Source organism: Vipera berus (genome assembly GCF_964194415.1).
Source record: "Vipera berus genome assembly, chromosome: 1".
Classification (NCBI taxonomy): domain Eukaryota; kingdom Metazoa; phylum Chordata; class Lepidosauria; order Squamata; family Viperidae; genus Vipera; species Vipera berus.
The window spans coordinates 274,345,560-274,467,455 of record NC_138202.1 but is presented as its reverse complement, the minus strand read 5'-3'; the positions used below and the strand labels follow the sequence as shown (position 1 = coordinate 274,467,455).

Sequence of the window (121,896 nt, the reverse complement as noted above, 5' to 3'; positions counted from 1 at the left end):
GGTGCCTCCGATCAAAGAATGCCGATTGGTGGCCCCCAGGGGGAGGGCGTTCTCTGTGGGCGCGCCAGACCTGTGGAACCGCTTGCCGGTTGAGCTCCAGATGGCCCCCGACCTTCGCTCCTTCCGGCGCGATCTAAAAACGTATTTATTTGAGCAATCTGACCTGGTCTGATGGGTTAGGGTTGGGGTTTTAATATGTTTTTAATTATCGTTTTAAATTTTAAATTTGGGCATTATATTTAATCGTTTTTAACTTTTATATTCTGTTTTTTATATTTATTGCCCTGTACACCGCCCTGAGTCCTTCGGGAGAAGAGCGGTATAAAAATATAATAAATAAAATAAAATAAATAAGTGTGGAAAACAGTCTCAAGTCATTTTTCCCCCAATGCCATTGTAACTTTGATTACTGAACAAACTGTTGTAAGTCAAGAACTAGCTAATTTTGAGGTAGCATACATCTGGAATGCTGGAAAAATTTAAAACAGCAGTTGCTAGCCAGGAACAGGCAATGATTGCTGTTGACATCAGTAGTCAAACAAAAACTGCAAAATCTTTTTCCCACTATGTTAAAGAATTTGGTAGCTGTCCTTTTTGTGTTTTGGATTTTGTTGTATTTGTAGCTGCTAGTAAACTCTGGCAGCTGGCCAAAGACACTGATAGTAGGTTTGCTTTGTAGATTTTACTCCTGGCTTGTTATTTTAATTTTTGATAATTAGATTCCACTCCTGGTAGTCTAGACAGGGCTTTTTCCAAATTAGTTGCAGTGATTTGAATATGTCTTACGGGTGCATAAAAGGTTATTTTGAGTGGAAATATTAATATTCGTCTTGCCTAGCCCTTTCACCACTTTTGACTAGCTTACTGGGTATAGAAATCCCACATTCTTTCTATGGCCTGAATGCATTGATTCTGCATTTAAGCTTTAGTTTTGTCTTCTCCAGGCTGTTGGGATGCACAGAACTAGGTTGCTGAAGGTTGGCACAGTAAAGCTTTGTTTGTTTAAAATATAGAGCCTCAGCAACTATTTCTGCAATAGTAAATAAAGTAGTTCATTAAAAAGTCTATTTAAGTAACTGCTGCAAGCAAGTAGTATTTATTTTTTTTCTAAGCAGCATTTACTTACAAGTTTGACATGCTTTAAAGTAAGCTTTTAAGCATAACAAAAAAGCGGGACTCTTCTACATGTACATATATTTTTTACATAATCTTTACAAAATGAGTTATGTAAAAGTGCAACACAGAAGGTCTATTTCTTATCAATAGAATAAAATGGTAAAGCATGATATGTTGAAATGAGGAAAGCTGGTGTGAATTCATCCAGAATAAGCAACTTCATTTTGCATTTGTCCAGTAGTATAGTGCAGGTACTACCAGTGAATACAGAATATTTTTTTTAAAAAAAAACAATTAGACTTTTTTACAAACAATATTACCTGGATAAAATCTCTAAAATCTCTTCAAAGTTTTGAAGGAGAGCTGTAAATTATTAAAGAGATATGCCCACCTTTAGAATTGGACAATAATGTACAGTACATGTGATAATGAGCCCCTTACATACAATATTCTCTGGCCCCAATATTCTAATTTTAGCAACCATTTTTACGTTCCCCATATTTTGTTCTGCCCCGATAATGAAATAATGTGTGCAGAAGCAGTCAGTGGTTTCGTAGGCCTATCTAGTCACCCAAAGGTTAATTCACATTCTGGGTATGAAAAGGCACCTACTTGATTTTGTTTGGACACAAGAACTTAAAAAGAAAAAAATATGCTTGGAGCAGGCTAAAAATCTGAATACCCTTAGCCTTCTAGAATTGTAAATCTATTTAAAATATCTTCAGAAAAAATGTGTAATCTTCTGAATTATTCAACTAACCAAACGCAAACATAATATTCACATGAATGAATATGTTTCCTTTCTCTTTTGGCCACTGTACATATTTTATAAAGTAGGTTCCCCGCCCCCCCAAATTAAATATTTTCTTCTAGTTTTGGGGTAGGGCAATGGTGTTATCAACACAATAAACTACATGAACTACATAAAAAAGTTGGAGGTGGCGTTCCTCAAAATTTTTTTTGTTTCATTCAGATCAGAAAATCATTATCATTCCCTTTGCTTTTACAAAAACAATGTCTTGGGCTCATCCATATTGAATTTTAGCTATTTTTATTTTATTCCCTGCCAGCAAGGTTAAAAAGTACTCAAAATATACTGACGCTTGTCCCTTATATGTCGTTACATAGTTCACTATTTTAACAGATTAACAAAAATCCTCCAGTATAACAAAGGAAACATGACCTCGTTACTGCATCTGGATTCCTATTACTATATTTATATTATTTTACATATTTTATTAAATAAATCCCTAAATTCATATGAACTTATTTTTCATCTGTTTACTAAACACTTTGATTTGCAGTCAGCTTTTCTGTGGAAGTAGGGGCAGCTTCCTGATGTAAGAAAAATAAAAGTAAACTAGCATTCTACTAAGAAAAACACACACCAGAATGATGCATTTCAAAGTAATTCAGGAACCATACCTCTTTCAGTACTTATTTCAGTAGAAGGGATTATGTACTGGTTAACTGATGGCTTTGCCAAATCACCAAGTCATGTTCTAAAAATTCTGACTGCTATTATGCTTTTTGACGGAATGATGTAAGAAACCAAATCCTGTTCAGTAAAATGCACTTCAGTTGGTACTTATATCATTAGTGTCCTTTATGTGCAATTTGGTCGTATATAGATCATGGATTCACGTATTTTTTTCAAGTGTTTCAAGCTGAAGCTGTTTTACAAAAAGGATATGTTCAGCAACATTAGCATGAGAAAAAAAATCCCTATTCCGATCTGAAGAAGCTCTTTAGTTGGTCGGTCAAATTTTAAACTTGTCTCTAGATCCACTGCATGACTGATGTCAAGACTGATTGCCAGAGACTGGAACCTGTGCCAAGAATCCTTCAAACTGATGCCAAAGCCAGTATGAAGACTTTGCAAGTGGATCTTAGGCTGCTGTTGATTTGTGAGTATCAAATTTGTGAGTTGGGAAATATGATTTCTTGCAGGTGGGGTAGAAATAATGTGTTTAGTGCATCGAGAAAAAAACAGGTTTTCTAAACTAGAATTCTTGAAAAAATGTTCTTGCTTGATCCCAAAGATCCATTTGGTCTGTACCATTTGCAGTTTTACTTAATTAGAACTGTGTGGAAATGTAACTAGTGCATACATGTAACACATTAGTACATTTCAGTCCAGGTAAAGCAGTTCATTCTTCTGTGTTACAAACTATTTTTAAGCAAATAAATTACGAATACACAAAGTTTAACCACTGAAGATGTTCCACTGTTCCTTCTTTCCCTTTCTGTGAAATTATTGTGTATGTCACCAGTTCTGATACATACTAGAGTTGCTAAAATTACAGTGTATAGAACAGAATGATACAAATGCAAGGTATTGTTCCTATAATGGTAAGTAGAAATATATATACAACAACGTGACTTACAAGAACTGGTGATCATACTGTAACTACAGTATCACACTAAGGCAGAACAATGGATGTGGAGGAAAGGCAACATTAAGCAAAACTACTTGAACTGAGACACTGAAATTTTTCCCTTAGGGATTGGACAATATTTGGCTGATTACTAGATGGCACACTCCATAAGTAATCATTCAATTTGTCTGAATCACTGCATGTTGTCAAGAAAGAATCTGATAGTTTAGAAGGATCCAGCAACTTGCCACTGTGAGTTTCTGAAGGAGTAGAAGAGTATGGGTTCATTTTAGGATCCAAGTCCTTTGTTTGGTTACAGAAAATCTCTAAGTCAGATCCCTCATCTTCAGATTTAATTTCAACATAGTCGTCGTCATCTCCTTCTCCGTTGTCAGTATCTTTGAAGTTACTAAAATAATTGTGGGTTGCTATTTGTGCATTTGAGGGCAAGTTCCTTTTAACTCTCAGAATTTTCTGAGAATCTTGTAGAATAACTTCTGAGACATTTTCTGAGATCTGCTTTGTCGCATCGCATGTTGAATGGCCAGGGATAGCAACAGACCCTGATTCTTGACAGTGGTCAGTCAGAAATATTTTGTTAGAATTCAAATGCTTCTTCCTCATTTCAGGTGGATAATTTATTGATTCTTCAGACTTGTTGAGCACAATGGAGCAAGACGATTGTGACCTGCTATATGCCTGTGGCTTTGAACTGCTCTCTGTCCTCCCTAAAGAATTATAAAGGTGGCTGTGATACAGGTTCTCTTTATTGGGCTGATTTATAATAGCACTCCACCTTTGTGCAGGAATGTGTGGACAAAGAGGAGTCTGAAAGGAAGGCACTGAGCAGGTTACAGGCCTCACATTTGGCGTTGTCCCCATCTCTGTAAAGGAGCTTTTTGTCTTCAGGTGAGGCGTTTCTGGCCAAGGAGAAAAGTCAGAGAGTTCTCCATTACTGTATGTTGAGTGCAAGAGCCAATTTTCAGCTTTTAAGCATTCTGCAGCTAAGTGAGATGTAGACACAGGTGACGAGTATCTTATGTTTGTTTCTTGAGAAGTAATCTTCTGTGTTTTGGGTGAGGTTTCCCGGAATACAATTTGATCATATAGTTGAGAATATTCAGCAATTCTTGCACCTAAAAAATAAAGGGAAGATTAAACTAACCTTAACAAATAATGACAACACCACCAGTATAAGTCGACATTTCCTGATAAATAAGATATTTTTTAAATAAACTTTTAGTCAAGTGTCACAGATTTTAACATGCCATTACTGCAAAACATACAGATGAACATTTGATCTTAGTCACAGAGATCTTCCTCTCCCATTTCCTATGCTTTCTCCATTTTCTCAGGAAGGACGTCTCTGGAGCAAACTGGGGCACATGAAGTACATGCAACCAGAAGCCCAAATGAAATCCATCTGTATAACATATGTATCCCTTAATTTTATTTTGGGATGCCTTCAGGTCAATGTTTACTCCTGGCAACTGCTTGAACTAGTCCATGAAGTTTTCTTGGCAAGGTTTTTCTTTTTTTAAGTGATTTGCCACTGCTTACTTCCTAGGGCTTAGAGTGACTGATCAAGGCTACTCAGCTGGCTTCATGCCTAACATGGGACTAGAATTTATGGTTCCCAGTTTCTAGAATGATGCTTTTAACCACTATACCAGGGGTCAGCAACCTGAAACAGTGAAAGAGCCACTCGGAACTGGTTCCCTCACAAAAGGAAAAACTGGGAGCCACAAAAATATGTGCGCATGCGCATACATGCGCAGAACAGGGTTTGACTGAAGAGTGGAGCCAAGGCGAGATATGCACCTGCCCTGCATATTTGAATTGATTGGTTGAACTTTTTTAGTCCCACTTTTATTTTTGGACTGCACATGGCAGAGGACTGGGAGCCGCAGGAGACGGCTGAAAGAGCCGCATGCAGCTCCGGAGCCGTGGTTTTTTTTAAAAAAAATTCCATTTATATCCCGCCCTTCTCCGAAGACTCAGGGCGGCTTACAAGCTTAGCAGTAGCCTTCATTCTATGTATATGCCTGCTTATTAGGGCTTTCATACACCCCCCAAGCGGCATTATTACAAAGTCAGCTTAATTGCCCCCAACAATCTGGGTCCTCATTTTACCTACCTAAACTGGCTGTAACATCTAAGATGACATAATGTGCCAACTACTGTTGGGAAGCACCCAGCCTGGCAGGGAGGAGGGATCAAGCATGGAGGTAGCCTGGAGTCACTGCACAATTGCAAAAGGGCTAAAGCCAACCTGCCCTAAATTCCTTGAAGCCTGATGTAATTATTCTCAGGAATAGGCTGCCAGACAACATAATTAAAGTAGATAGCTTGAACTGTGCCCGTGTGGCTCTGGTTGTTCATGCCTGACAACTACTGCCACACAATTTCGTCTATCATTTCTTCTACATACTTATTCCTGTAACTAGAGCCTAAGCAATTCTCTGTCTCCCAATGCTAAAATAAAGTCATATGATAGTATCTAGGAAGCGCACCTTTTTGCAGCAATCCCTGCCCTGTGGAACACCCTCTCTCTTGAGATCTGGCAGGCCCCCACCCTCCTTGGCCTCTGGAGGGCCTTGGTGAATGGGTTTTTCCCACAAGCATTAGGTTAGGGAGTGGCTGGAGCCCTGCAACTCTAAATGTCAATGAAGGGAAGAGAATCTGCTTTTGGGTACCATGAGGTTTTGTGGGATTTTTTGATGGGCTTTTTATGTTTTTACTCCTGTTCTGTTCTTCTTCATTTTTTTTGAGCCAACCAGGATTATTATACATAAGATGGGAGGCCATATAAGTCCAATCAATCAGTGAATAGTTTTCAAGTCATTTCTGTGTATCTTCTCAAAACATGGTTGCTCTCTTCATGTGCACAATGAAAACCCACTAATCTTTTATGACACCATAGCTAGCCCTCTTAACATCTCCCCCCTTCCCAATATAAAACCTCCCTCTCCATTTTCCACAATAAAATTTCTGGAGAAGACAATAAAACTAAATATTATTGGTAAATTTCTTACTTCAAGCAAATATGAGCAAAATACAACCTATATTTTTGTCCTCTAATATTTTTTTAATTAAATGAAGTTATGTATCAATTTAGAATTTATGGTAGGCAAGTTCTTACATGCACTGAGCAACTCATGGCTTTTCTGATTTAAATAAGACACATGGCTCAATTTAAAAGCCAATTAGTTAAGCTAGTACTATAAAATTCAAATCAGAATAACAGAGTTGGAAGGGACCTTGGAAGTCTTCTAGCCCAACCCCCTGCTCAGGCAGGAAGCCCTATATGCCATTTCAGACAAATGGTTCTCCAATCTCTTCTTAAAAATCTCCAGTGTTGGAGAATTCACAACTTCTGGAGGCAAGTTGTTCCACTGATTAATTGTTCTAACTGTCAGGAAGTTTCTCCTTAGTTCTAGGTTGCTTCTCTCCTTGATTAGTTTCCATCCATTGCTTCTTGTTCTGCCTTTGGGCACTGTGGAGAATAGCTTGTCCCTCCTCTTTGTGGCAGCCCCTGAGATATTGGAAGACTGCTATCATGTCCCCCTTGTCCTTCTCTTCATTAAACTAGACATACCGAATTCCAGCAGCCGTTCCTTATATGTTTTAGCCTCCAGTCCCCTAATCATCGTTGTTGCTCTTCTCTGTACTCTTTCTAGAGTCTCAACATCTGTTTTACATTGTGGTGACCAAAACTGGATGCAGTATTCCAAGTATGGACTTATCAAACCATTATAAAGTGGTATTAACACTTCACATGATCTTGATTCTGTCTCTCTGTTAATGCAGCCTAGGACTGTTAAGGACTGTTAAGCCAACAGTGTGTTGCAGTTGCCAAAAAAGCCAACACAGTCCTAGGCATTAACAGAGGAATAGATTTTACTAATAATGAAGCGCTAGCATAAGTATACTTATTGGAATTTTCAGTTCAATTCAAAGAAATATTGACCAATGGATGGATAATGTATAAGTCATTGGGTTGAAGTATTCAACAGATCAGTTTAAAAAATGAGGGAAAATATAAACATACCAATGGCAGGTCCACCTTGTTTCTTCTCTTCTAAAATGGCCGCTAAGTCCTTGTGCTTTGATTTCTGTTGCCGACTCAGAAGTTGCTCTTGCTCTGAACTTTTTACTTTCAAAAACTGATTTGCTTTTTTAATTTTTTGACTGTATTGTCTTGCCATCATAAAAACACGATTCTTTGTTTTATCCACAGAATCCAGTTCACCATTAGTATTTATTGCATTTACTGTGCAGAGAATATTACTGGGTGATTCATAAAGGCTATCAGCAAAACCTCTGTCATTTGGAAGTGAAGATCTGTTGAGATCTATTAGTGAATTTGCTTTACATGATGTTGCCTGTTCAAACTTAATGTTGGCTTCACTTAACCTGGCTACCTTGTTTGGCAAAGTTTTTGAGAAAGCACTTTTTTCTGGTAGTGGGAGCATAGTCAATGAAAATTTTATATCTTTATTTGGTCTGCTAGATGCTTGATTATCAACCTCATCATTGCAAACAGGAAAAGCTGCAAGAACGTGATCTCGTGCCTTTTCTTCATTTTTCTTGATATAATTCTCCAGGTCGTTCCAGATTTCATCTACTTCCTCTGACAATTTATCTGCAACAGACTTGTGAGAGAGTGAATCAGAATTTGAAGAATTCTCCGCCAAACCTAAGCAGCCACGATCTAATGGAACATAATGATAGGGATTTTCATCTTCACTGAACTGGAGGCTTTCTTCAGAAACAAATTGTCTGAGCTGGTTACAGCATGCAAAATCTGTTTTCATACCCAGAAAACTTCTCTTTTTGGAACATTTAAGGTGATCATTTTTTAAATTTGACACTTCTTCTGGAAGGCCTATGGTATCATAGATATTCTCCTCACTAATCCTCAGCTCATAAGACCTGACTGATGAAGCCTCCGTCCTGGGAACTGTTTCATTTCTGCTAGAAATACAAGTCCTGTTTTGAGATGGTTGAGGTTTTTTGAAAGAACAATCTTGGTCACATGTCTCATAGAGTGAATCCTTAGCTGATCCTTGTGGGGCACGGTTGGACTCTTCCCTCTGAGCCAGCCCCATTAACTTCAAATCTTCAAAACTTATATTGTCATAGACATGATCTATGTCATCTATAGTCAATTCTTCTGAAGATTCCTGACATTCTTGCAGATTGTCCATGTCATTTCTAGAGCTTTTAATTTCATTCCAAGAGGCACTTTGATCATGGTAATTCTTTCTATATCTTGCTCCAGTTTTACTTTCACCAGCGCTGCTGGCCCGCCTCATAATTCTATGAGACTTGTGGTTGGAAATATCATTTTGATGAACTATTCCCACATGCCAGCTGCAAGGACGGTTTGATGGGATCCTTTCTTCACATGCAATGGAAGTTAAATTGGATGTGGAGTCTGATGGCATGAACATTTGGTAATCATCATCATCGTCGTCATCACCTATATTTTCTTGCAGAGGACGTCTACTTGGGAACAGTGCTTGCCGAATCTGATGGTCTGTCCAGATATTTCTCACTGCAGATGTTCTCCCCAAAATATTTGCCACAAATGAGCTGTTTTGGGGAGTAAATTGTTCAGATAATTGACTATCCCCACTGCAGGAAAATGAAAGCTTTGTGTTCATCTGGGAATGAGCTTCATCTGCACACTTTTGGGAGTTCTGTGAAGTTTTCAAATATAGAATATTATTAGTCTGTATTCTAATCACATCAATGCTAATCATGAACTTAGTTCTAAAATTTCTGATTCTTGTGTAGTCAAAATGACACTCCTCAATGCACAGGAAGAAGGCACTGGTAGCTCTGCTGAATTCTAAGATTTAAGAGGTATACTCCTGTTAATTCTTTTACGAAAACCAGGACTAAATAACATGCAAGGAACCAGGATACTGGAGAATTCTTGCTTGCATGGAAACCTGTATGTATGTCTGTACACATAAAATGGTATTTTTCTATAACCACCTTGTGCCTTTTGAGTCCCAAAATTTGGAAAGTTGCTGTCATGTCCACAAAGTTGGAAGAGAATCACATAATGCTACTTCATCCTGGATCATATTTTGAGCTAAGCTTGTTTTAATAATCATTAAGTAGAATCTATTGATGATCAACATTTTTTTTCCTTCCCAGAGATAAGTCACAGGTAAGGGGATATTACATAATACAGACAATGGGATATGCAGACAGTATTAACTGATCCTTTATAACATTTTTGTTTTTATTGATTATTGTGTTGCAGCCTCTGATTTCCCCCCCCCTTTTTACTTCATTTGCATCTCTCAACACATGAAAAAAAATCAGTTTTCTTTGATATTTTTTATAGAAATTATTGGAATTCAAATGGTTTCATGTCCATGTAAATTTCTTAATATCATTACAGACATGGCTTAGCCCTCTCGGATATTATTTCAACTTGCTATTCTACGGTACCTCTCTAATGTTCCCTGGTAAACTCCCATCCAAGTATTAAACAGTTAATCCAATCATATTTACTCTGGTTGTTTTAACTCCTGACTGAGGAATTCTGGGAGTTGAAGTCCACAAGTCATTAAAAGGGCCAAGTTTGAAGACCCCTGCTCTTAGCTCAACCAATTTTGATTAGGTGCTGCCATGGTGATTTCACAACTTTTTCAGTTACCTGAGTTGTTTCACATGTGTTGAGATTAAAACTTCTTCGTTTCTCAAAATTTTCAGTAACTTGACTATTCAATCTTTTGCGGCCTCCCTTTGGTTTTTGCTGTAAATGTTGAGCGCTCTGTGGAAATGGGTGAATATTAAACTATATGTCTAATTTCAGCCAAAGTAAAGCCTAGCAATTTTCTGAGTTCAATGAGTAGATGCTATATTTCAAATGATACCATGGAAGACTCTTTTTTTGTATAATTCTTCTATCTACACTGAAAGATGTCTACAATGGTCTCATGGAGTAAATTCAAATAAGATTTCTCTGGAACTGTTGTTGTCACTATGTTTAAAATGTTGGTAACACACGAATACATGCAAATAGTGAAATTCATGAATGTTGATAAGATGAAGAGGTATCAACAAGGAGAAGAAATTACATCTTCAACTGTACTTTCTGCATCTCTTTTTTATATCTGATGCTTCTCAGTCTTTTTCCCTGATTCAGTCTTCCCATGTTTTTTTCTATTCTTTCAAGTGTTCACCCTCTCAGCACATTACCAAATTTCTTTCTGGCAGCTCAGTATAAATATTGAGGATTGGAAGGAAAATCTTTTGAAAGAATTCCACCCTCTCTTGCCAAGCTCCATGGACTAACCTTTGGCAGAGGACAGAATGCAACAGTGGTTGAAAACCTCAGAAATTTCTACTGCATTCTCCCCAATGGTTAGGATGCAGATCTGAAAATGTTAACCAACTCTATTACTTAATTTAGGTAGCTGAAAGCTAAAGCAAGGATACCCTATTATTTATTCAGCTTACTGTCGTTAATGGAGCCATTCTACATAGGATACTGAACATCAATAGATCAATGTGTTATCTCTCCATTTCATGAAATAAGAAGCTTACTTGTTCAGTCTCTTCTTCATCATCAGCATCGGTTTGATCTGTAACATCTGTGAGAATGTTATCCTCCTGACCACTGCTATAGGCTGCTTCATTTGAATCTAGCCGTTGGCAATTCAATGAGTGATTCTTCCTGGGACTGAGAAACAATTCAGCTTGAGATAGCAGGGCTCCTTCAGTACTCAACCGCTAGGGGTAGGGAGGGGAAAAAATACAGATTAAGTATTCCATATTCTGTACTAGGCAATACACCTTTTATACAGCCTAGCAGAGTTTCCAGAACAGTCAACACTGCTTTTCATCCCCGTGTTACTTTGCTATTAAAAATCATGCTCTTTTTAAAGCAATTTTCTTGTCTTTATTTTTCAAATTATTTCAAAAGAATGGCTAAATCAGGGGTCCCCAACCCCTGGTCTGTGGGCCAGTACCGGGCTGCAGCATGCCAGCAATTGGTCTGCACAAACAAGAAAAGCCCCATTCGCGGGATGCAGGCAGCACACAAAACCACACCCCCTCTGGTCTGCGGAAAAACCTCTCCATAGAACTGGTCCCTGGTACCCAAAAGGTTGGGGACCTCTGGACTAAATGATTCTGCCTGCTGTGGTCCTGGGTCTTCATATCTGGCCCTCAACATATTGCTCAAAGACTTAGGTGGCCCTTGAAATTGTCCTGTTCTGCTTTAAAAATATGTCCTGCATATTGTGGTATGCTCTGCAGGGCATGCATATGTACGCTATTTTTATCATTTCTCATATATTCTCATGCACAGCTTTTATTTAACAGCTGGAGTGATTCATTTAACAAGAAAGATCGTAAATGGGGCAAAATTCACTTAACAAATGTCTTGCTCGTAACAGAAATTTTAGACTCAATTGTGGTAGTAAGTTGAGGATCAACTATAAATAGGTGATAAATATGCTTTCAACGCCATTGGCAATATTCAAGATCTGTTGAATTTTTTTTTTAAAGCACTCCTGCGAGTCCCTTGGACTGCAAGGCGATCAAACCAGTCAGTCCTAGAGGAGATCAACCCTGACTGTTCTTTAGAAGGCCAGATCCTGAAGTTGAAACTCAAATACTTCGGCCACCTAATGAGAAGGAAGGACTCACTGGAGAAGAGCCTAATGCTGGGAAAGATTGAGGGCAAGAGAAGAAGGGGACGACAGAGAATGAGGTGGCTGGATGGAGTCACTGAAGCAGTAGGCGTGAGCTTAAATGGACTCCAGAAGATGGTGGGGGACAGGAAGGCCTGGAGGAACGTTGTCCATGGGGTCACAATGGGTCAGACACGACTTCGCAACTAACAACAAACAACAACAACAAACAGTTCCTTGACTAAACAATATATTTACCTTTTGCAAATTTGGGTCCATTTCTGAAATGAATGAAAAACAGATAAAAGTATTATATCATGACTTGCATATATACTAACTTTTAGTATATCATTTTATCTAGAGAGAATCAGAAGAAATTTAAGAATGTTTAAATGTATGTTTTGGTGTAGGTTGGGAAAGATATTTTAGAAAATATTTCCTCTCCATGGAAAAACTATTCAGTTCCTTAGTTAATTGGATAGAATTTATTCAGCATACAAAACTCCTTCGGAAACAGCTAATAAGTAGCACAGAAGTGACTTTAATACACAACCAAATTAAAAGGGTTAAGATAAAAGGTAAATAAAGCAAGCAGTGAGAAATCTTTGCTCTTTATAAGGCATGCACATGTCTATTTTTTTGTTTTCATTTGGAGGAGGAAATAATTTAATTCAGGGCTATGCAGTGTGAAAACACCAACCTGCAATACTTTAAAGCAACTCCATTTTTAAATATAGCAGTATGATCCAGTTAAAACAACAACAGCAACAGAACTTTAATTACATCGGAGTGCAGTCTCATATGGCAGCCTGAAGCACCATACATGATGTTTTCCGTCCACATGTCTAAATTTACCATAGATGTGTGTCTTTAGTTCAGTCACACTAGGAAGGATTGGTGAGTGGATGTATGGCATTAATAAGCACCATTTTTGCCATTTAATGCTTACTACCGGATGTGGATGCTATCACCATTAAACAATTGGAGTTAAATATAATTCAGGCATGTTGGAAACATACTCCCCAAGATCTTTATTTTATACACACACAGACACATGCTAAGGCCAGAAGTGTTTTTTGCTTATTTGAGAAGCTGCTATTCTTCACAATTTTGTATTATTTATGACACATCTTTACTAGGAAAGACTTGATGTTACTTCCTATATGAAATGCAGTTTGTACAATTAATTACATGAATAATTACAGTGAAATGTGCCATGCTTAAATGTGCCTTGTTACTAAAGTATATTTTGTATTTTAATATGTAACTTACCACTTGACTTTGTGATTTTATGAACTCTGGAAGAAGGTTCTGTGTGGAAAAACATGTATTTATTAATATTTTTATTTATTTAAATGTAAAAATTATGTAATTATGTATTGTTATCTTCTATCACTACCAAGCTGAGGTGCCTGGAAATGGAATTCTCTGTATCTTGATGTGGCTGCTGAAACCAAGCTACCTCAACAGATTATGAGAAATCTGTTGAGGTAGCTTGGAATATATAGAAAACACTATATATTTTAATATCATTCAACTGCACAACAGAAATGTAGAAACTTATAATACTTTCAAAATGAGAGGCTTATTAGCTCAAGATTGTCAAGCAGTGTTAATGATAACCTGGTTTTACCCCTTGGTCTTTAAAGGAAATGTCATGGGATGGAGAACACCTGGCCTGCAGATATTCTTTCTTCCTAGAACTAGGGTGTCAAACTGCTGGCCCACGGGCTGGACGCATCATGCAGAAGCTGCGCCCACCCCATTGCCGGCAATGGCAAAACCGTCCCGATACGTTGCACGATGTCACGTGACGTTGTGAGTTTGACATGTCTGTCCTAGAACATCAAAGCCCTTATAATATCTCAGATGAAGCCCCTGCAAGTTGTTCCATCTCAGCTGCCCTCAAAAGGGAAGTTACTAAGTGACTAATGTAGCCAAAATCAAGTCTGCAGACATCTTGGGTTAATATCTATAGTGGGAACACCCCTTCAGGCACCTTTCCTTTTTGGAGAGAGACTGGCCAAGCCAGGGGAAGGAGTCAAGCAGAGAATTAGTCTGGAATCTTTACATAGGCACAAGAATGCAAGGCCCAGCCCTCTTTGGGTGCCATTGAACATATCTAGTCTGATCCAAGTGCAAACTGGCAGTCTGAGAAGATTCCTATGAAATAGGCATGAGCAATAAAATAGCTAATTGAACTCTATGTATGAATCTAGTTGTTCAGGCCTGACATAGTTCTTCTAAAAGAGAGGAAGGCACAAGGCAGCTGAAGCTAGACAAAGCAATTACTGCATGGACCCTGACAAAGGTGGATATGAGGCAGCTGAAGTTGTATGTGAAAAAGGTGGCTTGTTTTATTTATTATAGTCAAGGGTATGAGCAAGGAGCCATTTATTTTGGCCTGTCTCATTTATACTTTTTTCCATTAGGAAAAGCAACAATTTTTGGAGACTTGTAAATCCAACCAGAAACTATGGATTTTAACATCTTTTATAAAGATGAGTATATTATAAAGGTATCTGTTATATATTTTATATGTATGGACATAAAAAAATCACAATGTAGATTTAACAAAATGAAGTGTGGATTTGTGAGAGAAACAAGCTGCTCAAAGAAGTTATTTGCAGTGAAATCTCATGTGTGTCTATTCAGTAACAAATCCCACTGAGTATAATAGCAAGCTACTGCTAAAATGTGAAATTAAAGTATTTTTTTCTATAATATCAGTATGTATATAAGAATTCTTTAAAGTTCATTCCTACTGTGGCTCACATTGCAACTTTCATATTTTTACTTCCAGTTTTAAATCTGTATTTCATTCATATCTAATTTGATAGTTTCATCTTAATTCTATTCTAATTGTAAATACAAGCACACCTAAAACCAATTTTATTACCTGATTTCCTTCTCATCCTTTGTGGAGTAATGCCCTCTTTTGAGCTACTTGAAGCTTTAATTTCTTCTGGGCTGTAATGGAACCCTGGGTGATCTATTTTAAAGAAAAGGTTTTCTGATTTTAAAGATAATGCTTTACGTATAAGGTTCAGCCACAATTACACTTCTGAACAATCTGCCACAATGAAGTACAATCAGGAAATAGGATTCATGCTGAGATTTATATAGATAAATGCAGTTAGAGATCACATCAGAATAGGATTGATTTGTCTCCTTCAAGAAAACCCTTCAATTTTCTTTCTTATAATAATAATTTTCCAGAGATGACCCAATCATTTAGACAAATTTCACAGATCTTGATTTGCAGGACCGTCTGCTGCCAGGAACGACTGCCCATCGCCCTGTGCGCTCACAGGGAGGGCCTCCTCAGGATGCTGTCGGCCAGAAAATGTCAACTGGTGACCCCCAGGGGGAGGGCCTTCTCTGTGGGGGCACCTGCCCTTTGGAATCAACTCCCCTTGGAGCTCTGGATGGCCCCGGATCTCCATTCCTTTCATCGTGACCTTAAAACATGGCTTTTTCAACAGGCCAACCTGGACTGATGGAAGGGAGGTTTTCTTAATTTTGTTTTATTGTGTTTTTAATTGGACTATTTATGGGACAATTTGATTTAATACCTTTTAATGTTTGTATTTTGTGTTTTTATCATTGTTAGCCGCCCTGAGTCCTTTGGGAGATAGGGCGGCATACAAATCCCATAAATAAATAAAATAAATAAATAAATTCACATGTAGCCTTACAGATAATTGGCAGGTTATAGTAAAAATGGAATGAACATAAAAACAACTGTATCAAAATATTTTTGATCATCTAACATGTTACTGGATACAAACAAAACACACCAAGGCACAACTCTTTCTCTACACACACACCACAATGTTATACAACAAAATGGAAAACAGATCATGGACACATCAATATAAGCATACAAAAATATTATTTAAAAGGGTCTTCAGTAAATTTAATCCCACTCAAATATACCAGGAAAAATAAACACATTTTGGGGGAAAGTGTAGCTGTAATCTGTCCTTATTTCTCAGTGAACACAATGTCTCTGAACTATACTCCCTGCAAAGAAATTCCTGCATGATAAAAACTCTCCATACATATAGACACACAGCACACAGACAAACACACCCGTCCACCAAGAACCTTTTATTGTATATAAGAGGAAGCTAAAAAGAAAATATCCTAATAGTCTTTGGAAATGTTTTTTCTAACACGTTCATATAAAATATCTCCATATAATAACATTTTTATGCTTATACTGGGGTGTCTTTGGTGCTCTCTGAGCTTGCTTGTTTATTGCAGATGTTTCATTACCTAAACTAGGTAACATCATCAGTACTAGTAAGGAGTGTTACTAGCACTGATGATGTTACCCCGTTTGGGTAATGAAACATCTGCAAGAAAACAAGCAAGCTCAGAGGTCACAAAGGACCCCTCATTTTGACCTTGAGCTACAATATTCACCTTTATTGGTATGCTTATACTACGGATTAAGACTAAGGATGCTTGTGGGAGTTTTATTATGCTGCATGGGCAACAAAACAACTTGATCTGCAGTCCTACATTACAAACAGGACACCTATGAAAGTCACACTGTCTGGAAACTGAGCCACTTATCCACTGTGAGTTTGCATAATAGCAACATTTTAAGGAAGACATACAAGAGTCTCACATAGTTACTCAACTGACCTTACCCAGTCCTGAGAAACCTGGGGTGGTAGCTAGTATCAACTCTATCGACATCTCTCAATATTTCCCATCTTTAGAAATAGCAATACAGTTTAATTATTTAAACAAGATATACTTACAAATTGCATCCATTTCAAGAATTGCTTGCTTGGCCTGAAAAAGAAATATTAGATATTAATTATTTGATTTATACCATACCTTTCTTCTCTGGCAACCTTTCAAGGCTGTCAACAAAATTTGAAATTGTGATGGAAATATTGAATTATTATCAGGATTGGAAAGGGATTATGACGATCCAATTTAAATCCACTTATAACACTTAAAGTAATGCAAGATCTTTTAGACCAGAGCTCCCCAATCTTTTGGGGTTGGTGGAGGGAAAGGAAGGAGCAGGGAAAGGAACATGCGTGCATGCACAAAATGGGCGCCTGCACATAGCAGTACTAGCACCCACGTTCATGCGCAAGTGGGCCACGTGTGCAAGTGGGCCATGTGCATTCACGGCGATGCTGGTGGTGATCCTGGTGCCCATGTTCACGCGCAAACAGGGCGCTAGTGCCCATATGCATGCGCAAACAGGCTGCTACTGCCCCGTGTGATGCTGGCAGCAGTGCTAGCACCCCGACACATGTGGAAAAGGGGCCACTAGCACCCGTGTGGCAGCACTAGCATTCCTGTGGCCTGGTAGCCAAGAGGCCACAGACCGGTACCAGGCCCACAGGTTGGGGATCCCTGTTTTAGACTAATTAGATACCATTGCATTTTGGTCTAGGAGGAAAAGCAGAATATAATCATCAGATAAATTTCTGACTCTCTGATAAAGCATAGATTAAACTTGACAAATATATATGCGCCAACAGTGTTCAACAAGCTAATATGTAGTTTAGAGCGATACTCATTAAGACACAAATGATGTGATGCAATACCTTCCTGCCCCTTCCCCCCACCCCAAACACTTCATTCATGACTATTTTCCTACCAATCAGTCTAATTTCTGATTTTATAGTAAAAATATAAAGAATGACCTAGAAAGACATTGCTGTCAAGGATCAGCAGATTAAAAAATATTTCTCTCTTACCCAATGGTTTTCCTGCAACTGCTTCTTTATGCTTGAATGTATATAAACATTCTTAACTAGGATCAGGACTGGAACTCTCATATTTGCCTTACCATGCTATCTGAACATTTTTTCTCCATTAATATTATTCTTAATCCTACAACAGGATTTACTATAGTTGATTGATAACTATACACAATAACTGGATTCATATAACACACTAAACCCAAACAAAGGAACCTGCATTTTGCTTTATCCTCCCTCTCTCTGTGAATTAAAAATATACACTTTGATGGGGAAAAATGCATCCTACATTGTTTTTACATGGCAAGATTGAGTACAAATAAACCTGCAAGATTAAAGCCGTACTTTAGCCATTGTCCACTAGGGGTAGCAAGTGTATAACCTCAGATGTAAAGACCAACCTATCACAAGAGCAGCTTCATAAAGGTCATCTCACTCAAAAATTATACACTAATATTTGGTTTATGAAAATGATGACATGTATCGCAACTAACAACAACAAAAGCAGGTATGGGGAACCTGTGGTCCTCCAGATACTGTAAAATTCAAAATCATCTCACAACCAACAAACTTGTGAATAGTCAGAAATGTTTAGAAGTAACTGAGCAATTTATTTATTTCTATTTATTAAATTTATATTTAATTTTAAATTTGACATACTAATAAGTAAAATACATTTTAAAAATATACAGTTTCTCACATCATAGTTGCTTTCTACATACACCATTGCTGCCATTTAGCCAAGTCTTACAGTGGTATAGCATACACACAATTATAGCTCATTATGAATTTCCCTTTTCTAATATATAAATGTTTTGACATCATTATTAATTTCATATTTATTGTTTTAGTGCTTCCCTCATTGTGCCTAGGAAATACCATTTGTCAGAGAACAAATGTGACAGGGTCTGTGTCAATATTTTAGATTTTAAATTTTAAATTTTACATTTTAGAACGTGTTTTATTGTTTAGGGCTACTTGGTTTAATTTATTTTAATTTTGTATATTATGTGTTGTATATAGTGTTTTAATTGCCCTGTACACTGCCCCGAGTCCTTCAGGAGAGGGGTGGTATATAAATCCAAATAATAAATAAATAAATAAATATATTTGAGGTGCACAACTAAACATTCTGCATTGATTCAGTTCTGACTTCCTGTAAAATTCAGATACACTGCCTGTACTAACCAGCACCTATCTAATGCCATCATTCCTTCTGAAAAGAAGAAGTTGAGGATTAGAATAACATTTGGAATGCGCAAGATAGATTGTGATGGGCTGCATCAAATCTGTGTGAAAAACATCAGCAAAAAGCAGATGCCCCTTTTTAAGCAAGTAGAAGGGCTTCTGATATGGAAAAGCTGTAATGATATCTAAGGTTGTTTAATCAATATGTGGATCAATTCAACAAATGAAAAAATGATTTGCAAAAAAAGGAATCAGATCCCAGCTCAATTTATCAACTTATCCTTTTCTTCCATCCTTAAAAAAGGATTAATTGAAAAATGTAATAATGAAGACAAGGTTACTCCAAAACGTGCTTATTTTACAGACAAACCTATATATATTAGTAACTGATAAGAAATAGAAACACATCCCTTTTTCTCCTAGATTTTGGACAACTCAAGTCATTTCTGATTTTGCTGTATGCAATGTAGAATTTTCATTTCCTGGAATAGATCCTTCCACTTGGCATAATAAAAACTTATTTTTCTTGTTCGTTACTAGGGAACATTTTTCTATTACAGAAAAGCAAGATAAAAATACTAAAAAATAAATTATTTAACATGGAACAGCTTCCAAGGATTGCTTGATGTACATATTGCCAAAATAAAGACTCTAGTGAGACTAAGTATTACAGGCCTAGACACAGAACTGTTGAATGAAAATACTGCTATATTTCTATGTCTCAGTATTACTTGGTTGAAATAGCAGCTGTCATGGTTCCGACAGATGAAACCCTTCAAAAGAACTTTGAGGCATTGTTTACCTTAAAGAATCTTTTATTCGGGAAACAAAGTATCGTATCGGAACCACATAATTGAACCCAAAAAATAATTTCCCCTCCTCTGGATACAAAGTAACAAAGTACAATTCCCACCTCCAATAAATAGTCATAAATCACATTCCCCAATTAGCTTGAAGCGTGGGCTTTCTCCCCAGCTCTCCAGCCCACCAAAATGCTATCAGCTCTGGGCCCAATGTCCTTGGGTTCCCACAGCCGAGTTATTATTGTTATGACTAGCTGGACTCTCATCCCTATCCCCCCTCCCAACATCAATTCTAAAAGCATAGAGAAAATGGCTGCATTTTCCTCTGTTGTCAAAGCAAGAACATCCGATGTTAGCAGCGTTGACAGCAGCAGTGAAATAAACAGAAGTCAAGGTCAAATGAAAGATAGGGGAATAGAATACAAATTGGTGTGTGTGTTGGGGGGGAAAGTAGATCTTCCTCTTCTGAAGACAGAAAGCTTCCCATGAAAGCTTTGGATACTTTTGGAGGAAAAAATATTTCTATTGGCTTGATACACAGTAACTGTAGAATACTGTTCAAACTGCATTCACTTTGAGGTACGTATAGCGAGTGAAAAACAATGTGTATTTCTTCCAGAATTGCAAGAATAGATTGGAAATGAAAAGGATGGTCCTTGGAAAACCACTACTGGCATGCAGAACAGTAGAGAAGTATAGGCACCTCTGAATATGACAGGGAAAGACTCTCAACTGAAACAGCAAACAGACCATATATGTTACTACAAAATATTGAGGTAGATGAATTAATACCTGCTTCATTTTTATTCTTTCCATCTCAACACAGCATTGGAAAGAAATTAATTATGTTAAGATGGGAGACTGGTCCCATCTATTTGTCAGCAGAGAATGGGATCAAATCTGGGGTGGCAGATGAAGCCAGAGAGTTTGAAAATGGCTCAGATTAGACTGTCAAGAAAAAAAATGCAGAAAAGTTTCCCCAATGCACTGGGAGGAAGGGGAGAGAGACTTGGGCAGCTGCTCAAAAAAGTAGCCAAGAGCTTTTTTCTAAGTCATCCCCCTTTCTCAGTCACATGACACAAAGCAAAATACAGGAAGCCCACCTTGTTCTTTCCAGTGTATTCAAATACGCACCAATGTAACACAGATCCACTATTCCTCCTTCACTATTTTAGATGTTTGCTATGATAACCAGCAGGCATCTATTTTAGATGCCTGCTATGATAACCAGACAGGGACGCGGTGGCTCAGTGGGTTAGGACGCTGAGCTTGTCGATCAGAAGGTTAGCAGTTTGGCGGGTCAAATCCCGAGTGCCACGTAGCAGAGTGAGCGCCTGTTACTCGTCCCAGCTTCTGCCAACCTAGCAGTTCGAAAGCACGTAAAAACGCAAGTAGAAAAATAGGGACCACTACGGTGGGAAGGTAACAGTGTTCCATGCGCCTTTGGCGTCTAGTCATGCTGGCCACATGACCACGGAGACATCCTCGGACAAGCGCTGGCTCTTTGGCTTTGAAACAGAGATGAGCACCGGCCCCTAGAGTCAGAAACGACTAGCACGCATGTGTGGGGGAACGTTTACCTTTTTATGATAACCAGAGGTAAAGAGGTTGGAAAGAATTCCAGAAACCATGCTCTCCCTGTTCTGTTCTCTGTAAATATTTTAATAACATTTTTTTGCTCATCATAAATTAGGCAGAAAAAAAATAACCACTAAAATAATGAAAAAATATTTTGAAAGGCAAACCGTTTCTGAAGTGACCTGATCCAAAGGAATGTTAAATTGATGCTACGAAATCCCATACTACATGTAATGACATGGCTGCACAGATGTTTCTTCAAGAGAAAAGTAAAATGTTTTTTCTCTTTAAAAAATGATAAAAAAAGGATTTACCTTGGCTGGAATTTTAGCAGGATGGTTTTCTAAAATTAATCTTTTCAAATGAAGAATCCAAAGGCGCTTGTCTTGCTGTGATTTTGCCTATTTCAAAAGGATAAGACAGTTAAAAAAAAATTACAGCTCTTGAAATACCAGAAAGAAAAAAATGAGTAAAAATTATCAGAATGTAGAGAAAATCTGACTTCAGGTAGAGAAGCTGGCTCTTTTCCAAAAAATGATAAGAATTCTCTTGTTTATCAAAACTGAAGCACAGTGTACAAACTGCAATGTTACACACAGATCTCTACCTATCACAGACAATTTTAGGCACAATGCTAGCATGAAATACGTCCATATTTTTCTACCTTTGATGAAAATGGATTCAACTAGGTGGCTGCCTGTAACCATTCAGTGCTGATGTCAGAAAGTTGTACAGGATTGGCTCTAATTAGTTAATTGGATGAGAGATTGCCAAACAGTCTCTGGATTGCAAAGTAGATGGGGAAATTTAAGATATGCACTGAAAGAAGGCAATGACAAATGACAATAATCTTTCCATATTATTGTAGACTATAGAAACTTTATTTTTACCTTGTTCTTTATCATAAAACCTGAGCTTAATATAGGTAACCCTCGATTTATGACCACAATTGAGCCCAAAATCTATGTTACTAAGCGAGAAATTTGTTGAATGTTGCCCCATTTTATGAATTTTATTGCCACATTTGTTAAGTGAATCACTTCAGTGTTAAGTTAGTTAACATAGTTGTTAAGTGAATCTGGCTTCTCCATTGACTTTGCTTGTCAGAAGGTTCCAAAAGGTGATCACATGACCCCGGGACACTGCATCCGTCATAAAAATGAATCAGTTTTCAAGCATCCAAAATATAAACCAGGCGACCATGGGGATGCTGCAATAATCGTGTGAAAAATGGTAATATGTCACTTTTTTCAGTGCCGTTGTAACTTCAAACGGTCACTAAATGAACTGCTGTAAGTTGAGGACTGCCTGCACATTAAAATAGCATCACTGTGCTATAGGTTCTCTCCAAAAGAAAGGGAAAATAAAAAAAGATCTAGATAATAAGGAATAGGAACTACCTGCAGGTATAAGGATAAAACTAAGTCTATGAATTTAATCATAGTGCTGTTTCATGGGACGTGTAATTCTGAGAGATTCAGATTTAATGTTATATTTAATTATTTATTAATATGTTCAGTCTACGGTGATCTTAAATACCTGAACGGTGTGCTGCAGCTTGGGATTTTTATAATGGAAGACGCTGAAGCTAAGAGGTTCTTTTGGTATGACTTCTACCAGCATAAGATTGCCGCACTATAACAAAAACAAAAATCATCAATTCCAATAGATACAGAAGGAAAATCTGACGGACTCTTTAAAAAAAATATGTTAATTATATTTTGGGATGTTTAGAAATGTACCAAGTTGGCTGAGTGGGAAAAAAAAAAGAAGTGAGGGAAAGGTAAGAAACAAACCATTAAAAGCAAAGAAAGCTGATAAGCAGACCAACTGTGGAAGGTTTTGATAACAGCTACTTATTTACAGTTATCCTGAGAAAGGTTTAGAAATAGAAGCAATAAAGGAAAACCAAAGAATTAAAAGCATGAAGTCAGAAACAGGAAAGGGAGAAAGGAAGCAGCAAATGACTTTTAGAAGCTGAAGGACTGACTAAACAATAGATCCCATTCTTTATCAAACTCTATCCTTATACATAGGCCAGAATTTAGATAGATAGATAGATAGATAGATAGATAGATAGATAGATAGATAGATAGATAGATAGATAGATAGATGATATAGATATACACACACATACATACATACATATATATATATATATATATATATATATATATATATATATATATATATATATATATATATATATATATATATATATATATATATATATATATATATATATATATATATATATATATATATATATATATATATATATATATGTCAATTATTTGTATTTATTGCCACGTTTAAATTGTTTCTATGTTTACACTACAGGGAATTTTTCCCCCCGTCTCTGCTGAAAACTTACAGAATATCAGGAAAAAAAGAACCCAGAAACATTAAGGGTTAGAGAAATGTCCCATTTCTGCTGCCTTGTGGGATACACACTCATTACTCCCTTAATCTTCCCCCAAAGTGCAACCTGGCATACCAAGATATGAGCTTTGTAAGTAAACGTCTCCTCTCTCTTCTTTGTGATAAGCAGCAGCTTATCGAAGAGGAACAAAGTGCGCTCATTTTTTGCTCTCTGGATGCGGAAGGTTCCTTCTAGCACCAGCTCTCCATAGCTTGCAAGGTCTGGGCCCTTCCAGTTCGTAAGCAAGCTTTGTATTTCCTGAAAAAGAGGGGAGGATGCAGCATGTTAAAAACAGACTAGGCCAGAATGTCTTACTTATGGAAAACAAGTGTTACAACGCCACCAGTGTTTCCTTCCACTAGTATGGAAAAAACACCCATTTTATTTACAAAAGACGGCTAACAATCCCATAATATATTACACTACTAGACGATTTTTGATTACATAAAAGACAATCGCATTTATTTCTAAAGGTCATAATATTGATAAAAGTTGCAGTTGCAGCCAACTGAACCCCAGATCTGAGGTGGAGCAAGGTGGAGCCAAATGCTAATTAAAAATAAAAATATTGCTCTTTTGATGCTTTCCTCAACATTTCAGAAAAATGGAAAGATGTCATAGCACTTTGATAATAGTAAGAAATAATTGCCACTATAATAATGAAACAAGTCAAAATTGCACAGCTGGATTTTCTCACCAAATGGGAAAAGAAGAAGGGCCAAGAAGGGCCAAAGAGACTAAGGATTGCTTATGCCCATAAGCTAATTCCATAAGCTAATTCGCTTCTTCCTATACAAGGAACCAGCCCCAGCTTTAAAAGACTGTCACAGTGGCTTGGCTTTGGTGATCCACATTAAAAATCCTCACTCATATTACAGTGATGCAGATTTGAGATTGAGTTTTTGCCGAAAACCAGGCATTTTCATATGAGATGAATAACACTTATGCATGAGATACAGAAAAAAGAGCAAAATGCATTTGAAGGAAGTTTCAAACAGTAAGACAATTATTTTCTAGTCTAAAGCATTACAGTTGGTTCTGATTTAATCCTTGTTCAGCAATAGTTCAATGGTAGTTAAGATCAGTTCTCAAAATTCTGGCTCGCAGAGTTCTCTCACAGTGATCATAATTCTGATCATCCCTGTGGGCTTCCCACAAGCAAAGTCAATGGGGAAGCTGGCAGGAAATCAGAAGTTGCACCTATGTGAAGTCCTCTTTTAACGACCTGCACAGTTCTTGCTGGACGTCCGGAACTGCCACCACTAAATGGCACAATCACATTTTTCCTTTAGGACTGCATTGCTTAGTGACAAAAAAATCTGGTCCTAATTACTGTCATAAACTGAGGATTATCTGCATTTATCAAGATCCTCAAAGTAGTGCACAAAATAGCAATAATTAAACTTTGGGCTCTGTTTGAGGAGATATTTTCTAGAGTCTATTGTTGAAGCAAACATTTCTATTCAACTCTCATTCAGGCTTTGAAGAAGCTTATATGAATAAATCAAATATCATGTTAAATATTGCTTTGGAATTGGTTCAGCAAGTAGGCATTCTGATGTTTAAAATACTGAAAACAACAATCTTTGCAATGTGTCAAACATTTGTCCAAACCATATGAGCAAAATCCAAACAAAAAACAGAACATAGTTGATGAAGGATGCATTTTGATTCACCTGTAATCTAATGGCATGTTCATGCTTCCTCTTCATATCATTGATATGCCATGCCACTCTCTGCATTGTATCTATGGCATCTAACACAATATCATAACCTTCAGTCTCCTTGTCAAGATGATTTTCTATCTCCTGTTAAGAAGCAATTGAAGAGAGTATTGTTTATAACAGTCAAACACATGAAAACAAGATCTGACTGATAAGTACATAATCTGCTTCTTAAATAATGCTGGCTGCAGCCCATCTCTGTGGACTTTCAAGTTCAGATAACTCAAAAAGTCATAGTATCCCAAAGCAGGCATGTCAAACTTGCGATGTCGTGCGATTATCTCACAACTTTTTCCCCATTGTCGGAATGGGATGGGCGCGGTTTCAGTGTGACGCATCCGGCATGCGGGCCAACAGTTTAACATGCCTGCCCTAAAGATTTCAACTCTAACAGTGCAGACTATACAAGAGAGATTTTTCAGCTCCACTTCCTCATTAGAAATCATTTGAGGTTTATAACTTTCTTCCCCTCCATGCTTCTCTTGATTTCATATTCTTTAAGTGGGATTGTATGGCTTTATATTGAGGGTATAAATAGAAAAGTAGAGCTGCTGAAATGAAGGCAGCTCCACTTTTCTATTTATATGCTGAAATGAAAGCATTCTTAACAGGTAAAGGACAAGGCAATAATATTATAGCATATGAAAGATAGGAATGGTTGTTTTATACCCCTTTGTAATCCTAAACAATTATGTTGAAATATTTTTGGCCAAGCTAGATTATATAGGAAATGTGAAAGTGAATTTCATATTGAGTGTGTCTGTGTTCAGTGTGTTCAGTATAAGAGCCACAATATATTGGGAGCTGATAATTAATCCTTTCTTCCAACTTTCTGGTCCTAATGCCTATTTTCCACCAAAGTCAAAGCAGAATCTTGAGTGCACAGGAATCAAGTAACAAACTGTTGCTATTTTGTCACATATAAATTTAATCTCTTATCATTGACCCTGTTAAGAATGAACACTGAGATCTGCTAAGGGAACTGACAGACATGGAACTACTACAAATACTTAATTACAGTTGCTAGATAAGAAAGTAGCTTAGTTGGCTGGGAAAATGTTATAATTATCTGTTGGCTAGGCTCAAAAAGTATTTAAATGCAATAATGCTTCCTTTGATATCAGTGATCTTAGCGAGACATAGCAAGCATGCCAGCTTATGTAAAGTATGTGCAACCTGTGACTCACCAAGCTGAACACAGATCAATAGACCATATTATGTGAGAACTATCCTTGTTATGCAATCCCTGGTGGGATGTATCAAGGAGGAGGTTTATTTTGCTTCCAGTTAACTGCCCTTCACAGATAATAGATTGTGTTTTAATTCCTAAATCCTTTAATAATGTAGAGTAGCTGTGCACATATTTTCAGGTCAAGGGCACCAATTAGCACTTGAATGGTTGAGCCAAGGTATGCTGCAGAAAAAGGGTGGAACGTAAACAAAATATCATTTGTTTTTAATTTAATTAATTAAAAGCAGTTTTATATCCTTAGTCCTTATTACTCTATTTATTTCAATCTCTCTGAGTTAAAAGTAAGAGTCTGGAGACAGCATGATGAGGAAATGCATATGGCCTTGGGGCCACAGTTATCACCTCATCACTCAGTTGCATTGCACTGACAGCTGCCTGGATGGTAATTATGGACATTTGGAATGAATCAGTCATTTAATATTTCGATGCAGTTTTCTTGCCTTTAAATCCTGGCTATGAAACTTTAGTTGGATAATTACTTTGAGAATTAGGCATGTCAGATATTGGAAACATATACATCCCCTCCAAATTTACATGTCCAGGCTTTAAATTATAATTAATTTCTTAATAGGAAGCATATGATAAAAGAATTAAAAGTAGGCCCAGATTTTTGAAATATGTTTAAATGGTAAACTAAAGGAGTAAATCAACATATATGCCAAAAACATTCCTTGAATGCATACTCACATGCTTTAAGGCAAAGAAAAACCTAATTTTAGCCTATATGTTACCATTTACGATATTTTTTCAACCAGAATACCCCAAGCTACTAAAAAGAAACAGGATGGAATACTATGTAAAATAATGGTAATGTACTCACAATATTTGTTTACTCTCTTATTTCAGGAGTTCTCAGATGTTGTGTGGAACTCTTTGTACAAAGCTTTAGGAGACTGCAAACATACCAGTCACTCAGCATGAGCTGAGGTTACAAACATTGTAAGCAAATGACGCAGAGCACACTGGGACTTTCAGAAAACTCAGGAAACAAGGGGTAAAAAAATGGGAATGAGTAGTACAAATTCAGCTTGTTATAGATCTTATAGTTTTTTTCCCCTATGAAACAAAACTGGCCAATTTAGAGATAGTTCTTTTAAAGTATAAATATGTAACTAAGCCTTTATAGATTCAGTAGAATATAGAAAAAGGTTCATTGACAAAGCGTTTCACTTACATGCAAAAGCAAATGATATTTCAGTATTCTTTGAACAGGCTTTAAAAGATAGGATCCCAAAGGAAGAGAATGTTGTAAAGCTTCTTGTCTTTCTCTGAAAAACTTGGCTAGGGACTTGTTCCTCATGCATTCAGTGAGTACAGCCACTGACCTGTAAAGAATACAAACACTGCTTTCAGAACATTGTTAACCTATTAATTATGCAGAAAACCAGTACTTCAATGGACATGTTTGCTTGTATTCAGTCTGACAGTTAAGCAATTTACAAGCTTAGATGGATTTGGGACTGTCTACATAATTGAACAGGGGTTTTCCTCCCCTAAAATTCTTTTCTGTTTAGAATGGATTTTGAAGAAAAAAGTTATTACAATTTTTTATTAGAAGATGTATTAGATTCCGCCATATCATTTCTGTATCACACCTCAGGGAAAACCTCCACCCCATTCCAATGTTTCTCCTGTTTGGGAAAAATAGGGGCAGAAACCTTTTTTTAAAAAAGCCTGCAGAAGCAAGTCAACCAATACAAGAATCTCACTTTTTTCCTCCTTTCTATTTCCTCACACAAACACTGTCAATCTTCTGTACAGAAGCTTAATTCATACTTGTTGAAGGACGAGGAAATTAGGAAGACATTTTAAAGGTGGAAACTCCCACACTATTATAAGATATTGACCTAAGAAGCCACCATAGTTGAACCAAATGATATCTAACATAAATGCTATTTTCAAAATTCCTCCTACCTGCCACAATATATTTGGTTTTAAACTTTTTTTCATTCCCCATTCACATCATTCAGCATTTATTTGTTTACTTACTTACCCACTCATTAAATTTATATAGCTAACCACATCATATACATGACTCTGGGTGGCTCATAAAGTTAACATAACAACAAAAAAACATAAACATAACACAACAAAACCCATTAAAGCAGCCAAAACCAATCATTAACAAGAGAGCATTAACTAGAATGCAGGAGAGCGCCAAACAACAGCTTATGAACAATTATGTCAAAACTTAGGAAATAACCCGACAATTATTTCATTATTACTACATATATAAATGTATATCAAGCTTGCTTACCTTTTTATACTTAAAATCATGGTTAGCATATTTATATGTTCAAGCATCATTGTGAAAAGGAGCATCCATCTTCTCTACAATCTCCCTCCCCCAATATTTTTCATAAATTTTACAAGATTAATGCTGATTAAGTGATCATTTCAAATTTTAGCAACGTAAAAAGATAATATCCATTTGGCATCTGCAGGACTTTGAATTCCAAGATAAAAAGGTACATTCATGGGTCCATAAATGTTTCATCTTTCTGCCCTTCCTTAAACCAAGGAAGTTTTTTCTAACGATTCTGCAGCAACTATAGTGGGAAAAGCATGAAAGCACAGATCAATGCTATATGCCCAGACCTCTGTACTTGTTTGCCTTCAGTTCCAAAGTGCTCTACAACCCAACAGATATTACTTTTTGAAAATATACAATGGGAAACACAGAGTGAGATAAGAGACAGATATACACATAGGCGCGCACACACACACACACACACACACACACACACACACAAAATTGCTCCTACCTTGGATAATTGGTACAATACTGTGTATATATGTGGAAATCTTCACTCTGTACATAAACAAATGGAAAAGCTTATTTATAACCTGGAAACATATATTTGCCAGAAGGTCCAGAGAAAAATAAAGTAACATGACTAACTAGATTTAACTTGAACTAGCCAGAAATCAATTAGAAACCAGCACAGCAGGCAGTACATTGATCTATTATAATGATATTGGCCACTCCCAGGGATTTAACTATGTTTTGAAAGCCAGTCTAATCCACTCTGTCCCAAAATGAGTGACTGAAGGTTTTCACCCAACCATTTATCCCAAGAGTTAAAAAGGCAGATGAGAGATGATTTTCAGCTAAAAATAAACATCCCACTAATCTATCAAATTATTTGTTTAAACAGTGAAGTATCTCTGGCCTCCATGTGGATCGTATACTTTATAATACAGTATGTTTCATAAAGCATGTTTTTTTACATCTTTGCTATTTGAAGAAAACCCTTGGGAAAGGAAAACCACATACAGTTTTATCTAACTTTTAGGTAACAATTACATTAACTAAAATTTAATTTTTTTTAATTTTAATTCCATTTATATCCCGCCCTTCTCCGAAGACTCAGGGCGGCTTACAAGCTTAGCAGTAGCCTTCATTCTATGTATATGCCTGCTTATTAGGGCTTTTGCCCCCCCCCCAAGCGGCATTATTACAAAGTCAGCTTAATTGCCCCCAACAATCTGGGTCCTCATTTTACCTACCTCGGAAGGATGGAAGGCTGAGTCAACCTTGAGCCTTTGATCTAACAATTTTATGTACCGTATATAGAAGATCAAAAGCATTATTCCTGTTCAGATTCTCTTATTAATTTTTCAAATATCTCAGGTTAGTTAATACTAACACATCTAAATATCTTCTTTTAGTACAACCAATTTATGTGCCCCATAGCCATTGGGCATTTTGTTCAAGGTGACAACTGAGACAGAAATAGCATTCATGGTTGCAACTGAAAAAGATGCTACCACCAATGCCAGAGGCTGATGCCTTTACCCATGTTCCTGTGTGGCTGCAGGTCTGTTTTAATGGCCTAAACTACTTTAAAGGAGGACCCAGATTGTTGGGGGCAATAAGATGACTTTGTAATAATGCCGCTTGGGGGGGGGGGCGAAAGCCCTAATAAGCAGGCATATACATAGAATGAAGGCTATTGCTAAGCACATTGGTTTGTGCTTAAATTGTAAGCCGCCCTGAGTCTTCGGAGAAGGGCGGGATATAAATGGGATTAAAAAAAATGTGTAAAATTGATTGGGAAACAGCGGCCAAACAGAAGGATAAACATTCATGGAACGTTTCTCAATGTGCAACAATATCTGAGTATGTATAGCACACCTTTTTTTTGCATAATGTTTTACAATTAATAAAACACTCCATTCAGCTTAAAAAGCTGTGTTAATCAGTGACCATCCCACCTAATTATTTTAAAATTTTCCACTTAGCGACTGCTGATATTTTATCTGGCATGAGACATAATGAGCTTACACCACAGCCTATTAAACATGTATTCTTTGAGCTAACAGCTACTGTAGAAATCTACTGCCTGCAATGAAGTAGTAATCACGTTAACCACAATTTGCAACAGAGACATTACACTCTATTATTAGCTGGTAAAATGATTCCAGTTATTGCATATATCGTTGGGGATTCTTCAGTGTCATCCAAATGAAGTCACACCCAATCTGTACATAAGTAAGCATTTATGAGGGAAAGGCAGAAAATATCTAATTCATTATTATATAACCATTGCAAACGGTCATAAACACTGGCCATGAATGGTCTTTAAAAAATTATTTAAAAATTATTACATCGTCTTTTGTTTTTCATCATATATTTTTTTAAAAAAAATTCATAGTTTACCAAACTGGAAAGGATTTTAAAAAAATTAAGAAATGATCTTAGCTAGTCTGATATACATCAATAAAATGCATCAATAATACCGGACATTCAATATTACACGGCCACATTTCTACTCCTATAACCCATCTCTTGCAAACCATATCTGCTAATTACGTCCTTGAATTTGCACCAGAAGGATCAGATTTGGGAATCATACAAAAGGAGAGAAGATGAATCTGTTCCCCTGATTTTTAAATGCTGTTTTTTAGGATTTTAAGCTATCAGTTCTTCTGTAAAATATTTAGCCTGCAAATTGCTTGTTTTCAATTGCTGCAATGATTCCATTACTAATACTTGGCATTTCTGTATGAGCCATTGTTAAAAATTAAAAAATGGAAAGTGACTCTGTCCAGAAGTATCCATAAACAAGAACTTTTGGCCTTGCTGCCCAACATTTGATGACCTCTGGCATTGGCTGTGTGAGGCCTTTGTTCACTCTGCTGTCAGTATTCCTCTTCCATATTATTATCAATGTTGAATATAACACAATACCCAATGGTGCCAGGATCTGCACCACTGTCAAGAATGGTTGTATTAGAATAAAGCATTTATTGCAAACAGTCAGTGCTAATAGGAGGTAGCAGCAAAGTGTTGGGAAACAAATCAGTAGACCATATGGCCAGGCTTCTGGCGTCTGTACCAGTGTTACGATTCAGTTATCAAGTCAATTGGAGTTCACAAGACTCACAAAATGAGAGAGAAAATCAACTTCTTGTTTGACTCAGACAAAGTAAAATATTTTTGTGCTGTCCTTTTTTTTTACCACGTCTTCACTGTGTAACTGTATTAATGCAAGCTAAAGAGCTTAGCAATAGTGTTCTGTTCCACAAAACGTAACCTAATGAGCTGTACTTTGACTAACACCATCATTGCAATGTAGTGCTACTACTATATTGACAGCCCTTGCCTTGCGAATTATAAAAGGAAGGAGGCTATAAGTCAGGGCAAAAGAATACCAAGTTCAGATCACTAAACAAAGTTGTCAAGATTGGAATTAAAAGATATTTATGGTTTCATTAAACCCTGCACTTCTAGTTTTACTTTCATATATTCCCAATACAGTACCTAAAAGGGCTTCTTTGATGTTCAGGGTGAACTGAGTAATATGGATAGTGGCCAACAGACAACCATAAATCTTCAGCCCTGAACTCATGCAAGCCTTAACAAAATGCAGTACTTCAAACAGCTACTTACTGCAAATCTACATATATTTTTTTGGGATATAAATATGTCTGGCCATATGAAACTACTGTGTGAAGCTCAACAGGGTGAATAAAATCTCCCTTTGTCAAGGGAAGAAAGAGGATGACTAGCCAAACTGCCTACACTTGCCTGCTTTCAACTTTTCCCGTCTGATGACTAGCTAAAAGGACAAAGCTGCCCTCTAATTTCTAAAGATAAACATATCAAAGACTGTGAACCAAGTAAGAGTCAAAGATTTCCCATCACACAATCTAGAGCAGTGATGGCGAACCTTTTAGAGACCAAGTGCCCAAACTTCAACCCAAAACCCACTTATGTATCGTTGGGCGCCAGGTGGGCATGGCCCATTGGGTGGGGGTGGCCCATTGGGTGCGTGTGGCCAATTGGGTAAGCGTGGCCCATTGAGTGGGCGTGGCTGCTGTGGTAACGGCAGACTGGGTGGGACTAAAAAGTTCAATCAATCAATTCCAACTTTGCGAGATCTTTTTTTCCCCACGAGAAGTTGAAATTGAGTGATTGAACTTTTTTTTTTTTGCACACGGCGGCGGAGGCCTAAAGCGAAAAGGTTTTATAAAACCCAGATGAAGGTCTAGGACTCGGGCGACGGCACACGTTCCCACAGAGAAGGCTCTGCGTGCCACCTGTGGCACGCGCGCCATAGGTTCGCCACCACAGCTGCTTCTACAATGCACAGGGCCATTGACTTAAATGCCTAAGTGAGCCTTACCAGACTAGGAGAGAAAGAACAAAGGAAAAACCAATTGTAGAATAAGAGAGAAACATACACAGAGAGAGACAGAGACAGGGAGAGGGAGAGGGAGACGGAGGGAAGTAGAGAGGTAAGCCAAAGTCAACATGAACTGTATTCAAACTACTAGAAAACCAGTACAGTTTTTCTGAAATGCAATACAGGTAGTGCTCAACTTATAACCATTTGTTTAGTGACCATTTGAGGTTACAACGGCATTGAAAGAAGTGATTTAGGGCTGTTTTTCACACAATTGTTGTAGCGTCACCATGGTCATGTGATCAACATTTGGGCACTTGGCAACTGGCATGTATTTATGATAGTTGAGCTGTCCCAGAATCATGTGATCATTATTTGTAAACTTCCCACCTGGCTTTTGACAAGCAAAGGCAACGGGGAAAGCCAGATTCAATTAACAACTGCAGCAATTTACTTAACAAAGGCAGCCAAGAAGGTTATAAAATACAGCACAGCTCATTTAACAACTGTCTTGCTTAGCAACTGAAATTTTGGGCTCAACTGTGGTCGTATGTCAAGGACTATTTGTACCACATTTCGTATTTGACACTTGTAGCAGAAATCCATACTGAACTAAAAATTCATCCCTGCAATTATTCAATATTTAGTAACATTCATTTTCATATTTGCAAAATACCAGGGAGAGATCTAGTAAGGTAAGGAAAAGAAAGGAAACAGCAAACTTGGGGTGAATAGGAATTACTCTTGACTTTAAGCTGTTTGATGTCCTCCCCATTTCATTTTTAATCTATAATGCTTATGTATGTAGTAATATTAATCCAGAATAACTTTTTAAGAATAAAAAATAGAGTTGCCAAACTAAAGTTAGTCAGCAAGCTTTGCAGAGTATTGCTGACTGAGTTGATGTTAAATAAATATAGCAATCTATCTTATAGTTCTACAAAGGAACAAAAATAACTAGTGAGAAAAATATTTAAAATGTTCATCTAAAAGAAAGAAAAAAGAAAATAAAGTTTTAGCAAAAAGAGATGAATCAGTTATTTCTATCCAATACGCACATATTTTTAAATAGTTTAAATCGAATAATTCAAAAAAAGAGATGTGTTCTATCTAAACTCTCATCCCTTCTGATAGATGTGTGATTCATGTAAGACTATGGCCAAAGCAAAATTAAATAATGACCTAAGCTTGCAATATTTTCGTACTGCTTCGTTAATTCAGGAATGTTTAGTGAAAGGGTAACATAAGCTAAGTCCATAGAGCAGGGGTGTCAAACTCAATTTCATTGAGGGCCGCATCAGCATTGCGGTTGCCCTCAGGGGGCCGGGTGGGTGTGGCCTGGGTGGGCGTGGCCTACTGGGTGGGCGTGGCTAAAGTGCATATGGCCTACTGGGTGGGCATGGCCAGCTCTACATCATTCGCATCAAGGGTGCCTATGGGGGCCTGGGCAGGAGTGGGACAGATCTGAGGGTCTCTGGCAGGAGGAGGGTCTCTGGGCCAGGGCCAAGGCAGTGGGGGCCGTTCTCTCATAGTTTTCAGGATGGCTTCGCGGGCCGCATGAAACCACTTCATGGGCCGGATCCGGCCCCCGGGCCTTGTGTTTGACATGTCTGCCATAGAGTAATTTGTAAAAGAGATTTGAATCCCACAACTTATTTGTTATAAGCATTTGAGCACTGATGGAATGATCTTCTATTTATATATTCTGAGAATGCAAAATACTGAAGAGCTTACTAATATCAAAAGATAATATTATCACTTACCTTAGAAACAAAACATTCTGCTATAGCTACAGGATCATTTTCACAGTTTTCCAAATCTTGCAGAAGTTCACTAGTTCACAAAAAAAGGGCAATACTGCATTTATTATCATCATATGCCAATATATATTGCCTACAATTAAAAGTGGCACTGCATTTAAGACTATTAAAATAAAGTAGCACCGTTCATTCTGCTTCCTACTATAATGCTAAGAAGTAATTAAGGGTTTCTTACAAGTTTTTCTTTTTATAATTCCATTAATGATGTGAATAAATGTCTATTTGGCTTGCTTGCATCACTGTTTCTCTACTTCAGCTGCCATGTTTATCAGGGTAAAAAAAGCAACTTCTGGCACTGTTTTATAACAGTTGTTAAGAACCTAGGGATATAGCACATGTAAGGGAAAGCAAAATGATACACCTTCATGCAGCACATACAAAACTGTTTTATAATAAATAGACTGCATGTGTGTCTCTTTGCCTACTAGCTCTGCACGGATTTCAAGTGGATTCAATTTATTAACTACATGACAATAGGTTGCATTTGAATAAACAAGCTAAGTCATAAAAAAGCAATGGAGTTTAAGTATCATGCTAAGGGAAACCAAACCAAAGACATTATGGATTCACTCAATATATGAAACCACTTTTCATTCATCCCCATAATGCTATTCTCTACTCAAGGATGTACAGAATCCCTTCAAACCAGGAAAAACATAATTATATCAATTTACCAACTGGGTTTCTTTTAAACAACATTTGCAATGTTGGGTTTTGCTACAATGAACGCATTTCATCTCACAAGCACCAGAATAGGTTTTGTTGTCTATGCTGCAATATGTTCGAATTGCTCTTTCCTTTAAAAATACAGTACTTCTGTTTTAACTTAGGAAAGTGGGGAATTAAACTGAAATTATAAACTTGCAGACAGTCTTGAGGCTCTGAAGATAGTTAGGATGCTACAGCCTCATGGACTTTATCAGTATCAGTATCATCACTTTATCTGTGAGTAAACTATCAATTACAATTTGATCTGATGTACATTGGAAGACTGGAGATAATGTGGCTCACTATTCCTTTAGCACAGGGGTCTTCAACTTGGCCCTTTTATGACTTGTGGACTTCAACTCCCAGAATTTCTTAGCCAGGCACGCTGGCTGGGGAATTCTGTGAGTTGAAGTCCATAAGTCATAAAAGGGCCAAGTTTGAAGACCCCTGCTTTAGCATGTACAGGCTTCCTTCTTCTGAGCTCAGCTACTCATGCTATGAATCAGTTAACCTTTGTCACCAGCATCTGGATTGCTGTTTTGCATTTGTACAAAATATGTATGTTTATATGAGGGTATCAAAGTAATCTCAGCTGGCAACTGGAAATAAAGGAACAATGGGAAAACACTTTTTAATTTACTGTCCTCCTCCCAGTTATTTTCCAACATATGAAGTTATCCGTAAGAAATGTGATTCTGAGAAGCTGATACTTGACTGTTATGCTACACTGACTATGAAATGTATATGAATGACAGGTAGGAAACAGACAATATATTTCTCTTGCATGTTGCTACACAACAGTTTTCATGATATAGCAGGATTGAGGTAAAGCTTGCTTGAGAGAATTCCACAATCACGCATTTTCAGATACAACTTGTTGCTTGTGTGGGCTTTGTTGTGACTTGGGGTTTGGGCCAAGATTTGCAAACTCTGGGAAAAAGGAATATGTTAAAACCTAGCAAAAATTGGGCAAAAATAATTGGGTCTTTACAAAATTCAGCATGAAAAAAAAATATGGTAACTCTCACTAGGTGTGTCTGGCAAAGTTTACTAGATATGGATTAGAACATTATTAATAACTAGTTATCTTTATCATAATGAAGATAAAGAACTTTGTTCTGGTTACATCTGCTGTTTGATTGCTGATTTGGCATAATTCTGAAGGGCTTCACTATATACCAGAGTGGGTTGGGCCTTGTTGAAAATGAGAATGAATTACACAGAAGATTGACCAAAAGTCAACTGCAAGTCAAAAAGAATTCTTACACTACTTATAACTACTCTTTTCCTATGCAAAGAAAGTTTTTATTATTGATATCTTGTTTGGAGTTGCATAATAGATTCACAAGGGTTCTCATTACTTCTACCTTTAATTATGATATGCTCAGTTTAATCCCCATGCTTGGTGACCATGGTCTCCAAGGTCTTTACATTCACCCAATTATGATACAGTTGCATAGTATGATGTAACTATGATGTAACTAACTCTGAAGTAGCATTGCTAATATTAGTTCTTATGACACATCAAGATTTATGACCCAAGTCAGCCACATTCACTGTGGCAGAATAAATTAATAATAATCTCCCATTTTCCAGGCAGAATATTAGCTGCACAAATACTATGGGAAATAGCTGACATTTCAGATTTGATTTCAAAAAAGCTACTCCTCCCAAAAGTGGAAATAGGAAATGAGGCAGTATCTAAAATGGGTCCCACAGATCCAAGAGGTTTGAGCTAAGATTTATTATTATTACGACAAGTGGTCCATGAAATAATTCAAGTGGTAAACAAATACTTAATTAAACATTTTGGAGCTAAGTTTAATAAGCCTTTACAAATGGGAGGGTGATGAAAAGCAAACACAATGCAACTATTACAGCTGCCTAATATGCTTTAAAAGGTGAAGTTTAATTCTTTATATAAAATATGTTGAGATTGTGTTGAAAATGGTTTCCCTGAGGTGACATACAGATTAAAATATGATAAAGTAATAGACAGTTTTAATATTCTGGCAATAGATAAAAAGGGCCTTTAGCAGCAAATTAAAGTATGTTCAGCAAAAACACATGGGACTCCCCATCTCCCACCATTTCTGCCCATTCTCCCTGCTCTCACAAAATGTCCAGGCAACATGTCCATTCCCTGAAGCTATATAATTTGATGAGACCTAGGAAGCATAATTTTTCTGTAGCAATGCCTGCCCTTAGGAATAATTTCTGCCTGCCTGCCCACTGCTGTCCTTCATAAGTTCAGATGACTCTGACTCTCTTAGCTATCTAAAAACTAAAATCTAGTTTTTAGACACACAAAAGTAAAAATAAGGGCACCACTTTGATAAGTTCATATAATGTGCATTATAGAACTGATGAAGTAGGATCAGACCATGTAGCTTGCCCAGGCACAAATTTTGTTCCCTCCCAGTTTTCAAGAATTTAAACACGTGCAATTTTAATATGACAGAACAAATCATTTAAATAGATGGAAAGCGTCCATATAAACTGGATTTAATTCATTTTAATTTGAGCTCAATTTAAATTAAATGTTTGCCTTGTTACAGCCACTTAGTAGGTCCTTCTCCCATCTTCATTCTGGAATAGTCTCTAAACATACAACCAAAGCCTTAATATAGTCTTCAATCACTCCAGGAAGTTTTGTATTTTTGCTTTAGTTCCTTCAAAACCAAATCAGCTTAAAAGTTATTATCAAAGGTATGCAAAGGAATATGTTCCACAATCCAGTCCAGATATGACAAGGACACATATCATTGATGCCAGGTCTATATTTTCTTCACAGGGAAGTAGCTGATTTACTAAAATAGATACAAACTCTGTCTCTGATTTGTGCTTCTTCTCTAGACAAGCAAATCCCCAAATTTGAGTTTAAAAGGATCTTTGCAGCTTCAATGAAAGCAAAATATTTTGTAAAAATGAAGAGAACCTCTCTGAAACAAGCCCAAATTGTAGCATAAATAAATATCAGGCATAGAATAAACTGTACTTGCAAAATATCCAAGTCTTTCCCAGTGTTATGCACAAATCTTCTAGAAGCATTGCCTTTGATGATTTTGTGGCAAGACCACATTCAGAAAAGGAGCAGATATATTCCTAAACATTCACTGGCATGTGGCTCTGTTTATTCCAATTTCTGGCCATGCACAGGCCAGTCTCAAAATTAAACTAACAGCATTTTCAATCACTAACAATATGAAGGAATGTCACAGGGAGACATGATACAGCTCTGAAAATATCTTTTATTACCCTTTTTTTTAACCTCCACTCTGAAGATTATAATACTGTTATCTGTTTCAAGTACAGCCCTCCCCAATTTTCTTTATTCATTTCGTTCAACCTTCATCCTTTATTCTTCCAGGAAGAAGAAGAAGGGAAAAAACAGGAACAGCGGTGTCATTTCTACATATGCTCACTTTAATATTTACTTACCTATTGAAATGATAGATATCTTTTATGTTTCCAAACAAAGCCGATCGCTCCTCTGTACCCAAAGACAGCTTGGATTGGTCAGTGATACAATCAAGGTAATCCTATGAAATAAATGAAAAGGGTGCCTTAATGTTGTCTGCTCTTTTCTTCCTCAGAAAATGAAACTACCTTTAAACTGTGTAAAATGAGTCTCTGCCAGATCAATTTCACTCTATATTACTGTAATCCCTTCAGTGAGTCCATCCCAAACAGGCCTTCTATTATGGAAGATAACAATACTTTATCTGTTCACCAATACGAAAGAAATACTCTCAAAGACTGAACATACTGTGCTGCTCAGACTATACCGTGTATGTTTTTTCAAGCTGCAAATATATTCAGATTTCACCCCTAGTGACAGCTTAATCACCCACATTAATCACCCAGTAATATCAATGACATCTTCCTATAGTAAGCCTCCCCCCACCGCCTTTAGTATTATTAACATACCTGGGCTTCATACAACTTGGGGGGGGGGAGAGAATGTAATTATTTCAGAGCTATTGAAATAAATGTTTTTAACATTTCAAAAATGCAACATAAATGTCATCATAGTCAGCTTGTAAAGAACAGAACATTTAGCTGTCTATATAACTTACCTAGTTACACATAATTTATAAGGTGGCATACTAGAATTTTTTTTTGCATGAACATATGCAAAATCTATGAACATAAAGAGTACATTTGGGGACAGATGAATAAAAACTATAAATGAATCTATTTCAGTATACTTCTTTGATTAAAAGTAAAATTTCATTAAAATTAACCTCGCCTCTTGGGGATTTCATGAACTCATTCATTTTTTTATTTTTGGCAGAAGCATGGAAGTGATTTGCCATTGCCTTTTTTATCAAGTCTAACCTTCAGCCTTGATATTACCATCCAGGTTCTAATCAGGCCCAACTTGATAACAGACCAGATAGTATCGACTACAAATCATAGAGAGCAACTAAATTCCTGCAGCAAAATTACCTTATTCTCTGAATGTCTTTAGAGTATTCAATAAGTCAGGACTTTTTTGGAATGGGCTTCTCAGATTCTGGGAAAGAAAATGGCAGTTTGCAAAATATTAGAAGCCCAGAACATCTGTACAGTTTTTCATTACCAAGAAGATGGATAATTACTTTCCCAGTATATTAAAAGGTGGCTAGGAAGATCAAGAAATCCTTTCCTAATCCAGTTAAAAATAATTGCGTTCTAAAGTAAACAGATCCAGTTGCCAAGATTTTGCATCCTTTCAATAAATTTGGTTAAAGAAGACTCAAGTGAAAATCTTGCTTTTCTGATTGCGAGTATCTGCTAAGGTAGCAATAGCACTTAAAGATAATTGCCTTTTGCATATACCGCTTCATAGTGCTTTACAGCACTCACTAAGCGATTTACAGAGTCAACATATTGGCCCCAACAATCTGGATCCTCATTTTACCAACCTTGGAAGGGCGGAAGGCTGAGTCAAATCAGTCAATTCAGGACTGAATTCCTGGCAGTGGGCAGAGTTTGCCTGCAATACTGCTTTCTAACCACTGTGCCACCATGGCATTAGCATTAATCTTAACAAGTGGATTTCCAAAACTATTATACTGTTTTTTCATGGTCTCTGCTTCCTGCCTATTCAGTCTGAGTACCCAACTTCAATATTTCTGTTTGTGTTCTACTCTACCAGCAGTTTCACACAGCAAGCTTCATGAACATGTCTATGCAGTCTTCCCGCCAACAGTACGAGAGTGGTTTGTTGCGCTCTTTCCAAACCTAGATATTAACAGCCATATGTTGCCACCTGTTGAAACATCAAAACATTTCATACATGGAAGCAAGCTACAATTGTGCAGCTTTTCGCTCAATAACCTGGACATAAGGATTCTTATCCAATTATTGCTAGATAACTGCCTTTTGCATATATCAATTCCCCCTGCAAAATAACTGTTTTGTCTATTTTCCTCATTAAATTATAATTTTACTGCCATTTAAGAAAAAAGGTGAACTTAGGTAAATGCAGTTATATATCTACATGCTGGAGGGTTGTAACAATTAAGAGCCATGACATCTAAATGCTAAAGAGTACACTTTCTACTCCTTTACTTTTCATTCCAATGCCTTTATCTTATGACCTCATTCTTAAGATCTCTTAAAATATGTTATTGTATTAAGTCACTGTAACAATAACCCCAGGGTTTCCTGAAACTTCCAAGTGACCTTTTGTTTTTATTCACAAGCTGCCTTGTAGCAAAGATTTAGGAAGCTTCAAGAGGGAGAAACTATTGCTACAAGTACAAAAATACCCAGAATCTGAGTCAGTGAGTGGAAAGAATAAACTAATACAATGGTAGATCTTTTCAAATTTGAAATTTTTTTCTTTAAAATTCCATTTATTTATTCCTTCTCCGAAGACTCAGGGCGGCTTACAAGCTTAGCAGTAGCCTTCATTCTATGTATATGCCTGCTTATTAGGGCTTTCACACACACCCCAAGTGGCATTATTACAAAGTCAGCTTAATTGCCCCCAACAATCTGGGTCCTCATTTTACCTACCTCGGAAGGATGGAAGGCTGAGTCAACCTTGAGCCTGGTGGGACTCGAACCTGCACTAATTGCAGGCAGCTGGTGTTACTTAAGGAGGCATTAGCCCACTGCTCCACCAAGGCTGGTTCTACTAGCATGAAATAAGCTTGCTCTAAAAAACCAAAATAGGGAGCTACAACATTTGCTAAGCATGATAAAAGACTTTTAAAATAGTACTTTATAAAGGAATTCATAATTCTCTTTTCCCACGTTAGTTCCAATTCAAAGGCAGTTTGCAATTATGCCTATATGAAAGTGAAACTAATCATTTTTACTAAATATCCAATTTTACCAACAAGCTATTTTAAAATTGAATGTTGTGGGTTCTGCTTTTGTTTTGAGGGCCTTTTATGTTTCTCATGTTATTCATCTAAGAGTTTAACAACTGCTTCCTGAGGAAAAGATGTAAAACTGTGTGACAGTCAAGACCTTTTACTATAAAAAATGAAGTATCAGAAAACATGGATTGCTCTATTCTTTATGTAAAACAAAGAAACAAAAACTATATTGTACTATATAGAAACTGGACTGCAGATAATGATCACTCAAGTATGACAATAAGAAATCCATCAAAATGTAAATTGGATTTTGGCATGGCTTTACCTAATTTTTGTAATAGGATCTGGAAACAAAGGCACTGAACTATTTTACTTGAATTCTGTCTGTTTGCAAATCATGGTACAGAACTTGCCAATAAAATAAGGTCAACATAACACTTCTAGACCTTTCCTCAGATTACTATCAAAATTTACAATGCAGAATTAAATATTGTTCAGTTTCTGGGAAAGAGGCCTATGTGGTGAGGATGCTGCTGCTTCTCCTTCTAAAACATTGTTAACATATTTATTTCACAGCCAGTCATTTATTTTTGAATAGAGCTATAACAATACCTCAATGCACTGAAATGCCAAATGTAAAGTTGAAAGTTTGGAAATGTTGCAGATGAGATATTATATATCTATGCATTAAATGCCAAAATAATCATATTAACTCAGAATGCCCTCTTTAGTTATTAAAGGCAAGAACAAGTGCTAATCCACAAGCAATTGTTATCAGCAAATGTAGCTATTTTCTCTTACCATTTGAAAGCGCTTATTAAAAAGAAGTTCAATAGAAACTCTACTGGCATGGGAGTTGAACTCTCTTGCCAAAAACAGCATGTTTAAATTTCATGAGACAAAGTAATGAGCATCACAGAGAATTAAAACTTTGTTCACACAACTCACCCTAAGACTTTCTAACTAACCTTAACTGGGATTGTAGCCACAGAGATGAAATCGGCTCCATAAAACCCACTTCTGAAGATCATTATGTTCAAAATAACTCGTGGGAAGCAACCAACCCAATAAATAAATAACTCAAGAGCTTTCAAATTAGAGATCTGTATTGTGCCTTGTCATTTAATAGCTCCGCAAACTCGACCTAGAGCAAGAAATGCCATTAAAAATGGAACATGATCTCTCATTCTGTCCTGCATGGAAAATGATCAAAGCTACACAACCACGAGTTTGTTTTATAGACTTAATCACTTTTTCCCCCTGTTTAAGAATTATTTGACCCCAACAGACCAATGGAAAATACTAACAATGTAAAAGCAAGCTATGATCATTTGAAATCCTGATTTTAAAAAAGTGTGGAAAATCCCTGATAACCTACCAGACCATTTATTGTTAAAGTGAAGTGAACTCAGTATCTGCTGGGAAACAAAAGGAAAAGACCAACCTACTAAACCAACCATGGAATTAAAACTAATTTAATAAAGTTTACAATTTGAGTATCATACCTGCTCAAACAGTTTAACAATTGAATGAATTTGAAATGCAACCAAAAACTCACTCATTATTCTCCCCTTTTGGATTTTCTACGTTTCTGCATATAAGTATCCTACTGATTCAAAACAAGAATGCCTGAGTTAATCAAGAATACCAAAGTTTCAAGTGATAAGGTCATGTAATGTGTCAGAAGGAAAAGAAATGAATCCCTTAAATTCAGTAATATACATTACACAATACTAAAATATCCACAATAACACTCTAATAAACCATTAACTAACAACATTAAACATCAATAATGTTAGCCACAGTGCTCCTGTGGCTACATACAAGAAGACAATCTCAAAAGTCCCCTGAAAGAAATTCAGTTTACTACCTCCCAGAAAACAACCACAGTTATGGGTAACCTAACATCTAAGGGTAGATTAGTCTATAACAGCAACTTCTGGTTTCGTCTCTACCACCATTTCCCCCCACCTTCAACCACGAAAATTTTACGAAGTTTTCCCCTGATGACCATGCTAGACAGGTCAACTTCAATTGGAGGTGGAGTGCCAAACTATACACAAGTTTACAGATTAAACCAGCCCTTTGGTGTGTGTGTGTGTTTGTGTGTGTGTGTGTGTTAAGTATAGATGTAATATGCTCATGGTGAACAACACTTGCCAACAAGTAGGCATATGCCTTTTGTAGCAAATTGTATCTTCCCAGTGGTGTTCAAAGTCATCTCCAGGTAGAGTACAAGGCAACAACCTTAAGTTGTAGCAATAAGGATATGCAACAAGGACTAAACTTTGGTGTTATTGTTCATTCAGATTCCTTTATATATCACCAGGATGCACATAAATATGATCTGACAAAGGTATGTAAAAGATCAGAAACTCTGATGGGGCAATTATTTTTTCATAAAATCATATATTATAGTATATATCTTTCCCCCAACTCCTGTTCTGAAATTTTGATAGGCTTTCTTCTTATCAGATTGGACATATTGCTCTGCACAGCCCTGTGAGAGTATTATAAAAATATGCTTCTACCTCAGCCTATATGTCCATGTGGGAATATCTCTTGGAAAGTCCTAGAGCCAAATGCTCCTTTACTACTCTTTTTACTACAAGGGAATCTTGCAGATATTCATCTATTCCAGACCTGCCAAACTCACAACGTCACGTGACATCATGCAACGTATTGGGAAAGTTTTGCCATTGCCGGCAATGGGGTGGGCGTGGCTTCCAAATGACGCATCTGGCCCGCAGGCCGGCAGTTTGACACCCTGACCTATTCCATTCTGAAGAAATATGCTGGGACAGAGTACAGGTAGTTCTTAATTACAACCTTTCTTTCAGTGACCTTTCGAAGTTACAACAGCACTGAAAAAAGTGACTTATGACTATTTTTCACACTTATGATCACTGCAGTACCCCCATGGTCACGTGACCAAAATTTGGACACTCGGCAACTGGCAGGTATTTATGACGGTTGCAATGTCATGTGATTACCTTTTGCGAATTTCTGACCACCAAAGTCCACGGGGAAGCCAGATTTACCTAACAACTGTGTTACTAGTTTAACAACTGCAGTGATTCACTTTACAACTGTGGCAAGAAAAGTTGTAAAATGGGACAAAACTCACTTAACAACTGCCTCAATTAGCCACAGAAACTTCGGGCTCACTTGTGGTCATACGTTGAGGTGTTTCCCTAGCCATGTTAACTGAATGGACCAAAAGAACTAGATTGTTAAGAGGATTTATGACTTACTATATAAATATGTTTGCCTCTATTTAACAATGCGCTATATCACAAATTTTAGCCATTTTTTCCTGATAATATTTATATTTTATCAGAACAATGTATCAACGTTGGTATCATAATACTTCGGCCACTCTGCTGTTGGAATAGAACAAAAGTTCAGCTCCTTTAAAAAAGATAACAGGGCAATTGGAGCAGCTTCCCTGTCTTAAATCAGATCACAATTAAGTAACAGACCCACTTATTTTCAGGCCAAAGTTGCAACATTTCTGTCCTGGGCAACCAGCTCTTTATAAGCATAGTCAAAACTTTTATCAAAACAGTATTTTTGAAGAGTAGCAGGAAGCGAATTGCTACTGAGAGGGAGAAAATTCTTCTCTTATCTTCTGCCATAACCACAAGATTTACTCTGAGACTGGGGGATGGGAATTGGGGAGTTAGTAAATGGAACATAATTCTCCATGAACATCATGAACTCCGGAGGAGACTCATATTTTCAAGCAAGTCTGAGGCACCCCCTAATTTACATTCTACAATAAAATTATATGATCAAAACCTGCAAATTATCTACCTGCCATTCACGTTCTTTACAACAGGCTCTTGCAAGTTTTTCCTCATAGTCCTTTAAAAACTATTTTAAATCACTGACAATCAACCAAGATTCACATAAAGGTCTTTTCACAAAGTAATTCTTATAACTAGGTATTAGTAGGTATAGATTCTTACCTTTTTCCCAACTTTGGGATTAAGCATCGACTTTAAACTAATGGTATTTGTCAGGAACAAAAACATAATACCAATCAGATTCAAAAGAGCTCTGGGCATTTTTTGTCAACAAAGGAATAATTTGAATAGTGTGAGAGAACCTGTGGGATAGAAATTCCTTCTCCTTTAACTGTAGTTGGCCTGAAGCAGCCTCAGTGCTTAGCCTCCTTCCAGATGGCTGCAGGCTAAAAAGGTGCAATAAGATAAACATGAAACAAGATTGATCTGCAGAACTGCTCTTGAGGTAATTTGGGGATGGATTCAACTAAACATGGTGAGGCTTTATTTCAACAAAACTGAGGTACTGTAAGTAGAAAAGGTGAATTGTTAGGCATAAGTATGATATGCGCAAACAGTTGTAGATGGGACAGCACTGCCCCTTGAATATTTTTAGTCTCAGGGTAAGAACACACAACTAAACTATAAAAAATAGGCTTGCTTTCAGTTGCATGTGCATAAATCACTAATGATCTTTATGTCAATCTACTTTTGAAGACAACTTGGAGACTTCTGCTGACTTTTTCAGATGAATGTGTAGCTGTCGCTCAAAAGCCCAACATGCCTTTCAGTGGTCAGTTACTTCTATCCTGAGATTTTATCAGCACTCATTTATTTCAGTTCGATATCATTTCTCTTTTTAATGCCTATTCGCCCAGCTGAGGGATATGTTCTTATAGTTACTGCTGTAAATAATTTGATGTCATTAGCTAACCAAATACCTCTTTTCTCAACATATTTGCAGACAATCTATATTCTATAAACACATGAAAATGCATGCCTATCTTGGAGTAAAATCACTATCTTCTTTCATTGGAAGAATTGTTTGTCTATTTTTATATACCTTTTCCTGTTATTTAAACAGGTATCAGTCCTAATTCATGGTTCAATATTTTTGAATAGCCAGGTAAACTATGTTAACTGGTTGTTGAAGTTTCTGCTGGTTCTTATTACTTCTTCAGAAAGATTCGGGCTACATAGTACTATATAATTGCATTCAAGAACAGATGTTAAACCAGCTTTCTCCAACTTAACTCTGAAACAAAATGTAGAGGCAAAAATCCCAACAGTGAACAAGCTTACTGGGAATTCTCAGTACTGAACATCTAATATTTCAGGAATTCAGATTGAAAAGAACTGATAAAACAATAGCCTGGGATTTTCCAGTATTCCCTTTTGATTCATTTTTTTAAGAACTGGCCTTATTTCCAGTTTTTTAATGTAGGAGCTAATGTGTTGGCCAAGTATTTTCAACTATGTTTATTTTCTGTTTCTTGTTTCAGGGCTTTAATTTCCTTAGCTTAGTATTTCTTGATTTCTGCAATCTAGCACAATTAGTTTGCATGCCTCTAAGCATGTCATATTACGTATTTTGTTAGATGATTTTAAATCATTTTAAGATGGATACTATCTGGATTTGCACTGTTGTCAGCAGCTTCAAAAACACAATCCTTTCTCATGCTTCAGCTACCCAGACTGCTTTCCTGAAAATACAGGGGTCTGAGTAGCTGAAGCAAATAATAACACGCATATACAAGAATGAATATACATGCACATATCCTATATGTTCAGCATTTCATTTTTAATCCTTTGATTATTTTATAGATGTTTTATTCTAGAACTTTATGGCAGTGGCGTAGCGTGGGGGGTACAGGGGGGGCCCGGCTGCACCGGGCGCAACATGTGGGGGGGTGCGCTCGCACTCGCAGCTCTCTGCCCCTGCCTGGCTCACTCACTCTCTCTCACTGCAGTGCTGGCTGTGCGAATCCGATCCGAGCCGCCGCCCACTGTGGAGGGGGGGGTGCCAGGCGTGCGGTGCGGTGCGGAAAGCGAGGGACTATCTGGGGGAGGGACAGTGCAGAGGCCGGGTGCTTGCCCCGGGTGCTGACAACCCACGCTACGCCACTGCTTTATGGAGATTTATGCAAAGCACTTTACATTTAGTCCTAAATTCAAATTATAAATCGTTCAAACGAATGACCAACAATTAAAGCAAAATTACTTTGCACTATCATCCATGTCTACCATTGTTATTATTAACAAGGATTTGTTCTAAACTGGTTCTGAAATAAAAATTTTGACCTGTTTAACATCTGGGGTAAGGCTTTATTGTGAAAGCTGCTAATACTGTACTTCATTGTTTTAGTTAGTAATCGGACAGAAGTTAAATAAAACATTAGTTCCCAGTTCTATCAATCTGTATTCATTTATTTTCCCTGCACATTTCTTACTATTTTATCAGTAAGTATCTTGGAATTTCAGGTGCCTTTGAAAGTAGAAATACTTTTTCATGTATTGTATTTTTCATTATAATAGCTTGCAGCTTTCTAAGTTATCATTATTTAAGCATGTTACCAGTCTTATGGAGGGAAATACAGGCAAAAGGAGATCTATGTGTTCAAAGATAACATGTGAGCAGGGGACAGCTCATCTTTCTCAAGTAATTTTAATCACACCATGGAAAATGCCACTGTGAATATAATTAGGCACTGGCTGATTATACCGGTATCATAATGTTTAGTGTCCCTATCATGGGGGTTAAAGTTTCTATAACAGTTTTTCAATTTCAGCAACTTTAAATGTATGGACTTCAATTGCCAGAAGGCTAAAATGGAGAGATACTTTTATAACTTATTTCCTGGATTAATTAAGTGCAGAGCAAAAATTCATCCCCAATGCTGGAAACCATATACAGAAACACAGGCCCCTATATATAAAACACTAATATTTTGAGGGAGATACGGTTTTTAAGACATAGGACATAATCCTGACACAAAACTTCTCTTTGTTCTACTGACTATGTATAGCATTGGCCACAGAAAGTCACGATTCATTTATTAAAGTCCATTAGTAGATGTGCAGTAACATCTTGAAAACAGGCCCAGAGCCACATATTTTATATATATCTTCCTAAAAACTGTCTGTGAACCATTTGGCATCAGGAACAAAGAAAGAGGTGGAAAATCTCTACATACTGAACCTAAAGCATTGTATCTTCCCCAGTTGTTACACTTCCTACTTAAGCACACTAAGTGGACTATAGAAAATTACAAAATAAGGAGAAGGAAATTTTCTGGAGGAACCTATAAACATTCTCTGAAATATGCCCCACAGGGGAAAAAAAAGCTAGCTCCCTAATAACAGAAGAAAAACTAAAGAGATGACTGACAGTACAGGCCAGAATATGTGAGAATTAGCCTAATGATGTCAATTAGTGAAAGAGAGGAGTTAACAGAATAAAAAAAAAGAGTGGATTGTGGTGAGGGGAATATAAATAAAAGATTAATGATAAGTAAAACAGAATTTGAAGCCAATGGTTTTAAATTATCAGATAAAACCATTATTTATCAACCAATCTTTACCTTATTATTTACCAGAGAGGCAGCATAGTGTAGTGGTTAAGACATCACATTAGAAACCAGAACTGTGAGTTCTACTTCTGTCTTAGGCACAAAGTCACTTGAATATCTGAGGCCATCCATTCTCTCTCAGCCCTAAGGAGGGAATGGCAAATTACTACTGAATAACCTTGCCAAGAAAACTGCAGGGATATGTCCAGGCAGTCAGAGGTCTGGACATGGCTGAACATAGGAAAAAATATGATTTATCTCTATTAGATGTTTTATTTTCCACAATCAATATTGATGTATACATGTATACAGAGGACCCCAATCTTTTGGGAACCAAAGACTGGTTATGTGGAGAGAGGTCTTTCCATAGACCAGAGAGTGTGTGGTTTTGTGTGCTGCCTGCATGCTGTGAATGGGGCTTTCGTTGTTTGTGCAGATCGGTTGCTGGCATGCCATGGCCCGGTACTGGTCCACAGACCAGGGTTTGGAGAACCCTGCTTTAAACTGTATTCAAATTCAGGTGGATTCTAAATACTAGCTTTAAATTGCACGATTAAATAAATTTAAGAAGTATTTTCTAGTCCTCAATAGGAGATAAGGGTTTACTTTAGAAATATTAGGGGAATTTGGCACTCAGTGGCACTGAACTACCAGGAACTTTAATCAAAATAGGGAAAGCTTAGAAGCATCATCAATCTGCCTCAGAAAATTTGAAACGTTAGAATTGAAATTCCTTTGAAGTACATTAAAAAATAATTTATTCACAAATAATATAAAAAATATTTGTGAAGTTCACTGCAGATTCTTGTATCCAATCAGTTAAAGGCACAGAAAGTTAATTTTTGGATTTGGGTCCAAAGTCCAACGCAGATGAGAAGGGAGATAAGTTACGGTATATTGTGAATCCCTTAAAAAACACAGCCCTCTATTACTCAACCTGTTGTAACCGTCCCTTCATATTATTCTCTTATCTTTGAATACAAGACAAGATCATGGAGAACAGAGGTAACCTTTGTGTCTGGACCTATATTTGTGGCCACTCTTATAATAGTGGGCTGGTGGGTGATGGGCTTGATGAAACCTGCAGAGTTCTTTTCATAGCTCATCTTTCTCCAGCTCAGTTCACTCATAAAATGTTGTTTACTTTTTCTCAGTTTTGGCTGTGACTTACTAGAGACATTTCTCACAACTAGGTCTTAAATACTAATTATTTAATGTTTCTCCGTAGCTTAGTATAGCCATATATTAACGGTTCTGCCTGTTTCAATATGTTTTCCACATTTTCAAAAGGAAAGCTTTTTTTTTTAACAAGAAAAGCTAAGATACTAACATTTTTTTTGCAACAAATCTAGATGTGGTATTTGTCTTGTAGTTCACTTTGTGTTTGCATGCATGAATGCGTATCAGTGATGTGCAGGATCTAAAGCAGGAACTGTCCTAAAGGGAGGCATCTAACCTTTTCTCTTTGCTAAAAGTTTAATTGGAAACTCTTCCTTGTTGTTCTTCACAAGGAACAAAAGTTACCATTGGTAACAACAGAGCATCTTTTCTATTGTAAACAGCACTTTCTCGGGTAAACAGTGGTTTTAATTAGGGCCATGACAGGGCAAAGGGTTAAGAATCTCTCTTTGCATGCTGCTACTCCACTCTGCTCTATCCCTTCCCTATAACCTATCAGCTATTTATTTTAAATTATTTATTTTAAAACAAATGAAACAACTTAAAAGCATCACTTTCAAGAAAAAACCAAAAGGACAATCAGTGTGTTTACATCCAATAAACAAAAATAATTATAATTACAGTGGCCATTTATTTATATCAACAACTTAAACACATTTTTTAATTTCCAGAAAGAAAAGAAGTAATTTTTTCCCCATAGACATTTGCTGAAAATTAAACTTTCCATTATAAAAGCAGAATTTTCTTAATGAATGTAGTTTTGATTGTATTCATACTTGTGCTAGGAAGTCTTTTCTCCTCATCCAAGCATTTTTCATCTCCTCCCTATTTTCATTCAAATTTTAATGAGTGGATGAATAAAATGAGCAACTTCAGTCATCAATATAAGCATATTCACCTACTTGAAATTAGAAAAAGGTATTTGGTCTTTAGTAATAAATAACAGTTAACAGTACCATTTGTGATTATGTTACCCAGCCTGGTAATGAAACATTTTCAAGAAAAACAGCAAAGAACCCAAACTATATGAACTACAATTACTACTTACTAAACTTAATTGAGTAAGCTGGCAGGAATAGCCAACACTCCAGAATAGAAGGCTTAAGATACAGAAGGATCTTGACAGACTTGAACATTGGGCACTATCTAACAAAATGAAATTCAGTGGTGAAAAAAGTAAGGTTCTACATTTAGGCAAGAAAAACCAAATGTACAGGAACAGTATAGGTGGTACCTTGCTCAATAGTAGTAACTGTGAGAGGGATCTTGAGGTCCTAGTGGACAATCACTTAAATATGAGCCAGCAGTGTGCTGCAGCTGCCAAAAAAGCCAACACAGTGCTAAGCTGCATTAACAGAGGAATAGAAACAAGCTCACGTGAAGTATTAATACCATTTTACAATGCCTTGGTAAGGCCACACTTTCAATACTGCATCCAGTTTTGGTCATCATGATGTAAAAAAGATGTCGAGACTCTAGAAAGGGTATAGAGAAGAGCAACAAAGATGATCAGGGGACTGGAGGCTAAAACATATAAGGAACGGCTGCTGGAATTGGATATGTCTAATTCAATGAAGAGAAGAATGAGGGGGGACATTTTAGCAGTGTTCCAATATCTCAGGGGCTGCCACAAAGAAGAGGGAGTCAAGCTATTCTCCAAAGCACCTGAAGGCAGGACAAGAAGCAACAGTTGGAAATTAACCAAAGAGAGAAGCAACCTAGAACTAAGGAGAAGTTTCCTGACAGTTTGAACAATTAACGAGTGGAACAACCTGCCTCCAGAAGCTGTGAATGCTCCAACAGCAGAAGTTTTTAAGAAGAGACTGGACAGCCATTTGTCTGAAATGGTATAGGGTTTCCTGCCTGAGCAGGGGGGGTTGGACTAAAAACCTTCAAGATCCTTTCAAACTCTATTATTATTATTATCAGGGCTTTTTTTGTCATAGAATGCTCAGAATGGAGTTCCGGCACCTTTTTTGATGGAACCTTGTAGTGTAGGCAAGGCAGGTTGTATGACATGTGTGAGTTCCGGCACCTTTTTTTTTTTTTTTACAAAAAAAGCACTGATTATTATTATTGTTGTTGTTGTTGATAACAACAATTTTCTACTAATTAATGACAAAATGGTAGCTAATAATGTGAAGCCAATTAAATAAACAATTAAAATATAAATACTTAAAATTAATAGCCAAAGTAAAATTAATAGATACTTGATCACAGAACAGTAATCACTATCTATGATATTGAAACACAAGCTCTCTAAAATAAAAAAGTGACTATTTCAGGATCTATTTGTAGAACCAGTATCTGCTTAAAAGATTTATAACCAGCTGCAGTTAGAAAATCTTACTATTTAGAAATTATTTTTATGTTATTTTACTACTTCCTAAATGTACATTAAAACAGCTTTTCTAAACATCTATTGCTACTGAACTGGCAAACATTTCAGAGACTTTTATGGAGTCAGGAATTTGTACAAACTTAAAATATTTTCCTATAAATAAATTCTAGCATTATGATCATTTCATTTTTTCCTCTTTGATTAAGATTACATCTAGTTATGCTTTCAAATGAACACTCACGTTTGAAATTTATATGAATACTTTTATTAGTAAGCAGTTCTTTAACTGAGAATAAAGGTATTTAAATATTATGTCAGCAGTATTAAACATTTAAAATGCCTCCCTTATTTATACAATATGTCAGTAGCTCTGCTTGCTTTATCTCTTTATTTCAGTTTTGTTTAAGGGTATTTAAACTTTTTTCCTGTGTGGATCTTATTTTATATCAGCAGTTAAGATATAGATATGCAGGAAAAGACTTGTTTCTACAGATTAATTCTTTTACAAGCTGTCTTTGTATATGAAATCCTGATAATCTGATTTGCCTCGCTGTCTGCTTCAGTGTGCATCATCAGACTAGTATTTTCTTTTCCAGATTAGTGATGTACTTAAAAAAGAGAATTGCCCAAAGCCATATATTATAACATTTCCATATTATGTGTAAAATGTATGTCTGCTTTGAACAGCTAAAAAAAAAATCACAAAAAAGCAATAAATAAATACTTAATCCCCACTTTTAAGAATATTGTTAAAAAGTTACGAACTAATAGAATCAAGTGATATATTCTAAAATCCCAAAAAATGAAGTCTCAAATTTAACATTTTATCATCCAGGAGATAAATATCATTTATTTTTGTGTAAACAGAAGTAAGGTGCCACCAATCCATGACTTTTATTTCCATTCAACCTTTACGGTTTGAGGTTCTAGGTTTGAGGTTCTAGGTTTTTGCTACAGCAGCAAATCAAGAAACTTCTTTTACCAGCTTGATTTAGTGGGAAAGTTCTAAAACTAGCCTGCTTGCAAAAAATAAGATAATAAAGCCTATTTCCCCCAAAAGTACCTTTCTATGTTTCATGTACATCTGGCATAATTAGCAAGGAAACTTTTTTTTTAAAAAGGAAAGAAAAAAATAGTATCAGGGGTTACAGTGTTTCAGACTGTAGCTTGAAGTCATCAGAGGCTTAGCATTAGTCTCTCACTGATTCTAATAAGAATTTTCTTCTCATAAAAACTAACAAGTGGGCAACCTCTGAGATTGCAGCTAGAAAGAAAAAAAAACTTTTATCATCCTCAGACTCAGTAATGCTAACTGGCTATGCTTTATATAGATGGTGATTAACTTTAAAAGCAACAACTATCATTGCTATGTGTTGACTTCTATAAGTAATAATGGTAACAATTCATAAAATATCAGATTTTTGTGGGATCACACATTGAAACATGAACCCCAAAAGTAAAAAAAAACAACAACCAGGCCTCAATAAAATCTGAAAAAGAACTATTTAACCAAAAGTATTTTAAAGTTATTAATTAGTAAGGCATATTGTCTGTCTTGAAAGACAACTCTGCAATTAAGAACCATGCTGTTTCAATATAACTAAAAGAGCATGTATCTACTTCAGGCTGCCTGACCTTAATTGCAAACCCTGATCCTAGTATTCTTTCTATATTAATTTCAGTTTATACATTTTACATTAGGGCTGAACTTAAATGAGGGGAAAACATACTTACTTTCACAATACTTCTTAAATCCTGCACGTATGTTCTTTCAGTCTCTAGAATTTCTTGGACCACTCTGTCAACATACAGGAGTTTTGGACTTGTAGGCTCCACTATCAATGACATGACACAGTTTTTGTTATTTTCCTTTTTTTCGGGTTTTCGTAGCATATTTGGCTTTCTTCCAAGATTGCCATCAGAGAGCTGTTCCTTAATGGGATTGCTTTTTCTTAGCTCTTTGTTGGGAAACTGCTGGGTTGGATGCAGCTCCAACTTTATGGCCCCTGCTTCCTTGTCCTGATTGAACAAACCCAAATGGCTACTGGAAACCAAGGTTGTTCTGCTACCACAGGAACAGTGGCTATCCCTGGAGGATGCTGAGGAAGATGTGGAACTGAAGCTAACTGGTCGGTCGCTGTCTGACAATTCCATCGCTTTGATTCCACAGTAGAGGAAGTGTCTGTCTTCTCTATGTAGATTCTTCCCTGTCTTCTTGGGAGCTGTACCCACCATTACTGGAGGCAACACATTAAGACCGTAGCCATCTTTATGGAGAGAGAAAAATAAATATTAATTTTGCATGTATATTGATTTCATTAAAAACCATTTTACTTGTGCACAGAAAAGTAATCACATGGAAGGAAGGCTATCTTCAGACACTTCAGTGAGTACAAGGAGACCAGGAGGAATCTTTTGCAGAAACACTGCATATAAACAACAGTCTAAGGCAGACATGTCAAACACAAGGCCCGGGGGCCGGATCCGGCCCACAAAGTGGTTTCATCCTGGAAACAGTGAGGGAACGGCCCCCACTGCCTTGGCCCTGGCCCAGAGACCCTCCTTCTGCCAGAGACCCTCAGATCTGTCCCACTCCTGCCCAGGCCCCCATAGGCAACCTTGACGCGAACGATGTAGACCTGGCCATGCCCACCCAGTAGGGCATACGCACTCTAGCCACGCCCACCCAGTAGGCCACGCCCACCCTGGCCATACCCACCCGGCCCCCTGAGGGCAACCACAATGCTGATGCGGCCCTCAATGAAATTGAGTTTGACACCCCTGGTCTAAGGAATTGTCTATCAGTAGGGAGTTCTACCTCTCTTTATTTTTAGACTTCATTTGAATAGCTTTTTTAAAAAAAAAACCACAACCAGCATTCATATCTCTATATTTGCTGAAGCAAACCCACTTGATTTTACACGTCTTTCTAAAGTAGATGATCAAAATGATCACAGGGCTAACCTAGACAAAATTACAAAAAAACAAAAACAAACAAAACAGAATGAAAGAAAGAAATCTTTAATGGATTTTAAATTAAGTGATGCAAAAAATTCCATTAGTGTAGCTTTGCCTGCCTGAACATAAACAAAACTATTATTAATCTCTGATCCACAGAAACATATAAAGGAAGCTCAGAAATACCCATCCTGACAATACAAAAAATTCTTACCAAATTATAAACATTTAATATGACAAGAAAGAAAAAAAAAACCACTGCCACACATAAATATATAGGGGGCAAGCGGAGAGATTGCAACACCTAACAACAAATAAGAATATACAGATGTAACAGTACATCTGTGAGCAATTTCTGTGGTGACTTTATCTCCTGCCTTTCTTAAAAATAAGTCCATGTATATCGACAACAAATCTGACTTATTAACTCATTTTGTTTGGACATCCATAATAACCAAACAAAAAGAGAATGCTCAATCTGCTGTAGAAATCATCTGGGAATTGTTTTGAGCTGCATTTAGTGTAAATAGTTTCAGTACTATGTATCTGCATGTTGCCATAATTATTTCCCTGTAACTATTATGTTGTAAACAACTTTACCTCCCAGCTCTCATTGTAGAAAAATGATGCTTTGTATAAGCAGCTTTTGTTGAAAAATTCTGTAAGCATATGGAAAAACAAAAATTGATTCATCTTCTCCTTGTTTTCTTCTTCGTTAGATTTATTATGCCTACTCCAAAAGTCTCTTAACTGCATTATCCAGTTTGTGTGTATGAATTTATATTTTACTGGGCATGTTGCTATTTTAGCTCCAGGAACTCCTAATAAGCCATTAATAAAGTAAATGAAGTGTCTGGTTTGGCTGGAATTCCAAGGTTTTTTTAAAAAAAAAATTTTTTTCCTGCTACTTATGTTTATTTATTAAGCTTGTCATACCCATATATTTTGAAATTTTTTTAACAAAAACTATATGAATAGAAATATTTATAATTGTCTTCTAAACACTTTGTGTATTCTTCATTTTGGAATACGCTATTGTTGAAAAGCAGCATAGTATATGAATTATTAACCCCTAGATATTAATATATTATTGTTCAATAACATCTTGGAAAGATCTGCATGTCTTTCATAGACTGATTGAAATTACTCTAAAAGACATTTTATAACAGGTGCATCCATATTTTGATTAAAGAAAGCAATACATATTGAAAATCTTCTAAGTTATGAGAAAATGTAAATCTGAGGATCCGAGAAAAAAATATTCGCGGGCTGTGGCCTCTGTAAATTTACTGATAGGTCTATCTGTACCAAGTCCTACAATTTATCCTTTTATTATTGTGACTCAATGAAGTCAAGTTGAACCATCAGTTTTATTTTCATGTTCTTGGTTAATCTGATATATGGCACATTGTTCTTGTTAAACAGATTAAATTCTTCTAGTTTATCATTTAATAAACATAACTTCTATAGTAAGTTTGTCAATAATTATTGGGTTGTTCAAATCTAAATTAGAAATTTTTAATTATTTTTAACATTTCAATTTAAGCAAATGTCCACTATCTGAACTAGTTCCTGAAGCTTTAAGGGTAAGCCACTTCAATTATCCTGCCATAAGATTGCATGAATGCAGTCATCAAGAGTTGATTTAAATAAAGGGGCATTGTTACAATTTATCTATGCAATATGAAATTAATTATAGTTGCAACTATAATTACTGAAAACTGGAGATTTATTATAAGCAATAAAGTATGCATTTCTTCAGCAAAGTAACAGAGAAATTATTTCCTTTGATTTCTGATCAAGAAATATTTTTAATCATAAAGTAAACAATAGTAGCTACTCTTCAAAAGAGTAGTTTGAAATCTGGGTAAATGAGATACCGGTAAATGGAAAAGCTTTCGTCTAATTTATCAGAAAACATAGAGCTACAAAATAAAAGTACAATAGAGTATATTTGATCAGCTGCTTTAGATATCTTAGCTGAAGTACAGAGTTGCTATTTCATTCAATCATCCTATAGCCTTTCTTCCTGTACATTACTATGTCGTCCCAGTTACAGACAGCCCCAAAGTTCCATTAAACTACATTTGGTTTGTCAATACTACACAAAGAGAATTTGAGAATTCCTAGAGTTTAGATTCTAAATTCTAAGTCTAAATCTATTCCTATAGAATAGATTTCTAGCTAGAGAAAGAAAAAACTTTGTTTATTCCAATTTTATGACCTTCTATTCTCCCAAAATCCAGTAGGTGAAAAAGAACTGCAACAGATTTTAATGTCACATTTTCAAAAGCTTTCAGAAACAGAAGCTTAGCAAATAACAAGAGAAAACCAGCTCAAGTTTGAATAGAATAGTTTTGTCTCTAAATCAAAAATTATTAGGATTATGCAAATGCTATTGAATATTTAGGATTATGATCCATATTCTTATTTTTAATGCATTTTGCCAGAAACTGAGTGAACACAAGTTGTTCCCAGTGTATACAAAGAAATGTATAATCCAGACATACAGAGAGAGACCAATGGAATACATGAGGGGATACCAGTAAATGAAATTCCACTCTTATTCCTCTTCAGATCCTGCCTGCAAACAATATGTAAGTTTTGGACTAGATTCAGGATTCACTTACTAAAACAAAACCCTTGAAAAGTGTGGCTGTTGACAGAATTGCTGCTGCACGCTAGCTAGAAAGTTCAGATTTATATTATATAGTAAAGTAATTCAGCATATTTTCTGTTTAGACTGGTCTGACCTACACCAATTGGCAGCATATAAAACACAAGGTACATTTCTCTCATCATGTTATTATTTTTTAATCCAGCAAAACTGAACTTTTTTTTTTACTTACACCAAAAATTCAAATATCTGAAATGGGCAGTTACTGCTGCCTAATTGCAAGACTTCAGACTTTAGATAAAGTAAGAAAAGAAGAAAAGAAAAGAAAAGAAAAGAAAGAAAAAACTAGAGAAGTAAGACACTGTTACATTATCCTTGAGATTCCTTTAATTTCTGTGACCCCCATATAAGAGCCTTGGTGGAGCAGTGGGCTAATGCCTCCTTAAGTAACACCAGCTGCCTGCAATTAGTGCAGGTTCGCATCCCACCAGGCTCAAGGTTGACTCAGCCTTCCATCCTTCCGAGGTAGGTAAAATGAGGACCCAGATTGTTGGGGGCAATTAAGCTGACTTTGTAATAATGCCGCTTGGGGGGTGTATGAAAGCCATAATAAGCAGGCATATACATAGAATGAAGGCTACTGCTAAGCTTGTAAGCCGCCCTGAGTCTTCGGAGAAGGGCGGGATATAAATGGAATAAAAATAATAAAAAAAATAAAAAAATAAAGGAAAGAGCAATGTGCATCCCAGGACTACATCAGCATCTGAACCCTTCCTTTTTCCTTTTGGTAGCCTTTCAATTGCCCACTGACTAACCACTACTTTTCAAATTTAACAATTGAATAGCCTCCATCTTTTAGGTATTAATTTTAAGCACAAAAATGTATAAATTAAAGTCATAAAAATCATCTTGACATACCCCTTAACTCCCTTTCAAACTCAGGAAAAAAAAATCTTTATCCATTTGTAGCATTGTTTCATCCACTGCAGTTCATGCCTTCTTTCAAAATATCTACTAGAAACCAAAATCACTCCCCTGCAAGATATTTCTGCAAAACTCCTGTCAATGAAAAAGCATAGGAAAACTAACTATGATGCTCTTAACACAGAGCTTCTGAAGTGGCAACATTTACTCAGTTGTTGTTTTTTTAATTTGTAAGAATTAATTATGTAGTTCATTTCAATAGTTTTCCTATTCTTCTTCATATTATTTGCTATCAGATGAGAAATAAACCTAAATATAACTATAATGGGGTAGATTTGAACGAAATCTCCATGACGGCACACCACCTGTGCCGTGCATCCTTTAACTCCAGCCTTAAACATGATTCAGAGGACACAAAGTCCAATGCTACACATTTTCTTAGTATCTTCAATTGACCAAGGTGTGTTAAGTTGGTTTAGTTTGGTTTGGCTAAGCTGGAAAGAGGACTAATTGCACTTATCAACACTCTGCTAGGAAATGTGTTTTAGTAATATGATCCTTTCTCACTCATAACTTTCCACAAATGTAGTAATGTTCCCCACCCTGTCTGACTTCCTCCCTGTGAGGTTACATACTGCTTGCTGACATTCTAAACAAAGATTACACACACACACACACACACACACACACACACTAGATATAGTTTCTCCGTAAGATTGAGAACTGTATTACCTCCACACCCACAGATAACTAAAATTAAAACATGCATTTAAAAAACTTATATGAACCCAGCTTTCCAATGTAAATGATATGAAGTTCTAAAAACAACTATGTCAAATTATGCTTTTTTCATCAGTAATGCTAACCCTTTAAACTTCTTTCGTCTCTAGCAACTTCAAAAATTAAAAATGCTGTAATGTATCTAAAAGAGCTATTTATATTGAATGGTTAATACTCTTAAATGAATGATAATACCTAAAATGGATATTTGTGACTCAGAGGAACACAATATTTTCATGTTTAAATGTGCACTATCTACCAGTTTAACATTATATAATTCAGTGCCTGTATTTTTATTTCTTATTTTCGATGGAATCAATTGTGTGGTCCACAGGTTGCATTTCATGACAACAAGAGAGGCTGTGTAACTATGGGCCATACACACTTTGTTTGAAAATGTCCTAATCAAATTTTATTTAAACAGGACAATATGGTCTAGAATTGGATCAACACATGCATGCACAAAAATATCAAGCTGTTGGGTGAAGAAAACACCCACTCACCCCCCCCCCACACACACATACACACCCGCAAATCCCTGAATGATAAGGCACACTCTTAAATACTGAAGATTTTGAATAGCAGTATGCAGTGCTTTTTTTGTAAAAGAAAAAGGTGCCAGAACTCACACATGTCATACAACCCGCCTTGCCTACTCTACAAGGTTCCATCCAAAAAAGGTGTCGGAACTCCGTTCTGAGCATTCTATGAGAAAAAAAGCCCTGGCAGTATGGATAGACATCCCTGCCATTACAGTTAGTCTGGGCAACAACAACAAAGCCAATTAAACCCCAAAATTATTCAAATAACAGAGATAAAATTTGCATTCTTTATAGTCCATAAACATGCTCTCTACTGCTTAGCACATCACAGTACATGTACAACAACCCACTGAAAAATACAAGAGTGTCTCAAATCAGGGTCTCCCTCCTAATTCCCAAGCATCGTGCAACCTTTCAACTCCCTCTCAGTTCAACTCCCTCAAAAATTCAAGATTTTTTTTAGCAAATCCAGTTGTCTTACAGATTCTTACCGTCTTAGAGTTTTCTGTCATATCATGAAACATCCTGGAGTCCCAAGCACTTTTATGAGGGAGAATTTTCTGCAACACTTACCTCATCACTGTGGAATGCCTCCAACTTTTTAAACAATGACTGAACTTCTCTCCCTCCTCCTCCTGCTCCCCACCCACCCAAAACTAGGTATAAGCTACCTGTGCACCCAAAGATGAAGGCATCCTTCAGTTCCAGCAGCTGCAAAATTACCACCCGGGAGCCCTCAGGTAAAATGAGCCTTATTAGTCTATACGGCTGCTTTGATAGCAATATTGCACGAGTCAGCCTTTAACTACTAAGCCCCTCACACACAAAGGTTTCCCCTGGAACCTGATTCACAACTTTCTCATTGCCTGCACTAAATGCAGTTCTGAGCATTGCTAAGAGCTTTAAATGAAACATGACATCATTCAATTCAAGAACAGGACAATAGACACTACTGTGGGTAACTAAAATGCACACTTCGCTGAGCAATGCTCTCTGCAAATTATTCTTTCGAGCAGAGAGCTGTGAAGGAAAAACATTTACCAGAGCAATTCTTACAGCATTTTGCTCCTTGTCTTCAAACCACTACTTCACTCCTAGCAACACTGAGAAAACACAAAGTAAATATGAACTGGAGATAGGTAATTAGTATCTATTTTGTATCTATTGGTACAAAAGAATAAGAGGTAGACAAAGTGGTGTGCTGTCAATGAGCCAACACCTAAGGTAAGTTGGGCATATTAAAAATGCAAATTTTACACAGCAAATTATGTAATACGGACATTTTTAGTTTACAGAATATCTAAGGAAAATTTGGTGATATATATATCTCTCTCCCTCCCTCCCTCCCTCACTTTCTTTCTCTCTCTTTCTTCCTTGCTACATTTTCAGCACACCTAATTCTCACAAGTGTGTAACTTGGCTACTGTGTTAATTTCTATCCTAAGTAAAAAACAAAACAAAATGCACAAGGGATTAGTTCATGTTTTTTCCATTAAACTTTAAAATCCAGGGCTGGGAAAATTGCAAGGGGAATCTTTCTCAAATTACCTTCTCCAAGTTGTTTTGTAAAGTCATAGAAATTCCTCATTTCCAAGAGGAAAGCAAAACAAACATTAACTTATGGATCTTTCTCAGCATCTTCTGGCACTTGTACCAGACTCTTTTGCCTTGGCATTCTCCAGCAGTGCTTGCCAAAACTGGAAGACTGAGAATGCTAAAAAAGCAGCGTGTTTCTCTTCATTTCCTCCTTCAGCATTTGCCCAAACATACAGGGAGTGCAGAATTATTAGGCAAGTTGTATTTTTGAGGATTAATTTTATTATTGAACAACAACCATGTTCTCAATGAACCCAAAAAACTCATTAATATCAAAGCTGAATATTTTTGGAAGTAGTTTTTAGTTTGTTTTTAGTTATAGCTATTTTAGGGGGATATCTGTGTGTGCAGGTGACTATTACTGTGCATAATTATTAGGCAACTTAACAAAAAACAAATATATACCCATTTCAATTATTTATTTTTACCAGTGAAACCAATATAACATCTCAACATTCACAAATATACATATCTGACATTCAAAAACATAACAAAAACAAATCAGTGACCAATATAGCCACCTTTCTTTGCAAGGACACTCAAAAGCCTGCCATTCATGGATTCTGTCAGTGTTTTGATCTGTTCACCATCAACATTGCGTGCAGCAGCAACCACAGCCTCCCAGACACTGTTCAGAGAGGTGTACTGTTTTCCCTCCTTGTAAATCTCACATTTGATGATGGACCACAGGTTCTCAATGGGGTTCAGATCAGGTGAACAAGGAGGCCATGTCATTAGATTTCCTTCTTTTATACCCTTTCTTGCCAGCCACGCTGTGGAGTACTTGGACGCGTGTGATGGAGCATTGTCCTGCATGAAAATCATGTTTTTCTTGAAGGATGCAGACTTCTTCCTGTACCACTGCTTGAAGAAGGTGTCTTCCAGAAACTGGCAGTAGGACTGGGAGTTGAGCTTGACTCCATCCTCAACCCGAAAAGGCCCCACAAGCTCATCTTTGATGATACCAGCCCAAACCAGTACTCCACCTCCACCTTGCTGGCGTCTGAGTCGGACTGGAGCTCTCTGCCCTTTACCAATCCAGCCACGGGCCCATCCATCTGGCCCATCAAGACTCACTCTCATTTCATCAGTCCATAAAACCTTAGAAAAATCAGTCTTGAGATATTTCTTGGCCCAGTCTTGACGTTTCAGCTTGTGTGTCTTGTTCAGTGGTGGTCGTCTTTCAGCCTTTCTTACCTTGGCCATGTCTCTGAGTATTGCACACCTTGTGCTTTTGGGCACTCCAGTGATGTTGCAGCTCTGAAATATGGCCAAACTGGTGGCAAGTGGCATCTTGGCAGCTGCACGCTTGACTTTTCTCAGTTCATGGGCAGTTATTTTGCGCCTTGGTTTCTCCACACGCTTCTTGCGACCCTGTTGACTATTTTGAATGAAACGCTTGATTGTTCGATGATCACGCTTCAGAAGCTTTGCAATTTTAAGAGTGCTGCATCCCTCTGCAAGATATCTCACTATTTGTGACTTTTCTGAGCCTGTCAAGTCCTTCTTTTGACCCATTTTGCCAAAGGAAAGGAAGTTGCCTAATAATTATGCACACCTGATACAGGGTGTTGATGTCATTAGACCACACCCCTTCTCATTACAGAGATGCACATCACCTAATATGCTTACTTGGTAGTAGGCTTTCGAGCCTATACAGCTTGGAGTAAGACAACATGCATAAAGAGGATGATGTGGTCAAAATACTCATTTGCCTAATAATTCTGCACTCCCTGTAGTTTCTGGACAAACTTCTTTTCTGGCTCCCATACATACAGAGGTAAGAGATATGGGGGAAGCCACAAGGCAACATGAAATGTTTCATAAAGGCAAATTGTACTACCTCTTTCATTCAACAAAGCTCTTCATCAGAGTGATTCTAAGCTGCTTTGTAAAAAGCCTATTACAAACTAGATATTGGTGTATTGTCCACATCAGCATCCCAATTACAGATGATTTTCTCTCTCCATTCACAACTGACTCCAAAATTAATTAGCTTTTAACATCTGCCAAATGCCTACACTCTCGGCTGAACTCAATACTACTCCCTCCTACTTTGATTTAATGGTGAAGCAGAGATAGCATATGCCCTTTTATTACATTTTTAATGAGAAGCTGTAAGTCTATTTAATGCATATACTCCAGAGCTTAAAATTTTAAAAAGGCCACAAAGGCCCTAAGATAGCACTCCAAAGTATTTTCTCCACATAAAATAATCCCACAAGAGTAGATAATTCCTGCAGAAAAGAGTCTTCTATGATTTGTGGCAGACAGTCCTAAATAATATAGTCAGTTGTTTTCCCAATATCAGTTGTACTGTACAGTCCTGAGGAAATTCTTTCAATTTTCGATAAACTTTTCTGAAGGTCACAAAGGTGCGACAAGAAACACAGGCCTACTTTATCTGATGCTGCTGCCAAGAAGAAATTTTTTAAAAAAATATCTCCCAATTAGAAATAAAAACCTTTTAACAATTCGTCTGTCATTAACTCTTCCATTTATAGCTGATACTCTTATTTTCTGTGGCATTTGATCTCCAAAGGCAATAAAGGCAAAGGAATATCAATACAAATTTGACTCAGCAATTTCTTAGCTGCATGATCCACCTGTTTGTTGATTCAGGACTTATAGCTCTAATTTTGGCCCAAGAGTTCATCATTTCCCAAACATAAAAAATAAAAATAAAAACCCAAACTTCACTTTGAATAGTCTCCATCCCTGAGAAATTATCAGACAGTATCATTGCTATCTCAGATCTTACATTCCTAATCCATTCCAATACCAACTCCTTGTCTTTAACTCAGCTAACAGAACGGAAATCTATCTGAAAACCAACATTCTTACAAACCTCAAAAGCAGGACATAAAAAGCTGCTTTGCTTTTTAACCCTACACCCTTTGCTTCTGTCATACACATAAACTAAAGAGTGCTTGCTTCAGTAGCCACAAATATGGGCAAAGACCGTATACTTAGAAGTTATAGACCAGATACTTTATTTTTCACCCTCCCACCAAATGCTTCATAATCACAAAACCATTTTAAGACTAAATTATAAACTGAGATTGTAAATCTGAGAACATGAGAATCTCTATCCTGTCACCTACCCATCCCGCTCCCCAAATTGAATTTTAGGTGTTCTGCATTGCTATTTAATTTTATACACAGATATTTAATCCTATCCTGTAATTTATTCCACAACATACATTTCAACAATTTTCTTCACAAATGTTCACAAGCTGGTCTCTTGTTACTCCTGGATTCATGCTATTGTGTCTTTTAGGGTAGTTCTATCATTGTTATGATCCTATTTCACATTTCTAAAGCCTATAATTTGGTATGGCTTTATTACTAAAGTTTATTACTACTGGGTTTTTTTATAGCCTGGTTTGGGATTATTTTTTTATGGAAGTAGCCTAAAATACAAATAAACAAATAATGGACAGTATCCAAAATTTTCTAATTTTCTAATATCTTACAACATGATCATGTCACCAAAAGATATTTGTCATAACAGCTTATCCTTATTTTCCAGAGTAAAATTGTTGAAATAGTTTCCAATAATTCTTAGAACAGGGAAACAAGGAAGGGAGAAATGTGGACATTTTGGAAGATTATTTTATAAAGGGACAGTTTATGACATAAACAGTTTGTGTTTTTATTTTTAAGAGGCATCTCAAGTTTGTTTGTTTCCATACTTGTTGGAGATATTGCTTTGCAATATAAATAAATTTACAGTCTTGAGTGCTTTGATGAAAAATCAGCTTCCTAAAATAAACCAATTGTAAATGACTGAAGGAACATTGTGGTCTAAATTTCAGTATTATATTTCTTTCTCCAGTTTACTTAATAACACATAAATGAACTATAGTCAACAAGATCTTCTGAAGGACATTGGAACATCTTCTTCCTCAAAATACAGGGTAATGTATTAATAATCCTCTGCAATGCAGTACATGATGACTGTGCATCATGCTGCAGATATTCCTACATAAAGCCCTTTTCATCCTTATCTGCTGCTGATATATTAGAACACAGGTATATCAAAACACCTTGATAGGACTTTACAGCAAACGTCCTCATCTTTAGCAATTATTCTATTAGTTGCAGAGTGTACTTTTGTTTCTTGTTAATCATTATGTTCTTCCACACCTGTAAAATCTCTCTCTGAGAGAGAGAGGGGGGGGAGGGGGGAGGGAGCATAGGACTGCTTCCTTGCCTAACAAGGGGCAGTCTTACTATATCTCTACCTGGTCATTTTATCATAGATTTTTTTCTCCTTTGCAACATACAACAAAAATGGGTAGCCACTCTCTAGACTTTTTCTAAAACTTTTTTTCCTCCCTTCCTTACCTAAGCATTCAATTTTCTCAATGTTACTTCAGGTTTTTTGTTTTTTTTAATTCTTAGCCATATCTTCTACTGATCAGCTTTTTTTTTAGTTTAAACTTCAAGATTTATCTTGTGAAGTAGCTTGCCTCTTTGACAAATAATAGAGTCTGGGCTATCCATTCTGTTGTTACTTCAGTCTTCCCATTCTCAGTCAGCAAGCAGGACAAGATAAAACTTCAGAAGATAAGTTGCATAGCCCTATTTCAGATATAAAAATGATTTACAAACATTGATATTTCCAGTTCATTCACTTTCTAGCTTTAGGCAAGATGCAGTCACCTCCACAAATACCCAGCACAGAGGCATCTAGTTCATTTTGAAAGTTTCTGAAAGGTGGTCTCTCCTTTTGAGCTAATATGACAAGCGAAGTCTCTCCATGTTTGAAGTTTGCAAAAGAGCACCTGGATGTTCCACAGCACTACTGGCAAAATATACTGTGGACAGATGAAACCAAAATTGAGTTGTTTGGGAAAAACACACAACACTGTGTGGAGAAAAAAAGGCACAGCACACCAACATCAAAACCTCATCCCCACTGTAAAACACGGCGGAGGGAGCATCATGGTTTGGGGCTGCTTTGCTGCCTCAGGGCCTGGACGGATTGTTGTCATTGATGGGAAAATGAATTCCAGAGTTTATCAGGACATTTTGCAGGAAAACGTACGACCATCTGTCCGCCAACTGAAGCTCCGCAGAGGATGGGTGATGCAACAGGACAATGACCCAAAGCATACAAGTAATTCAACTAAACAATGGCTTCAACAGAACAGAATACGCCTTCTGGAGTGGCCCAGTCAGAGTCCTGACCTCAACCCGATTGAAATGCTGTGGCATGACCTTAAGAGAACGATTTACACCAGACATCCCAAGAATATTGCTACACTGAAACAGTTTTGTGCAGAGGAGTGGTCCAAAATTACTCCAGATCGTTGTGCAGGTCTGATCTGCAACTACAGGAAACGTTTGGTTGAGTTTATTGCTGCCAAAGGAGGGTCAACCAGTTATTACGTCCAAAGGTTCACATACTTTTTCCACCCTGCACTGTGAATGTTTCCATCTTATGTTCAATTAAAACATGACAACAGCTAATGTTTGTGTAGTATTATTTTAAGCAGACTGTGTTTTTCTATTGTTGTGACTTACATGACGTTTAGAGCGCATTTTATGGCCAATTCATGCAAAAAACCACATAATCCCAAAGGGTTCACATACTTTTTCTTGCAACTGTACATTCAGAAACAGAGATAAAACCTCATTGCTTGAAAGTACTAATGTCGTTAAAACACACATTACAAAAATGGCAAACTTTCAACTTGTGCGTGGACTGAAAAATGGATACCATTTCTCATTCATAATGCACATTTATTCATTTTTTTTTCTTGAAAGTATATTTTGAAAAGTTGTATTTATTCTCTACAATAAATTCCAGAGTTCAGGGCTACTCCATAACAATGTTCCCCAAGAGTCACCTTCTCAATCAACTCAGAAAAACCTCTTGGTCAAAAATACTGAAAGCTACTGAGAGATCAAGCAGTAACAGCATAGCTGCATCCTCTTATCCACAAAAAGTGACCAAAGCAATCTCAGTAGCATATTTTGAGTGAAATCCTGATTTATTTTATTTTATTTTAATTCCATTTATATCCCGCCCTTCTCCGAAGACTCAGGGCGGCTTACAAGCTTAGCAGTAGCCTTCATTCTATGTATATGCCTGCTTATTAGGGCTTTCACACAAACCCCAAGCGGCATTATTACAAAGTCAGCTTAATTGCCCCCAACAATCTGGGTCCTCATTTTACCTACCTCGGAAGGATGGAAGGCTGAGTCAACCTTGAGCCTGGTGGGATGCGAACCTGCACTAATTGCAGGCAGCTGGTGTTACTTAAGGAGGCATTAGCCCACTGCTCCACCAAGGGTGCAAATATATAGATATGGGTGCAAATATATAGATAGTCCTTGAGTTATGACCACAATGGACTCCAAAATTTCCATTGCTAAGTGAGAGAGTGAAGTGAGTTTTTGCCCCATTTTCTTGCCACGGTTGTTAAGTGAATCAGTGCAGCTGTTAAGTTAGTAACCCAGTTGTTAAGTGAATCTTGCTTCCTCACTGTCTTTGCTTGTCAGAAGGTCACAGAAGATGATCACATGACCCCAGGAGACACTGCAACTGCTATAAATATGAGCCAGTTGCCAAGCATCTGAATTTTCATCATGTGATCCCCAGGGATGCTGCAATGATGGTAAGTGTGAAAAACAAAGACACTTTTTTGGTGCCGATGTAACTTCAGTCACTAAATGAAAACGTAAATGTAAATCGAGGATTACCTGTAATGAGTTTCATCCATTAGCCATACATCTAGAGATATATAGCTATCATGACCTTACAAAAAATGGAAGATTAGAGAGCAGTCTATAATTACAAGAGCTTCTGAGGGTTTTTTTCAATAAAGGTCATATAACTACTACTTTTAGGCAACTAAGATATCATTCACTCAAAGAGGCATTAATCACCTCCCATAACCCTGGGGCCAGTCCTAACCTGACTGCTTTAATCAACCTGGCAGAGCAAGAATCAGGCAAACAAATGGTTGTCCTCACCTCTTCATATACCATGTCTTCGTATTTAAGATATATAAGCGAAAGATAATTCACATCAACTGACAAGCTATTTCCTCCCATATAGATGTTTGGGACATGCTGCAGCAATTATCTGCGCCTTAAATTCATAATGAAATAAACTTATTTATACAAATTAATATATCAAGATCATTCTTCATGACTACTCAACATGTCCTGCTATGATCAACATACACACACACACACACACACACACACTCTCTTAGAAAATCAGTTGCTCAGTAGATAAAGAAAAAAAAGTATAAATTACACCGAGTCCACTTTCCAATAATTTCCATACATATTCCATATCTGGAAGCAATACGGACCATAGATTGCCAACAATTTATAATTTACATTTTATTTATGTTTTATTTTCATCCATCCCTACCCTTTTTCTATAGCGCTTTCTGGAATCACATGACTGAAAAGAAGCCAGAATTTCTGCAGAAACTCTTTTGCTGCTATAAGCATCAGTTTACAAAAGCCAAGAGTTATGTATATTTTTATATAGCTAACATGTATATTTTTAAAAGAAAATATAGCCTCCTTCTATTCCTAAATAGATCAGTGAATTTATGTTTACATATTTTACTAAAAATCTAAATGTAAATCTGCCAGAGCATAAATTGGCTATGCAAATTGCACAATAAATCAAATTTACACCAATCTGCTTATCTTTATTCATATACATCGTGCTTATAGAGGACCAACCATGTTAGATATGACATTGTTAACCACTGCAGTCACACAACCCTTTGTTCTTTATTGTTTTGGGGGGATTAAATATGGAGGGAGGAGGCAATGGGAAGGCTGTGGTGGCGCAGTGATTAGAATGCAGTACTGCAGGCTAATCCTGCTGACTGCCAACCACCAGCAGTTCGGTTCTCATCAGCTCAAGTTTGACTCAACTCAACCTTCCATCTTTCCAAGGTTGGTAAAATGAGGACCCAGATTGTTGGGGACAATATGCTGACTCTGTGAAGCAGTATATAAGTCTAAGTGCTATTGCTATCTTTGCCTGTGGGAAATACATTCCAAAAGCTTAGTTTTGAAACTAACAAATGACCTTTTTTTCTTGGTGTGCATAACTGTAAGTAAGTCAACTAAATTCCTATTGCAGATTTTGTAACAAAATTACTTGGAAAATAAAGTAGTCATAACAAATGTACAATATATATAATGTTACTATATATGACTGTAATATGACAAGGAAGGGAGCTGTTAAGTCACAAAAGTTAGGCTTCAGTTCTTTTGTATCTCCCAGAAAAATATACTGGCTCTTTCAAATATGCATTGAATTGTTAAATGGATAAGGATACACAATTTGAAAAGAGTATAGTCAAAAATATAATCCACTGGCTTAATCAGAGAAGGCCCAGAGGCATATCACTGTACAAGGCCAAAATTTTCCAGGTATACTGGTTTCATTTTGAGGCAGATACCCCGTATAGCAAAAAATCACACTTCTGAATGCATTGTTTTTACAAAATATGTTTCCTTGTGATTGGACGATATTAAGAAAATAGAAGTGCATAAATCTGAAAAACCCCTACAACTATGCAATAGGGAATGAACTAGTTAACAGAAGGACAAGAGACTTTCTTTCTTTCTTTCTCTCTTTCTTTTCTTTTTCTTTCTTTCTTTCTCTTTTTCTTTCTCTCTTTTTCTTTCTTTCTTTCTTTTTCTTTCTTCCTTCCTTCCTTTCCTTTCCTTTTTTTCTGTTCATTTATTTATTTATGACCCCTGGTGACGCAGTACCGTATTTTCCGGCGTATAAGACGACTTTTTAACCCATGAAAATCATCTCAAAAGTTGGGGGGTCGTCTTATACGCCCAGTCGTCTTATACGCTGGAAAATACGGTAGTTAGAATGCAGTCACTGCTCACTCCAGGAGTTAGATTCTGATCAGCTCAAATTTGACTCAGCCTCCCATCCTTTTGAAGTCGGTAAGATGAGGACCTAGATTGTTGGGGGCAATATGCTGACTCTGTAAACCGCTTAGAGAGGGCTGCAAAGCACTATGAGGTGGCATATAAATCTAAGTGCTTTTGCTATTATTTAATTTATTTTTATGAATGAATCATTTTTTTGGAAATTAGCACATTTTACTAATACTTTTTCGTATTTTCATGAACTTACTACAAATGGTATCAGGTCTACAGAATTTCCCTTCTGTTCTGGGCGGATACAAGAAAGTCTGTTACACAGAGGAAGAATGAGCTGCAGAAAAAGGTCAACCTGTTCTCATTATTTTTCTACAATTATTGTCTGCAGAATCAGACTTTTTCCAACAAATATAAAATCCACAGTTTTTTTCTTGCTTTATACTATTAATACCAATATATTTTTTGTGCAAATAAAGAGTTCAAAAATATCAGGAGCTACATTAAAAAAATACACAAATTTTAAAAACCACTTTCTTTTTCACACTCTCAACTACCTCCAAGGAAAAGCAAGCACCACCCATTATTAATTAAGATTTTGCACCGCTGAATAATTTAACACGTTCACTACTGGAGAACCCCAAGACTATAACAACTCTCTGGGAGGCCACAATCAGTAATCAACACCCCCAATTAGCTGGCATACTCAGTGGAAAACATAGTTTCTCTGGAAAGCTTAAATACACATGTTAAACAGCTGCATCGGCTTAAAAGAATAAAAAACACACAAGCATTTTCTTTTCCAGTGCAAAACTTTTATTTTCAAAGCAGATTTATGTAAAACATCTCTGCCAAAATCCAAAATTTAATTACATGTTCCAAAGCCTAATATTTGCCCAGTAAGAATAGACTGTTTTTGACACTTCCGGTGAGGATTCATGGTGAACTAGATGTGCCTGAAGAAATAAGGATGGCATTGCAGTGGAGACTGATGGCCAGACAGTAAATTTGCTGCCAAAGTCTCTCCAGAAAAAAGGAGAGATCATAAGATTGCCTACATGTACTCCAGACCAGGGTTCCCCAACCCATAGACCAGTACCGGGCCACGGCATGCCAGCAACTGGTCTGCACAAACAAGCAAAGCCTCATCCGTGGGATACAGGCAGCACACAAAACTACACACCCTCCAGTCCACGGAAAAAAATCTCTCCACGGAACCAGTCCCTGGTGCCCAAAAGGTTGGGGACCTCTGCTCCAGACAGCTGATTCTCATGAGTAAACTGCCAGAACTGAAGTTTCTGCACTGGGCTTGTGACATGAGCAGTGGGAGTCAAGGAATTCCATCCAAGCTCACAGTCATAATGTAGCCTATATCAGGGCTTTTCAACCAGTGGTACAGGTACCACCTGTAGTGCATTGGCACCTGGCAGGTGGTAATTTAATTTAATTTAATATTTGCATTTGTATACCGCCCTTTCCCTGAGGACTCAGGGCGGTTTACAGGGAATTAAAAATCAAAACATACAAAAGTTAAAACCAATTTAAAAAGCATTAAATTCACCCTGTACATTAAAACCCCAGTTAAAATTTTCTCCTCAGCCTGGGCCCGAGAGCTCAAAGAGCCAGGTCTTCAGGCCCTGGCGGAATGATCGGAGGTCGGGAGCAGTCCTCAGCTCTACCGGCAGCTGGTTCCAGAGGGCAGGCGCTCCCACTGAGAAGGCCCTATCCCTGGGTGTCACCCGCCGGCAATCTCTCACCGGCGGAACCCTGAGCAGACCCTCCCTGTGGGAGCGCACTGGGCGAAGGGCGTTTGATGCCGGCAGCAGGTGTTCCCTCAAATAACCCGGACCCAGGCCATGTAGGGCTTTATAGGTGATAACCAGCACCTTGAATTTCACCCGGAGGGCAACCGGAAGCCAATGCAGCTCGCGGAGTAGAGGTGTTACATGGGAGTATCGGGAAACCCCCATTACAACTCGCGCGGCCGCATTCTGCACCAGTTGAAGCCTCCGAGTGGTCTTCAAGGGCAGCCCCATGTAGAGAGCGTTACAGTAGTCCAAACGGGAGGTCACAAGCGCATGAGTGACTGTGCGTAGGGCGTCTCGGTCCAGATAGGGACGCAACTGGCGCACCAGGCGAACCTGTGCAAAAGCCCCCCTGGTCACGGCTCCTATGTGATCTTCAAAATTGAGCCGTGAATCCAGGAGGACGCCCAAGTTGCGAGCCCTATCAACGGGGGGTAACACCTCACCCCCCATCATTAGAGGTGGAATAACTTGGTTAACCCGAGACGCCGATATGCACAGCCACTCAGTCTTGGCGGGATTGAGACGAAGCCTGTTTCTCCCCATCCAGACCTGAACCGCCTCCAGGCACCGGGACATCACGGAGAGGGCATCACTGGGTTGGTTCGGGGTGGAAAGAAAAAGTTGGGTATCATCAGCGTACTGGTGATACCCCACCCACGAATGATCTCGCCCAGCGGCTTCATGTAGATGTTGAACAGGAGGGGCGAGAGAACCGACCCCTGAGGGACTCCACAAATGAGAGACCTCGGGGCGGATCTCTGCCCTCCTGTCAACACCGACTGCGAGCGGCCCTGGAGGTAGGAGGAGAACCACCATAGAACGGTGCCTCCCACTCCCAACCCCCTGAGACGCCGCAGCAGGATACCATGGTCGATGGTATCGAAAGCCGCTGAGAGATCTAATAGGACCAGGACAGAGGAACAACCCCTGTCCCTAGCCCTCCAGAGATCATTCACCAGCGCGACCAATGCCGTCTCCGTGCTGTGTCCGGGCCTGAAGCCCGATTGGTACGGGTCCAGATAATCAGTTTCCTCCAGGAACAGAGGGAGCTGATGCGCCACCACACTCTCAACAACCTTCGCCAGGAAGCGAAGGTTGGAGACTGGACGATAGTTGTTTAAAACAGCCGGGTCCAAAGCAGGCTTCTTGAGGAGGGGTCTCACCACCGCCTCCTTCAAGGCGGCAGGGAAGACACCCTCCTTCAAAGAAGCAGTTATTACTGCATGGAACCAGCCTCGTGTTCCCTCCCGAGCCGCATAAGCTAGCCAGGAGGGGCACGGATCCAACAAACAGGTGGTGGAGCTCAGTCTCCCCATGATCCTGTCCACATCATCAGGGGAAACAGGGTCGAACTCAGTCCAGATAACGTGCTCAAGACCGCCTGATTCCTCCACATCAGACTCTGCCCAGTCAGAGTCCAAGCCGGTCCGGATCCGAGCGATTTTGTCCGTCAGATGATGACTAAACTCCTCGGCTCGTCCCTGCAAGGGATCCTCCCTCACCTCCTGGTTAAGGAGGGAGCGAGTCACCCTAAACAGGGCGGCCGGGCGATTATCTGCGGACGCGATAAGGGCAGCAAAGTAGTTAGACTTCGCCGTCCTTATCGCCGCAAGATAAGACCTTATGAAGGTTCTTAACTGCAATCGGTCGGATTCGGATCGGCTGGATCTCCAACCGCTCTCTAGACCTCGTCTCCGACGCTTCATCTCCCGGAGCTCCACAGAGAACCATGGAGCCCAACGGGATCTGCGCCGAGTCAGAGGTCGCATGGGTACAACACAGTCGAGTGCCCTGGTGGCAGCCGTTTCCCAGGCCTCCACCAGAGCATCGACTGGGCTGTGGGTAAGGGTGATAGGTATCGGCCCAAGCGCCCTCTGGAACCGATCCGGGTCCATTAGGCGCCTGGGGCGGAACCACCTGGTCGGTTCCGCCGCCCAGCGGCGGGGGATGGCATGACGGAAAACCAGCCTCAGGAGGTGATGATCTGACCATGACAGAGGGGTGATGGACGGAGAACCCCCTCCCAGATCATCCAACCACTGTCCAGACAGGAACACCAGGTCGAGAGTATGATCCCCCTCGTGAGTAGGGCCCTCAATAACCTGGGTCAGGCCCATGGCTGTCATGGAAGCCATGAACTCCCGAGCTAACTCCGACGACCCCCCCAGTGACGGCAGGTTGAAGTCACCCAGGACTATAAGCCTGGGGAACTCCACCGCCCACCCTGAGAGGGTGTCGAGCAGCTCAGGCAGGGCTGTTGCCACACAGCTGGGCGCCAGGTATGTGAGCAACAAGCCCAACTGAACCCGAGGACCACATCTCAAGAGGAGGGATTCACTCCCGGCCATCTGGACAATGGTGGCCTCCCGGGGACACAAAGTCTCCCGAATAACCACTGCCACCCCACCACCCCTGCCCTGAGCCCGTGGCTGGTGCAGCACCCGGAAACCTGGCGAGCATAACTCGGTGAGAGGCACCCCTCCCTCCGAACCCAACCAAGTTTCCGTGATGCACGCTAGATCCGCACATTCCTCCTCGATCAGATCACGGATGAGGGGAGCTTTGTTAACTACGGATCTAGCGTTAAAATAGACCAACCTGAGCTCAGGGGCCTGATCACCCTTATCCCCGGGTAGGAGGGTGCTAACCGGAGGGTCGGAGCGTGCCACCGCTCGGAGATAGCGGGGGCGCGATCCCAGATGTTGATATGGCCCTCCGCGCAAACACCTGCTGCCATACCCTATCGCCGTGGGGATTCGATGCCCCACCCCCACATTCCCAGCGCCAGCAGCCACCTCCCCCGACCCCGTCCCGTCGGGACCTCTAACAGGTCCAGACTGAGTGCCGGTTACAGATTCCTTCCCCACCCTCCCCTTCCTCCCCCTCCCTAACCTCTTAAAATAACCGGCTAAGAATCTTATCAGGGGCCTCTTAGCGCATCTTAACTCGAGGCCCCTGTCCAAGCCCAACCACCTCTCGGAGTCCCAAAGCTTGGACCCGTCATTAAGGGGAGTACACGACCATCCTAGAAAAGTGGTAGTGGGGGAGGGGAATGAGCTGAACCGGTAGCAGCACCGCACAAGCCTGAGTGAGAGATTGCTGGAGCTGCAGGGCTGTCAGGGCTCAGCGGAAGCGCCAGGATCAGTGCCGCTTTCCAGCTGATCGGCGCTTCTTCGGGGCTGTCAGGGCTCAGTGGAAGCACCAGGATCAGCAGCAGGCTCCAACTGGAGCTCAGTGCTGATCCTGCCGCTTCTGCTGAGCCATAACCGCCGATCAGCTGGAATGTTGCAGCATCTCCAGGGTCTTGTGATTTACATTCATTCAGATGCTTGGCAACTGATTCATATTTATGATGGTCACAGTGTCCCAGGGTCATGTGAAGTGACCAAAACCTTCTGCAACCACCCAGCAGAGGGGGGGGAATAAAAACCAAACACCCCCCCACCCCCACCCCCAATCCTCAACAGAAATGCTCACAATGAAAACCTGGGACAGGAGGAAGAGTGCTGCCGGGCGGGCAGGCAGGTGTCTTGCTCGGTTGTGGCTTAGGGGCACTTTTTCAGTGCCATTGTAACTTTGAACAGTCACTAAGCGAACTGTTGTAAGTCGAGGACTACCTGTACTTTATCACTTTTTTTCTTTTTCTTTTTTTTTTGGGTCAAGTTTTTGACACCTTGCTAGGCGACTGGTGGTACTTGGATGTTGCCATATCCTAAAAGTGGTACAATGGATGAAAAAGTTGAAAAGCCCTGGTTTAGATGGTCACAAGGTTTGCTGAGCATCATTTCTTTGTCAATTTTGGAAATTGCTAAATTGCTTAACTGCAGTTTTGAAGAAACCATCTACTTGACTACTCATTGCAATAAGATAAAACTGGTGAAAATATTTTGTTGTTGTTGTTGTTGTTAGCTGTGAAGTCATGTCCGACCCATCGCGACCCTATGGACAATGTTCCTCCAGGCCTTCCTGTCCTCTACCATCTTCTGGAGTCCATTTAAGCTCACACCTACTGCTTCTGTGACTCCATCCAGCCACCTCATTCTCTGTCGTCCCCTTCTTCTATTGCCCTCAATCTTTCCCAGCATTAGGCTCTTCTCCAGTGAGTCCTTCCTTCTCATTAGGTGGCCAAAGTATTTGAGTTTTAGCTTCAGGATCTGGCCTTCTAAAGAGCAGTCAGGGTTGATCTCCTCTAGGACTGACCGGTTTGATCGCCTTGCAGTCCAAGGGACTCGCAGGAGTCTTCTCCAGCACCATAGCTCAAAGGCCTCAATTCTTTGGCGCTCAGCCTTTTTTATGGTCCAACTTTCACTGCCATACATTGCAACTGGGAAGACCATAGCCTTGACTATACGCACTTTTGTTGACAGGGTGATGTCTCTGCTTTTTAGTGTGCTGTCTAGATTTGCCATGGCTTTCCTCCCCAGGAGCAAGCGTCTTTTAATTTATTGGCTACAGTCCCCATCTGCAGTGATCTTGGAGCCCAGGAAAACAAAATCTGTCACTACCTCCATTTCTTCCCCATCTATTTGCCAGGAATTGAGAGGGCCGGATGCCATGATCTTGGTTTTCTTAATGTTAAGTTTCAACCCAACTTTTGCACTCTCCTTCTTCACCCGCAACAAGAGGCTCTTTAGTTTTTCTTCACTTTCTGCCATTAGAGTGGTATCATCTGCATATCTTAGGTTGTTGATATTTCTTCTGGCAATCTTAATTCCAACTTTTGATTCATCAAGCCCTGCCTTTCTCATGATGTGCTCTGCATATAAGTTAAATAGGCAGGGCGACAGTATACAGCCTTGCCGGACTCTTTCCCAATTTTGAACCAATCAGTGGTTCCGTGTCCAGTTCTCACTGTTGCTTCTTGACCCACATATAGGTTTCTCAAGAGACAAATAAGATGGTCTGGTACGCCCATCTCTTTAAGAACTTGCCACAGTTTGTTATGATCCACACAATCAAAGGCTTTAGCATAGTGATGCTATGACGGATGTGAATCCCTCCTCTTAAGGTGGGGTCCTGGTGGTCAGTTGGGCCTACTTCTGGTATACCTCTCTCCAAGCTGCACAGCAACGGTTCTACCCAAGCTACCTGACGCCATCTCAGGATTGGCGGTCAAATTTCCAAAGCTTATGGTACTGGGAGATTTTAATCTACCTTCCCTGGGCAGTGCATCAGAAGTGGCCCGAGAGTTCATGGCCTCCATGACGGCCATGGACCTTACTCAAATTACTCAGGACCCAACTCACGAGGGAGGAAACATGCCGGATCTAATTTTTGTCTCTGGGCAGTGGCTAAATGGGATGGGTGGGGTTACTCCAACATCACAACCCCTTTCATGGACAGACCACTACCTCCTGCGGTTGGGCCTCCGTCACGTCACCCCCCGATGTCAGGAAGCGGAACCGACCAGGTGGTTCCGCCCCAGGCGCCTGATGGACCCAGATAAATTCCAGATGGCGCTTGGACCGATTCCCACCTCCCTCTCCCACAACCCGGTCGAGTCCTTAGTTAATGCCTGGCAACAGGCTGCTTCGGAGGCGCTCGACCGCGTTGTCCCTTTGCGGCCTCTGACCCGGCGCAAGTCCCGACTCGCTCCTTGGTTCTCCAAGGACCTGCGGGAGATGAAGCGCCAGAGAAGGGGCCTAGAGAGCATTTGGAGAGCCAGTCGGTCCGAGTCTGACCGAACACAGTTAAGATCCTTTTCTAGATCCTATCTTGTGGCAATGAGGGTGGCAAAGCACGCCTACTTCACCACCCTCATTGCGTCCGCAGATAATCGCCCGGCCGCCCTATTTAGAGTGGTCCGCTCCCTTTTAAGTCAAGAGACGGGAGAGGACCCCCTACATGGACGGGCTGAGGAATTTAGTAAATATCTGGTGGACAAAATTGCTCAGATTCGGGCTGGTCTGGACTCTGACTGGGCAGTATCTAACGAGAGGAAAACGATGAAGTTGGCCAAGTACATTTGGGAAGAGTTCGATCCTGTGACTCCGGATGAAGTGGACATGATCATGGGGAAACTAAGTGCCGCCACATGTTTGTTGGACCCGTGTCCCTCCTGGCTAGTCTATGCTTCTCGGGAGGTTACACGAGGCTGGCTCCTAGCAGTTATCAATGCCTCACTGAGTGAAGGGTACTTCCCTGCTGCCTTGAAAGAGGCGGTGGTAAGGCCCCTCCTCAAGAAACCGGCACTGGACCCAGCTGTTTTAAACAACTTCCGTCCTGTCTCCAACCTTCGCTTCCTTGCGAAGGTCGTTGAGAGCGTGGTGGCACGACAGCTCCCTTTGAACCTGGAGGAAGCTGAATATCTAGATCCGTACCAATCGGGTTTCAGACCGGGGCACAGCACGGAGACGGCATTGGTCGCGCTGGTGAATGATCTCTGGCGGGCCCGAGATAGAGGTTATTCTTCTGTCCTGGTCCTATTAGATCTATCAGCGGCTTTTGATACCATCGACCATGGTATCTTACTGCGTCGTCTTGAGGGGCTGGGAGTGGGAGGCACCGTTCTACGTTGGTTCTCCTCCTACCTCTCGGACCGTTCGCAGACGGTGTTGGCAGGAGGGCAGAGGTCAAGCCCTAGGCCTCTTAATTGTGGAGTGCCTCAGGGTTCGGTGCTCTCGCCCCTCCTGTTCAACATCTATATGAAGCCGCTGGGAGAGATCATCCGTAGCTTCGGGGTGAAATATCATCAATATGCTGATGATACCCAGCTATTCATCTCCACCCCGAACCAACCCAGTGATGCCCTCGATGTGATGTCCCGTTGTCTGGAAGCGGTACAGATTTGGATGGGAGAAAACAGGCTTCGACTCAACCCGGCCAAGACTGAGTGGCTGTACATACCGTCATCTCGTTTAGTCCAAGAGGTTCCATCTCTGACTATAGGAGGAGAGATGTTACCTCCCATTGATAAAGCACGCAATCTGGGCGTCCTCCTAGATTCACGACTCAGTTTTGAAGATCACATCGGAACCGTGGCTAGGGGGGCATTTGCCCAGATTCGTCTTATATACCAATTACGCCCCTTTTTGGACCGAGATGCCCTACGTACAGTCACCCACGCACTCGTTACCTCCCGTATTGATTACTGTAATGCTCTCTACATGGGGCTGCCCTTAAAGACCACCCGGAGGCTTCAGCTGGTGCAGAATGCAGCTGCGCGGGTTGTGATGGGAGCTTCCCGATACTCCCATATTACACCCCTCCTGCGGGAGCTGCATTGGCTACCAGTTGCCCTCCGGGTGAGATTTAAGGTGCTGGTACTTACCTTTAAAGCCCTACATGGCTTAGGTCCGGGATACTTGCAGGACCATCTGCTGCCGGGAACAAATTCCCATCGTCCAGTACGCTCACACAGAGAAGGCCTCCTCAGGGTACCGTCAGCTAGGCAATGTCGGCTGGCGACCCCCAGGGGGAGGGCCTTCTCTGTGGGAGCACCAACCCTATGGAATCAGCTTCCCCCTGAGCTTCGGATAGCCCAAAACCTCCAATCCTTTCGCCGCGGCCTCAAAACACACCTGTTCCACCAAGCTGACCTAGACTGACAGGCATCTTAATTAATTTATATTTAGTATTTTTAATTCATTTTTAAATTCTCTAATTTTTTATTGCACTGATGTTCTCAATTTCATTTATCTTGATTTATGCACTTATTATATGTTTTATTGTGAGCCGCCCTGAGTCCTTCAGGAGATAGGGCGGGATATAAATCCCATCAATAAATAAATAAATAAATAGTCAATGAAGCAGAAGCAGATGTTTTTCTGGAACTCTCTTAGCTTTCTCCATGAAAATATACACAACTTAAATCACTAGTGTTGATCTACTGTATTAAAAGTCCTCATACAGAACAAAATACAATACAGAACATAGTAGTATGTCTACTATCAAAACATTAGTTTTTCATATATTTTTCATTGTCTTTTTGTGACTGAATGGGATGCTGATGGACGGCTTTAAATTAGTATTAAAATACTTATAGCATTGTCAGGGCACTAGAATTAAAAGTTATGTGCCTACTAAATTTAAAATATATTACCAATTAGTTGAAGTAAAGGATTGGACTACATTATTAAGTGCACTATTAGTAACTCCCCCAATAGGCATTATATAAAGGTAGTTACTAAAATGTAAGCCCTACTGAACACACTAAGAATTACATCTGAGTATTTATGTAACTAAGCCTCAGCAACTGAAACTTGTATTATTAATACATTCTTCCTTGTTTATGCTGCTTCCTCTGTTGATTCCTTGGTATCAGATTTTAGATGATAAACTCCTTGGGGCAGGAATTTGTTTTCTTTGTGTAAAATACTGTGCTTCTTATTGGCACCAATAAATAACAAAACAATGAAGTATGGTAAAATAAATAGGAAATAAAGATTGGAATGTAACATTTGAACTTTTCTGACTGCGTTGGGCCTAGTGGAGAAGTGCTTTGTCTAGAAGCAAAAAATGCCATCCTATTATGTTTGTGGAAAGCACCAGACAGAAGAATTACAGATCAGTCCTCTAATGCCAGAGCTTTTGGCTTCGGTCAGAATTTATTAGCAGCACAAGTAATCATGGAATGCAATTCCATCTGCTTCTTGTTAACTTCATTCATGAAGGCTGTGTTCTAAAAATGATCTGAGCAAATCTTTCCAGCTCCATGTCCTGACTGAAATTTAATTTAATTTAATTTAATAATTTGATTTCTATACCGCCCTTCTCCCGAAGGACTCAGGGTGGTGAACAGGGCAATACACAATAAAGATCAAGTACAAAAATTAAAAAACAAATGCAAAAGCCTTGACAATCTTATTGGCAAAGGATACTCGCTCCAATGGAATATTGAAAACCTAAGAAGTCTTGTAATAGCAAGCTCACATTTTGAGAAAGATTTCCTATATAGACATTCCTATTATACATTTAGGTCTTACTAACTCAGGCGCTTTCCTGCAGCTTTAAAAGCAGAAAATTGTAAACATTTGCATTTCTATTTTGAAATGGTTTACTCTTAATGCGTGTGGCTTTGGCAGCTCCTTTTAAAGGGAGCAGTAGGTGCCAATCTGCAATCCGGAAAACAAAAATTTAAAAAAAATCAATGTGCAATTCCCTTTTCTGTAGCAATTATCTGCACCTTAGGACAGTAGTACTGAACAGAACGTGAAAAGGATTAACTGCTGCCTGTCTTTGTAGTAGCACTTTATCCTTATAAGAATGCAAATTGGGGCAAAAAGATCTGCCGGCAGTTTAATGGGGCACTAGAGAGATGCTTCATATTGCACTATAGCTAAAAAAGGGTAAATTGGGCTCCACCTTTCAGCCGGCGAGACGTAATTTTAAAAAAAGTGGATTTTGTAATTTGAGAGAGAGGATGGGAGGCTAAATTAATTTCTGAGTTCATAAATTAATGAAAGGCAATTGGACTGAATAAGATTTGAGTGTTTAAAAATGAGAAGATGCCCTTGAGTTGACTTTTGCTGACTGCACACTTACAGTTTCTTGGCAACCAGAGGGGTGCAATACAGTTTGCCATTGCTTTCTTCTAAGGATGTTTTTTTTTCAACTTCCCATCCTATCCCAAGATGACGGGATGCTTAGATATTCCCCATCATTCTAGTGCCAGATTTATCCCCCCAGCCAAGGTGGACTATGTGCTACATCCTGGTGAATACTTGATGTAATTAATTTAGGGGAAACTTGGGTGCCTTGAGGTGTTTTACTCCTTAGTTTATCATGATCAACAAGCCATTCGTCCTTCGGCTTCACAGTTCCCTTAAGTAAATTGGTTAATATACAGAAAATATGAAGTCCAAAGGAGTTAAATGATGCTCCAATCCTATATTCAGTTTATGACTATTTTTTGGGGTGTAATTGCCCAGAATTAAAGCATAATGATGAGGACAGTTATATATAATTAATACACAAAATAACACCAGAAGAAAACTTCAACTTCCAAAGGAATGCTGATTCTATAAGCTTCCGAAATCTTATTACCTGAGTACTGAAATACCAAGTGTTTGGGTTTTTTTATTAAAAACCTTGCTTTTCTTCTACATGTTAGCCAATCCAAACCCTTTTATATGCAAAAGGGTAGAGTGAGTTTCTACTATGAAGCTTGTTCTTTTGTAAGAGCAAGACAAGAGCATTTTCAAACATGCACAGTCTATTCCTTATTCCTACTGCCCTTCTACGCAATTCCAACTGAGATGCATAAGGCTTTCTCTTGAATAAGCATGCATAGAATAATGAAAAACTACAGTATGAAAAGGGATTAAAACTATATGCACTGAATAGAATGTTATTTCTTTTTCAGGTAGAATACATCAAGTTCTTTAAGACAGTTATACAAATACAAACATATAAGAATTCCATACATAAAGATTCATTAAAAGGAAGAAAATAAAGAAGGGTCAACAAGAATTCAGAGAAGTCCAAGAAAAAAATGGCTTACCCCACAGATGTTTCCTCTGCAACAAACAAACTCATTTTTCCCCCACAGGGCTGTGATTGTTAAGCCTACACATTAAAATCAATTGTTCATTTTACAAATAATAATTGGCTTAAGGCTGCTCTTGGGCATTCACTAACCCACAGAGATGCGGCTGTCTAGAAATACAACAGCAGTGAAGTAAAAGCATTTATAAATATCAAAAAGAGAGCAGAAACAGGGGGCTAATCTCCCTGCTGACCCCCTCCCACCACACACCCAAGCCACATAAATTGCTGTTGAGTAAAAGGTGTTCAGCACACAATTAACAAGTCACTAAGAGCCACCCTCCAGTTTAGATATTAAAACTGCAGATTTGGATACCACTGTTGGCAGGCAGCCATCACTGCAGGCCTCAGTAGGAAAGGAAAGCTTTAAAGAAAAATAAAGCCTGTTGGGAAAATTCTTCTATACTTACAGCTCTGCAGCATTTTAATTCTCTCAGGGATCAAGTGAAGACCGTTCAATCCATTACTAACCTCTCATATCAAATGTTAGAGAACCCAAGGAAGACAATTTTCATGAAATGTTTAGTTCAGGTAAGAATAATGAGAAGTGCATTGTTTCTCACAATATTCTTTTAAAGCGGACTTTAAGAAAAGAAATTCTCTACAATAAAAGAAATACAACCAACTGGGGGATGGGTTCAAGTTCCCTCCCAGCCACTTCAGACTGCTCATGGTTTTTCAGCCCAATATGTTTCTTGGGGATATTAAGAGAATAAAACTCGAGGGGAAAGTAATATCCATGCCTCGTCGTTTCTGCAGAAAAAGTGGTCCGTAAGTGCAACAAAGCAAATAACGTGCTTTAGCCAAATTTAGGCTTTCTTATATTGCAAATCTTTGTGGAAGTGAAAAAAAAAATACTAAGATGGTCTTCCTTAGGAAGCTGATGGTTTTCAAATAACCTTCTTGTAGCTCATGTGTGTCCACCTGATTCATCTTGCTGGACTTCTAGGTATGGGATATGGCTGTTAATGAGATCATGCCTGAATCTCATCATAAGGTAAGACTAGCACCCTTACTAGCAGATGGGTATAATAAGGAAGTTGGCTAGCCAGATGGTGATGGAAAATGGGAACAATCAAACCCACAGCAATGGTCACACCCTTTTCTCTAGCAATGATAGTGGCAAATACCGTAGTTTTATTTTTCCACTACAACCCTATCTACTCAGAGCCAATCACCACAGTTGTTCCAAGGGAAGAGAAGCAAAGCTCCTCAGATGAGTTGTGGTTAGTCTGTAAGGAATTTTGTAAATATAACTGTTTATAATCATTCTGACTTGAATGCTACAGTTAGAGCATTTCCAGTAAATGTATTTTTGATATTAGCTTGGGATGAGTCCCATTACATGTGTACAAAATCTTTGCCAATCCTGGATAATAGAAACAGCCAAAGATGGATTGTTGGAATAACTAATTTAAGTAATAAATGAGTCAGTACAGGAAGGAGTACTTTCTACACGTTTTAAGAGGATATGGCAAAGCCCTTGTTGAACAACAACAAAAAGTAAAAGGTGTACAAAATGTTCCAAACTCAAGACAGCTGTTCCAATTATGCAGCAAATTCTGGAAATATTGAGAGTTCAAGTGCTACCTGCATTTTCTAGTGTACTCATGGTCTCAGATGATCACAAACAAATGCTGGTACAAGTTTTTTCTAGAGTGGCAAATCTGCTTGTAAACTCCTGCAGTGAATTCTTTATGCTCTTGATATTGCTGGAGCCCTGATCTGTTTGCATTTCTTTCTTTCATGTGTGGACATCTTCTGTTGACCTCCTCAAGATCTTCAGACTGGCCAATGATAATCTTAGAAGATGGAATTTCTTCCAAGACATTTATTCAGCAATGTATTACATTATATGCCAAGCTTTAATCACAGTTTGGAATGTCAGTGTCAACTCCTATTAACAAGGTGCTTATTACGACCCTGATTCTGCAAATAATAATTAAATGGATGTCAGCAAATAGCTGGCTGATGAATCGTGAAAATGTAGTATTATCCTTTGCCTTCAACAAAACTGTGCAATCTGCACTGAAAGAGCTAGCACTCTCCTTGAAATCACACATTCATAGATTGAGGTCATTCTATATATGGCCACACATGATGACTGTTAATTAGGACTGACTTTACTGAGCTGAGACTAGAGCTACAGAATGTAGATATGGCTGGGATCATACAGGCCCTTGTTACGTTACATCAGAATAACTGTAATATATACTATATAGTTTATTTGATGAGTATTCAGTATAATTTGATCTAGAATGCTACTGTCTATTTGTTTAACAGAGCAGTATATATGTTTTATGTCGAACAAGACTATTGGTAGGACCAGTTTTTTCCCCCTTGTAAACTAATAATTAGGCCTTATTTGTACTTTAAAGGAAGAAAATATGTTTTTCAATGCACACATGATGTGATCATAATACTGTATATTAACTACTACATTTTGTACCTTAAGGACAACACACTGCAATAGTTTAGTTATGATACAGCAAAGTCCTAGTAACTATCACGGTTCATTATTATGTCCAAATACAGACATTAAAGGGAAAAATAATAAAACAGCTTCATTATATTTCTTAGTTGGAAACCTTCAGTCTGGAAGCATGCCAAATGGTCCACGTAGTAGATTTTTATAATTAAGTACTGATCATATTTATGTAAGCGATTCTAGCATTTTCTTCCCAAATATGATTACCCTAAGGCAGGGGTCCCCAACCCCTAGCCAATGGACCAGTACCGGGCCACAGCATGCCAGCAACCGGTCCACACAAACAAGCAAAGCCCCATTCACGAGATGCAGGCAGCACACAAAACCACGCCCTCTTTGGTCCATGGAAAAATCTCTCTCCATGGAACTGGTCCCTGGTACCCAAAAGGTTGGGGACCTCTGCCGTAAGGTGATACCTAAGACTACCTATCATTATGTAAGTTTGGATCACAAATCACATTGAACAACATTTTAGAAAAGCAGCTGTTGACTATACTGGAGTAGTTCATATATTTCCACAACACACAAGCCAACAAACTAAATAATGGCTTTTACATCCATGCTTTATACAAATAAATCATATTCATATGAAAACTGACAACTGAGTTAAAATAATAATTCCAACTTCACTCTGCTTTAGTAGGCCAGGTCAATGGTCTGCACTGGTGTTACAGAAGCCAAAAAAATTGCAATGAATTTTTGCAAGGTTGCTATTAAAGCCCAATATAAACTAAAGTAGCCAATGCTTTTGCTTGGTTATAATGCATACCTCTGAATGAAAAATTCTAGTTTATTGTATAAATCAGCTTTACTTTGCTAAACTCAATAATTAAATATTTCAGAAGGGAGGAACCTTGCAAAATTTTACAAGTTTAGTTGAAAGAGAAGCCTCAACTTGTGTAGCCAAGATGCAACAGATTAACCTTATTGCCTCGAATCGTATACAGATGCTAATATTTTGTTTATACTCAACTCCATAGCAACAAAATTCAAGAATGTTAAAGAAATGCTTTCAGATATGATTTAGTATAGCTGGTTAATAGATTGTACTGCTTCAAGTTACAAGTATTAGAATAATTATTTTCCATTAAGATGGTGTAGCTTTGAAAAACAGGACCCTGTTATCATCATCAATTTCAAGCATACTTTGTTCTCTTTTCAACATCCTCCTTGAAAAGAAAAAAAAAGAAAAGTTTGATCATAACAGTTTACACTGGAAATGTTAATATGGTTATTTCCATCTTGTAATTACAACAGCTGGCAATCTATTCAACCAAGAGCAGGTGGCTTGCTGGATTCCAGATTCAGGCATTCCAAATCACTGAAAAGAACTGTATTAAGTCATAGACATATTCTGAACTTGTATTTCAGAAGAGAGGGAGGGAGGATAGATGGCTTTACCTAAGTGGCATTTTCCAATCCAAATTTTAAAAAGGCCCACTTTTTAAAATATAAGATATTTGGTATGGGAACCCATACCTTCCTCAACCTTGCCTTGTTTATCTTTAGGAATGTATTCCTACTAGGACTTCCAGAGGGGGAAATGGTAGGCTGTAGATGGCTCCACAAAAATGGAGCTGACAGCCAGAGAGAAGAATGAAGAGTTGATGAGTAAACCAGTTCTTTGAACCTGTCCAGAAAAAGAAAGAGCACAGGAGATTGCCCACAAGTGCTCCAGACAGCTACTCCTTGCCAGGAGACTGCGACACAGCATTCTCTGGTGAGATTGATTGATTTAGATTTATATACCGCCTTTTTCCCCGAGGGACTCAGGGTGGTTTACAGGGCAAATTAAAACAATACAATATATATACAGGTTAAAATAAAATTAAATTAAATAGCCCCAAAATAATTAAAAATTAAAACCTTAACCCAAAAACCCTCAGTCCAGGCCGGCAAGCTCGAATAGCCAAGTTTTTAGGTCCCGGCGAAATGAGTGAAGGTCGTTTTCAGCTCTGGGAATTGAGAGTACAGCCATCGTGCTCAAACTGTAGTTGCTGGCTTTGAAAGGACACCACATTTGCATACTTCCTTTCCTAATCACATTTGAAAATTGTTTATTATCTAATGATGATGCTATCTGTTCAATCATTCTCAGCAATTCCATGGACCAGCTGTCTCCATATTTTCCAAACTTGTATGGCTTTTTTCAGTTGTTTTATGCTCTGGCTGGTGTCGGCTGCTGTGGTACCTAGCCACCATGTTTTTTGGCGGCCTTGTTTCCACTTATTTTACTGCTGACTATTCCAAGCATAATTGCTTTTTCCTGTGAGTTTGATATATGATACGGCTGAAATAAATAAAGTGGAATTCTGTGATTTTGCCTTTCCGGCAATTTGCCTGGTTTTATTATCTATCCATCTATCTATCTATCTATCTATCTATCTATCTATCTATCTATCTATCTATCTATCTATCTATCTATCTATCTATCTATCCATCTATCTCTATCTATCTATCTATCTATCTATCTATCTATCTATCTATCTATCTATCTATCTATCTATCTATCTATCTATCTATCTTTGTCATCTTTGCTGTCCAAAGAATAAGCAGCAGCTTTCTCCAGCACCACAACTCAAATGAGTCAATTTTCCTCCTATCTAGTTTTTTTTATAATCCAACTTTCACAATCGTAGGTAGTTATGGGAAACACATCTGCATTTAATTACAACACTTATGTCATTGCTTTTCTATACTTGACTAATGTTCATCAATGCTGTGCGACCCAGTGTGATTCAATACTTCCTTCATTGCTTTTATCAATCTGTGCTTGTAGGAAAGTGAAGTCTTTCATGCCTTTGATGTACTCGCAATCACCTGTTATTATAACATTTCCATTCCTCACAATGGTCATGAGCTTGGGGTTTTTTTATGTCTAGAAGAGGCCAAATTTCTCACTTTCTTGTTTAATCTTTTGATGAGTTGTTTCAGGCATTCTTTGGTTTCTGAAAGAAGGGTTGTGTTGTTAACACAGCTGAAGATTGTTGATAATACTTCCTCCAATCTTTACTCCAATTTCTGATTCTTCAAATTCCATCTTGATCCTCACAATCACTTTGGCATATAGGTTTAATAAGAAAGTTGAAAGAATGCAACCTTGGTGCACTATGTTCTCTATTTTAAGCTAATCAGTGACTTCATATGGTATTGGCACACTCATTTCTACTTTATTCCACAAATGACTTTCTAAATGGGATTTCCTCTGGAGACCTGCTATTCAGCATGGGGAATCAAATCATTCCTTCACGTGTTTGTGTGTGTGTGTGTGTGTACAAATCTTATTAAAATACAGTTTATAATAAAATGCGATTGCCACCAGCATTTTTCAGAAATTAAGATATCTCTGCAAATACAACTTCTCAATGTTATTCAATAACCAGAAAAAGGGACATTTAAAGAGATCAGAAACCTCTTATGTCAAATCCTATTCCGAAAAGATTCAAATTTGTAGAAAAAGCCTGACCAGTTTGCTACTAACCTTGTTTTGTTTTTCTACCCAATAAACTAAGAATTAAACTAAATAAATAAATCAAGTAAATGTATTTATTTGTTCTAGCAATACATTTCAAATATAATTTATAGTTAATTAAAAAGATCCAAGACCCCAGGTGAAAAAAACTAACAAGAGTGCTATTTTTAAAGGTAACAACATTGCTAGGAAAAAACCCTTACATTCCGAGAACAACAATGATATATAGTAAGAACTTTCTATTCTACCTGACATCTGAAAATTTACAATTTTAAATTATTGTACTGTAGAAGCATAATATCCCCAAACCAAGAACTATATTTCAGTACTTTGACCCATGTAAATAAAATATGAACTATTTCTAGCAATATTTTATTGCTTACATAACATCAACGCTGGCCGCTTTCCCTATTCTGTCAGCAAGCTCTTTTCAAGCTAATGGAAACCAGAGGTAGTCAATTAAATACGGAAATTTAACAATATAACTTAATACAACAATATCTTTTTAATCATCTGTCTAAATCTAAGGTTCACTGGATTTTAAAGGTTTACATAAATTAGAAAAATATTAATTGAAAAGAGTTCAGAGTCCAAAAGCCAGAGGTCTATTAAATCAGAGGTCTACATTTTGGGCAAAATATTTTTTTTCTAAATATGAGTATAAGCCACGGCTGTTACATTTTTATTTCAGTTATGTATAAAATTTATATCCTGCCTTTATATCCCTACTCCTGCAAGCATTATGAGCTATGGTGGCACAGGGGTTAGAATGCAGTATTGCAGGCTAATTCTGCTGACTGCTGACTGTCAGCATTTCAGCAGTTCGAGTCTCACCAATTCAGGCTTGACTCAGCCTTTCATCCTTCTAAGGTTGGTAAAATGGGGATCCAGACTGTTGGGGGCAATATGCTTATCCTGTAAATTGCTTAGAGAGGGCTGTAAAGCATTGTGAAGCAGTATATAATTCTAAGTGCTACTATTGCTGCAGACTTAATAAAAGTACAAATTTTAAAACTTAAGAATGAAGGCTAAAATGTAAATACCTGTTTCTTCCTGGAGATTAAGCTGGTAAGCAAGGCCTTTTATTATATTTAATAGCTTTCCCTGGTATATGTATCAACTTAATTGTTTACTTAATTATTTTCTTTCACTAGGAAAAGCCCTTTGGCATGAACATAAAGTGCGAAGTGCTGTAAGGTTGAATGCCTCCCTACGTTGCCATCTATAAATGGAGATCGGAGACCATGAAACACAATCTGAGTTTGGTGGACATTATGGATGGTAGCAATTACATGCCAACAAGTTCAGATCATATTAAAAAATGTCTAAAGTAATCAAATTTGATCTCAATCATTAAGAAATGTAGAAGACTGTTAGCATCGAAACACCTGATTAGAACTCATAGTAACCCCACCCCATCAAGATTTATTGCATAACTTTAATGAACATAGGGACGCGGTAGCTCAGTGGGTTAAAACGCTGAGCTTGTCGATCAGAAGGTCGGCAGTTTGGTGGGTCGAATCCCGAGTGCCGCGTAACAGAGTGAGCGCCTGTTACTCGTCCCAGCTTCTGCCAACCTAGCAGTTCGAAAGCACATAAAAATGCAAGTAAAAAAATAGGGACCACTACGGTGGGAAGGTAACAGCGTTCTGTGCGCCTTTGGCGTCTAGTCATGCCAGCCACATGACCATGGAGACGTCCTCGGACAAGCGCTGGCTCTTCGGCTTTGAAACAGAGATGAGCACCGGCCCCTAGAGTTGGAAACGACTAGCACGCATGTGCGGGGGAACCTTTACCTTTTTTTAATGAACATATTCTCAAATATAAATACTGTGGAACTATGCTTCCTATTTCCTTTTAAATTAAGAATATATCGCCTGCCTTGGAAAGTAGTAGAAATCAGTGGAAAATAAATTATACTGAAACTGCAGGTATTTTTCTGGTACTCTTTTAAAATATGTAGGACACTTATGAGATTATTCCTGTATCATTCCCACATACCACACTTTAAATTCACATGTCATCTGAGTTTTATAGACCTGATTAAAAGAAACATTGGATCACAGCTGATTGGAATGCTGTTCTCTTAACTGGATACACACCAAGCAAAAGCCATGGTAACCATTGTATTTAAAGATCCAATTTAAAAGACTCATTACTATTCTCCTCAGGATTTCAACTATATAAGGTCCAACTTGGCAACCATCCTGTTAAAGATGTTTTCAGCCAATTCTCTTTCCTGAGTAGATTTGGAAGGTTAAAAAGGCTTAACTGTTGTTCTCATATACCAGGGCATAAATATCAAGAACCTTGACAAAAGACAAGATACATATTTATCAACGTTTACAAGTGGGGATAACTGAATGCTTTTGTAAGGAGGAGTAATTTGGATATTAAAGCAAAACAGTGTTGGACTTGGTTAGTAAATGGATGGAAGACTTGCCAGGGTTATGGCAATCTGAATGATAAAAGAAAATTTCCCCAAAATAATGAGAAACTAGTTCCATATAGTTGTCAAAAAATCTACATGAGTCTTTCCATGAAATAACCAGAAATGTAGCTTGATTTGGAGGTATTTTTTATTTCTTAAACATTTGTTGTTCAGTCACTAAATTGTGTCTGACTCTTCACAATCCCATGAATCACCAGGACCCCCTATCCTCCACTGTCTTCTGGAGTTTGTCCAAATTCATGTCAGTTGAGCAATGACACTATCTAACCATCTCATCCTCTGCCACCCCTTTTCTTTTGCCTTCAATCTTTCCCAAAATTAGGGTATTTTCCAATGATCTTAAACATTACCCAAAGGAAGATCTCTCAAGTCAGAAGTAGGTTCCAAGCTCAAAGAGATATGCTAAAGCACGTGTTCCCAACTAGGGGTGCTCCTACCCCCTGGGGTTGCGAGATGATTTTCCAGGGGGTGCAAAAACTTGGGTTTTCAAAATTATAGTGTATATGCATAAATCGTTGCCATTGTTTCAAACTTTTGTAAGGGGTGCAAGAATATATCTGAAGCGTTCTAGGGGCGCGGGGTATAGAAAAGGTTGGGAACCACTGTGCTAAAGGATGCCAATGAACAGATAGTAACTGATTCCAAGATAATAAAAGTTAGGAATATACATAAATACTGTGTACATTATAGATGTGAACATCCAAGAAAACGTAGACTACACTATATTCCTTAGTTTAAAGAACCTCTATTAAAAGAAGATAATGTTAAATCAGTCTTGCCTTATTACAAAGTAGAAAGGTTACAGGAATTGACAGAATACCAGTAAAGGTTTTAATCAAGCTATTCCAGCAACTCTGGAGCACAACACAAAGACCAACAGATGAGATGTCAATCTAGATTTCAATAATAAAAAAGGAGAGTTACCAAAGTGTGTAAACTATTGTATAGTCCTTGAGTTACAACCACAATGGAACCAAAAAGTTATGTTGCTAAGTGAAACATTTAAGTAACTTTTGCTCCATTTTTCAATTTTTTCTTGCCACAATTGTTAAGTGAATTGTTGCAATTGTTAAGTTAGTAACCTGGTTGTTAAGTGAATCTGACTTTGCTTCCCAGAAGGTCACAAAGTGCGATTGCATGATCGAGAACACTGCTACTGTCATAAATATGAGTCAGTTGCCAAGCATCTGAATTTTGATCATGTGACCACGGGGACTTTTTTCAGTGCCATTTTAATTTTGAACAATCACTAAGTGAACTGTTGTAAGTTGAGGACTACCAGCAAAAGATCCTTAATTTCACATGCTAGCAAAACAATACAGCAGATGAGAACCATGGGAAAAGAGATGACAGATGTTCAAGCTGGTTTTGTAAAACACTAGACGCGTGGTGGTGAATCTATGGCACTCATGCCAGAGGTGGCACACAGAGCCTTCTCTGTGGACACACGCACCATTGCCCCAGTCTTAGGCCTTCAGCTGGGCTTTATAAAACCTTTTCGCTTTAGGCTTCTGCTGCCACGCGCGCAAAAAAAAGGTTCAATCAATCAATTTCAACTTCTCGTGGGGAAAAAAAGATCTCGCAAAGTTGGAATTGATTGATTGAACTTTTTAGTCCCACCCAGTCTACCGTTACCACCACAGCCATACCCCCCCAATGGGCCACGCCCACCCAATGGACCACACACACTCATTGGGCCACACCCACCTGGCACCCGATGATACATAAGTGGGTTTTGGGTTGCAGTTTGGGCACTCGATCTCTAAAAGATTCGCCATCACTGCACTAGACATTACTGCTAATGCAGCCTGGATAAATGAGAAAGCCAAAGAATATAAAAAAGAAGTTGCTATGTACTTTGTCAATTATAGAAAGGCCTTTGTGTCAGTCATGTGAAACTGTGAAAGGTGCTTAGGAAAATGGGAAACCCAGAACATCTCGCTGTCCTGATGCAAAACCGATATACAGGTCAGGAAGCTGCAGAATATGATGGAACAGATGCCTTTGGGTTGATAAATGAGTGAGACAAGGCTGTATATTATCCCCTTATTTACTCAACCCATGTGGAATATATATCGAAGGAAGCTAGATTGGAAGATAAGCATGATTTTAAAAGTGAAGTCAGAAACATCAACAACCTATCCTATACTGATAGCTGCATGTTCTAATCATAAAAATCAAGGAGCATCGCAAAAAAATTGGACTGAAATTAAATATAAAGCTCACACTAATGAAAACAGTCACGAGCAATCCACCTTAGAATCAATAAGGAAGCTACTGAAGTGGTAGACAGCTCCTGCCAATTATCAACAATAAAAGGATCACCAGCCAAGAAATGCATCACAGATCAGCATTTAGTATGACCAGTCTTGGAAAATAAGTGCAGATGCTGTGATGTCTCCATCTGTACCTGCAGAGATCAGAATAGTTCAAGGAAAGGTGTTCCTTTGTGATGCTCTATGAAAGCAAAAGCTGAACTCTGAATAAGCAGGATAGAAAAGGTATTGATGGTTTTGAACTTTGGGGTTGGAACAGAATACAACAGCCAGCCAAGAAAACAAACAAATCGATCATAAAAAAAACCACCCTTCCCATCAGTGACCAGGCTGAAAGGCTCCTATTTTTGAATACATTATGCAAAGACCTAGGTCTCTGGTGAAGGATCTAATGCAGGGGTGTCAAACTCAATTTCATTGAGGGCCGCATCAGCATTGCGGTTGCCCTCAGGGGGACGGATGGGTATGGTCTGGGTGGGCGTGGCCTACTGGGTGGGTGTGGCTAGAGTGCGTATGGCCTACTGGGTGGGCGTGGCCAGCTCTACATCGTTCGCATCAAGGGTACCTATGGGGGCCTGGGCAGGAGTGGGACAGATCTGAGGGTCTCTGGCAGAAGGAGGGTCTCTGGGCCAGGGCCAAGGCAGTGGGGGCTGTTCCCTCACTGTTTCCAGGATGGCTTCGCGGGCCACATGAAACCACTTCGCGGGCCGGATCTGGCCCCCAGGCCTTGTGTTTGACATGTCTGATCTAATGGATGGTAGAAGGAAAGAAACAAAGAGGACAACTAACAGCAAGTTGGACAGATTCAGCTACAGTGGCAATGGGTAGAACATTTGAAGTCCTGAGAGATCAAAGGACAAATTGTCATGGAGAAAATTTATTTATGTGGTCAATAGGAATTGACACCAACTGGATGGCACATAATAAATCAATCCCCAATTTTCCCCTTCAACCACTTACAACATGGGTGTCATGTCGCGACGTATCACGACTTTTTGCCAGCAATGGGCGGGCGCGGCTTCGCTATGATGAAACTGGCCCATGGGCCGGTAGCTTGACACCCCTGACTTACAACATACTTTTTTTTTAGAAAAAACAAAAGTTTGTTTTAGGTTAATCTAGAGAAATGGATACTTCCAGGAAAAGAAAGCAAGCTGAAGAATTGGTGACAATATCAGCTTCTGTGCTCAATCTTTATGCTGTGCTCCTGCCCAGGTAGTGATAAAGTGATTGAAACCACTTTGTATGCATTATTATACTGTAAATTCTGCAGGGATATTAGGTCTGCTTATATTCTGCTCCTACTAAGTAAATTTTCAGAAAGATCAGGACAATTTTTATATGAACTATCTTAGAATATGCAAAAAGAGCCTTGGTGGAGCAGTGGGCTAATGCCTCCTTAAGTAACACCAGCTGCCTGCAATTAGTGCAGGTTCGCATCCCACCAGGCTCAAGGTTGACTCAGCCTTCCATCCTTCCGAGGTAGGTAAAATGAGGACCCAGATTGTTGGGGGCAATTAAGCTGACTTTGTAATAATGCCGCTTGGGGGGTGTATGAAAGCCATAATAAGCAGGCATATACATAGAATGAAGGCTACTGCTAAGCTTGTAAGCCGCCCTGAGTCTTCGGAGAAGGGCAGGATATAAATGGAATTACAAAAAACAAAAAAAAACCCTTTATCACTTGTGCAGTGGCCAAATTTTGTGTTGCCATTATGAAAATAAGGCATAACTGGTCACTTCTGTTTTATTAATCACTTCAGGGGTTTTACGTGTTAGCTATCTTGTTTTAGGTGATATGTATATTTACCTCATACTGTAATATTTTAGATTTACACTTGTAAAGCTAATTAATACACCATTGTAGTAGCGTATGTTATATTTTTTATTTTACTCCTTGTTACACATTGTTTGTTCTTACATAAGTGACCATCTGCTTCAGTCTGTACAGATATAATACAGAAGACAAGATAAATGAACAGGAGAAAAAACAGAATATATTTTTAAAAAGAAGATACCTGAAGTAAATGTGTGCTTTCATTTTCTTTTTACTTTATATTATGTGTTCTTAAAAGTTATTAAATTTAAAGTGTGCTTTACATTTTTTTTGGGCACAGATTTCACCTTGCAACTGTAGCATTTGACAGCATGCGTCCTAAAATAAAATCATGCCCTACGTTTGAAGGTAAGGAAAAGAAACGAGAGAGGAGGGGAAGGGGAAAGAAATTAACAACCAGGAAAGGGGGGGAATACAAAGAATTTGGATAAATTTATCCCCTGCAGCTGTTCAGGAAGAATATGGGAAAAGAGGAAAATTGCTAAAATGATTTATTCAGATGCCTTGAAAATTTGAAAAAATCAAGTCCTAAAACAAGAAGAAAAAATAGATTTACCAGAAGAAGAATGGCTTGTTAGCAAACATTACTGCATCCCCAAAATTAGCCAGCTGTGGAGGAAACAGCTTGGCAGCAAACCATACCAGGAAAACAGATCAGGATTTCCTGCTGTAATAGAAGCTGCTCAAACAAAACTAAAAATGGGTCAAAATGCAGAAAGATGCCCTTATGAAGACCATGCCATAAATCAATTTTGTGTCAGCTTAAAATTGGGCTTCCATTACATGTCATTTTATACTGTGCCAATATTGCACCTACAAAGCATAAACTATATCAGCCATCACATGTCCTGGAACTTTTACATTAAAAAAGAAATGTATGTACAGGGTTTTAGCTTCTTGGAAGTGAGAAATCATAACGCCAACTCTGAGGATCTTGTGTGCAAGTTTATGATAAACTGCTGAAAACTAAATTGCTTTAAAAAATCTATATCTTAATACTTGCACATTTGGTTATGATTTAACCTGCTTAATAATTGAACTTTTACTCTATTCAATAACTTGCATTTTCCGGAATATGTCAAAGGCAATTTTTCAGAATAATCATTACTTATATAAGGTGATTAGGTAATGATGGAAGAATGCTTGTGACCTAGACCTGAAAAAGTGACTTAATTAAATTTCAGCCTTCAAGTTTGATTTGTACTTCTAGAATAGACAATACGATTCTATATGGTCTGGATTTAATTTATTGTTTACACAATGAATCATAATGTTAAAATTGAACAAAGCCTTAATTTTTCTTTAAATGTTTTTTTAAAAAAACAAAAGACAAAAAACCAGATATATTTTTAATTAGATATTACTTAGGTATAGGGTAGGTTGAAATTTTTTTGTTTTTAGTTTTCTCCCTTTGTTTTTCTTTCCCTGCACTTTTCCTCTTTTTGTTTATTTATTTATTTACTTTGACTCCAGGCCAATTCTGGGTGGCCCTAACACAATATAAAATCAATACTTAATACAACAAAATAAATAGAACCACAATAAAAGAAATAAACAAAAAAAACCCAATCAAATCCAGATAACTACTATGCATTAAAGGATTTTTTATAACAGATTAAATTTAATTCATAGCTTACTTTTTAACTTGGACAGAATGTTATACATTAAATGCTAAGGTGATTAAAGAAATACTTTTTTAAAAGTAGTCATCATTATTACCTTTGATTTTATTTATGTATGAGCATGTGAAACAAGCAGCCAATATTTTTTTAAAAAAAGGATTCCAGTGAAGAGACATCCCAGTACTCTAGCTAGATTAAGGATATTTCATGTAAGAAGGACTACAATAAATCAAGTCTTGTTTTTATGCATTATCCCATTTATTTATTTTATTTATTTATTTATTTATTGATGGGATTTATATCCCGCCCTATCTCCTGAAGGACTCAGGGCGGCTCACAATAAAACATATAATAAGTGCATAAATATAGGAGTCTCTCATGCCAGAGACCAAGTATATGGATTTCTCTAAAACATTTCCTACTTATGCTTCATGTGCATAAGTATTATATCTTCTGAGGAGATATAATAAACCAGTTAAGAATTATGGGTATTCTTATTGACCAAAAGGACTTGATGAGGGAAGGCAGGAGAAAAACAGTATGTCCTATCTAAAGGCATAAAGATAAGGTTTATGTTTAGTTCTGATAGACGAGGACTCAGAGTGGTTTAACAAGGAATGAGTTTATTGAATACACAAAGTCAACTGCCAACTGTCAAATGTTGCAACCCTTTTATAGGGAAAGCGTTTGAACTGTAACCAATACAAACAGTCTCTTTTCCCGCTCCTTGGTTGTGGCGTCCAATGATTGCACCTTATTTTCCCGCTTTAAACCTTGCAAAGCTGCACTATGTTTGCAATCTCTTCCAAGGCCTATTGCTAACTATTTACATACATAACACCCCTTACCCCCCAGTTGATGTCATTTTCTTACAAAATCCCTTAGGTATTTTGGTGGCCTATGAATTCTGGACGGGTATCTGTTGCTTTGGCTATTAGGGACCCTTCTTTCTGGTTGACTGCTAGGCTGCAGGTTACTACTGGACCTGGGCTCCGGGTTACTGTCTACAGATGTACTGTCTTGAATAATAGGATGTGTTTGGGATTCAGTGGTCACTGGCCTACTTCGCAGGGGTATTTCCCAATCAATTGGACTGAATTGTTGTTGTTGGGCATCAGGGAATGAGTTATCATGCCCAACCCCCACAACGCTTTCAGGCCTAATGTTGTCTGTACTGTTTCCCCTTACTAATCCTTGGTCCCCCTCAGCAGGCACACACCCACTAGATCTTTTCCTCAGTTGGTCTATGTGTCTTTTACAAATCCTATTCCCTTCCCCCTCAATGATGTAAGATAGGGGACCCAAGATTTCAGTTACCACCCCTGGAATCCATTTGTCCCCTTGGGCGTAGTTCCTGGCCCAAATCAAGTCCCCCACTTCAAATGTTCTGTTAGGAATGTCAAATTCAATGTTTGGTTGGAGTCTGTCAGGATGTAATCTGTCCAACTTGGTCAATATTTTCCTGCCCCACCTCATTTCAGCTGGGCTTTTCCCTGTAGCCGAACAGGGGGTTGTGTGTTGAGCCAACAAGAACTCAGCTAGTCTCTGATGCCAGTCACCTCGAATGATTCTTTTAAGCGCGTCCTTCGTGGTCCTCACATTCCTTTCAGCCAATCCGTTGGTGGAGGGGTGGAAGGGTGCAGAAGTCTTGTGCTTAATCGAGTTGGCCTTGAGGAAATCCTGAAATTCAATAGATGTGAATTGTGGCCCATTATCAGACACTATTAAATCTGGCAACCCATGAGTGGCAAAGAGGCCCCTTAATGCCTGTATTGTTCTGCCTGCCGTTACTGAACTGACCGGTATTACTTCTAGCCATCTAGAGTAACTGTCGACCACTACAAGGAACGTTAACCCCTGGAAAGGTCCCGCGAAATCAATATGAATCCTGGACCAAGGATTCCTAGCTAGCTCCCATTTATGTGTGCGGATGTGTTGTTGTTCAGGCCTGGAGCGTTGGCACAGATGGCAATTGGCAACGCATTCCTCAATGTCGTGGTCCAATCCTGGCCACCACAAGTGACTCCTAGCCAGGGCCTTCATCCTTACTATTCCAGGGTGTCCCTCATGCAATTCAACTAGGATAGCTGATTTGTGGATTTCCGGAATTACTACACGAGTTCCCCAGAGTAAGCACCCCATATGAACTGATAGTTCATCTTTCCTTCTGAAAAATGGACTGTATTTTACGTCCGGGTTGGCGTTGGGCCAACCGCTCATGGCCCAAGCCATTACTCTTCTTAAGATGAGGTCCTTATTGGTTGCCTCAGCAATGTCTTTTGCCGTTAATGGCAAATCAGGAATATCCTGTAGGGACATTATTTGTCCCACTGGGGCAGGGTCCTCCTCTGTTGTGCTAAGGGGCAATCTGCTAAGAGCGTCTGCATGACCCATGTCCTTACCTGGCCTGTATTGGAGGGAAAATGAGTATGCTGAGAGGAAAATGGACCACCTCAGCATCCTGGGTGACATAATCTGAGGAGTCTGTTTATCTGTGGTAAACAGTCCCAGCAAGGGTTTGTGGTCAGTCAGTATAGTAAAGTTCCTACCATACAGGTAATCGTGGAACTTCTTAACTCCTGCCACAATTGCTAATGCCTCCCTGTCTATTTGCGCATAGTTCCGCTCTGCCTTGGTTAGTGTGCGGGAGTAGTATGCAATGGGTCTTTGTATTCCTCGGTTGTCTAAGTGGCTGATTACCGCCCCTACGCCATAAGGCGAAGCATCGCATGCCAGGAAGATTGGTTTGTTTTCAATAAAGTGAGTCACAGTTGAATTACTGGAAAGGATGTCTTTTAGAGTTTGGAAACTCTCTTTGTGCTTGTTCTGCCATTGCCAAGGGGTCTTCTTATCTAGGAGTCTGTGCAGAGGTTCTGCAATGGCAGCCTTATGTGGCACAAAAGTGTGATAAAAATTTACCAAGCCTAGGAAGGCCTGTAGTTCTGCCTTGTTCCTTGGTTCAGGAGCCCCTTTTATTGCTTTGATTTTTTCAGGGGTAGGATGGACTCCACTTTTGTCAATCCTGAACCCCAAAAAATCAGTGGATTTAACCCCTATGCTACATTTTTCCTTTTTTAATTTTAACCCAGCCTTTCTAAATCTGCCCAGTACCTGTTCCAGCCGCTCTACTAACATTCCTTCATCTTTTCCAGCTATTAGGACATCATCAAAGTAAGGGCATACTCCAGGTATGCCCTTTAAGGTCCTCTCCATCACTTCTTGGAAGATGCCTGGAGCTGCTGCAATTCCAAATTGCAGCCTGTGGACTCGGAACGCCCCCTTGTGGGTAACAATTGTTTGTGCCTCTGCAGCCTCCTTGGAAACAGTTAACTGTAAGTACGCATGCGCCAAGTCGAGCTTGGCGAAGATGGCGGCGTCCTGGATCGTGGCGAGGACCTGCTTCACCGTCGGGACCGGGTAAGCATGTTTTTTCATCCCAATGTTGAGGGTGGCTTTATAGTCGGCGCAGATTCTCACATCCCCATTGGGTTTGAGGGGTGTGACAATCGGCGTCTCCCATAAACCGCCCTCAACAGGTTCTAAAACTCCGAGGCCTACAAGCCGGTCGAGCTCGGCCTCGATTTTTTCTTTTAAGGCAAAAGGTACTCTCCGGGCCTTTAGCCTGATCGGGTTTACTGAGGGGTCTAGGTTAAAGTTAATGGGGGGCCCCTTGTACTTGCCTAGAGATCCATCGAATACGTCTGCAAATTCTTTGCAGACGGATTCGAGGGTCTTATTTCTAATCACAGAATTTATTCCCCCTATCCAAATTCCTAGGGCTGGAAACCAATTAAGCCCTATTAAGCTGGTCCTATTCCCCTCCGTAACTACCAAATCTAAGACCCCCTTAAACCCCTTAAAATTTACTTTAAGGCTGGTCTTCCCTTTTACGATTATTGGACTTTTTTGGAAGTCCATTAATTGGATAGTTGTTGGTTTAAGTGGAATTCTTTTTCCACTTAGTTGTTCAATTTTCTCAAGGGTTTCAGTGGAAATTATCGACACTGAAGCCCCTGAGTCGATTTCCATTCTGCAAGGGACCCCTTGCAGAAGGACCGTGATTTTTAATTTTCCGTCCGGAAAATTGTGCCCCCTTCCCCGCCGTCTCCGATTGACGCGGGCCACCTCCCTTAGAGTTGGACTTTCCACCCGGGGTTCAGGGGTCTCCTTGCCACTAGCATTAGGGGTTACCTTACCCTCTGGCCACACATCGACTTCGTTCAGACGGGTGTCCCGACCGCGACTTCTGCAGATGGCCTGGATGTGGCCAGTCTTGCCGCAAGCCCTGCACTTGGCGGTACGAAATCGGCAGGAAGCGCGGGAATGGTTGCCGCCGCAGCTGCCGCATCGGTTCTGGGTTTCGTTGTCGCGTGGTCTGGTTGCGGTGTCCCGCCATGGTCGTTGTGCCCCGGTCGGTGGTCTTTGCGGTGTTGCGGTTTGTTGCCGGCGGCCTGGGTCAGGCCCCTCGCTTCTGAGTTGTTTTGGTGCCATCTTTCCGAATCGCCTGGAGACTTCGGCGATCTCTTCCTCCCACTGCTGATCCACCTCCCCGCAGTCCACATAGCCCTCTTGGTTAATTTCGGGTGCTGTCGCCATGCTACTGCGGGGGGGGTCGCGATACCCGGTTGACTCATACGTGAGGAGTTCGTCTAACACTTCCTGTAAATCGCCGGTAGGTTTGGCGATTATTCTATTCTGTAATTGTTCATCGCGTAAACCCAGCACGACTCTGTCCCTAATTCTAATCTCTAAATTGTCGTATTTGCAACGAACTGCTGCTTCCCGGACGGCAGCGACGAATTTCTGTATGGACTCCCCCGGTCTCTGATTCCTCTTCTCGAAGATGCGCCGCCAAAAGAGTTCGGACCTTCGGGGAGTAAAGTGAACTTTTAATTTTGCGAGGAGGTCGGCATAGGGCACGCTGGAGACTGGTTGAGGCTGGCACAGCCCGACAGCAACTCTGTAGACCGGTGTGCCGCAGATTGTCAAGAGTGCCGCCGCTTTTTTCCGGTCGTCGGTGATTCCGTTCACTAACAGGAATCCTTCGACCTGCCCGATGTATTCTTCCCAATCCTCGGGGAAGTTAGGGTCAAATTCCTTCAGTGACCCAATCTGCGCCATTCGGAGAATTTTTTTATTCTGCCGCGGCCGCTCGGTTGACTTGACACGTATTCGAATTCCGCCGCCTTTGCGCGACAATTCTGCCGATTCTCTGGTCTTCTGTCTATCCCACCTTCGTCGCCAGTTGTTTAGTTCTGATAGACGAGGACTCAGAGTGGTTTAACAAGGAATGAGTTTATTGAATACACAAAGTCAACTGCCAACTGTCAAATGTTGCAACCCTTTTATAGGGAAAGCGTTTGAACTGTAACCAATACAAACAGTCTCTTTTCCCGCTCCTTGGTTGTGGCGTCCAATGATTGCACCTTATTTTCCCGCTTTAAACCTTGCAAAGCTGCACTATGTTTGCAATCTCTTCCAAGGCCTATTGCTAACTATTTACATACATAACAGTTTATCTTTTAACTAATTAAAGAAATCTATTCATTTTGCTTCTGTTTACTGAACAATTTTAACCTACATGACTGAATAAAAAGAGTATAAACTGGAACATTCTTTAAAATGGGACTTTTTGATCATGACGTTAGATGTAGCTTTAAGAAATGAAACGCACTTTCTTCAAAACTAATTACAAAATAAAACTGCCATAAATTATCTGCTGAAGCAATAGCCAGAGTCATATAACACCCTAAGTCACAAACAGGTTTGTTTCATTTCAGCTCAATTTAATGTTTAAAGCCATGTATTGTGATTTGTGGATCATTGTTCATGGCTTATTGTAATGAGTGAAAAGGTCACTATGATCTTTTGCTCAATAAACCACGGTAAAAATAAACTACTGCTGAAAATGGTATGTAAGCCTAGCCAATGAATAAAACTTCACAGTTGGTTCATATATAGTTGGAAGCTCATGATTTCATGTTGTAAGAACAAGACATCATAAGCCTTAAACTTACACACTACTCCATCTTCAGCTGTAAGGAAGACACTGGATGTGTTTGGAGATTCTCAATTATTTAAATCACGGTGATCTCAAAGGTGCTTTTTTGTTCTGAAGAAGCTTCATGGATAAGAAGGTAAACATTTTAAAAGCAAGAAAGTACAGTTGTCTTTTCAAAAAAGCACCTTTGGGAAGAGACTGGATATTTCTGTTTCCTGTAGTGATTAATCACAGTGTAATCTAAACCCTAAACTGTGATTAAATTTGTCTATGCTTAGTAGAAACAAGCAATTCAAGTTATGGTTTGAAGCTAATTTATTTTCACTAGTCATAGTGTATGTGGAAAACCTAGCACAATTTTTGACTGAATTTTAAAAAGTAAATTGTTAGAAAAGAAAAAAAACACAAATTCTGCAATACGTTTCTAGTTTAAATATTTAGCAGCAAATAATTGCTGAAAAAGTTAAATGGTTGGACATATTCTTCTATCCTTCAATTTTCCAAATAATTTTCCTACACAGAGAGGGAAAAAAGGCTCAGAAGCTAAATTTCTTCTAAGTGTTTCCCCAACTTAAAACATTTGAAGGTAAAAAATTTAAGAAATATATTACAAGGGCATTAAAAAAAAGATTTTCCAAATAGGTCCTAGAATTCTGGGATCTTTATTTGCAGAATGCAAGACTTGGGAATGTTATGGAATCTGAGGACAAATTTATGCTGGTCATATTTTCACAATATAATGGCAGGTAAAGGTAAAGGGTAAAGGTTCCCCCGCACATGCGTGCTAGTTGTTTCCGACTCTAGGGGCCGGTGCTCATCTCCGTTTCAAAGCCGAAGAGCCAGCGCTTGTCCGAGGACGTCTCCGTGGTCATGTGGCCGGCATGACTAGACGCCAAAGGTGCACGGAACGCTGTTACCTTCCCACCGTAGTGGTCCCTATTTTTCTACTTGCATTTTTATGTGCTTTCGAACTGCTAGATTGGCAGAAGCTGGGACGAGTAACAGGCGCTCACTCTGTTACGCGGCACTCGGGATTCGACCCGCCAAACTGCCGACCTTCTGATCGACAAGCTCAGCATCCTAACCCACTGAGCCACTGTGTCCCTCTAAATATAATGGCAGCAGCACAGGAAATAGAAGGATGACTGATGTTATTGGGCAACAATTAAGTAAAGTCACTGAGCAATGCTTAGTCAGACTTCTACAGAAATGACACCATAATATGAGTAGCTACGTTCTCATTCTTCTCTGAAATATTTTTAAGTACCTTGTCCCAAAATGCCTTGCCTAAAATCCTATTTATTTTTCAATAATTTTTCAAGGTACAACAGATGACATAATACAATTTGATAAACTATTCAAAGCAACAGCCAGCATAATTTTAAAACAAAGTTAGAAAAAGATGAATTGGTTACTTATGTTATTAATCTCTCTTCTTTCAGTCAGCTATACTTTATCATCTTTTTTAAAAAAAAATCATCGAAGAGAAAAAAAGGTATAACCATGTAACATTTTTAAGAAGACTAAGTGATTTTGAGGTTACTAATAATTTATACTTGAAACTCATCACTTTGCAGAAAGTGGTTGCAGACAGCATCTTTCTTCAGAAAAATCTATACTTATACCTGGCAGAATAGCCAAGTTACAATGGCTCAAAACACTAGCAGAAGGTATGACAATGAAAGAATAAAATAACCACAAAGCAGACTATGAGTTAAGCAACATAATTGCATATTCCATCTAAATATTTTGAATTCTATTTTTTGTTATGAGTGCATATAACCTTCTTTTAGAACCACAAATTTCAGACTAACCTTGTAAAAAACAATTTTCTTTTTCCTAATTATTTCATGACATTTGGTTCCCAAAACTGATTTTGAAAAATAAATTAATAATTCTATAATGCTTCACTGTTATTCGACTCCTTTGAATTAGCTGTGACATCTTTCTTAGTATAAAATTAAGTCACATATAAATATGGCTCTGGTGCCAAAATGTATAAATATCCACCATTACAATCTCATATGTACTCCTCTCTCACATAGCTAAGATTAGAAGCTAGTACGCCCTTAGCCTGCTATTATTTGATTGAATTATCTTCTTCTTTCCTGAAAACATTGCATTTCTACATCTACTAAATTACCTTGATCAAAGAAATGCAACAAGGATTATGTGTTTCAACTACATTGACAAACAGGGATGTTATCTGTCCTTTAAAAAAGCTGGATAGGGTTATTCAAGAGGAAAACAATACTGACCTTCATTCTTGGTTAAAGTTTCTTTATTCGCTGGTGTTTTATCTGGCATCTCAGCTGAGAAACTTCAGTGACACCTGAAGGACATTTTTAAAAAAGGAAAATTTTCATGTTGAAGCCAGTACAGCTAAACAAAAAAAAAACTTTTTTTGGTTAAAATTTAGGTTATAACCTGTAAGTGTAGTGCTCTGGGCCTCCAGTCAAACCTCCCCAATAGGGCACACCTATGATAGCGGCAGTAGCCAGGCATTAAGGTCATTCAGCAACTGTAGGAAGATGGATGGAAAAAGGAAAAGGATGGATCACCATACCTGGCCTTCTAAAATCAAGTGTTCACTCAGATTTTTGCAGCTAAAAATGCCCGTTCTCTTTTCCTTTGTTCTTTCAAAAGCAAGCAGAAGTAATGTCTTTTTCCTCAGTGGTTCACTCCTGCCTCCCTCAATTCTCTTCCAGAGGGGCCCCTGTTGTGATCCTGCTTTTGGGTTATTATATTTAGATTACAGGAATATGGACAACCACCAAATATTTTAGCAAACACGCAGGCACTATTAGTGGACAATAAATTTTGTTGAACTTGTGGGGCAAGAAGTAGGCAGCAAGGTTGAACCCAGAAATCCTGTGCCTATAAACATAACGCCTATTGAAAATCTTCCAGAGTCACCTTGGACAGTAAAGAGGGCAATATATAAATTTAACAAATAAACTTTAAAACACGGGTGTCAAACTCGATTGCATCTTGTGACGTAACCCAACGTTTTTTGCCTTTCGAAGCTGGGGTAGGTGTGGCCTGTGCGTGATGCATCCTGCCTGCGGGCCACCAGTTTGACACCCCTGCTATAAAATATCAGCCTCTGTGACTTCACTATATTTGTCCCACATTTGTAACTATTCCACTTGCTCCCTATTATTTTAACCTGAAACAGGTCAAACCATAACAACACAATAAATTTATAGTATTACTAAGAATTTTCTTCCAAGTGCCTATGTAGAATTCCTTTGTGCAGTTTAACAAATCCTGAAGGACTTCTGAAAAGTCTATTTCTGTGACTAGGGACCATTACTAGTTTCATCTAATGGCCCTAGCCCTCACAAGAGATAATTTTTGCACTTAGAGAGAAAGCTGAATTTGGGCCTTTTAAAAAGTTAAGTGGCCTTTAAGGGTTATCAATCCTTTGCACTTCATTTTCACTCCTGCCAATTTCCAATATTAAGTTTAAATAAATGTTAAAGCAATGTCAAGGAACAATCTGTCCAGTATTCAATTAATTTATTCTTCCTAAGTATACACTATTGAGTGATGAAAACATGTTACTACAGGCACCCACAACACAACTGAGACAGCTTACTGAAAAGCTGAAGTGCTAGGAGATTATCAGAATACAAATCAGCAATACTGTATTTGATTTAGAATTACACTGGAAAAACAATCACACCGCTGATGCATTAACCTGGATCACTCCCAGACATTACATGGTCCATACCTATTTAAAGGGAAAAGAAACTACTCAGAAACACTATCCTTACCTCTACTTGACATATATATTAATAATGTACTGTTATTGCACTAATAAATGTACAAGAAATAGATATAAATGAAAGGACAGTATCCAACTAACTCTTTCCATGGATGGAAATAGATCCACAAAGGATCTATTTCCACAATTTGCTTCTACAACCTCCTAAATTCTCAGAACATATTACAGGTAAAGGAGAGAATGTATAAGGGCTCAAAAAGAGAGAAAATACTTAAGAGAGGCAGAAATCTGCTTGGACAGGAATGGTTTTGCCAAAAGGTAAAAGAAAATGGATCAGTTCCCTGTTATCTTAGGGTAGAACCACAGGCTGAAAATCCTGGAAACCAGAATCAATCCTATACTCATCCCTAGACTAGAAAGACCACTAATGGTCTAACCATCCACAATGCTGATCCCAGCAGTTCAGTAGGATGCATAACATAAAATGGATTTAAGAGGCATTAACAAATAGCCTCCATTTTGGCTGCAGTAACTAATTACACGACTGAAATAAGTAATGTTATAATTTTATCTAATGCACCTTCATGTAATGTAGTTTTAAATTTGTAACAGAAAAACTGTTACACAAAGTAGTTTTTTAAAATGATAAAATCATTTAGCTGGAGCCACCTAGTAAAAAGGGAATAAACGGTATCAACAGTGACAAAGACATACATTCTATAAATTCAGCAAAAAAGGAATTAAGACTCAGTCATGTGACATTTTCAGGGGGAATTGACATTTTATATTGGAAGAATTCTACACAGTAGCTCATTATGTTTTGAACTTATGTGGTTTCTGCCCTGTCATATTTTTAGACATATATCTCTACTATCACTATACTGTTTCCAAATACAACCACTGAATACAATACTAATTGTGTGCAATGCTGGATAGATTGCTTTTGTTACATGTTAACAGTTGATAGTTAATGCACATTACAGAAAAGGGTTTAATTCGAAATAAAACTTGGGATTTAGCACATATTCTGATATTTATTGATAAACTGGATATCATGTCATAGGGCTTCGTGGCTAGAATGAATCCCGATCACACATCATTTTAGTACATACTGTATGTATTTCCTTTCAAGACAAACAACTTTATGCAGAGGAAAGAAGAGTAGACAGTCCTTGGTTGAAACAGTGGCATTGGGGCTGGAATTTTCATTGCTAAGCAACTTGGTCATGAAATGTGTTGTTACGTGACTGCTAAACAACAGCACTTCTGGCAGCCATTGTTGAGTAAATCTCACACTGTCATTAAATCTGAGGTAACATGGCCACCATCTGCAAACTTCTGCCAGTTTCCCCATTGACTCTGCCTATCAGAAATCAGCAGTGAAGGTTGCAAATGGCAATCATGTGACTGGCATTTTACAATGGTGTAACTGCAAGCCAGCTGAACTTCAAGGACCAGTTGTAAGTTCAAGACCATCACAAGCTCAAATGGTCAGTGAATGAGTGGTTATTAAACAAGGCCCTTTGGTAATAAATAGTAAGCCAAAGAATTTAAAAACTATCTTACATCAATACCACTACTATGCATATCTTAAAGATAGTGTGCAAGACTGAAAACTTAGTTTGCTACAATTGTACATTGCCATTTTTTAAATTTTAACCTCTTTTTTTCTGAATACCTCATCAGCTACATCCCTCTACTGTTCTTCAGCCTTTACCATTTTTCCTTCTTTCACTCAATGAATGAGAGAGTACTAAAGTTTAGCATTCTCATCCCCAACCAACACATCTGTCACATCCTCACAGGCACTCCTTGAGTCCTTACACATTAATCCATAACTAATCAGTGAAGAACTATTATGTAAACATTCCATTTGTTCTCATACATGCTTCACTTCTGTTATATATTATTCCTATTACATTAAGCAAGCAGAACCTCTATGCAAAACACTGCATAATATATCACTTCACTTTACACTTCTTTAAATCAATGAATAAATAAGGAAAAAGGAACTTTCATCCTTGTGTTAATACATTTCTCAGTTACCTGCTAAATAGAAAAAAAATCGCTCCCTAATTCTTCAATTTTGCTGTCTTATGAGAATACAGTTTTGATCAGAATTCTGCCAAACATTTTCCAATAGACACTTAACAATTTAATCCCCCTCTAACATTTGCAATCATTCTTGCTTTCCCTTTGCATGGAACAATAACAACATTCTTTCAATAATCGGGTACACATGTAGTGTTATGCAGAAGTTAAACAAGTCATAGAACTACCTCATCCACAGTGTTCTGGTTTAGCTTCACCTCACTTCTAAAACAAAACGTTATTTCCATCAAAATCACTACATTTTTCTTATTCCTTATTCTCTGCAACTATCTGTACATATTATTTTTTGTAGCAAACATTCTTTTATATACATTTTTCTCATCCTCAGCCCTTCATTTGTTTCATCTAGCAAGCTTTTCAGACTTTCCACTGGCATAACTCCATACTTTTCATATTTTTAATGACCTATTCTTGACATTAACAAAAAATGGCCCATTCCACATTCAGAGCCCTTCAGCACCCTTGCACCCTTCATTATTTTTTTTCAACTGTTTATCATAAACAATAACCTTCTTTTAGATGTATATTTATTCCCTTTCCATGTGTATAGAGACTGTACGTAATACTTGAGCTTAAACTACATATCAAAACCAAATGGAGTAATTGCTCCCCCAGACTGTATTAATTCAAAACAGAACAACTTTCATCAACATCTCTAATATACTCCTTGGCTTTTTTCCTTTTCAATGTATTCAAAAAGTTGCACTCTTTACTATTTACTCCTCTTAAATTCCATGTCATGATCTTTTATATGCTGCAGACATCAATCCATCACGGCCGTGTCAATCAAACCTTTCACATCAACCAAGAATCAACAGATAACCACTGGCTGCTTGCATCCTTCCATGTTACATAAAGAATCAATTTAAATCACAAGTCAAGCCCATGGATATTGTTTAAAAGGAATAAATATTAACCAGGTCAATGTGATACACAGCATGTATCCAAAAAGTATTATGTATCCCTACTGGCCTAAGGATATCCTGTCTCCAATGGTTACAAAAATGGACCTTACAGGACACATCTTTCTACATATTCCATGCAAGTCCTTATCACCAATATTGCTATATATCCCTAACAATTTTTATGTCTTAGGTAAAGGTAAAGGTTCCCCCGCACATGTGTGCTAGTCGTTTCCAACTCTAGGGGCCGGTGCACATCTCCATTTCAAAGCCGAAGAGCCAGCGCTTGTTCGAGGACGTCTCCGTGGTCATGTGCCCGGCATGACTAGACGCCAAAGGTGCACGGAACGCTGTTACCTTCCCACCGTAGTGGTCCCTATTTTTCTACTTGCATTTTTACGTGGTTTAGAACTGCTAGGTTGGCAGAAGCTGGGACGAGTAACAGGCGCTCACTCAGCTACGTGGCACTCGGGATTCGACCCGCCAAACTGCTGATCTTCTGATGTCTTACCAATTGCATAATGCAATTTCTGAAGCAGTTCTGCCCTAAATGTATTTTTTAGATTTTTGTTCCTGAAAAAAACTAATTGTTTCAAGCACTTGGAAATCTTTTGGGTTCCAGGGTGCTCAAAAAAAATGTATTTTGCATTTGAAGCAAGCTAATTCAAATAAGATAATATATAGCTGGAGGGTAATACGTGGCAGAGGGCCTGTTGGAAGTAACACAGCCTCAATCACAGTTAAGAAAGACAGCTTCATAATCTGAGGTTTGTTTGTTTTTAATTAGAGTTACTTTATAGCCCCTGTAGGCGCTGAACATGGCACATTGTTTGGGAAGACTTCTGAAGGTTTGCACATTTGAAGAGGTAAAATGATGAAGCAATGCTTCAGTAGTTAAATTGAATATGCCACAACTCACAGCAGTCTAAATTACCACAAAACGGCAAATTTTACATGATCTGTACTACTGCGAATTGACCCAGCACTTTTTCATCGCATGATGATCTGATTTCTTCTTAGTGCTCTATTAACAGCGAATCAACATTTTCCAGAAAGTTCATGAATGCATTATTTTTGTTCAAAGCCTGTATTAGTACACAACCCATGTACTGCCAAGACACTTCAGGGTAGATGCTCTTAAACATAATGAATCATCCACACTATAATGCAGTTAAAATTTGGTTATCAAGAACAAGAGCCTCAGTCAAGGCCTCGACTGGAGAAAAAGGAATAGTGCAGACAGTAGCACATTGCCAGACACATATATAGAGAAAGCCTCATTTTCTTCCAAAATTGCTCACATAAACGACTAAGCAACAAAATGCTCCTGATATTTATAGAAACATGCACAACAAGTCACAATATTAACTAATACTAGTTTAATAAATGTATAAATCTTTATTCCATGTTCAGTATAAAAGTAATACAAATCCACATACAAATATTATTTTAGCAGTAAGTATATGCTGTAATTTTCCACTTTAGACCACTGCATCTCTACCACTATAAAGATTTTAAAAAACCATTTTTACACATGCATATACAGGGAGTGCAGAATTATTAGGCAAGTTGTATTTTTGAGGATTAATTTTATTATTGAACAACAACCATGTTCTCAATGAACCCAAAAAACTCATTAATATCAAAGCTGAATATTTTTGGAAGTAGTTTTTAGTTTGTTTTTAGTTATAGCTATTTTAGGGGGATATCTGTGTGTGCAGGTGACTATTACTGTGCATAATTATTAGGCAACTTAACAAAAAACAAATATATACCCATTTCAATTATTTATTTTTACCAGTGAAACCAATATAACATCTCAACATTCACAGATATACATTTCTGACATTCAAAAACATAACAAAAACAAATCAGTGACCAATATAGCCACCTTTCTTTGCAAGGACACTCAAAAGCCTGCCATCCATGGATTCTGTCAGTGTTTTGATCTGTTCACCATCAACATTGCGTGCAGCAGCAACCACAGCCTCCCAGACACTGTTCAGAGAGGTGTACTGTTTTCCCTCCTTGTAAATCTCACATTTGATGATGGACCACAGGTTCTCAATGGGGTTCAGATCAGGTGAACAAGGAGGCCATGTCATTAGATTTCCTGCTTTTATACCCTTTCTTGCCAGCCACGCTGTGGAGTACTTGGACGCGTGTGATGGAGCATTGTCCTGCATGAAAATCATGTTTTTCTTGAAGGATGCAGACTTCTTCCTGTACCACTGCTTGAAGAAGGTGTCTTCCAGAAACTGGCAGTAGGACTGGGAGTTGAGCTTGACTCCATCCTCAACCCGAAAAGGCCCCACAAGCTCATCTTTGATGATACCAGCCCAAACCAGTACTCCACCTCCACCTTGCTGGCGTCTGAGTCGGACTGGAGCTGTCTGCCCTTTACCAATCCAGCCACGGGCCCATCCATCTGGCCCATCAAGACTCACTCTCATTTCATCAGTCCATAAAACCTTAGAAAAATCAGTCTTGAGATATTTCTTGGCCCAGTCTTGACGTTTCAGCTTGTGTGTCTTGTTCAGTGGTGGTCGTCTTTCAGCCTTTCTTACCTTGGCCATGTCTCTGAGTATTGCACACCTTGTGCTTTTGGGCACTCCAGTGATGTTGCAGCTCTAAAATATGGCCAAACTGGTGGCAAGTGGCATCTTGGCAGCTGCACGCTTGACTTTTCTCAGTTCATGGGCAGTTATTTTGCGCCTTGGTTTCTCCACACGTTTCTTGCGACCCTGTTGACTATTTTGAATGAAACGCTTGATTGTTCGATGATCACACTTCAGAAGCTTTGCAATTTTAAGAGTGCTGCATCCCTCTGCAAGATATCTCACTATTTTTGACTTTTCTGAGCCTGTCAAGTCCTTCTTTTGACCCATTTTGCCAAAGGAAAGGAAGTTGCCTAATAATTATGCACACCTGATACAGGGTGTTGATGTCATTAGACCACACCCCTTCTCATTACAGAGATGCACATCACCTAATATGCTTAATTGGTAGTAGGCTTTCGAGCCTATACAGCTTGGAGTAAGACAACATGCATAAAGAGGATGATGTGGTCAAAATACTCATTTGCCTAATAATTCTGCACTCCCTGTATTTACGCTTCCAAAGGCAATAATAAACATAATTGTTTCTGTGCTAGAAGTCAGCAGGACCAATATGTCTATCTATATCAGCATGATTCAAAAGGACAACAGATGCTTATACATACTGAAAACCAGCAGAGTTCAGTCTCCAAAGCAATTATGGCTTGTGGACACTTTCTGCTGAATCTGCAACTTATTAAGAACCACAGTAATGGACTACTGTATAGAAGGCTATCATTCAGCCTAGAACTGTCATTTTCCCAGTCTTACCCTATGTAGAAGCCTCTAATCATCTGCTACGATGAAAACAACCTCCATTTCTCAGACACAGTGGACTAAGATATATTGGAATGATTTACCGGTGGAACTTCGGACCGCCCCCGATCTGCGTTCATTTCGCCGGGATCTGAAAACCTGGTTTTTTTATCTATCAGGCCTGGACTGAAGGGGTTTTAGCTTTTAATATTGTTTTAATTGTTGGGCTTATGTAATTTAATCTATTTTAATTTATACTATTTTTATATTATATTTTATGCTGCCCTGTAAACCGCCCTGAGTCCTTCGGGAATAGGGCGGTATAAAAATTTAATTAATTAAATAAATAAATAAATAAATATGGACACCTCCCCTGCAAATCAATAAAATGCCACAGTGACGAAAACATACCCTTTTTTTTTCTTCACGAAAAAACCTAAGTCCAAATGGTTTGGCTCTTGCTAGCTTATTCAGTATCTCCATATCATGAACATTCAGAAAAATTACATATTTAATATCATTTAACCAATACACAGTTCAAATGCCCGAGAACCTATCTGCAAAGACACAAGTCCATAGTTTCATTTTTGCACCCATTCCTAAATGATAGAGCCCATCTACACAGTCACATCCCCATTATGAGAACTGCCTACAAAAGAATGATCACTGAGCTATGGCGCCCATATAGCCAATAGACTCCCAGCTTGAGGTTCCTTAGACTTCAATTTTTGAAGGAAACTATGGCTTTCTAGTTTTGTAGTTCTTATACTGCCTACTTGACATATCACTTGGCATATCAAGACTCTTTCCCAGAGCAGGCTAGAGAATCTGGTGCTGTTGAACTACTGTACTCTCATCAGGCTGGCTGGGAGATGGAATCCAACAATACATGGAAGGCCAAAGGTTCCTCACCTCAATCTTTTCAAGTTACATTTTAATATACTGTAACAATATTATTGGAATAATTGCCAAGCTTTGCTACAGTCAATTTTCTTCTCTTCTTTCTTCCACAGTTGTTCCATGTTTCATCCAAGTTTGTTCCATGTTTCATCCAATTGTTACTGAAAAAAATAAATTATTTTATCCTAGGAAAATTTTATTACTTGTGGACTTCAACTCCCAGAATCCCTCAGCCAGGCATGCTGGCTGAGGAATTTTGGGAGTTGAAGTCCACAAGTCATAAAAGGGCCAAGTATGAAGACCCCTGCCTAAGAACCTGCATTTACCAAAATAATGCCTCGATCCACCCTCTGTATAAAAATCAACTCAATTTTTTTATACACTTCTGCTTTACAAAAGAAATCTACTCAGAATCACACAATTATCTTCAAGCCCTGATGACAACATGCAGGTTATGCATTATGAAAGTTAAAATCTACAGTGCTGGATTCAGAAACACAAATCATTCAGCTTAGTGGTGATCCTAGGATTTCAGAGAGAATTCTTGCCTGTCTATATCTGTGACTGAGATTTTTCATATGCAAAGCATGTGCTCAGTTATAACACTAAGCTAAGGTAATTAAAAATAAAACCAAACCCTTCTGATATTTTCTTTTCAATTGTACAATAGGAGAAAGAAGTGGAAAGTTTTGAAATTCAATTCTCATTCATTTAATGTCAAACCACAGCTTAATTTAAAAGTTAATAACTTTTCATGGTGCTGGACATCTGAAGTGGCCCTTGAGCTCATCTAAATAGCATATGCTACCTAATATTAGATCTAAGGTCAACAGCTTTTCTAAGTATACAAAACTGCTTCACAAGACCACTATTAAAACATATGCTATTATGCAACTATAATTATTTCAAGAGATTTTTAGAATGCTATTTTTGTAATTAACCTGGGATCACAAAAAAAACCCAACCAAACATCTCTCATATGTAATTGTATAAGCAATGTTTCAGAGTCAATCACTGATGACAATCATGGATGTATCAATCACTGATATATTCAAGTACTGTAGTCTTAGCAAGATAGTGAAAGCAGTTTGCCACTGCCTTTTTCTCAGAAGTTCTTCGACTGACGCCATCAAATTCCCCAATACTGTGGTCTCCCACCCCAGGATTAAGATTCTTGGCCAGAGCAGACTTAACATTCAAGCCCTGCCCACACAAGGTCAGCTGTGTAAAGAACACAAACAGATGCCTGGGTTTCATGACCACTGAAAAGGTATCTTGAAGACAGTTTCACCAGAGAACAGGATGCTTAAGACAAAGCAACAGATGTGCAATAATCACAAATGCCCATTCATTTCCTTTATGTCAGCAAATATAAGCAGTCGCTAATTAAGAATCTCTATCTCTTGGATACAAAAGGAAGTGTACACATTTCCCACATCATTTGACTGTAACAATAGAAAATGTCACAGGAAAAGAGCCATCTGCTTCCCTGCAACTAACAAGAAGGTTGACATGTCTTAAATATTACCCTTGTCTTAAAATGTTTAATAACAGTGTGTGCCTTTTTAGAGATGTGTTGTTATCGTGAATAGCTGGGATTCCAAGTCACATTTTCTTTTTCCCTCCTTTTTTATTTTCCCTTTAGTAAAAGGCAGAAGATTTATATGATTTGAAAAGAAGCCAGAGTATTTCTTTTCCTTTATTTTAGCTACATGACACTTTAATGAGGAACAATGTTATTTATTTAACAATACTTTTTTTTAAATAAACATCCAAACAAAAAAGACTGGTCAGTAGCTACATTAAAAAAAAGAGCAATATCACATAATAATACAAGCAGATTCATTAGCTGCTCTACACTCAAATGGTGTTCCATATTTTCCCAATGAACCAAAGGGTTCCTGAAATAAAGAGTTTTAAAGCTTTACCAGAAAGGGACCTGAAGGGACATGTCATTGGGGGGGGGGGGAGAGCTTATTCCACAGACTGGATACCACTATCAAAAAGCCCTCACCTGGTGGTCTTTCTACACCTGGAAGTGGAACTACCTCTTAAGAGATTCTCTCTCAGTGTTCAAACCAGACGTCCAGAGTTATGCCTGGTAAGGCAATTTCTGATGTAGCCTGGTACTCCTTTAACAAGAACTTCACGTCTAAGATGATCCTCAAATCACGGACCAGGCCGTCTCTTTATTTCGGAACTCAACTAGGTACAAGACAGAATCAGATTATCACAAAAATCCTGAAGGTTCCTCTAGAAATCTTCTGGATACATCAGGTCCCTAAGGCAGACTGTCCTAATAGGCCCTATCCTCTTCAGTGGTTCAAAGTGCCAATGATATGCAGTGTTTTAAAAAATCAGTCTACCGGTAGCAAAGAACATACATTAATACCCCCGCCCCCGCCATATTCAGATCACATTTTTTTCTGCTCCAAAGTACAACAGATTAAGTATGGGCCTACCTACATAGCTGCTATGTGCTACTAAGATCAGCTGCTATGATAAGCTAATAGCTGCTATGATAAGGTCCCAATAGTGAACACACTCAGTATTATACATACATCCACTAACATATCATAGATGGCTGTCATGTTATTTCACACATATTTACTGTCTATCAACTTTAGGCTAAGTCCAAGATGTCCATCAATTTAATCACCTGGATGCAGGTTAGGGTCCAATGGCCTCAAGAAGAGACTAGTTAATTTCAAGAAAAGGTGAAAAAAAAGAAGCCACACACTTGAGCCTATAAAACAACACTGTTTCAAAGGGATCCCAACCATTAGTATTACAATAATATAAAAAATGATCCATTATACTAATAGCTCATTTAACAAATCACAACAGTGTCACAAACAAGGATCTATGTGCACATATCTGAAGAGATGGGATTAAGTGTATGAAACTCAACCATTGCATAATTCCCAACATGACTGATTATATGTCATCAAATTGATGTTGATTGTAGCGAGTGTTATCAAAGCTGACAATACAATCAAAAACAAAATTCCTGATCCATGATTATCATTTCAGCAACTGGAATATGAGAAGAAAAAAAACATTTTAAACCAGCCTTCGCCAACCTGATGCTTTTTAATATACTGAACTTCAACTTCCTGAATTCCCAGTTTTTCCCAAAGAGATGCAAAGTAAACATTTCACTGAAGAATCTATGAATTTAAATCATTTTATCAGCCCTGGTGGGAATACCTATCTTAATGTACACATTTTTAAAAAATGAAAAACACTTGAAAAGGGGAGTAAACTGAGTTCTATAGTGGCACACTGCCATATATCAAGCAAAGACTAATAATAGGAAAAGTATTTTTACTTCTACTTTACAAAGGCATATTTTTAACAATAAAATCAAAGAACAATTAAGGTGATCAAGAAACGAGGTCCTTCCACATCTCTGCTATGATATTAGTTAATCTTATGCCAAAGATTCATTATTTTTCATTCCCAAAAGCTAACACAGCTAACTTTTTGGAAATATGTTCAGCTCCTTTAGAAACTATTATTTTTAGCATAAATCTACTGCTTGACATGTAAACTACCAATTCAAGTATACAGGTTCTCCATTGGCATAGTTTATAAAACAGACTTTTAGAGATTCCATTTAAAATAAGCAAAGTTCCAAAATAATTACGTAACAATTCTTGGCATTTTATGAGTATGTTCTGACAGTAGAGCTTATTTGTGAACATATCCAACAGTTTTTCCTCTCCAGCACCAGAATCTAGTTAAGATACTTCTTTCCCACTGAAATAAATCAGAAATCCACCATCAGGATTATAGAAATCCATGGCTTCCTTCTTTACATTCCTCTCACTGACTAACAGAATAACAGAGTTCAAGCAGGAAACTCTACCATTTCAGACAAATGGTTGTCCAATTTCTTCTTAAAAATCTCCAGTGTTGGATCACCCACAACTTCTGGAGGCAAGTCGTTCCACTGTTCCACTGGAAGCAAGCCCATTCCATTGTTCTATCAGGAAAATTTTCTTATTTCTAGGTTGGTTCTCTCCTTGATTAATTTCCATCCGTTGCTTTTTGTTCTGCTTTCAGGTGCTTTGCATAATAGAAGTATTTATCAAGTTGGGTTAATATAAAATGACTGACAGAACTACAACCTACAGTTTGTGCAGATTATAGTCTGCTCAAATGTCAAAATAACCAGAAACTGGCAAGGCCTTCTTCTCTTTACTTATTACCCTGTTTCCCCCAAAATAAGACAGAGTCTTATATTAATTTTTGCTCCCAAAGACGCATTAGGGCTTATTTTCCAGTTAGGCCTTATTTTGGGGAAAATATGGTACTAAATGTGTCTGTCTGGCTGACAATCTTAACTGGGGCTTATTTGGGGGGGGCTTATATTATGAGTGTCCTTAAAAATCAGGCTATGGCTTATTTTCTAGCTGGGTCCTATTTTCGAGGAAACGCGGTATAAAGACTTCTCTCTTGTGTACTCATTGCATAATGGAGACAAGAGTGACCTCCAATACCTGAGCAAACAGAAAACAAGAATAGGTACTTGATAGTTTGCTCACTGGATATCTGAAAGCTCAAACTACGGTTCTTATGAATGCACGTTAATGATTAAATTATTTTGTAGCTTAACGATCAAATCCAAGAGTAAAGCAACTTACGTTTTGGCAGTTTTCTAGATGACGGAATTCCAGAATTGAGGGAGGAAGAAGCACAAGAAATGCCATAGAGCACTTTCACTAACCCTTCCCAATATACAAATAGGAGATCATTAAAACATTCAGTAAGTATCTAAGCCTGAGAGACACAAAGAGAAACATCTGGTCTCAAAGGCAGGGATTTGAAACTACAGCCCCCCTTTTAAGCTGTTTATTGATTCCTACACTGCTGCACCAAACAGGCCAGACCACCACACTGTTACAACCTACAATAAGCTAAACCAAAATCCTTTTAGATCATATCTTGATGTAGGAACAGTTACCTTAAACTGAGTAATTCTTTCACAGTTGAGAGCAAAATAATAAGACAAGCCCAAATCTTGGCCCTTTGATCAAGTATAACTTTTATATTTGTGGTGCTACTTATGGTAAAAGGACAAAAGATTGTTTCTACTGATTTCCTCTTCCTACTTCAATCTCCTGGAATAACTACCAAGTTTAATCCCAGAGGTCCTCATTCAACACACCACAAAAGAGCTTACTGCGTATATGGAGGGGGGGGATGGAGAATCAGCAAAAATCACTCTTCTCCTCCTTCCGTCTCTTTGAGCAAAATTGTATGTGTGTGTGTTCCAACCAAGGTTGTTTAGAATACTCAAAAGCCTTGGATCAGGTACAATTAAGGCTGGTAACCTAACTTCCTGAAGAGATTTAGGAAGCCTCCATTGACCAGATCATGATGTGTGCTGCAGTCAATAAAAACCAGTTTATATGGGGATGTCCATGGCATATGGAAGCCTGCAATGTGGAATGTAAGAAAAGTAAATTGCAGAATGCAAGTTAACAAAACAAAATCATCTTTCATGTATTGTCTTTAAAATTAAGAGAGAAGGGAAGGATATAACAGATTTGAATGTCAGTCTGATGGGTGGGGTAGAGTGGATGTATAGATGGAGGACAGCAATAACACAAGCCTAACTAAAGGTCTATGAAGTATGACAAGAATTATTAATTATAGTTTTGAGTAGATATGAAAGTAGGAATCAATAGATTGGTAAGATTGGCATATTGTTGCAAGATTGGTGATAGAATCAGATATGACTCCTGGAGAGAAAAAAATACAATATGCCATCATAAAACAAGAATGCCATCATAAGACAAGAAAAATTAAGTGACGTGAAGAGAGGGATGGGTAGATGACACAATGCAGAAAAAGCAATTGAATCATTACATTACTTAATCTAAGAAATATATGGTAATACTTAGTGGATCTGGTCAGGTTATTTTGGATATACTATTTAAGCATGTCTATTTTATACATGACAATGAAATGAATGTGAGCTTAAAAGCATAATTGATCTGTTTATAATGAAAGATTGAGAGGAATAAAAGATATAAAACTGAGATATTTTGAATGTCAGATAGATTATTACAGTATTTGCTGATATCAAGATTTAATCTTGGGAAAAATAGAAAACAGAGTGAAAGCACAATTGTAGGAAGAAAAAGTACAAGTCCTGTAATTAGAAGATAGACTGAATGAACAGATGTAAAGAAAGAGAAAGTAAAAGGAGACCTAAAACAGGAGACGCTAGGAAAAATGTAATTTAAAATAAAAGTTATAAATGATTTGGAATAAAATTGAAAGAAAGCAATGTTTACCTAGCTGTTCATTTAGAAATCTGTTAGAAGACAAAAATGCTATGTCAAAAGAGTCACTGGGAATCAGATGACACATAAATAATAAATATTATTGTAGAATAGAATTGAAACAAATGCTTTAAATATTAACATCCCCCAGCCCAGCATGAAAATCATGAATGACACAATGATGTTGAAAAACAGCAAGGCTGCTGATTCAAATGGTATAACTGAAGAAATAGTAAAGTATGAATGTGGTTTGGCTAAAAAGAGACCGCTATGACTTGTTTAGCATATATGTGAAGGACGCATCTGTACCTGATTATTGAAAGAATGCTGTTATCATTCTCCTATACAAAAAAAAGGCAGAATGAGTGAGTGCAAAAACTACAGAGGGATTAAATTGTTAAATGTGCCTCAAAAATGTATTTGGCAGAACTCTACCTAACAAGAGTAAGAGAAGTGTCAATAAACCAGTTTTTAAGTGCAGCTCTATGCCAATACAAGAGGTGGCTCAGTGGGTTAGGACGCTGAGCTTGTCGATCAGAAGGTCGGCAGTTTGGTGGGTTGAATCCCGAGTGCCACATAACAGAGTGAGCGCCTGTTACTCATCCCAGCTTCTGCCAACCTAGCAGTTCGAAAGCAC

General features: G+C 38.4%; 1 protein-coding gene across 1 annotated transcript; it reads right to left on the bottom strand.

Annotated features, from left to right (window-relative positions):
* Positions 1-1,081: 1,081 nt before the first annotated feature.
* On the bottom strand, positions 1,082-106,299 carry PLEKHG1 (pleckstrin homology and RhoGEF domain containing G1). The gene is made up of 18 exons (XM_081312959.1): positions 106,225-106,299; positions 54,951-55,483; positions 39,464-39,564; positions 35,258-35,327; positions 29,628-29,674; positions 28,037-28,187; positions 25,563-25,694; positions 23,962-24,144; positions 23,004-23,099; positions 21,779-21,865; positions 16,933-16,966; positions 15,057-15,149; positions 13,430-13,468; positions 12,416-12,438; positions 11,067-11,252; positions 10,174-10,290; positions 7,546-9,199; positions 1,082-4,630 (listed from the first exon to the last, which is right to left on the bottom strand). Exons 1-18 carry the CDS (start codon positions 106,271-106,273, stop codon positions 3,576-3,578), a joined length of 4,650 nt encoding a protein of 1,549 aa, XP_081169085.1. The 5' UTR covers positions 106,274-106,299; the 3' UTR covers positions 1,082-3,575.
* Between the last annotated feature and the right edge of the window lie 15,597 nt (positions 106,300-121,896).

Bases quoted from the DNA above. Each gene is read 5' to 3' on its own strand.
- PLEKHG1 (XM_081312959.1), bottom strand. From the start codon at position 106,273: ATGCCAGATAAAACACCAGCGAATAAAGAAACTTTAACCAAGAATGAA. The intron at 28,188-29,627 runs GTAGGAGCAATT...TATTCTTTACAG, and splicing joins TATTGTACCAATTATCCAAG to GTCAGTGGCTGTACTCACTG. The intron at 21,866-23,003 runs GTATTTAAGATC...CTTTTGAAATAG, and splicing joins AGCTGCAGCACACCGTTCAG to GCAAAATCACAGCAAGACAA.